Raw genomic sequence first — 144,179 nt, forward strand, 5'->3', positions numbered from 1 at the left:
CATTCTGTGTTCGTCTTGAGCTTGGATAGATTTGAAGCCTTTCATGTCTAAAACCGCATGATCAAGGGCAAAATCTTTTGCTAGCACTGGAATCTGGAGGGGGAAACAAGACACATGGCTTTATCACCGTGTGTTTTATTGCAAAGACCATGAAAAAGAATCTATATTGTCTTTTATTTAATTAAAGCACACTGCCCCCTTTTGAATTTCTTTTTAACAAAAAGTAAATCTTTCCTCGTTAAAGATACCTATAGCATGTATGTTCTCACCACAACACTAGCCTGAACTATACTTTAAACAGCTTACAAATGACAGACCCTGTATAAAATAATTTCATAGTCTCATCATTAATTCAACTGCAGAAATCTTGCCTGGGTAAGAAATGTGTCTGAATATCATCCTTCATGAAACATTATCTAATAATTATCTTGAATTTTCACTAGCAGGCAATGTATATAGGAATGGTAGTGCAGCACAATTGCATCTCTCCTTAGTTTCATCTAGTGATTCCCATTTTTGAAATTATTCACTGAAATTTGAAAATTATGACTGAAGAGAAGAGAATTATCTGTGTTATGAAACACATTTATTCCAGCTGATCATCTACTAACAATTGCATGTAGATTGGGCCTGATGTTCGCTTTATGGTGAGCATTTTTGAAGTTAAATTTGAACCTATAAATCACTGTGCCTATGTCTAATTCAGCTGAAACAAGAAAACTAAAAATGAAAGTGCAGAAAGAAAGATAAATGTAGTGAAGCGCTGTGGAGAGGGAAAAACAATATGGAAAGAACAAAAATGGCAATGAAGCAATGAGAGTACAAACTCCTTATTTACAAACTCGTTCATCATATTATACTATATTACATTATATTATATTATATTATATTATATTATATTATATTATATTATATTATATTATATTATATTACATTATATTATATTATATTATATTATATTATATTATATTATATTATATTATATTATATTATATTATATTATATTATATTATATTATATTATATTATATTATATTATATTATATTATATTATATTATATTATATTATATTATATTATATTATATTATATTATATACATTGTGGAAAGCAGCTTCTAAAGTCTGTATGTGACTAAGTGTCTACACATAGACATCTTAAAGAAATGAGGTTGTTCTATCTTAATGTGTACCAGTAAAAAAAATCTTTAGGTAAAAAGAAAACTAATCAAAACTAATTATAAATGGCAATATGAAATGTGGGTATGCAAAGAAAAAAATTGTGCACATGCAACTCAGACTTATATGAGAAGCAAAAAAATTGCAGCAACTTGATGTGACTTTGCGAATACAAAGCACTTTTCGGTAATTTCAGAAGATAAACTTTTGGCAATATTTTACTGTAGAGAAATTTTAGCAAGTGTAGCAAAGTTTAGTAATACTTAGTCCTGATTTTTCTGCTAGCATGTGTCAAACACTGAAGGAAATGTATGAAGAATTGCAAGGAGTATTTGATACATTGAAAATAATTTCTTAATTAAATTACTTGGAACCTAGCATTTGAGTTGTATCTTTTTCACACTACTTGCCAAGTGACCACAGTTACGTAGTTCTACTTGCAGCAAGTTAATTGTAGTATGACTGCTTGACAGAATTGCAAAAACATTACCTTCTGCAGGCAGAAACTTATTCATAAGAGTTTTAAACAGAAAAAGCTTTCATGTCCTTTAAGACTAATTCTGAATATGCAATATCACTCAGATTTTAAACAAGACAATTAATTTCAAAAGATAAGAATCTAAAATAATACATGTAAATGAATTGAAAAAGGCATTCAGAAAAATATTTCCTATGAATTATTCACTAAGAATAGGATACATAAAATTAGAAAGTTTGCAGGGTACTGTGTTTCAAGACAAGCCTACAGACACTGGCTGACAAACTGATTGTGTCAGCATCCACAAATACTGTAACTTTTCCTCTATCACACCCTTTGACTACGGATGTGCCTCCCTGAATTAGGCTTTGAATGAGACAGGGATTTTGTGCAATGTGCTTCATTAATTTGCTAAACTTCACAACAGCCATGAACTTCACAGAAGATTTTTTTTATAGTATAGCAAATCGAGGGACGTTCTCCTTCCACTCTACTTTGCTCTAGTGACACGTCACCTAGAGTATTGCATCCAGTTTTGGGCTCCCCAGTTCAGGAGAGACAGGGATCTACCTGAGAGAGTCCAATAGAGGGACTGGAGCACTGCCTTATAAGGAAAGGCTGAGAGCGCTGGGGCTTTTTAGTCTGGAGAAGAGAAAGCTAAAGGGGGATTTAACCAATGATTATAAATATCTGAGAGCTGGGCGTCAAGAGGGAGGGGACAATGATAAAATATGATAGGACAAGGGACAATGGATATAAATGGCAGCATGGGAAGTTCCACCTCAGCATGAGGGGGAACTTCTTTGCTGTGAGGGTCACAGAGGCTCCCCAGGGAGGTTGTGGAGTCTCCTCTGGGGACTATCAAGACTCATCTTGATGTTTTCCTGTGCAAGCTCCCACTACATTCTATGGTTCTGCTCTGGCAGGGGAGTTCAACTTGATGATCTCTGGAAGTCCCTTCCAAATCCTAACACTCTGTGGTTCTGTGATCTTGTGATAGCTATTTCATAGTTACGATTTGGTAATTTTTTCTTTTAACCTTGCTGTTTCAGGAAGATCTGTGTGTGGAGAGGGTGTCTACATTCCTTCATGGAGTTCTATTAATTTCAGTGAAGACTGAAGCAAGCTCATTGTCACCGTGTATCTGATTACAAGTGTATTGTAAATACAAATAATATTAAACCAGGATAATTTGTAGACTTGTGCTCTAGAACCTACTGATTGAAAGATTTCCTCTCTCTTTTCCTTCAGTCATAGGAACTGTAAAACTACCTCATATTTTGAGAAAGAATGCTTTTAAAAAACAAACAGGACTGTATTGCAACATTTTGGGTCTTGGAAAGAAATCAATGTTTGCATAGGCTAACAGTGGTATTTTAAGAGCTCTGGGGGTGGATTTGGTTGCACTTTTTACCTTTACTTTGACTCTTTTGAAATGGGTAATAAATCCTGATTTTTCAAATATAGGTCTGCACAGGTTAATTACTTCACTGGTTTTTATTACTTGGGGCTGTGCATTTGTAGTATATATATATATATATATATATAAAATAAGATATTTATATGAGAATAAATGTAATGTTACACAGAAAGGCTGTGATATTGCAAGACTTTGCCAAGCAGCTGATGGGAAATTCTTGCTCTTTGGGGGGATGTCTAAATGGAGACTAACCAGGAGGAACAGCATGGGTAAGTGTTGCTTGCTCTTTATCACTGAATGGAAGTAAGCCTTTAAATATTTGTATTGTTTAATTCTGTAAAGTGCTGGCTAGAAAAAGGACAGCATAGAGACTGGAAATGGTAATACTTGAGAAGCTGTGAACTTAGGTGCAACCCTCATCATAAGGCTAATAGGATGCTTCATAAATCCCACTTCCACTAAACTGGCAGATGTCCAGGAGTACTTTAACATGGGATGGGATTCAAGTCCATTCCTCTATTCATTCTTTCCATCCAGTTCTAAGAGGTGCATGGCTCTCTCTAGAACATTGTAAGGGTGAAGTGCAGATGAGTTTAAGACTGCTAATTTATAATGCTTGTTTTATTCCATTTCGAGTTAGTCATTGCCAGAAGATGAGAGAGAGTAGACTGCTGTGTTTATTACTGCTACTGTGTTTGTTATTGCCATACCTGGTTAAACGGGCCATGTTTCTTACTACACAGTTTGAGCATCTTTTCTTTCAGTCACTCTGCCAGGATCCTAGTGATGAACAATCTTTCAATGAAAGCTGTATCAGATCAAGACTGACACTTCTGTATTTTTGTCTTTGGAGTCTTGCCCTCATTTCTCACATTTGATACATATACATGATTTTTTGGCTCACTGCATCCATGCCCATCTGTTGCAGTGGCATCATGCCCAGCATTCACAAGTTGGTCAGCTTGTTCAGTATGGCATAATTGGTGATAATTCTAGGGGAACAATCTTCCAAATTCTGGAACTCCTCCCTCTGGAATAAAACCTAAAGTATCACTACTGCATGACTCATTGTAACTGGTTGCACCTGTCAGCTTTATTGGGCCACAGAACAACTAAAGACAGGAGAAAAGAAGAATACAGGCTTCTTGGACTCTGTGACAGGGAAAGAAAAGAGATCCTGTGAACCTCATAAAGGCTCTTATTTTCCTATAACAGGAGAATATCTGCAGACCTCATTTACAAACCACATACAGATGAACCTTAATTGTCAATTACAGCTCAGGAGGGTTTTTTATCTTAATTGTAAAAAATAATTTATTAAAAAAATAATTTTATCTAAATGAAACTGCCTCCTTGGAAACAATGTTTGTCACCCAAGAACAGGTTGAAAATTATGCAAGGCCAAACAGAAAGGGACCTGGGGGTGCTGATTGACAGCTGCCTAAACATGAGCCAGTAGTGTGCCCAGGTGGCCAAGAAGGCCACTGGCATCCTGGCTTGCATTAGGAATAGTGTGGCCAGCGGGAGCAGGGAAGTCATTGTGCCCTTGTACTCTACACTGGTTAGGCCACATCTTGAGTCCTGTGTCCAGTTCTGGGCCCCTCAGTTTAAGAAGGACATTCCACTCCCTCAGTGGAGTGGAGAAAGTGTTTAATTCTCAATGCCAAAATGCAGAAGGCTTCAGAAATTATGTCATGGAGACATCAAGAACACAGGTCAGAAATAAAGGAATAAAAGAATAAAAGTTTGTGTTTCAGTGAAAGTTACTGCAGACCAATATGTGCTCTCAGCTTTCCATCTTCAAATAGTTGTTACAAAGTTTTTTGCTTCAATGGTGTTTTGGTAAGACTGGAAAACATCATCAAATCATAGAATTATTAGGGTTGGAAGAGACCTCAAGGATCGTCTAGTTCCAACACCCTTGCCATGGGGAGGTACACCTCACGCTACATCAGCTTGCTCAGAGACACATCCAGCCTGCCCTTGAAAACCTCCAGGGATGGGCCTTCCACCATCTCCCTGGGCAACCTGTTCCAGTGTCTCACCACCCTCATGGGGAAGAACTTCTTCCTAACATCCAAGCTGAATCTACTCATTTCTAGTTTTGTTCCATTCTGGAAGGCCACAATAAGGTCTCCTTGAAGCCTTCTCTTCTCCAGACTGGATATCCTCAACTCCCTCAGCCTGTCCTCACAGGAGAGCTGCTCTAATCATTCTTATGGCCCTTCTCTGGGCATGTTCCAGCACATCCAGATCCTTCCTGTAATAGTGGCTCCAGAACTGGACGCAGTACTCCAGGTGGGGTCTCACCAGAGTGGAGCAGAGGGGCAGAATCACCTCCCTCGACCTGCTGGCTCTGCTTCTCTTGATGCAGCCCAGGATGTGATTTGCTTTCTGTGCTGCAAGTGCACACCGGTGGTTCATATTGAGCTTCTCATCCACCAGCACCTCCAAGTCCTTTTCTTCAGGGCTGTTCTCAAGCCAGTCACTACTAATATATGGGATAGACTATGACTGTGGAGACAGTTTTTTTTCCATAGGAGCAATCCTGAACTATTTCCAACCTCTAAATGATACCATTTTATTATACCACAATTCTAGGAACTTGTGACAGATAATGCTAAATCTTCTAGGAAAAATATCCAACTACAGGGAAATAATTGAAAATACTTATTGAATTCATTGTTAAGGATTAGCATTAGTTACCATCCTATCTATTATTTCAGGATATGAAAAATCATAGGCATTTTTGAGGTCTTTTGATGGAAGCTTAACAAGTTATATTGGGATTTTTGAAACTGCATTTACACCCAAATTATTTACTCTTCATTTGATTTTACTCCAAAATGTTGTTGTTATATTCAGCATTTTAAATGCAGACGTATAAATGAAAGTACCTGGAGGTCTATTGAGTGTTTTCTTACATTGCTGCATTGATGGTGGATCTCAGACCAGCCTTAAAAAGAGTTTGGTTTAGGAAGCTATTAAAAGATTTGCTTCCTTTTGATTTTTAATCTTGAAAGGATGAAATTTATCTGAAATTAAAATGATCACCTTCCTCTTTCTAGAATGCATTACATTTCTGCATCACCTTACAATGACAATGTATCTTATTTTTGTTCACTGCTCTTAAAATGTCAATTCATTTGGGCTGGTATAAGCCTTTATTATATTTCCCCCCTCATCTGTCCTTCAGTTAATAAAACCATAAGTGGTAATCCGCAGTGTTTGTGTCCCATTTCTGTGTACAATATGTGTGTAACTGTAGTGGTGCAGGCAATAGTCAATGGACATTAACTATGTTAAACAAGAAGCATTGTACCCTCAAGCATGAACCACAGATTCTCACAGAATTTCTCTAAATCCAATGCCGAGTAGATTTTTTTTCTTCCTGGCTATTTTGTTATCTCTGTTGTTAGACCCTTGGTTTTTTTGGCTGTTCTGAACAGATATTGTGATAGACACCATGGTAAACAGCTCTCTTATTGTATTTTGTACTAGGATATTGAACATTTTCCTGAGCAAAGTGCAATGTGATGCCAAGTATTTCCATCCCCTGCAGCTTCTTACAAAGAGAACCAGTCCACAGCTTGCTAATAGAGATGGAGGAGCTCTTCCTTGTAAGCTTTCAAAATAATCCATTTTAAAAGACTGTTTCAGCATAATAAATGCTTGGTGACTTGAAATCTCAGTGGGTTTTCAAGAAACAAATACTGTACTGTATATGCCGAATCTGTACAATTTGAGCTTTGCACTGGAAGTACTTTAGACGAGTCCTTGGACTGATAATAACAGTCTTTTCAGCTACAAAAGAACTAATTTATAGTTACAAATAAGAAACCAGAATATGCTGCCATTTAACATTGTTTTTTTTACACAGAGCATGCTTTCTACCTTTGTTAAAACTGAATATGTCAAACATATCTGTTCCATAGATACAGATGTACGATGTGCATAGGAGGAAAAAGAATCACGAATTAAAGAAACATTATGGTTTTTAATCAAGCTTATGCTGTTTAAGTATTCAAACTGTGGTTGAAGTTTAATAGCTCTGTGTGAGGCTCTGATTTTTTTTTTTTTTCACCACCCCCCCCCTCTCTTTGTTAGGTTAATTCAGCTTCAATAACAAGCCTTTTCTGTCCTGCTACCAAATACCTCCAAATGTACAGCAATGGAAACTCGCATTTCAAATTAAGGGAAACAGTGAACCAAAACAAGAACACAATAAAAGAAAGAGCAGGGTGATACATGTAAATGATGTACTCTCTGGGAACTAACAGCGGTAGCTTGCAGTGAAGGGATTTAGCTCTCTGTTAATTCAGCTGATAGGGAGACAGGCATATTTGGGAAGAGGCTTGGCCAGGTTCTTTAAGCTCACAAAAGCATTAGTGGTTACATCATTGGGGGGCTTGGGATTTTTAAAAAACTTGTTACTGTAGTTAGACTGGGAAAAAGAAAAACCTTTCTCCTTTATATGATGGAGGTACTCAATCTTCATGGAAATTAATCTTTTAATAACAATTATCTATCACTTGAAGTATTTGCATTTTAACAGAATAAAGAATGAAACGGGATTCATTTTTTTTTGGGGGGGGTGGTAATTCTTCTACCAGTGTGTTTTTTGTTTTTTTTTTTAAGAGTTCTTTTAGGAGTCCAGCAGAACAGATTTAGGGTACAAAGTCTGACCAGCAAGAATGCATTTGTTGGCTTGCTTACTGTATGCAAGTTTCTTCTGCATAGTAACTGCGTATGGTACCATACTGGAGAAGGATTAAGATGTTTTATATTCTGTGTGTGCATTGGAGAGGATGTGTTTTACCTAATCTTGTTTAGCCACCATGCAGACAGCTTTGAGGATTTTTTTTTTTTTTTTTTTTTTTTTTATCCTGGTATCCTTTAAAACCTGCAGATCTTTGGAAAGCGAAGGTATTTCCATTTCTTTCGTTTGCTTTTCAAAAGTGCAGAGCTCGGCCTTTATCTTGAGGAGCAAAGAGGAAAATACTAAGCGTGGGGCTTCTGCCTACAGGCTTGGTACTTACTTGTTAAATGTTTGGGGCAATTAAATGTATGTGAGAAAGACTGAACTGCTCTCAGAAATTTGTCATCATTTTCTTTTTTTGTAGTGAAGCAAAACACTAAGTTTTCCAGCTCTTCAGTGCTAATTGGATGAAATATAGGTCTACAGATCCAGTGTCCTTGAGAGCATAGCAGATGTTTATTGCTTTGTCTTCAAACGGCCATGTCTGGCTTCTTTTTCAAAGCGATGTCTTAATGTTGAAGGAGTGACTGATGCTTTTTTTTTTTTTTTTTTCTGCTGGGCACTCTGTGCGTGCAAAGGTAAAAAGAATGGGAAAGAAGGCAGCAAAATGATCACCTGAAATGATGGGATTACTTTTGAAAGCGTAAATCTGTTGCCAAAGTCTGAGATCTTTTAAAAATCTTCAAATACACCACAACTATTTGAGCAAAGGAAGAATTGCAAGCATGCCCAAAGGGTTTGCAGGGCTTGAGAGATATCAAGGTAGCAAGTTAAAGAACTTGAAAGCTTGGAAGGATGCTAGAGGGCTACAGATACAATATGATTATTAGAAAGCAGAAAGGTGGATAGCTTGTTTCTTGTCTCTGCAATGCTTCTGCTACCACAGTAGTATTTTTGTTCTCATACCAGATTCTCACATATTTAATTGTTCCTTGAAACCTGGTTCTGCACTTCTACTATCTTTATATCCCTCACTAGAGGTGCCAGCACTCTTTATCTGCAAGGTATGTGCTTATATGTGTGTGACTTTATACCTGTTCCTAACAAAAACAGTATTTTGAATCACAATATGGTAAGGCTGCAGGAAAGTGACCAGGGTTCTAGGTGAAACACTAGACTACTGACAGCCCCTGATCTGAGGTGATGCTAAGGGAAAGTTGCAGGAGAAACTAACGGACATGAGGAGTTAACAATGTAGATTACAGAATTAACTGGTAACAGGAGTTGCAGATGTCGGCATGTAATGGGTTACAGGAAGTTATGTGGGAAATGGCCAAAACCCACAGAAAACCAAACTGGAGAAGAGGGACTTCCAGGATAGTAGAAACTTCACCATGAGTATGATGCACTGGAACATGTTGCCCAGAGAGGTCGTGGGGGCATCAATACTGGAAGTGTTAAAAGTCAGGTTGGATGGGGCCTTGAGCAACCTTGCTTAGGAAGAGGTATCCCTGTCCATGGCAGGGATCTAGATGATGTTTAAGGTCCCTTCCAGCCCAAACCATTCTACGATTCTATGATATTGCAAGTCCCACAACCCATCAGTAGTACCACAGCAGGTCAAGATCACCTAGATAAGAGTATCATAAATCTGGGTATGGACTTCTGGATCAACAGAGAAGAAGTAGTTGGGATGGGTTGTTTGGAGACGACCGGGGCAGAGAAAGGTAGGTTGAGGGAAAGTAAAGAGGAAGATCAAGAAATAGGATAAAGGAGAACAAAATGCTGTATGTTTCATTGATTCCTATTCAAGATGGCTGATTGTTGAACTCTGGGGAATGTTTATACAACCAGCAATAATAAAATAACATCTATCCACAACTTGTTATCAAAAAGCCATTTGTGTTTTAGCAGAAACTTAAATTAAAACTGCAGAGGAGAAAGATCTCACTCCATGTATGCTGTCTAAAGTTTGTAACACCTCATGGTTTTTCTTTCTGTTTTATCAGATGAAGACTAGAAGCCCAGCTGTTACTTTAGTTTGAGCAAGGTTTATTTCATCTGAGCAAGAACAAATGAATCTGTTTAACTGCTAGTCAAGAAAGTTCCCTTGCTATATGGTTATTCACCTCTACCTTTTATCTAACTACTGAAAAATATAAACATTAGAAAATGATCAGTTCAAGAGCCAGAAGTCTATTTAACTGGGAACCAGTGAAATCCCTGATGAATTAAGGCTGGCATGGCAGCATGCAGTTACAGTAGAAAAGTTGCAAGAGGAGTTACTGCATGCTAGTAGAACTATGAAAAACCTATTTAAAGGAAGAATAACATGGGTGAATGCAGAAAGAAACACCCAAGGATCTGAAAAAGAGGATTACCAATGTACTAAGAGAAGAGAACATTATAAAAAAGAATAAGTTACAGCTGGAGATGATGCTCTAGATCACTAAACAGAATTTGGTTGCATGACGATTGGTCAAGTTCTAAATTCTCTCTCATAATGGGTTTAAGCTCTGTATCTATTTTTGTTGAGATACTGGAGAAACTTTTCAGTCTTGTGCTAATTCAGAGTAGTCAAACACTGAAACAGATTGACCAGAGATATTATGATGTATTTGTCCATTAAGACTCTAAAAACCCAAGAAGACAAGGTGCCCAGCAACCTGATGAAGATGCCTCTTAGTAGTGTAGTCCTGTTTTCTTTGACAACGTTAATCCTTCTGTTCCAGAATAAGACCATTTCAGATGAGTTGATGCTTTGTGGTTCCTTTGTTCAGATTATTCTGAAGTATGTACTTTCTTTTCTGAGGTATGTTAATAGAAAGAACATTTATCACTTGAATTTGTTTTGATACATTAACAAATTAAGCTCTTGTAGCATCCTGTCATACAACATGCACGCTACCTTCATTGTGCCTCTCTTCTTACTTTAATTCCTTGTTCTTATAAATGAATAACTCAAGATGAATTAATCCAAACATTCACAGATTACTTTACAATGCTATAAATTCTGTTTAATTGTTTTATTGAACTCTAACAAGAAATATTTTATGGCATATGTTTTGGGATTTTTAAAGGAAAAAGAGAAGAGAAGAGAAGAGAAGAGAAGAGAAGAGAAGAGAAGAGAAGAGAAGAGAAGAGAAGAGAAGAGAAGAGAAGAGAAGAGAAGAGAAGAGAAGAGAAGAGAAGAGAAGAGAGAAGAGAAGAGAAGAGAAGAGAAGAGAAGAGAAGAGAAGAGAAGAGAAGAGAAAAGAGAAGAGAAGAGAAGAGAAGAGAAGAGAAGAGAAGAGAAGAGAAGAGAAGAGAAGAGAAGAGAAGAGAAGAGAAGAGAAAGAGAAGAGAAGAGAAGAGAAGAGAAGAGAAGAGAAGAGAAGAGAAGAGAAGAGAAGAGAAGAGAAGAGAAGAGAAGAGAAGAGAAGAGAAGAGAAGAGAAGAGAAGAGAAGAGAAGAGAAGAGGAGAGAAGGGAAGGGAAGAGGAGAGAAGGGAAGGGAAGGAAGGAAGGGAAGGAAGGGAAGGGAAGGGAAGGGAAGGGAAGGGAAGGGAAGGGAAGGGAAGGGGAAGGGAAGGGAAGGGAAGGGAAGGGAAGGGAAGGGAAGGGAAGGGGAAGGGAAGGGAAGGAAGGGAAGGGAAGGGAAGGGAAGGGAAGGGAAGGGAAGTGGATGGGAAGGGAAGGGAAGGGAAGGCGAAAAGGAATATTCTCAGGGTATGAGAATATTTCAGGTGATGTTATGTGTAAAGTATTACACTCCAATAAATTTTGGGGAATATAACTGAGATAGCATGAGTGAAAAGTCTCTCTGGTAACTCAGCCTAAATATATAGCTCACTGCCTGTATCAACAGGAGCTTCTACAAACATCAGAGAAACAAGGGATGAGGATTCAAACAAATTATTACTATTGTATGATGTTGTGAACACACTCAGAAAGAATGTTACTGAAAGAGAGTAGAAGCACGAGAATTTGAATTCAAAAGGTGCAACAACAAAAGCTGGTGCAAAGAAACTTCTTGTATGTTGGCCTTCTGTGCTGCTGCTTAGCTACACTTTCTCCTTAATATTCAGAAATTGGCTGTGTGCAATTCCTTTGTCATCCAAAAAAAAGCCAAATGAGGTAGGACTTAATAACCATAAGAATGAATTAACATAAAAATTGTCATTGATTTGACCACTATTTCTGTAAACTCCCATATGCATTTAAACTGCTTATTTCTCCCCTTCCTAGTTTGCAGGATTTAACCTGAGAGAAAAGCAGTGAGTTGAAGTGTCCAGGAGTGAGAAATACAAAGTACAGGAGACAAGGATAAACACTGATTGAAAAACACTGGATTACATGCAGTATGCTGAGAAACCTCCTTTCAACATCTATATCTCAAATATGGAGCAGTCTTCAGGGATATCTACTCAAAGGTGAGGAGATTGAAGCTAAGCTTGCCTTGTGCAGAAATCAGCTTTCCTTTTCTTCTTATGTTGTCATATGATATTGATACCAAAAGGCTAAACTATTAAGGGAAAATGAAAGTAGACGGAATGTTGCCCTGCAGAGAGAAAGCAAATACAGAGTGTAGGTTTTATAAGGAAACTGGGGTCTGGGTGAGCAAGTGTACAACACAGGCTATGCCTTTCTCATTGTAACTTTTCATGAATTAATTGTTCAGGCATAGTGATACTTTGCCTCCATTGTAGCTTGTTACTGCAATGGAGGAATAAAGAATCTGTAAGCATAATGCCTGTCTTACTCAGACTGAAGGATGAGTGCAGATAAAGGGGATCTGTTGTAATTCCATGAAGATACACAATAATGAATGCACTTTTTCAGCACCTTAAGGTTCTGAATGTCTACAGGTCAGCTTGGGAGAACCAAAAATGTAATGTTAGAAGGAGCAATACTGTTAAATTCATATATATTGAAATGGAAATAATCTACCTGCTGTAAAAACTGTCCTTCCATGTGTTGGACAGGAAAAATAAGTTTAAAATAAAAATTAATGCCTAAGAACTGTGACATTTAGAGATTACTTAGAAGAGACTATTGAATGTAAGGAGCAAGAAATCAATCTACCTGATGAATGATGAAGAGACGAGGGAAAAAGAAGAATTTCTTTAGATCAAAGCTAATGGAGAATATTTTGGCTGCTCAAGAACAACTGAGTTGCATGATATATTCTGTCAGTGGTGGAAACAGATTTAGCTTGATAAGCTAAACACTTTGACCCTTCTGAAGTCACTGAGGATAACTATTCATTTAAATATACTGATATCTTTTCTCCTTAGTCACAAGTGTGTGGGGAACCAGGCTTTACAAAAGGAAATGGAAGACTGCACACATTTTTTGGACTAGTAGGTCTGTCTGTCATCCTTCAAGTGTTCATGCACCACTGCATGCACCACCCCATTCACCAGAGAAATATAATTATGGTGATGAAAATAACATGAGCATTTGTCTTGACAAGGACAAAACTGAAGAATATTGTTTTTGCTGTCCTGAAGTGCCATGTCTACTTGTTTTTTGAATACCTCCAGGGATGGCAATTCCACCACTCCTTAGGCATCTTATTTCAATGTCTGACCACTCTTTCAGTAAAGAGATTTTTCCTAATATCCAGTCTAAATCTCTCCTTTTGCAGCTCAAGGCCATTTGCCCTTGTCCTACAATCCCAGTTCCCTCAGCCACTCCTCATAAGATATGTTCTCCCCACCTCTTTTTGCCTTTCTCTTGATTCACACCAGAAACTCAATGTCTTTCTCATACTGCAGCTCCCCAAACTGAACAAAATACTCAATGTGGAGTCTCGTTTCCCTACTCCTGTTGGCAACACTATTTCTGATACAGGCCTGGATACTGTTGGCTTTCTTGGTTACCTGAACACACTGCTGGCTCATGTTAACCTGGCTGTCCATCTGCACCCCTAGATCCTTATCTGACAGGCAGCACTTCAGCCCCTCTTCCCCAGGCCTGTGATATTGCATGGAGTTGTGATCCAAGCAGAAGACTTGACACTTGGCCTTGTTGAGCATCATATAAGTGACCTTTGTTCCCCAATCCAGCCTGTCCCTCTGTAAAGTCTTCCTTCATCTGAGAAGATCATCACTCCCACTCACTTTAGTGTCATCTGCAAACTTACTGAGGGACAGGGTAGGATAGGATAGGATAGGATAGGATAGGATAGGATAGGATAGGATAGGATAGGATAGGATAGGATAGGATAGGATAGGGTAGGATAGGATAGGATAGGATAGGACATGACATTTTTGTTGGAAAGGATCTACTATGATCATTTTCTATTCCAATTGCCTAACCAATTCAGAGCTAGACAAAAGTTAAAGCATGTTGTTAAGGACATTGTCCACATGCCTTACAAACACTGTCATGTTTGGGGCACTTTTTCTAGTGTTTGACAAACTTCTCTGTGAAAAAATCCTTCCTAATGCCCAGTGTAAACTTTTCCACATATATCTTTGAACTATTTTTGATACACCCTACCACTGGATACAGTGAGTAATCAGTAGAATAGGTAGAATCTTACCTTTCAGAAAAAGAGGCTGAATGTAGATATATCACTTCGTTCTGCAGGCTACCTTTAATCCCAAAAGAATATCTTACAGAATTTAGAGCATATGGTGATATGCAGTAACAGTAATAGATCTTCCCCTCCCACACTGACTGTCATATTAGATTGAAATCCATCCAATATGAATCTAAAAGTTTCTACATTAGAGCTAGAATGTCTAGGGACGTAGATGGTCACTGGGTTGTGCTTGCCATAGATAACATTCCTTTTAGTTCACTCTGAAAACCAATGCTGATCTATATTTGGAGTAACTCAGTGGCAATGTTTTTGTTGTCCTAAATGAGTTCTTAAACTTGCTATGTTTGATTGTTATATTCTTTGATTTCTGAATAACAGGAAAATGTATTTCACAGTGGTACGTGGGCTGATGGAGCATCTCATTAGCATTTATTCAGGGTTATGAGCAGACAGTAGTTCCTTTAGCCTATTTCATTCAAAGGCCAAAAAGTCTGAGGTGAAAATACACAGTTAGTGTTTATATAAATAAACTAATTTCTGTAGCCTGAATTCTTTTTCCTTTCATTCCAAATAATTTTGAGTCAATCTTTAATTACATAGAATTACAAAGAATTACATAGAATAAACCAGGTTGGAAGAGACCTTCAAGATCATCGCGTCCAACCCATGAACTAATCCAACCCACCTAAACAACTAACCCACAGCACCAAGCACCCCATCAAGTCTCCTCCTGAAAACCTCCAATGACAGCGACTCCATCACCTCCCCAGGCAGCCCATTCCAATGGACAATCACTCTCTCTGTATAGAACTTCTTCCTAACATCCAACCTAAACCTCCCCTGGCACAGCCTGAGACTGTGTCCTCTTGTTGTGGTACTGGCTGCCTGGGAGAAGAGACCATCATCTGCCTGTCTACAACCTCCCTTCAGGTAGTTGTAGAGAGTAATAAGGTCACCCTTGATGCTTTATAATATTGAATGAAAGGTGCATACTAACATGGGTATTCACAAATTTTCTTATCCTGGATGGAACTTGCTGAAACTTTGCTTTACAACACCTCAAGGGTTCAGTTAAAATTCTCAAAACCTTAATTATTACAAAAGTATTAAAATCCTCACATGGTTACTTAGTTTTATTTTAGTGTTTCCTCAGGCAAAACTCACTAGCCTCCACACAGAAATCAAATCAATGGGAAAACTGCAATTAAGATATGCAGGACTATTTGGACTTAGTAGTCTTCAAAGGATGAATCTATGGCACCGTTGTGTTTTGCCATCTGAAGCGCTGTGTGATTTCAATCCACTATCAAACTGATATGATTGCATGTCAGCATGTTATGCCAGAGAATGAGTATGCCAGAGAGGGAGATATGATTATGCTGAAACATCTCTAGCTAAGTTTAGAAGCTTCTCAGTTGTCTGCAGCCCTTGCTGCTTCAGTAGACAAGGCTACTCCAGTGATATTTGATCTCTTGAAACAGGTAGTGGCAGCCTAGAATTTCTAAGAGTTTAACAAATTTGTCACTGGTGCAGTACTAGATGCATCAGCCTATATTTTTTTCTTATTTTCCTTTTTACTCTTTGAAGGGAAAGCTTTGTACTTTGAGCAGTAAGAAAGAAAAGACCAGGGATAAAGGATCAGCTAAGTCACGCTGGGTTCTACTGCTTCTCAAACCATTTCTAAAGTACCAGCAGACCAGTCTGTAGATCCCGTACACAAATACAGTCCTGTGTTATATGACAATATTTTTTTTATTTAATTATTTTTAATTTCTTTTCCCCATCCAGGCCAGAAAGGACCTCTGAGATCATCAAGTGCAGCTGTTTTGCCCACTCCACCAAGACTGTCACTACACCACGTCCCCAAGCATGAGACCTATATGGCTTGTAAACGTGTCCAGGGGTGGAGACCAACCACCTCCCTGAGCAGCCTGTTCCAGGGCCTGGCAACCCTTTCCATGAAAAAAAAAAATTCCTAATGTCCAATCTAAACCTCCTCTGGTGCAGCGTGAGGCCTTTCCCTCTCATTCTATCATTAGTTACTCGAGAGAATAGACCAGTGCCTACCTCTCTACAGAGGTCCATTCAGATAGTTATAGAAACCAATAAGGTCTTTGATTGTTACAAAAAGATGCAGACTACCTCTGATGATTTCAGCTTACAGTTGTTAAGGTTATTGCACATTTCACACAGCTTTTCACAAGACATCAAGCTTTAAGGGCTCAAACTGGAAACTACAAGCCAAGTCTGGACTTCTCATACAAGCAGAGGTTTTTCATGCTGGATTCTGTTTTCTTTTCTTGCCTTTTCTTGCCTTCCTCTTAAAAGGACCAAGAAGAAGTTTCTTGAACCATGTACATCACAGTGTTTTTGGTTTTTTACAACACAGAAAGAAAAATGAAGTAGTATAGCATCAGCAGTTTGGATTTGAAATTATTTAGTAAGATAATTTATCAGGTGACATGATTATAGTCTTTTTAAACAAACTAACATAGCATATTTAAAATATTTTGAATCCAGCCCTTGTTCTGACAAATAAAATTATAAGCATACAACAAATACAGATTTTAAAAATTTTCTAGATGAATCATATGTAAATAAAACTTCTACCTCATACAAATCTGCAGTAACTCCATTGACTGCTTTTACTTTTGAAGAAACACAGCATAGGGAGTGAATGTGCAGAGCCCATACTTATGTGTGCAACTCAGTTCTGCAACTGATGCATCTGTAAGACAGGATTCAGAGCTTAAAAGTTCCTCCTCTCCTTATGACCTAAATCATGCACGTGGACAAAGAAGGATGATATGATCGTGGTTTTTGTCAACTAGGCCACCTCTGTCTTTTGCTTCACTCACGTCTGGAAAGCTCAGCAAGTTCTTAAATTCCTTGTTTAATTGAGGGCTCTGTACCATATGCTCATGAGTCAGTTTCACTCAAAAAATGACCAATATTATCTAAATGATAAATGGCTTGAAAGCTCTCAAGGAAGATCATTTATCTTGTCAGTTGCTAAGAAAGGCCTTTTCAGATAGATACATTTCCAAGATAAACATCTGCCCTTTGAAACTTGTTCTGCCCATTTCTGTTAAGATTACTTTTTTGTTGTTGTTGCTATTGTTTACTCCACTGGGTTTCTTTGTTGGTTTTTCTTTTAAGTTTTACATCACTAGGTCAAAGATGAAGGTCTCTTAATGCAAAGACGGGACCAGAAATGTATTTTCTTCTGTACACAATGTAAGCACTTTAAAAGATTGTGTTTCCCGATTTGACTAAGAAGGGGACACATTTGTTTCATAGGGCTTGCAAGTGAAGATTCTGGGCAACCAAATTTAAAACCAAGCAATAAATCTTGCAAGAGAAAAACATAGAATTCTAAAAACTTTTTTTGCTGCCTTTAGGCAAATAATTAAAGGAGATTTCTGTGTAGATCATAATTTATACTCACAGTACGAAGTACAGCATTTTCTCTCCCTTCAGACACTATTTCTCTTCAGTTAAATAACTCTATTTGTATTTAATAAAATTTTCTTGTGTAAGAATGAGTTTGTGAAATATGCTGTAGTCAAAGACATATTTTAAATTTTTCTGAGATTTAGAAAAAGTTTTGGTTTTGGTTTTTTTTTTACTGTAATGATCTTTACCAGACGTTACACAGCCACCATAATAAACTAAAAGTATATAAACCTTCTGCCCCAGAGATAAACAACAGTGGGAATGAAAAGAATTAAATCAGCCTGGAATTTGACATAGATCAGAATTAACTTTTTAAAAACAAAACAAGTACAAATAAATATGAAACTCTTTTTTTCCCCCCTCTTCCTTTTCATATTAGCCAAATTGTGCTTCATAATAAACTTTGCTTATATAAAACACACTATGCAAATTCCCCTACTCCCTGAAACCACTTAAGAGAAACAGTGTCTTGTGGTTTTCTTCCCACAGAGCAATTACCAGGCTGTATGTCCTGTGACACTTGCCTTCCATTCTTTCTATCTTCTGTATGGTGTTGAATTCTCAAGCAGCCTGTTCTGACATAGACTTCTAAAGTATCATGTATGGCTACAACCTGCACTACAACAGAGGCTTTTGCCAAAAATGACAACCGAGGGAGAAGGGAAAGAAGCAAGTAATTAGGGGAAGCAATAGTTACTTCTTTCAGAGAACTGTAAGCCCTAATTCCTGGAAGTACCATAGTTTAATCACTTTCTTACTGAAAGATATCAAAAGACAATCCAGGCAATCTAAATTAAGCAGGAGCATCCACATGCTGTTCTTAAAAGAATACAGTTAGTGACCTAGGCCAGTTTGAATTAGGTGGCCAAAATGGAGGCAACATTTTCTAAAACCCTAGTAGTAAAGAAATAAAAAAAGTATAATCATGTAAATCTACTTCTGCGATGGTCATGCATGGTATTGCAAAGAAGTTGGACCTTTAGAAAATACAGTGCTTGAAAGTATCAATCTTTTTACTAAATTGTGTAGATGAAATAGCACATCACAAAAAAAAATAAAGCCTGTGGATTTGGTAAAAAAAAAATCTTTCTTTTCCCACATGATTTTTGCTGAAAATAATATGGAAATTAAATTACTTTCCTTTTAAAAATAACATTAGTAATTGCAAGTCAAATTTAGAATAATAGCCAGAAAATAATATCCTGAGAACTTAAAATCATTGTTCTGTCAAATACTGTTGCTCGGATGTGGTGATTTTGTTTCAGCAGTCACATAGCTCATTGGTTTTAACAAAATATACTAGTTACCCTCTGTAATATCAGTGCCTTTGAGTCTCCACTGCAGAAGATAGAGAAATGGTTCCCTATTATCTTTCAATACGCTCCTGACCAAACTGTCAAACTTGCAAACAGCACAGAACAACTTTTGGTGATGTTTATGCTGTTATTACCCTGTCTTCCCTCTCTAGATGAGCACTGAAGAAATGAATCCTTTGCTATTTTTTTTATTTTTTCTCTCCAAGAGGACAGCAGTCTCCTAAGCTACTATCATAGCTTCACTTTTCCTCATATATCACTATACATCTAATGCCAGTGCAGTTATCTCTAGACTTACCCTAAGCGCTTTTTTTACATGGAAAAGTTAGCATGTGGCACATCAGGACTGAAACCATAATTGAATCTATGCACTGTATGGAGTCTCAGTGTGGACTGTGTACAGCAAATAGTGGACTTTGAAATGCCAACTATTTTGTACACTATAAGCAGGTACCTTTCTTGACTACACATTAATTCCTAAAACAAACACTAGAAATGATTCATGTTGAGCAACTAAGCAAGGGATTGAACTTAATGTATCTATATCAGGGGAGCACCAGCTGAGCACTTCGAGTATAGTGTCACCAGAACAGATCTCAGAAAATAACTTAGGCCCCTCCATACATGGTAGCTCCATCCTGTAATGCAGGATGTAAGCCACCACCTTCAAATTAATTTGGCATACAGGATGATTTGAACCACAGTGGGAAATGCTTTGATTAGATGCGAAGACAATCATTCACACTTTCTAAAAACTCAGTCATTCTGATTTGCCTTGAGATAGGCAGTGTAAAATGAAGGCACCCAAGACTGCAGACTCTTTTTGAATGTAGGTCAAATTTCCATAGAAGCAATATTTTTACACTGTGCTGATTTTGTATCTCCTTATGTCCTGTGTATTGCCATTGTTTTTACAGGATTTTACTTCAGAACACCCACACTGATAGCAGTGATGAAACTCCTGAACAATCATGTGGATCACATCTGCAATAAAGAATATAAGTCTTGTTGCTGTGCTTAGACTTTATTGGAAAGGAAAGATAAGTAATGTTTTGAAATAGGCAATTAAAGCAAGACAAGTGTTTGCCAGTATGTCAGCGTTGAACACACAGCCATAGCAAAAGAGTTATGTAGAGCATTTCACAGCACCAGGTCACTTACACTTGGACAGATTCATGTTTTTTTCTCTAAACATTCTGATTCATTTTGATCTTTAATACACTGATCAGAATTACTTGAACTAATCTGCTTGATTGCTGCCGTAGCAGCTCTTTGCTTGATGTCTGCTTAGTTTCAGACTTTGTATTCAGCAGGCTCTCTTGTTGCCCTAGCAGTATGACTCACATACAGTACAAGGCAAATGCCAAGGTGCTGCCAGTCACAAGAAACTGATAGAAATGGAAGAGAAGTATTTGGTGGTTTCTTTTTCTGACCACAGGGTGTTGATGGAAAGAAACAAGGCAGGACAATCATGCTGCTTTCACATTTTGCTGAAGTGCCAGGAGGCGGCTCTTTCACAGTCACCACAATTGTTCCTGTTTAACATGGAAGCCTTAAGCCAGACATAATTAGACTTTTTCTTGACAAATCATTTGTGCAAAGTCTTGACAGGTTGAAAACTGAAACGCTTGTGCTGCATTCTTCAGAGTCTGAAACAGACAGGATTACAAAAAAATGAAAGCAAGTACTGTGAAAGCTATAACTTGCAGAAATATGTGTCTAGTGCGAGTACAAAGTCTGTGTCATGTTTGATCAAAACAATTAGACATAATATTGTCTCCTGCTTTGCTGGTGTTATACTACACTGTATTAGTAATATATAAGGGCTGTATATTGCTAGATAAAATCTGTGCCAAATTGTGAGAAGCAAATAAACACAATGAAACATATAATATGCACACCTCTGACGTTAGTGCAGAGCAAAGTCAGTGTGTAAGTGCTACGTTTTGAGCTCATCTAATGACTGATAGCTTCTTCTAACAAGATGAGCTATTGCAGAGGAAAAAGGATAAGTTACTTCTAAGTTTACACACTGTAACTACTGCTTGGTACTTCATATCTGACTGTTTTCAACTGGCATACTAAGACACAGGAAGACCATCACTGTTTTTGCAGCTGATGTATAGCAGTGCATGGTTATTTACAGTATCTCCATTTTGTTTCCCATAAATTACTATTTCATGTGGATATATTTTAAATTGTAAGTGCTAGGTCACCTTACTTAAGCTTCCCCCTGCCCCCCCATTTCTGTACTAGGAAAGGAAAGCTCCATAATTATAATAATATAAACAACCACAGAATCTTAGAATCGTTTAGGTTGGAAAACACTCTTCATGACTTGCTTCATCTAAGATATCAATATTCTTCTTATGAAAGCTACCATTATCAGTAGCAACTCTTGCTCAGCATTACAATGGTGAAATAGCACAGGTGTAGAGGTTTGAAATATTCACGAATTATTTCATTACTATATAATGAATACAAACCCTAAACAACATACTTTTCACTCTTGTTTGGCAAATGTCACGATTTCCATCAAAATGCAGCTAGGGTTTAACAGCAGATTTAATGTTATAAAGGAAGTCTTTATGAAACATTGTATAGGAAGATCATCCAGTACATTAGAGTGGAAATATTTGAACCAGTGATTTTCACAGTATCTCTAGTGAGACAGTACTACTGTTCATGCTGTCTAGAAGTTGCTGATGTTACTTCACAAAATGCAGTGATTTGTAATGAATCTGTTTGGTAACCTAGTGCTAAAGCATCATACAAGTTCGTTTCCACTAGCATTTTCCAAGACATTAACAACAACTCAGTATAATGTTAATGCTGGAAAAATACATTCCAGAGTCACAGGTGATCTGTGATTTCAGCTTCTCTGTGGATGAACAAAATTCTTTAGAGGCTGTCAAGTCTTAATGTCATGTTATACACAGTCAAACAATAAAAGAAGAGAGCAGCTCCTCTTGTAATAAAGTAAATCACCATCTGCAGCTTTCAAGTTGGGTTCAAAATTTGCAACTACACCATGATGTGGTTCTGTCACACCCATCATACGTATGTGCAAAAGCAAAACAACACTTGACAGTAAAGCTGGATACAAAACTCTTCAAATGTGAGTCACCTACGCTGTGCACAGTACATGAGCATTCAGAAGATCTCGACAGGAATATTCTTGCAGAGGTAAATGTGGCGTGTGGAAATTCACAAATTCCATAGATCTTCCATTTTCTTTACTTTTTTCCACCAATCCTATGATGAGAGGGAGCATCATAGGTTTCTTTTAATGGGTTTCCTCAACATACTGGTTCAGTAATCCTATTTTGCAATTACCTCAGGTGTATCTTATTTTACAATTACTTCAGGTATTGGTATAATTTCTTGTCCAATACTGAAAAGGGTGTAAGTTATCTATATCACTGTTCATGGCTCCCTTGTCATATTCTCTCAGTTCATTAAGTGTTCAAGCAACAGTGCTGAGCTGTGCCTGTGTACCTTTTATCTCACAGGACTTGACTTGCTCTTAAAAATCTGCACTTCTTAAAATTAAACTGATCTAATAGTCAGAAGATTATCTTTAGTAATAAAAATGTATATAGTAGCCTAAATAAAAATAATTTTGCCACATACCTTATTTTTTTTCCTCCTGCAGCTACACAAGTGTGAATTCTTGGTCATCATGAGTATGGGAAACTTACCACTTCATCTAATGTGCATAGTACCTCCTGAATTTTACTTTTCTCAGCTTGGAAACATATTCTTTTAACTGTGCTTTTACTGTAATCCAAAGCTGTTTAAAAGATCAAGATAATTTTGCTAAACATTTTAGATAATGTACTTTTGAGTCCTTGTGGTATCCCATTCAGGAGTACTTCTGTGTGTGGTAGAGAATGGATTAATAAAATGCAGCAAAAGGTAATAATCAGTGAATTATTTGTTAAATATTTACTTACAAACCACTTGTTAAAGAGTGTTAGAACAATATCTGCTTTATTGTTTTAAGCATTGCTTTTCACTTTGATTGCATGCAGTAACTTTTCAGCTTCACCTGAGGTCTTATTTTTGCATAATAAATCCCTCTCATGTTGTTACTCTGAGAACCACCTTCTTCAAGCTCAAGTACACTTCTGAAGTTCAGTCCCATAGAGTTTCACTTCCCATGCCTCTTTCTAATGTTTGTTAGCATGGCTGTTTTTAAACATATTGAATTATGGAAACAATGAAATCAAGGTCCTATAGGTGGCTCAGTCGCGTGTGTTCATGTGAAAGTTGCCAGCACACAGCCTGAGGGAAAGTAACCGTTCTGCCTTGAGATACCAATACACACTGTCAACATTTTCCTAGGAGAAAATATGTTTGTTTTAAGTGTGAAAATGGAAAAAATAATCATCATCATCATCATCATCATCATCATCTCTGAGAAGAGCATATGTGTGTGTACGCTCATACACCAAACTCCTGGTAATTCAATAGATCTCCATCTTTTGAGTCTGTGACAAATGTTCCTGCTTTAAAATAACTGAAATATTTTTGTGTCTGATGATTGACACTGTGGCTCAGAGTGTCTGACTGTGGGGGAATGGGTAATGGTTTTGGGAATGCTCCATGAAATGAAAGATAAGAGTGAAATTGAAATGTCATTGGCTGGGCTGCAATTCATAGTCAAATAGTGTCTGTATGGGAAGAGTCACTGGCAGTGACACCTCCTTTCTGAAGGACATTGAATAAATAGGCATAAATAGAATGAATTCTGCACTGAGACACAGATATCCTCTTGACAGTTGATAATCACGATTTTCTTACCAGTATAGCAAAAGATAAAATCACATTGCTTGGGTTTAGTACAAAAATCAATTAGAAAGTTGCAGTGGACTTGATTAATATTTTTGTTTGAGTGTGATCCAGGATTATAAATTAGAAAGGAGAAAACATTAAAATTATCCAAAACTTGTCTCTAAAAATAACCAAGCAAATACTCATCTGGCCACAGCCATTGGTGGATAAAATATGCTGTCATGTTCCGGTATGGTCCAATACCAACCATTGCCACTACACTCTGCCACAGAACAGTGCACCTGTATATACTTAACACTAGCACTCAAATCCATAGGCTACATCCCAAATCATGTGGTTTTCTGTCCTATGTTCTATGTGCTATGGAGCAACTCTGCCAGTAACTTACTGGCCCTGTGCAACAACAATACAGCAAGAGAGGGATGGTTTTCATTGTTTAGAAAGCTACCTGAAATCTCCTTTGTGTCTTTATCACGGCTCACTCTATGTAACCTGAACTTGTGTTAAAGCTTAGCTGACTCTCAGTGATACTCATTGATTGAATTATCTTTCATGTAAAACCGTATAGTAAATGTGAATGCAGAAGGCTGGAAACAGCAGGAGTGAAAAGAAGTAAAGGAAATTCTGTTGCTTGAAATACAACTCAGCAATGGGCACATGTAAGCCCAGTGTTGTATAAAGGCTCATCTAATTTTCCTCGTATGTAAGCTTAGGAAACAAAGACAAAAATAAGCAAGAAGTTGCCATTTACATACTACAGTCACCAATGGAAAGGCAAATTTCCAAGAGCAATGTGAGCACCTTATAAACACAAAATATCCTGAAATAGAGCACAAAAATAACAAATTGCGGTTGATTCTAATGGATTTAGGATTAGGCCCTAAAGAACTGACTGGAGTTGGATCATGAACTCCCATGTTTACCTGTGGGGAAAAATAACCCCAGCTTTGGCATTGCTGGGGTACATCATCCTGCATGCATGATAATTGCAGTGCTGGTACATATTGGGTAATGAGTAACACAAAGTATCCCCAGTGCATGAATGGCAAGATAGTATAATGCGTTACCCACGACTGAAGAGGACTTGTTGAGAGGTATGAGTGCATTTGTCTGCTATAAGCAGAATATTTAGTTTCCAATAAAACCATAGAAGATGACATCTCAAATCCAATTAACTGAAATTATTGAGTGAAAAATTTTACTTTGCACCATGCTGCTATTTTCTACTAGGGCCATGAGGATGATCAGAGGGCTGGAGCACTTCTCCTATGAAGACAGACAGGGGGAGTTGGGGCTATTCAGTCTGGACAAGACAAGGCTCCAAGGAGACCTAATTGTGGCCTTCCAGAGTCTGAAGGAGTCCTACAAGAAAGTTGGGGAGGGACTTTTTAGGGTGTTAGGTAATGATAGGACTAGGGGGAATGGAACAAAACTAGAAATGGGTAGATTCAGATTGGATGTTAGAATGAAGTTCTTCCCCATGAGGGTGGTGAGACACTGGAACAGGTTGCCCAGGGAGATGGTGGAAGGCCCATCCCTGGAGGTTTTCAAGGGCAGGCTGGATGTGTCTCTGAGCAAGCTGATGTAGTGTGAGGTGTCCCTGACAAGGGCAGGGGAGTTGGAACCAGATGATCCTTGAGGTCCCTTCCCACCCTAACAATTCTGTGATTCTATGATTCTACTAACTTGAGCGTCACTGGAGGAAATTAAATTTATTAAAAATTTTGTTCAAGTCAATAAAATTATAAATATGAATGTCCCAAGAAAGCTTACAGTCCATGAACAAAACAGGAAAATATGCCATTTTTGAGACTATAGATGAAAAAATCCAACCCCAAATCTGTAAATTATGTCTAGAAACCAAAAACTTTTCAGAGCTCTGGGACAGTGTAATGTGGCTAATATCACTCCACAGCCAACTACCCAGGTCACCACCCACCTATTTCAAACAGTCTGAGTGTAGAATACATTTGCTAATTCAATCTACAAGTTGCAACAGCAATGTGTGGGTGATGGAATGAAAAATTTACAGTATGATTTGCCACTGGTCTCCCTGCATCTACCATGCATTCAGTTACAACATCATAGAAAGCTATGAGAGTAGTCAAGAATGGTTTCCCCTTGGTAAATCCATGCTGACTACTCTGACTACTACTATTTGCGGATCTTCCTCATGCTGCCACCTTATCTGAGCTGGTTCTTTGCCAATTAATTTCTCCTCAAGTTTGACACCAAGTCAAACATCAGGAAAGCAAATCATACTGCTATATAAGTGACAGAAAATGGGACAGAGCAGTGTCTTCTGTGTATCTGGGATCCTGTAGCTCAGCTCTGTTCTCTGCAACATCTCATACATCTGACTACCAGGGAAACAAAATATGAAGCTTCCAAGGGATGCTAATGACAAACAACAATAATTCTCTCATGTATCCTGTAGAAAATTACTAGCCAAAGGTAGAATCATCTTCTCAATGTTAAGCCTGAAGACATGATTAACAGAATATTTTAGCTAAGTAAATAAATATTTGACTGGCTTAAAAAAAATAAGTATGCATAATCACAGAATCATAGAATCAACCAGGTTGGAAAAGACTTCAGAGATCATCAAGTCCAATCTATTACCTAATACCTAACACCTCATGACAATTAAACCATGGCTCCAAGTGCCACATCCAATTCTTTTTTGAACACCTCCAGGGACGGTGATTCCACCTTCTTCCTGGGCAGCCCATTCCAATGGAAAATTACTCTTTCTGTGAAGAACTTTCTCCTCACCTTGAGCCTAAACTTCCCCTGGTGCAGCTTGAGACTGTGTCCTCTTATTCTGTCACTCGTTTTCTGGGAGAAGAGACCAACCTGTCTATAGCCTCCTTTCATGTATTTGTGGAGTGCAATAAGGTCTCTCCTGAGCTGCCTCTTCTCCAGGCTAAACAGCCCCAGCTCCCTTAGCCTCTCCTCATAGGGTTTGTGCTCCAGACCTCTCCTCAGCCTTGTTGCCCTTCTCTGGTGTTGTTCAAGTATCTCAATGTCCTTGAACTGAGGGGCCCAGAACTGGACACAGTACTCATGGTGTGGCCTAACCAATACTGAGCACAGGGGCAGAATGACTTCCCTGCTCCTGCTGGCCACACTATTTCTGTTGCAGGCCATTATTCATCACCAGGAAAGTGAGCAAAAGTGAAATAAAAAAATGTCCAAAGCAATCTTAGACCAAAAATGCATTAAGAAGAAATTAGCATAACTATGCAAGATATAAAAATTTGGGTCTAGTTGAAATATGTTTAGTAAACGTGTTGTTATTTATTAGCAAGTTAGTGTTGATAACAGGTGACTGTGTGGGCATCTGTTATCTGATCAATAATGAAGCAGTAATCACTAATTCTCTCCTGAGTGTTTTACACTAGTATCTGTGAATATTCTTGCATAATCAGCATGATTAGCTGTTGATGAAAAGTTATACTTACACCATCTTTAACCTGGTGGCTTATACAACCTATATGCTGCCTCCTATAAACATTTCAACCTGAAACAATTTCAGGAAAAATATTATTCCCAGGGTAGTAGCTCAGTTTGCATTGCTTCTTCCAAACAGTTTTCTGAAAGGCCTCCCCTGAGCTTAAGGCAGTCTGCTTGCAACATTTCAATTGTTTTATTTCTTCTTTTCCTCTTCTTCCTTGTTGCTCTAAATGAAACTGTATTGGAAACTGCAGCATTTCATATTATAACAATGCCTGTCAGGAGTTCTTTAATGTGCATGATAAAATATAAGCTCTTTAATTAGCTTTTATTTTTTTTTTTTTTTGTAATAAACACTAGAAACTACTATAACATCTTAATCAGTAGAGTTTCAAAGTTATTTTTCTTTTTACTTGGTTCCACTGCTCTTTGTTTGCTATGCTCTATTACTCTGTTGAAAGCTATCATTTACAGTATCCCATTATTAATGAGCAGTGTGTTCGCCTTTGCTACTTTTAACTAAAACCAGATATTTTTATTAGAAGTCTCTTAACATTGTGTCTCGAGCACTTTGACAGAAAGCACTCTGAAGCACATCACTCATTCTGAGTTTTCTAGAAAGAAATGTACTAATCTACTTAAACCAACAGTGACAATTGGATATCACAAAATACCTTAGATAGTCTCAAAGCAAGCATTTACAAAAGGGCCTGCAAAGTGGGTTGCTGACTGCTGAACAGTATCAAACATGGGTGTCTTACATATGGTTTTACTAAACTAGTCTATTTTTGGTATGAATGAGTTTTGGAACACAATTGCATCAGTCTTCCATGCTAGATCCTGAAGCAAAGAATCACAGAAGTGTTTCAGTTGAAAAAATGATCTGTAAGATCATTGAGTTCAATCATCATCTAACTCTACAAAGTCTGGTGCTAAACCATGTCCCTCAGCACCACTATCTCTGCATCTTTTAAACTCCAATACAGTGCTAAATAAGTGGTTCTTAAGAAAGAAAAGTCAAAATATAAAGGAGTTTGGAAGAGATGACCTCCTAGTTGTCATTGGCTGGGATTTTGTAAGTTTTTAATAGCTTTCTGCTGTTTGCTGTCATTTTTTGTTTGCTTGCTTGCTTGTTTCTTGTGGTTTTGTTGGGTTTGTTTTTGTTTTTGTTTTTTTTTTTTTTTTTTCATTCCAGGCTTGAGTAGTAAGCAAAAGAAACAACCTGAGGCTCTTGCAAAGGCTGTGCTTCACATACAGTTAGGCTGTATCTAACAATCAGCTGTTTAGCTCCTGAGAGTTATAGCCTGCAGAAACCCAGAGTTGAGATTCTCCTCCAACAACCTCCTGGGCAGAAAGGAAGCTGCAGCTGTGACCCTGCTGTGCAGCTGCCTCAGAGACTGCTATGACAAGGCCTCCTCAGTCCTTTTCCTGTGCTGTTTGAATTCCTGTGGAGTAGAAGAAACTGAGATTGAGTAAAAACTTCTCTTTCCTGCCACAGCTTACTGAGAGAGGTCAAAAAGTCTGATTCCAAAGTAAAAATAATAAAAATTTAAAAACAATAAAATTATGTATTTTGGACTCTCCTCAGTTTTGACTGTGCTGCCCAAATCACCTGGGAAAAATTATGAGTTTTCTAGGTTTGGGGGATTTTGTTTTTAATTCAGGTTTGTTACTTTTGTTTTGTTCCTTTGTTTGGTTTTCAATTATCATGAGTTATATGGGTTATTTGATGCCTCCTGAGGATTCTGATTTGAAGAGCCCAGCTGAGATATGGTTTTCCATTATTCAGGCCTTCCATAACCAATAATTAAAGAATTACAGATGAGAAAGGATGTTCTGTAGTGCAATGTATGATAACTGAGGGGTTTGGAACACAAGCCCTATGAGGAGAGGCTGAGGGAGCGGGGGTTGCTTACCCTGGAGAAGAGGAGGCTCAGGGGAGACCTTATTGAACTCTACAACTACCTTAAGGGAGGGTGTAGACAGGCTAAGGTTGGTCTCTTCTCCCAGGCAACCAGCACTAAAACAAGAGGACACAGTCTCAGGCTGCACCAGCGGAGGTTTAGGCTGGATGTTAGGAAGAAGTTCTACGCAGAGAGAGTGATTGCCCATTGGAATGTGCTGCCCGGGGAGGTGGTGGAGTCACCATCATTGGAGGTGTTCAGGAGGAGACTTGATGGGGTGCTGGGTTGCTTGGTTTAGTTGATTAGGTGGGTTGGATTAGTTGACAGGTTGGATGCGATGATCTTGAAGGCCTCTTCCAACCTGGGCTATTCTATTCTATTCTATTCTATTCTATTCTATTCTATTCTATTCTATTCTATTCTATTCTATTCTATTCTATTCTACTGCAGTGAGGTTGGACTAGATGTGTTCAATTCTGGGCCCCTCACAATAAGAAGGGACAAAGAGAAGTGCATCGAGGACAATGAGGCTTGTGAAGGGCCTAGAGCACAACTCCTATGAGGAGCTGCTGATGGAACTGGGGTTGTTCAGTCTGGAGAAAAGGAGGCTGAGGAGAGACCTTAATGCTCTCTACAGCTACCTGAAAAGAAGTTGGAGTGAGGAGGGGGACAGATTCTTCTCCCTGGTGCAAGCAACAGGAATAAAGGAAATGGTTACAAGCTCCACCAGAGGAGGTTTAGGTTGGATATGAGGAAATATTTCTTCCCTGGGTTATCAAATATTGGAATGGTCCGCCCAGGGCAGTGGTGGAGTCACCATCCTGGGAGGTATTTAAATGGCTTGTGGACCTGGTGCTTAAAGACATGGTTTGGTGGTAATCTTGCAGAGCTGGGTCAGAGGCTGGACTAGCTGATCTCTTCCAAACAAAGATATTCTGTGATTCTGTGAATTCTAGAAGTCTCTTCCAACCCAGTGCATTCAATGATTCTATGATTGTAAGTTTATGTTTAACAGTGGGAAATTATCCTTATCAAGTTTATCACATGTAGATTAGAATACCTTTATGTCCTGCAGAGGTGGGCAAGATGAAATTTGGGAGATCATACGAAAGAAGTTCCCTAGACCTGCAGCAGTACCACTGTATCACTTAACCCTCTGAAATATTTCATATTTAACCTTTAGGAAGTGTACATTCTTTTTAATGATATTGTTTTATTCTTTATGTCTTGAATATTGCTATGATGCCAAAGGCGAATTTCTACTACTAAATATCAAAATGCCCTACTTGTTAAGCCTGAAGTATTTTCTAAGGGTTAACCAGTAACCAAATGTAATTGCATATGATATAAGTAATATCTTAGTATTATATGTGCCATTTCACCAAAGGATTATATTCTATTCTGTGGAACTATTTCAGTGCTGTTGCACAAAAGTTGATATAAGAACACAAAAAGTATTTTTCAGAATATTATGTCAAACACAGACACACAGAGTTACAGAAAATGTTGATGTTTACTTATAATCCTAGCCCTGCTATCTGTTCTGTGAGCATCTGCACTTTGGCCACAATAACCCCATGCAGAGCTACAGGCTGGAGTCAGAGTGGCTGGAGAGATGCCAAACAGAAAGATACCTGGGGGTGCTGATTGACTGTCAGCTGAACACAAGCCAGCAGTGTGCCCAGGTGGCCAAGAAGGCCAATGGCATGCTGGCCTGCATTAAGAATAGTGTGGCCAGCAGGAGCAGGGAAATCATCGTGCCCCTGTACTCAGCACTGGTTAGGCCACGCACTGAGTACTGTGCCCAGTTCTGGGCCCCTCAGTTTAAGAAGGACATTGAGACACTTGAAGGTGTCCAGAGAAGGGCTACGAGGCTGGGGAGAGGCCTCGAGCACAAGCCCTACAAGGAGAGGCTGAGGGAGCTGGGATTGTTTAGACTTGAGAAGAGGAGGCTCAGGGAAGACCTTATTGCTCTCTACAACTACCTGAAGGGTGGTTGTAGCCAGGAAGGGGTTGGTCTCTTCTCTCAAGCAACCAGCATCAGAACAAGAGGACACAGTCTCAAGCTGTGCCAGGGGAAGTTTAGGCTGGAGGTGAGTAGAAAGTTCTTCACTGAGAGAGTCATTAGTCATTGGAATGGGCTGCCCAGGGAGGTGGTGGAGTCACCATCCCTGGAGGTGTTCAAGAGGGGATTGGATGTGGCATTTGGTGCCATGGTTTAGTCATGAGGTCTGTGGTGCCAGGTTGGACTTGATGATCTTTGAGGTCTCTTCCAGCGTTGGTAATTCTGTGATTCTGTGATCATTACAGGGTTTTTAATTAGATGTCAACCTCACAATTCTTTGTTTTATTAAAAAAACCCAACAAAGTGAAACAGTCTTCCTAGTGGTCTGCCTTCTGCCAAATTCCCACTTTTCAAAGGGATATATTTACTGCAATATATACTGGACTAAAAAAAAGGTCATCAGAGTTTCTCTAGCACAGGCACGAGAACATATTTTTACCCTGTATTATTCACAAATTTGTTTTGGCTGAAACTGACCAAAATAATTCACTATGAAGCAAATATTTATGTGGATACTTTTGGTCTGAAAAGATGCAGCCAGCAAACTTTAAGACACCAAATACCTCAAAGGCTTTTCTCTCAGTCTGTATTATAATAAGTAGTGATGCCTTCTCCACCACATTAACTGGGACTTGACTGTCAGGAACAAATAACCAATTCAAATAGGGTTAATCTGTGAACACTGTCTCAAACCTTTAGACACTGTGGCTTAAGTCTCCAGCTATAATTCCAGAAAAGTTACTTCCATATTAGCTTTAGTAGCAGCTTGGGAAGACATACACTGCTCTATTCTTTCTTCTTTTGCTTTCTCTCCCAGAAGGAGTCCAGAGAACATTATGCTTGAGACCTTTGGAAAGGGACACTGGTACCCTGAGATAAAACTTCACATCTCTTATCATACTTACAACACAAACATCATAACCTTCCTTCCACTAGCCTAACTGCCCAAAGGTGATAGAGAGCCATTTTGCTTCAGTAAGGGTTAAACAATGCAAGACATTTTACTTGAATAACTGTTAAGGAAGCAGACTGTGGAGTTTTTAATATTAGTATTTCTTTTGTCCTTAATTCATAAATAATGATGATGTATATCTTCTAAATCTGAAGTTTAGATTAATAGCAACTGATTGGGAAACAGCTAGAGTCTGTGTTCATTGTATCCCAGTATGCTGTTCCTTGTAGCTTCAGGATGTACAGAACTATTTCAGGGAAGTGATCCTGAGTCAGCGAGAGTTTTGAGGTAGATACCAGTCCTACAATATAAACACAGAACACATCCAAATAAACCCTGCAGTTATAGTTTATTTTAGCTCAGACTAAAACAATGGACCTTTTTGAAGGGACAAGCAATGCCTGCTTTGTAAGACAATAAAAGTAAGAAAATAATAATAAAAAAAAGTCTCCCCTTGCTCACTGTATCCTTGCTTCTTTCCAGCCTTGCTCTGAATTCAACAGTACTCATGGGCTTCTTGAACCAAACTCAATGCAATCCTCTCCTAAAGACCAAAAAAGAAAGGATTCTATATGTTGTGTGTTTCTTTTTTTCCTGTCCATATTGTGACTCATTCTCAGAGAAAGGTGGTTCTTTAGGGATACTTAAGGACTGAGGTAAGGCAAACTGACACCAAACCAGCTAGACTGATTACAGATTTATTAATTATGCATCCATGCAGATCACTTTGATCATACAGTGGTTCTTAAAGAAGGTGAGGCAATTATTTAGCATGTGCTAGAGAGGGAAAAAAAAAAAAAAAGTAGAGAAGTGAGATAAGATCAGAGGTAAGAGGAGAAAAGTATCACCACTCTGAGTTCCAGCAGCATCCCGAATGGTCAATGTCTTGGTGGTGGGTGCACAGCAACAGTTTGTGGTGCTGCCTTTTGTCCCTGAATTCCCCTTTATTTCCTGCCTGGGAGTGATTGGTAGAGGTGGTCTCATAGAAGGGTGAATAATGTGATAGTGCAGGCACACTGGGATGCCATTTTAGCTGAGTCATAGCATTATGGTGGGCACAAAATGACAAGCACCCATGATATTCCTGGTGACTGTTGCTTCACCTTTATTTGCACAGGCTTGGTTGTGAAGGTGTCAGAAACTTGCTTGAGTTGGCACAGGTGTAGGCACCTGAGTGAAGTCTGAGCTGCAAAGTACTGTTCCAGGAGCAGATTGTCATGCCTGTTTCAATACAAAGAAAAGGGAACAGAGAAATAGTCTGAGAAAATCTCCTATGGCAGAAGAGAAGCAGCTTGTTTGAGACAAACATAACAACATGGTTTCCACAATCCCCTTATAACTATGTTCCTGATATACCCAGGAACCACTGTTCCTGCTGCAGGCTCTCTGCTTGGGTTTCTCACACTACCTGCCATACAGTCTTCATCAAAAGTTTGTCCCAGCTGTGAACATGCACTTGCTCTTGGGTAAGAAACAGAAGGCAGTCCCTTGGCCCAGAATATTCCCTCCAATCACAGAATCATAGAATTCTAGGGGTTAGAAGGGACCTTCAGTGATCATTGAGTCCAATTCCCCTGCCAAAGCAGGATTACCTAGGGCAGGACACACAGTAGCACATCCAGGTGGGCTTTGAAAGTTTCTAGAGAAGGAGAATTCACAACCTCTCTGGGCAGCCTTTTCCAGCTGTCTATCACCCTTACCATGAAGAAGTATCTCCTCATGTTGAAGTGGAACACCTTATGCTCTAGCTTGCAACCATTGTTCCTTGTCCTACCACTGGGCACCACTGAAGAGACCATCACCATCATCTTGACACCTACCATCATATATTTATAGACATTGATAAGATATTCTCTTCTTAGGACCAAACAGTTCCAGTTCTCTCAGTCTTTCTTCACATGAGAGATATTTGAATCCTGCAATCATCCTCGTAGGTCTCCATTGGACTTTCTCCAGCAGGTCCCTGTCTCTCTTGAACTGGGGAGCCCAAAACTAGACACAGTATTCCAGGTGTGGTCTCACAAGGGCAGAGCAGAGAAGGAGGAGAACCTCCTTAGACCTTCTGGACACACTCCTCTTAATGCACCCCAGGATACCATTGGCCTTCTTGGCCACAAGGGCACTTTGCATCTTATGGATAACTTACTGTCCAATAGGACTGCAAGGTCCTTCTCCATGGAGCTGCTTTCCAGCAGGAACACCCCTAATCTATAATGGTTCCAGATGCAGGACTCTTTGATTATCCTTATTGAACTTCATGAAGTTGGCATTCACCTAGCTCTCCAGCCTGTCTAGATCTTGTTGGATGATAGCACAGTCTTCCAATGTGTCATCCATCACCCCCTCCAATTTTGTATCATCAGTGAACAAATTGAAAGCACACTCAATCCCCTCATCCAGGACATTGATGAAGATACTGAACAAGACTGGACCCAGTACTGATAAATGGGGAGCACCACTGGCCACAAGCTTCCACATGCGCTGCTGATCACAATTCTCTGAACTCTTTCGTTGAGCTAGTTACCAATCTACCTCACAGTCCAATCATCTAACCCAGTTTGCCTCTGCTTCCAGCCATTGTGTATTTTAGAAAGCAATGCACAGTAAATCATGGGAAACCTGGCATATTACTGTGCCTATTTTTTGACTCTCCAAATTCCATGCAAAGGGTTCATCTTTATATTAATATCAGAGGTCTGCTCACTGAGGAGGGCAAACTGGCATTCCTCATAATGAAGTAATGAAAACCTAAAACTTTCTATTTTCTGTCATTAAGGGATACAAGATAAGGCAGGAGGAGGCCAAAACAAACACTTTGAAGGATGTATTATTTTAATAGTGAAGCTGTAGACAAAACTGAGTGCTGTTGTATCAGAGCTAGAGGGAGTTTCAGTGCTCACTGCCATTTCTGAGGTCTAAATTACTTCCCTACCAATGGTTATTTCTAAAGCAATGAGGTTGACACAGTATTTGGCATGATTTCTTAAAGAGCTTGATCAGTTAATGTGCTTGGGCTGCAATAATTGTAAATAGTAATGTGAACCTAGCTAAAAGAGAATGGCAAAGTACAGTTGTCATTTAAGAAGGTACATATTCTATGGAATACATTTCTGGAGGTGTATAAATGTGTGCAAACAGAGAGCATTTTACTTTTACTATTTAGAGTTAGATTTCACTATTTACTACTCTCAGCATTTGAAAAACAAAAGTCAGAGCTCTAGACTGCACCACAGGGCAAAAATCAGAAGACATTTCAGATACTTAAAATGATACATTATTTTCAAGTTGCCTAATGGAGACAAAATCTGAAACTATTGAATAAACATGGAAACATGGAGTTAAGGTTTAAAAAGCATCACATAAAATAATGTCAGGCAAGTCAAAATAATAGCACTGTCAGTATGCACCTGGGCAAAAAGGTAAAAGGGCGAGCCCTCATCCAAAGGGCATGGAACAGAAGAAATCTGAGAGCAAGGCTGAACACTATGTCAGTATTCATAGGTATAACAAGATCTAAGGCTGTCAGGCTGCTCACAGCCTAACGGATTGCAACATTCCCAGAGGAAAGGCAGGGAAAAGGCAGAAAACATATATTAGTTAGGCAGCCCAAGAGCAAAGTTATCATCATACATGGGCACTCCCTGATGTTTCTGGGAATGATGTGACCATTTTGATGGTGATGTAATCAGGCCATTAATAAATTCAACATTTCCTAATGCAAACGTATTAAAAATGCTTGTACTGCTAAGAATATTTGACCTGGCTTATGGAAGGGCGGGAAGAGTGTTTGACCCAGACTGCACACTTTAGACTACGTCAAGTTTAACCTTGCTTGGAGAATGGCTGTACCTTTTGTGTACTAATGAGAGTACAGTGGTCTATACTGCTGTAAAATGTTTGTGCATATGTGCATCCATATGCACAGATATCTGTTACACAAGAGCCTACATGCAGATGGAAAGCTATAATGCAGAGTAATGGTTGATTAATACGACATGTTACATTTAGATGACTTTTGAAAACCCAAACAAAACAGCCAAGTTATTGTATGGAAATGTCAGTGAGGTACTCTTCCTGTGTCTAGTTTGCTGCTATTGTTTTTCCATTATGGAATCCACTGTAAGCATACATGAAAACATAGAAAAAACTTCTTGTTACTCATATTATTTGAAAGCTGAAAATACTGATGCATAGAGCCAACACTTAGGGTCATATTTATAACTCTAATAGAGAAAAATGCCCGTCTTGTGATTGAACACATTTCTTAATTCATTGTCAGTCTGAACTCAACCAAACTTGTTGAAATAAACAAAATCTCACGATACATGTTCCCCACACATTTCTTCCTTTTTAACAAAAATAAAAAGAAAATTGGAACCTGATCAAGAAAAGTCATAATTAAAAAAAAAAAAAAAAAAGAAGAAAATCAAATAGTCATTTTTCTTGGAAAGAATGTCTCATTTTCTTCATTCCTTTTGGCAGTTCCCTAGGCTGCTGTAGATTGAAGAAAATAGGAATAAGCATCTTTTGACCACAAACAGATGTGCTTGATAAAGAAAATGTCAGCAAAAATACTAAAGCAATGTGTCACAGCAGCTTTCTGACAGATAGAGGGAAAAGGTAAAAAATGTTCTATCATGTCCGACAAGGTGTTCTTTTTGAGATTTAAAGATCACTGTGCAACTTTAAACATGTTTGTCACTTTGGCTCTGACTGGAGCTATCTGGAGCTTCACAAGAACTTTATCAGCTCAGCATAGGGGGGAAGAAAGAAGCCCATTCCCATTTATCTCAGCCAGGTTCCCTTCAAAGCCAACAAATAAATTACAGTGTACATTTGATACAAATTGATTTCTTAACTCAAATAACAATGTTGTCCTCCCAGTCAGGCCATGTGTCACTCATTCGTGAGCCTGAGTGAAAGGCTCAATCTGTCTGCGTGACAGAAATAGGCCTGACGCATCTCGCCGAGGAATGCTAATAACCCTGGCCTGGCCCAGGCCTTTGTGGGCAAGGCGTGATAAGGAAAATCAGCCCGTCCTGTCAAACGCCACGAAGGCATGATCGCTGTTTGTTCCAACAAGCTGCATGGGCCTTGGAGTCACCATCCCATTTCATGTAGTAAATGAGAGGAAAATAAGATCCGGCTACCACGGTTAAGATGCCGGTGACTGTGATGAAGCCAAAGTGAAAGGAAACCCCATTGAATATCTTGAACTGATCTTATCAGCTACTGGAGAAATGAGATATTGGCAGGGGCTGTTGAGTTTCTCACAGCTGAGCAGGTTAAAGCAGGTTAATAAGGTTGGGAGGCAGGCCACAGGCTAATTGGATTTGCCTTGGTTTGATAAACAGTGGCAGGCTTATTGCCAGAAAAACATACAGAATGTAGCTTTTCCCTTTGTTTCTCTTTAAGCTGTATGGGGGGGAGCGTGTGAGGGGGGGAAGTTAAACAAATAAAAGCTGACTTTTTTTTTTTTTTTTAAGCTAAAGATGTCTTCCTGAATTCCCAGATGAAGAGGGCAACAAAGTCAAACTGTGAAACAGTAGTTGTTGGGTGTTCTGATTTTAATCAAACACCATTTAACCTGCCTGACCTCGCAAAGTCAGCTCACATCAAAACAGCACAACTGTAAAGGCTAACTAGAAGCAGAAGGAAATAACAACCTATTGCAGCTCTCCAAAGGCTCAAAATATCCAAAACAAACCAATTTTGCAGCCTCCTCTTTGGGCAGATGCAGCCTGAGAAAAATGAGAGGCCCAAAGAGCTCCCATAGTAGGCACATGGGATGCCCATCAGGATGCCAGTACCCATTCAGTCCTCTTGATATATTTTATCCTGTGATCCTTCAGTTCTTGCTATTACCCTCATTGTTTTCATGCTATTATCTGGCAGGATATGGCCTACATTGGCAAGAAGCTGAGGTGCTTTTTGCTTTAAAGTTGAAAAACTCTCTCCTGAAGGGCAAGCAGAAGAACTGCAACCTTACCTATGTGTCACTGCACAGTTTTCTGTGAGTTTCTACCCATACTGTTGAGCAAAACCTGTAAGGCATGCCAAAATGCTGAGACTTTGCTGTGTTTGCAAATACAGCACTGAGAAAAATTTTGAGCCACTAAAATTGCTTCTGAATTACACCAATAAAGTCCTCTTAACATATTTTGCTTCATGGTATTTTGGTTTTCCCTAGTCTGCTGACTCTTCTAAATGTTGGGGCTTTACTTTCACTGTTAAGAACATTGGATAGCCATTGGAAAGGCTGGTGCAAGAAGAAATCACCAAACAGAAGTGGTTCTTACTCTTTGATGCAGATACAAATGCAGCACCACAGCAAGACAGTGGGGAAGTATCTCTACAGCAGTCTGTAGGTATGTTGCAAACAATTTCTAATCAATTAAATATATTTTTAATATAAAAGTGGGCACATGGTTGCATTCTTTTAGTATATACAATGTCCCATACTAAGGCATCAGAATATCAGAATCTTTTTGTGAACTTCTGTGATATGTGAAGGGAACTAATAATTAGTGGGAAAATATGTCATCCCAGTGGAAAGCTTCATGAAACAAGTTTGTTCACCATCATATTCATTGAGTCAGAAAATATGAGGATCTAGAAAAGAAACATATCCAAGCTTATTCAAAATATATATATATATTTCATTCAGAAGAGACTGGACTTGTTTGTAATTTTTTGAAATATTCTCTGAGAATATATTGTTTCTCACTTCAATAATGGTTCAGACTCTTGGTTAAAATATTACTTCAGCAAAGATTTTTCTATTCTCTTTTGCTCCATTCTGCAGAAAGATATAGTTGTATTATATATAGCTTTATTACATTAATTTCTATTTCATTACTTTAAAATATACTTCATATTTACATAGCAACTTTTGATAGTGTATTTCAGAATACTGTCAAAATGGATTATATTATATGTCTCACTTTTGAAGATGATGCATGAGGAAAGATTTCCTGGTCAACTCTTTCCTGATTAAAATGTTCAGGTTTTTGAAAGCACAGGAACATAACCAGCTTCAACAAAAAATCACTGTGCTGATAGCATAAAATCTTTGCAAGTTCAGAAGATTCTGTTTCTTGGGGCAGTTTCAATTCCTTCCCTTGAGTGGCTACTCCTCCTTACCCCTTGGGATTTCTTTATTCATTGGTCAAAACAGAATTGGAACATAATTTGTCTGTTTGTGCTGACCATTTGTTCAGAAACATGAATTAACTTTCCAGAAAACAATGACAATCCTTACCTGAGAAGCGGGATGTCACATAACATAAAGCCACCTCTACCATCTGCTAACGGAATACCAAACTGCTGCCTTACCGAAGATATATTTCCCTTTCATTCTCTGGTCCACAGAATATCTAATTATTTACAGGAAGTGGAGCAGTTTGAACAAAACAAAAAGTAGGGTTTTTTTCCCCAACAAAATGAAGCTAAAAACTGGTCTCCCACATGCTTACCACATGTCAGAACTGTTGGAGCAGCAGCTTCTCTAGAGCAGAGAAGGTCCAGGCAGTTCAGAACTTACCACGTCCTTTGGCTCTGGAAGAAAAAGTAAAGAGTGGGAGCGATTTGCCAGCAGGAGAGTTTCTCAGATCAAGATAATCAAAGAGATTTTTTTTTCCAGTTTTGAGTCTGGAAACATTTAAGAGATTTTTTTTTTTTTTTTTTCTTCATGGTGAACGAGAACAAAATCCGTAAATAGTACTGTAGCTGAAAAAAATGAAACTCCAGTCTCTATATCATGCGGGAAAGGACACTAATCAGGAAAAATAAAGAAAACAATTCAACTACACTTTGCTTAGATTAAGATTCAGGTTTGTTTTTAGGGGAAGAAAACTCTTCCTTCACTTTGAGTATGTTTCTGGACACCACCCTACAATACAAAATTGGCTTTGTACTCGCAATGACTTATGCATAATAGTTTCTTCCCTTCACATTTTGAGTGTTTTATTATTTTTGGATGCACATCAATACAGCATGTGGCACATACATAAGGCAGCCTGGAGTAAAAGAAGTACATTTTCTGCAGTACAAATACTGGCTAAAATTACTCTGAAAAAATTCCGTGTGTAAAATCAAAGTCCACTACTGGTGAAATTAATAAAACTTCCTCCTTTCAGTAATGGTAAGGTCAGTGTTCCAGCTTAAATTAATGTCTAAGTCAAAAATGCCTCACTCATCCTAAACTTGATGTAAGTTACATTGATGTAAGTTACATTTGGAATCATTAATTGGTGCAATTTCCTGACATCTCAAAATAGCAATAAACAGATGAATATGACATAATATCTTTCTAAAAATCATGAAAGACAGCAAATAAAATACATATGGACTACTGATATAAAAACTACATCAAACACAAGCATGTATTACATAGTAATGTAGCCAAGGAGGGATTTTATTAGTTTGCTATATTTCAGAAATTAAATAAAGGAATAATTTGCTGACTAGTGTTTTCTACTGGGATTTGAAATTTATGATAAAAGTTTATATTTTATTAAATTTTAAATTTTTTTTTATAGACAATAGATAAATCAAAACTAATAATAGCAACTCCAAAGACATTTCATAAAGACTAACACGTGCTTTTACCTTTAATCTCAGTGAGAAGCCCCTTGTCTTTAATGGAAGCATTCACAGTATATAAAAATGAGCAGATGATTTTATCTTTAAAAGATGAGGGCCTAAAGAAACACCTGGTAATTAGTACTGAGTGATACAACATGAATAGAGCTCATAATAAGGCACTGAGACTTTCTTGGAACATCATTGTATTACTATTTTTGGAAGGAAACAAATGCATTCAGAACTCAGAAAAAAGTAACTGCCTCAAAGCACAGGCAAGCTATTAATAATTAGCAGGTATTGTGGAACAGTCTGTCTCAGGAATGGTTTCCTCCCACATGTGGCAAAGTTTCTACTTAATTTACTAACTTTCCCATCTGGGAAACAAAGACACAGAGGTGCAGAGCAGAACCTGAACATGTTAATCTTAAAGAATATCTGTTACCAAATTTCTGTACAGGATTTCTTCCCAACTCTAACTTTTCTCAGTGCATAAAGCAGTCCAAACACTTGGTGGTACACTCACTGAAAGGACAGCATGCAGATTCATATGAAAAATAAGAAAGTAGATATGAATTTCAAAGCATCAAAAGGAGGAACAACCAATCTAACACTAGATTTTATAACAATACAACAATTAACAAAGGAAGTGAAAGCAACCAGCTTCCACCTGAAAAGCATAAGAAATTGAAATGGTGTTGTCAAATCCAGCAGTAGCTTTTCAGCTAATATTTATCAAGACTGAAAAAAAAAGCACTTTTAATATAATCTTCTAAGAATTTGCATATTGATCAGTGGTAAGATTTTAAAAGAAGAGTTCCTTAAGTTTCTGCTTTTCAGCTAATATTTATCAAGACTGAAAAAAAAAGCACTTTTAATATAATCTTCTAAGAATTTGCATATTGATCAGTGGTAAGATTTTAAAAGAAGAGTTCCTTAAGTTTCTTTATAGTTCAATTTAAAAAATTCAAATAATAAATTGAATGAGGACTTACCATCAAAAGAGATTCTTGCAAGGTATATAGATGTACTAGGAATAAATAGCAGGAGGAAATTAAGAAAATGATACATAATGTGATAATTAGCACAAAAATATTCTCATATATTAAGAGATATATACAAATACATTACAAATACAATTTTCTCCCCAAAATGGTTTTTCTTCTTCCCGTTTTTGCCACCAAAATGCATGTTGACAAATAGATCAGAGAGATCAGGAATAGAATAGAATAGAATAGAATAGAATAGAATAGAATAGAATAGAATAGACCAGACCAGACCAGACCAGACCAGACCAGACCAGACCAGGTTGGAAGAGACCTTCAAGATCATCGTGTCCAACTTATCATCCAACACCACCTAATCAACTAAACCCTGGCACCAAGCACCCTATCAAGTCTCCTCCTGAACACCTCCAGTGATGGTGACTCCATAGCCAGACCACTACACATAAATTAGCCATCATTTCAATGTTATTTTATCAGTATTCAGGTGAGATCTTATTACTATCTACAACTACCTGAAGGGAGGCTGTAGATGGATGGGGGTTGGTCTCTTCTCCCAGGCAACCAGTAGCAGAACAAGAGGACACAGTCTCAAGCTGTGCCAGGGGAAGTTTAGGCTTGAGGTGAGGAGAAGGTTCTTCCCAGAAAGAGTAACTGGCCATTGGAATGTGCTGCCCGGGGAGGTGGTGGAGTCACCAACCCTGGAGGTGCTCAAGAAAGGACGGGATGTGGTACTTGAAGCCATGGTTTAGTTGTCATGAGGTGTTAGGCATTAGGTAATAGGCTGGACTTGATGATCTCTGAAGTCCTTTGCAACCTGGCTGATTCTATGATTTTAAGATTCTACGACTGATTTTATGATTCTATGACTGATTCTATGATTGATTCTGTGATTCTATTCTAGAGGAAATTAGAACTATATTAATGAAGTTTTACTCTGCTTATTTAAATTATTTGCAATTTTGGACAAATAAAGGAAATTATATGATTCTGAGAACCTCAATTTTGCATTCCCAAGTTACAATACTGCAACTGCTTAACCTGAAGAACAACCATTGTTTGAAAATGTCATAAACATAACAAAAAAGGAACATACATTTAGACATTTTAGCTTTGAAATATGTGGTCTTCATATATTAGCATAAAGGTATTCATATTACCTTGAGTACTGTGTCCAGTTCTGGGCCCCTCAGTTTAAGAAGGACATTGAGACACTTGAACGTGTCCAGAGAAGGGCAACAAGACTGGGGAGAGGCCTTGAGCACAAGCCCTATGAGGAGAGGCTGAGGGAGCTGGGATTGTTTAGCCTGGAGAAGAGGAGGCTCAGGGGAGACCTCATTGCTCTCTACAACTACCTGAAGAGTAGTTGTAGCCAGGAAGGGGTTGGTCTCTTCTCCCAGGCAATCAGCACCAGAACAAGAGGACACAGTCTCAAGCTGCACCAGGGAAAGTTTAGGCTTGAGGTGAGGAGAAAGTTCTTTACCGAGAGAGTCATTCCTCATTGGAATGGGCTGCCCAGGGAGGTGGTGGAGTCACCATCCCTCGAGGTGTTCAAGAGGAGATTGGACGTGGCATTTGGTGTCATGGTCTAGTCATGGGTCTGTGGTGACAGGTTGGCCTCGATGATCCTCGAGGTTTCTTCCAACCTTGGCTATACTGTGATACTGTGATACTGTGATAATACATTACTATGCATCAATATAACTTCATGTGCTCACTCAATGTACATTCATTCCTTATTACATGACCACATCCCTTCATTGGCTTATACATATTGGCTTATATATATGGTGAACTAATATAAACAAAGTTTCTCCTTCTAAGCATTTACCAAGTGATAACCTCCCACTTACATCTGCTATTCCAATCTTAATTTCCATAAAGGCTATATCACATTTCAAAAGAACAATTGCAGAATTGGCGTGGATTCTCAGACCCCATTATCTACCCATGATGCATGACAGAATCTTTAGTTTAGGCTTCATTGGTCTGATTCAATAAAGTGAACACTAGAGGCTTGTGGATGATAGATACTGTCCTGGAACTCAGATGTCATTTCAATTTTGACTGAAATATATGTAGTTTGTGGCTCCATAATGGTAATAAATAAATAAATACCTGTCAAGTCTACATCTACATTCTATGCCTATCCCAGTCAATAGGGTGAATTAGTAGGGATGGATCTGTAAAATGCAATATCTGGTATGAAGAACCTGATGTCCAGACATTTTGTGGTACAGTTTTGTTTAAACTTTGATGTAAATTAGTCTGGGACAGTGAACGAATTAGGATTAAAGAGTATTGGTTGCATTTCCTGATGTGCCAGGAAACATCTTCCAGCTGTTCTCTGAAACACTCGTATTGTGAACCAGAGCTCAGTAAGGGGGGAAAATCAGGACACTAGCTTCACAAACTCCTTGTCACCCTGAAATAGAATGCTACTGCAGACAAACTATTTCCTTCTATACTATATTCAAATATTTTTTTTCTGTTGATGAAATTACCATATGTTATATCAGAATAATTTTCATCATCACAGCTTAACTTCTAGCATTGACTTCACTCACAAAAATCTTAACAAGCATCTTTGTGGCAAAACACTATTTCCCTTCTGTTCTGTGAACAGTCTGGGTTACCTGTTAGCCAGTTAATTACTCATTTTAGATTTATTTATCCATTTAATCATCTTAATTAATAACTTTCTATATAGCATTGTATCAGATCATCTCTATGATTCTTAATTAATAAATTGCTCTCCAGGAGAATATCTGGGCTTTACTTAGATGCTAGTTAGATGACAACCGACATACATTTCTAGTGTAAGAAGATGATTATTTCAACAGTAAAGAAAAATTAATCTGGAACAGTCTTCTTTCTCTTAATGCATATTTCTTTTTCTCCCATTTTTCATTTTCTTCCTTCAAAATATATTCTAATGTTTTCTACATTGTTTAGGTTAAGCTGATAGGCCAATTGAATTTACCTTTGATCTTGAAAATATATATATATGTATATATTTATTCACTATCCTACATTCATATGTTCCCACTTCCAAATTGGTATACTTAGGAGTCTGTTTGACCTCTTTTTTCATATGCAAGTTTTCTTGTTCTCCTTAGCTTTATTATGAAGCGTCTAAGAAACTTTATATCTTTTAAATATTCTTTTCAAGACTTTGGCCGCACCCAAAGAGTGGCTGTCAATGGCTCCATGTCCCAGTGGAGGCCAGTGACAAGCGGAGTCCCTCAGGGATCAGTCCTGGGACCTGTCTTATTCAACATCTTTGTGGGGGACATGGACAGTGGCACTGAGTGCACCCTCAGCAAGTTTGCTGATGACACCAAGCTGTGTGGTGCAGCAGACACGCTGGAGGGAAGGGAGGCCATCCAGAGGGACCTTGACAGGCTGGAGAGGTGGGCACAAGCCAACCTCATGAAGTTCAATAAGAGCAAGTGCAGGGTCCTGCATCTGGGTCGAGGCAATCCCAGGCACAAATCCAGGCTGGGCACTGACTGGCTGGAAAGTAGCCCTGAAGAGAGAGACTTGGGGGTGCTGGTGGACAAAAAGCTCAACATGAGCTCTCAGTGTGCACTTGCAGCCCACAAAGCCAATCAGATCCTGGGCTGCATCAGGAGAAGTGTGGCCAGCAGGTCAAGGGAGGTGATCCTCCCCCTCTACTCAGCCCTGGTGAGACCCCACCTGGAGTACTGTGTCCAGTTCTGGAGCCCCTATTACAAGAGGGATGTGGAGGTGCTGGAACGTGTCCAGAGAAGGGCCACAAGGATGATCAGAGGGCTGGAGCACCTCTCCTATGAGGGCAGACTGAAGGAGTTGGGGCTGTTCAGTCTGCAGAAGAGAAGGCTCCGAGGTGACCTAATTGTGGCCTTCCAGTATCTGAAAGGGGCCTACAGGAAGGCTGGGGAAGGACTTCTCAGGATCTCAGGTAGTGATAGGACTAGGGGGAATGGAATAAAGCTGGAGGTGGGGAGATTCAGGCTAGATGTGAGGAGGAGGTTCTTCACCATGAGAGTGGTGAAACCCTTGAATGTGTTGTCCAGGGAGGTGGTCGAGGCCCCGTCCCTGGGGGTGTTTAAGAGCAGGCTGGATGAGGCTCTGTCCAGCCTGATGTAGTGTGGGGTGTCCCTGCCATGGCAGGGGGGTTGGAACTAGATGATCCTTGTGGTCCCTTCCAACCCTGAATGAAACTATGAAACTATGAAACTATGAAATTCCCCCTCCCCTCCTCTCCTCTCCTCTCCTCTCCTCTCCTCTCCTCTCCTCTCCTCTCCTCTCCTCTCCTCTCCTCTCCTCTCCTCTCCTCTCCTCTCCTCTCCTCTCCTCTCCTCTCCTCTCCTCTCCTCTCCTCTCCTCTCCTCTCCTCTCCTCTCCTCTCCTCTCCTCTCCTCTCCTCTCCTCTCCTCTCCTCTCCTCTCCTCTCCTCTCCTCTCCTCTCCTCTCCTCTCCTCTCCTCTCCTCTCCTCTCCTCTCCTCTCCTCTCCTCTCCTCTCCTCTCCTCTCCTGACCTGTCCTCTCCTCTCCAAACCTCTCCTCTCCAAACCTCTCCTCTCCAAACCTCTCCTCTCCTCTCCAAACCTCTCCTCTCCTCTCCTCTCCAAACCTCTCCTCTCCAAACCTCTCCTCTCCAAACCTCTCCTCTCCTCTCCAAACCTCTCTGAACCTCTCCTCTCCAAACCTCTCCTCTCCAAACCTCTCCTCTCCTCTCCAAACCTCTCCTCTCCAAACCTCTCCTCTCCAAACCTCTCCTCTCCTCTCCAAACCTCTCTGAACCTCTCCTCTCCAAACCTCTCCTCTCCAAACCTCTCCTCTCCAAACCTCTCCTCTCCTCTCCAAACCTCTCTGAACCTCTTCTCTCCAAACCTCTCCTCTCCAAACCTCTCCTCTCCTCTCCAAACCTCTCCTCTCCAAACCTCTCCTCTCCTCTCCAAACCTCTCCTCTCCAAACTTCTCCTCTCCTCTCCTCTCCAAACCTCTCCTCTCCAAACCTCTCCTCTCCAAACCTCTCCTCTCCTCTCCAAACCTCTCCTCTCCAAACCTCTCCTCTCCTCTCCAAACCTCTCTGAACCTCTCCTCTCCAAACCTCTCCTCTCCAAACCTCTCCTCTCCTCTCCAAACCTCTCCTCTCCTCTCCAAACCTCTCCTCTCCAAACCTCTCCTCTCCAAACCTCTCCTCTCCTCTCCAAACCTCTCCTCTCCAAACTTCTCCTCTCCTCTCCTCTCCAAACCTCTCCTCTCCAAACTTCTCCTCTCCTCTCCTCTCCAAACCTCTCCTCTCCAAACCTCTCCTCTCCAAACCTCTCCTCTCCTCTCCAAACCTCTCCTCTCCAAACCTCTCCTCTCCTCTCCAAACCTCTCTGAACCTCTCCTCTCCAAACCTCTCCTCTCCAAACCTCTCCTCTCCTCTCCAAACCTCTCCTCTCCAAACCTCTCCTCTCCAAACCTCTCCTCTCCTCTCCAAACCTCTCCTCTCCAAACTTCTCCTCTCCTCTCCTCTCCAAACCTCTCCTCTCCAAACCTCTCCTCTCCAAACCTCTCCTCTCCTCTCCAAACCTCTCCTCTCCAAACCTCTCCTCTCCTCTCCAAACCTCTCCTCTCCAAACCTCTCCTCTCCTCTCCTCTCCTCTCCTCTCCAAACCTCTCCTCTCCAAACCTCTCCTCTCCTCTCCTCTCTAAACCTCTCCTCTCCTCTCCAAACCTCTCCAAACCTCTCCTCTCCTCTCCAAACCTCTCCTCTCCTCTCCTCTCCAAACCTCTCCTCTCCAAACCTCTCCAAACCTCTCCTCTCCAAACCTCTCCAAACCTCTCCTCTCCTAACCTCTCTGAACCTCTCCTCTCCTCTCTGAACCTCTCCTCTCCGAACCTCTCCTCTCCGAACCTCTCCTCTCCGAACCTCTCCAAACCACCCCGAACTGAACCTCTCCTCTCTGAACCTCTGAATTACAGTTTTTCTTTATTGAATAATGAAATTTTATGAAATTTCTAGTCTTACTGGATGACCCACATGTCCTTTCTAAGACGTGTCTATAGTTTGGAACCCATTTTACAAACAAATTTCTCTGTCTTGAACCTAAATTAAAGATACTTTTTGCACATTCACCTTCAAGTGCTAAATCTGTCCCTTACTCAATCCTTTAAATACTCATACAATTTGAGTCCATGTACTAGTTCCTTCATTTCTGACTTCACCCTTCTAAAATTGTAAACATTGATCACAAATATTTGTTTGCTTCTCCTTTCTTTGAATTGAGTTTAATAATATTGTAATAACATATTACCATGGGCAATTTGTACAGTTAAATGCGTGGTTACAGAGATACGAATGGTGAAGTCTTCTATGTAGAAATTTCACATTCAGAAGTGTCTCCACACTCTGTGCATTAATAACATTTATTTCACCTCTATTTATATGGATAGTGTAAGAATCCTGCATAAGTAAAACTACCCAGAAACAGTTTCTATTAATAATTCTGTCACTAATGGCATGACAGAGATTTCTATCAAAATCCAAATAAAATCCCAAGCTTCTACAGCAGTCCTTTCACAGTCCTCAGTAAAGTTTAGTTTTCCAGACTTCCTCAAAGCGAATTTCATTCAACCATAGAATCAAGAATCACTGAATAATTGAGACTAAAAAGGATCTCAGGAGGCCATCTATCTTCCTGCTTGAAGATGGGTCCCTCTTTGATTTGATGCAAACTTCCAACTTTGTCAGCAAGTATTCCATTACCTCCTCCAGCAAAAGTGCGCTAAACCCCCGTTGTAGTTTGGGCTGGGTGCTCTCTGCTACAGGGGTGTTTCCTGTGTCCAGAAGTCCAGCCCAGTGTGTGGACACAGGAAATTAGGTTATTTCCTACCATGATCCCTTGCACCACTAGAAGTTTCACGGCGGGGTCTGGCGCCTCCTCTTTCCTTCCTCTCCGCCACCCAGTAACTGGGGGAGAGATCGCCTGGCCATGGGCCTGGCTAGGCCCAAGGCCATGGGGGGATGGGCAGTCTCAGATCTGGCCAGCTAAGACTAGCCTAGCAGTAGGGGGGGGGGGGGGGGGAAGGAGGAGCCCTGGGGGTTTTGGGTGCACCCTCAGGTGGGGATGGGATCTCTTTGGGTGTGTTTTGGGGTTTCTTCTTGTCATTATGTTTCTCGTTCTCTGCACGCACTCACTGTTTTCTATTTAAACTTCTCATAATTTTTGCAATCCGTTTGTCTGAGTCGTCATTTCTGTGCGTGGTGGGGAGGGGTTCTGCCCCAACCCATTACAACCCCCCATGTCCTGCAGTAGACACTTGTACCCTATTTGAGACCACAATCCAGGTATAGTACAATGCACTAGACACTGCATTTTGAGCATTACTGTAGAATCATTATTTTACCTGAGGTAGCTGACTACCAACCCAGACCCTTAGGCCACAACTTGAGTATGAGAACATTGTGGAATACAGTATAAAAAAAATATCTCTCTAATTTTGACATGAATGGCATCCATTGCTCTTCCTGTCTGTGAACCAGACATTTTATCATAGAAGGCACACAAGATGATCAGACATAATTTATCCTAGTTAATTCAGTGATGACTTTCTCCTTTCTCTCCTTTGCATGCCCAGAATTGTGTTTCAAAAAAACTTGCTCTGTGATTTTCCAGCTTGCAGTTTGACCAATCTTCTCATTTTTAAAATGTATTTTCTTTATTTTCAGCTTGCTATGTTAAATTCTTTTGTTGATTACCAATGGACTTATCTTGAAATATGAGATATTACAGCTGGAAATAAGGAAAAACTTTTCTGTTGTAAGGATAGTCAAATGGGGGAACAGGGCGGAGGTACAATCTGCAGGCTTGGAGACACAGCTGGATGCAGTCCTGAACAAACTGATCTGATATCATTGCTGACACTTATGACACTCCTGCTGAGTAGGAGTTTGGACTAGATTACCTCTTGAGGTCCCTTCCAACTTGGATTATTTTGTGGTTCTGTGGTCATGACATTGCATATTTAAAGCATGTTCACAGGATCTAAGCCAAAGATACTAAGGAGCCGATACTCATTTCTTGAACTACAACAACAAAAAAATCCCACAAAACTAGAGATATTCTGTTATATAGTCAGATCCCATGTCCACTGTGGATAAAACTCAACACATTAAACATTTATTTCCATATACATTCACAGCGGCCGTTTGACCTCCTCCATCAATAGTTTCATTTTCCTGAGTAGTGCTCTCATTAGTAGTATTGTTATTTCTTTTTGATTGATATCCATTTCTTCTTGAGTGATATCTACCATTCAGTGGCTTGTAACAACAGTAGTATCCCAGATATTACATTTTTCTTTGTATCATCCAAATTCTTGCAGAGGAAATTAAATTGTTTTGCCTTGTACTTTGCCCCATGTCTTAATTGAGATAGATAATTGATAGGAGGATCAGTCTCAATATTCAGAAATTGTCATCCCAAGTAGGACAGTCTGCTTCAGCCAGATAAGCTATTTTTTTTTTCAGGAGTGTATGTCAGAGGATTCAAAAACATTCCATAAATCATTGTTTATGAAAAACAATTCTTTATTACGTCTTCAAAGACAGCATGATGTACCATTTGTTGAAGAATCTTCTCAAAGTTGGCACTGACATTCTTGACCTATGGTATCTGCAGTCCTGCTTGACCCAGCATTCAGAAAATGTTTACTTGCTTGCATCAGGGTTGTTCTTCACATACAGATGAAAAAAGGAGAAATTTCACATAACTGTTCAGGTACATATATTAGGAAAAAGACAGTTCTGGCATAATTGAGAAGCGTACTCAAATGAGGCATGCAATGAACATGCTAGAATAGGAAACTGCCTTTGCAAGTTACTGATTTTTTGTTAATTCATTGATGTCAGGTAAATATTTAGGTAATTACTTGGCTTCTCATTTATATTTTTAGCACTCTGATACAGTGCTAAGTAAGCTTCTTCACTCTTCATATAGTCTTATCCTATATAGCATTCTTAGTCTGGAAAGGCAAGATCATAGAACCATAGAATTGTCAAGGTTTGAAGGGACCTCAAGGATCATCTAGCTCCAACTGCCCTGCTGTGGGCAGGGACACCTCACACTAGATCAGGCTGCTCAGAGACACATCCAGACTGCCCTTAAAAACCTCCAGGGACAGGGCTCCTACCACCTCCCTGGGTAACCTGTTTCAGTGTCTCACCACCCTCATGGGGAAGAACCTCTTAACATCCAATCTGAATCTACCCATTTCTAGTTTTTGTTCCATTCCCCCTAGTGCTATCATTACCTGATCATATTGTGAAGTTATGATGTGTCATGCAACTAACTCAATCCCAAGCGGGTATGATGTCCCAAAACAGAATGGACAGTCTGCGATTTCTGCAACTTATAGAAAATCTTCTGCAGTTCAATTCATGGCAATTGTGGATATTCTTGTATAATAATAGTTTGATTTTCTAAAGTACTATGGTTCAAATGGAGTAACTGACCGTTTTCCCTCCAGTTGACTATCTGACCCTCTTTCTAAACAGTGAAGCTGTCATGGAAACTTGGAAAATAAGAACAGAATGTTCTACTTGCAGTGCTGAACTTTAAAAATCCAACAATGAGTTCCTCAATTGTGTAATTCCAACAATAAGTGATGTGATGCTCTCCTGAGTTTGTATGCAGCCTGAAATGATTGCTTGTGAAGAAGGTTAAACTTCTCTACTTGGGGCAGATTTGTATGCTAATTCCGATTAATCGTTTCTCAAAAAGTGTGCTGGTATTTCTTGTGAATCCATTTTACACTCATTCTAGTACCCTAGATATACTTCCACTACTAATTTAATTGTTAACCAAAAAATTGCCATGGATACTTGCTTTCAAACAGTATAATCTGTGAAATAAGAAACCTCATTTCTGCCATGGCGAAAACATTTAACCTGCTGTGGTGAGAAATTAAGTCATTAAACAACAGCAGGAGGAAAAAGGATTTTGCAGTTCCTGTATTCATTGTACAAAGACAACTAGACAAGGAAACTATCTGTAGGAATGTAGACTAACACTATTCCAGCCAGATTTGTAAATTTTCATAAATCAAATCCCACACATTTTAAGAAAGTGAAGAATTTTGGTATTGACTAGAGAAGGAAGGGGGGTGGTGGGAGAGGGAATAGAAAATTGAGCCTGCAATGCTAGTTTCTCAAGTATGAAATACATTTAGTATAGACACTCAACCATATTTTTGCCCTCGGAAGAAGAAAGCACAGGGATTATTGCAAATGAGGAGTAAAAAGTGTAAAATTTTGTTTCTTGGAGTGTGCAGGGATACCATGAATAGGCAAAACAATTATTTTTCTTATTTCTTTTTTCTTTCTTCATTGTCCTTTTGTTTGGGTTTTTTGCTTTGTTTTTTTCAGTCACCTGGTATTTGACATACCCTATTTTTTTTCATATACTAATGTCATCTTTATGGATTATCAGTTATCTAGTTCAGCTCCCTGTGACCCAAACTGGTAACCTATGGAAAACATTCACTAGCAGCTAACACATTCATTAGCTATTATCAATCAGTACAGTTTTACTTTTTAGCTGTAGTTATAAAAAATGCATGAAGGCAGAAATGAACTCTGGTTTGTGGCATTTGTTGTGAAGCCCAGAAGCAGCAGCAACCCGCAACCTATCATGCATAAAAGCAGAAATAACATTTATGAGCCCAGGCATGTAAAGCTTGAATAGTCAGATTCATGAAATTCACTGAGATTTGGATTAAATTTAAATCATTCTATACACCTCTACTTTAAATTAGAGCTCTGCCTGCAGTGAAAAAAACCCTCCCACTTGAATGGAACTTATATTTTTAAGAAGTCTGAATGTGCTAGAATTTAAACTGAGCTCCAAGTTTGCTCTTAAGATGTACAACGGGTCAATTCACACACAGTGTTAAAGGGGGAGGGGCAAAAAAGATAGTGCTACATCCTCTTGGAGTTCTAGCTATGGACCCAAGTTTATAAATATCAGAACATGCCTTATTTTAGAATAGAATAGAATAGAATAGAATAGAATAGAATAGAATAGAATAGAATAGAATAGAATAGAATAGAATAGAATAGAATAGAATAGAATTAATCAGGTTGGAAGAGACCTCTGAGATCATCGTGTCCAACCTATCATCCAACACTATCTAATCAACTAAACCATGGCACCAAGCAACCCATCAAGTCTCATCCTAAACACCTCCAGTGACTCCACCACCTCCCCGGGCAGCCCATTCCAATGGCCAATCACTCTTTCTATGAAGAAGTTCTTTCTAACATCTAGCCTAAACCTCCCCTGGCACAGCTTGAGACTGTGTCCTCTTGTTCTGGTGCTGGTTGCCTGGGAGAAGAGACCAGCCCCCACCTGTCTACAAGCTCCCTTCGGGTAGTGGTAGACAGCAATTAGGTGTCCCCTGAGCCTCCTCTTCTCTAGGCTATCTCCATTTATGAAATTATGAAGCTTCAAGTATCCAAATGAAGACTTTAAGCTAAAAAACAGAAACTCTGTGATGCTCAGTAAGCTTTCTTTTGAGAAAACAGCAACAACAAAATGCCTGTCCTTGTACCACTTCTCTTTGCTTTGCATTAGACTCAAATGGCACTGTAATTAAAAAAATATTCCAGACATTTACATCTTCACTTCTCATTTGTGCTTCATAAAATGTAGTATAGATATAGCAATGACATTTAAAAAAAAAAAAAAAAAAAGAAAGAAAATTAAAAAAAAAAAGGCATTTTGTAGATCAAATTTGCATTACAAACTAGTAGCATTTCATGCTTTGTATGTTTAAATTCTGTGTCTCAGCCACTGTGGCTTTCACATATTTTCAGTAGATGCGGAAAAAAAATCACTGAAGCTTAGAATTTATTTTAATATCTAAATAAATTCTCAGCCCATCATTCATATGACTTGTGGACTGCAAATAAAGTCATACAATGCATGAAGATGGAGAGATTATATCACACATCCAGAGTCCTGGAATCCATAAATATAAATGCTCACATACATACAGACGTACCCCCAGTACATATGGCAAACTTTCAGACCCAAATGCTTTGACCCAAGCCTATCCATCTGTTGTGGTTCAGACTTCAGATTGGTTTTTCTTCCTCAGACCTTCAAGCTTAAATTTCTGATTTCTAGGAATAAGAAAGCAGATGTTCTCATCAATCTATTTAATGAAGGGAGATATGGTAAGGTTCTGCAATTTTGAGCCAAAATCTTGCTGTGACAGACTGCAGCACTGTGGGCAAAATGGCTGGACTTGCTGATCTCAGAGGTCCTTTCTGGTCTGGATGATTATATGATACATGTCTAACTTTATTTCTAAAATCTTTTATTTCTTCCACAGAATTAATTTGTATATATAGTGTTTTCTAACTTATATGTTAAAAATGTTAAGAATATGTACACATTATTGACTGGCTTGAGAGCAGCCCTGAAGAAAAGGACTTGGAGGTGCTGGTGGATAAGAAGTTCAACATGAGCAACCAGTGCGCACTTGCAGCCCAGAAAGCCAATCACATGCTGGGCTGCATCAAGAGAAGCACAGCCAGCAGGTTGAGGCGGGTGATTCTCCTCCTCTACTCTGCTCTGGTGAGACCCCACCTGGAGCATTGTGTCCAGTTCTGGAGCCGCTATTAAAGGAAGAATCTGGAAGTGCTGGAACATTTCCAAAGAAGGGCCACAAGGGCTGAAGCACCTCTCTTAAGAGGACAGACTGAGGGAGTTGAGGCTATTCAGTCTGGAGAAGAGAAGGCTTCAAGGAGACCTTATTGTGGCCTTCCAGTATCTGAAGGGGCTACAAGCAAGCTTGGGGAGGGGCTTTTTAGGGTGTCAGGTAGTGATAGGACTAGGGGGAATGCAAAAAAACCCTAGAATTCAGATTGGATATTAGGAAGAAGTTCTTCCCCATGAGGGTAGTAAGACACTGGAATAGGTTGCCCAGGGTAGTGGTAGAAGCCTCATCCCCGGAGGATTTTAAGGGCAGGTTGGATGAGGTTCTGAGCATCCTGATGTAGAGCGAGGTGTCCATGCCCATAGCAGAGGGCTTGGAACTAGATGATCCTTGAGGTCCCTTCCAACTCTAACAATTCTATGATTCTATGATTAATATTAACACCAATTGTCTAAAAAGGTATTATGATCTACTTTTTAAAACAAAGTGTTTCAAAGTATATGCTTAGTCAGCCTGGAGAAGAGGAGACTCAGGGGTGACCTTGTCATTCTCTACTACTACCTGAAGGGAGGTTGTAGACAGGCAGATGATGGTCTCTTCTCCCAGGCAGCCAGTACCAGAACAAGAGGACACAGTCTCAGGCTGTGCCGGGGGAGGTTCAGGTTGGATATTAGGAAGAAGTTCTATACAGAAAGAGTGATTGCCCATTGGAATGGGCTGCCCAGGGAGGTGGTGGAGTCGCCGTCATTGGAGGTGTTCAGAAGGAGACTTGATGGGGTGCTTGGTGCCATCGGTTAGCTGTTTGGGTGGGTTGGATTGGTTGATGGGTTGGACACGATGATCTTGAAGGTCTCTTCCAACCTGGTTTGGTTTATTCTAAGTGTATTCTAAATATCTTTATGATTGCCCATTTGTTAGAATTAAGATCAATGGGAGACAGAGTTGGTTGCATGGTTTAGTTGATGGGGTGGTGTTGGATGATAGGTTGGACACGATGATCTTGAAGGTCTCTTAATCTCTTCCAACCTGGTCTATTCTATTCTATTCTATTCTATTCTATTCTATTCTATTCTATTCCAACCTGGTTTATTCTAAGACATTCTAAGAGTGACTTAGAGGAAATGCAGGTGTATAGCTTATGGAATTCTGCACAACACTGTGTGAAAAAAAAAAAAAAAACAGACAAAGTGCAACAAAGCTAAACACTTCAAAACCAAATTAGTTTAAAATAGAAGTATTTGTTGATATTTCTACTTTTCAGGAATATCAGGTTTTCCAAAATTCCAATATATTGATACTTTATATAAAAACTTATATACTGATCAAATTAAATCAGTAGAAGCTACAGAAGGAACTTTTAAAACATACTTTCTGTGATAATTTTGTAAATCTGAATCATTTTGCAACAGTTTGCAAATAAGGATGACTTTTTCCTTAATGAAATTTAGATGACCAGAGAGAAAACACATCCAAACCCTTCTGAATCTAATATTCAGTATTTTCTGCAGGGTAACCAAGAAGCAAAGTTGTCATGTTTGTCTTAGTTTTCAAATACACCTGAAAGAGTACTTGTCTTCAGGTACTAGGCTTTCCTGAATCCAGACAGGATACTTAGGACATTAATCGATGTGCTTTTTACACTGACCTTAGGCCTCTGCCACAGGATTCCCAATAAAATCTTTATCATACTACTTCATTTTAGACTTTAGAAGCACATGTGTGTCTCGGTCCAGAGAGGGAAAGAGACTCAGTTCTTTTGAATATTCCTGTTATGAAATTAGAGGCACAAACCAAGCCAAAATATCAACAGTGAGGCTATTTATTACACAAATAAAGTGGATGGATCAGAAGGGGAGAGAGAGAAAATAGAGAGGGAGGGAGAGAGAGAAGAGGGAGAGAGAAGAGGAAAGGAATTATATTACCACACCCCTCACCCCCCAAGACTGTTTGAGTCTGTGGAGGAAAGGTGATGTAGCTTTGGATATAGAGAAGATGTTGGGTCTGTAGAGGAGGGGTGCTGTAGCTTTGCCTGTAGAAGAGATGTTACCCTCTGGGCAGCCTCTTCAGCTCCATGAGTTGTAGCAGGCAGAACTTAGGACAGGGAGAGAGGGTTCCTCTTGGTCTGCTTCTTCCAGGCTACATGGTGATGTCTCTGTTATTTTTCTCTCCTGGTATTCTCTCAGTTTTTCTTCAGAGCAGCATTGCCGCAGGCTTTTCCTTCTCTAGTGTTTTCCTTCTCAGAGGCATTGTCCAGGTCTTTTCCTTCTGTGTTTTCCTTCTCCTGTGTTTTCTTTCTTCTGAGCCAGTAGTTGATCAGATCTTTTATACAGTTTTTATGTATGTATATTCCAGTATGGATAGCAGTGGCCTCTGCCCATTTCCAGGACAGCTGCAGCCTCATGAGCAATCCATTTCTATTCACCTTCCTGAGAGTTGTTCCAGTGGCTCTGCCCAATATACATCAGCTATTGTCTGCAGCAAAGCAGCAAAGGTGATTTTACCTTTGTTGAGTCACATTAGAAGAGACAAGATTTAGTCTCTCACAATGTGATAAACAGTTTAGCTAACAGTTGCATTATATACCTTTTCTGTAGGATGCTGTCTTCTCAAACAAATGCCTTGTGAAAATGAGACTGAGGGGATATACTAAATGGTAGCAAAGCTGCTACCTGTTGCTTGTAGACTTACATTTCTTATGAAAGAGCACAGTTTAATTTTAATTTACTTAGATCACACTACAATAATCATGAAGATTCTGGTAGAAGGTTGATTTAAAAGAATTTAAAGAGAGAAACGTTAAAAAAAAAAAAAACCCAACCAAAAAACCCAACAACAACAAAAAAATCCAACCCCAAACTTGTCAGATTAGTTCTACTGAGATTTAATGAATGGTATATTGAAATGACAAAGTCCAAACATCTTTCACTTTGGCACTGACATTAATTTTGAACAACGAAGACGTAGCTGCCCAATTCCCTCCTGTAGCTTCTCTTGACCTCCTCTGAAATTCCCACTATGCATCTATTTAAATATGTACATAAAAGAAATGTAAATGAAGTGTGGGACAGCATAAGGGTGGAGACCCACTGAAACACACTGCTTAGCTTTGTTTCCTTTTGTTGTTTTGTTTTGTTTGCTTTTAATAGCAAATAATAGCAATAACAAAATGCTAGTTTAATATCAAGTAATAACTGCAAAAACTGAAGCAATCTTCCAGTGTGATCTCAGCTGCCAGCTTTGGTATCAAGACAGGAAGAAGAATGCGAGACTATAATAAATGGCATGAATCAAAGTTTGATGGTTTTCAACATCTAATATTTCTGTGAAGAAATAGTTAGCCTATTCAAAACTAGTTCTTCATGGATTTATTGTATTATAACCATTCAAGAGAAAGCATTCCAGGGATGTAATTTGAAGGTAAGAAAATGTGTATCTTCTAAGCGTACCTTCAAGGGACAGAAAAGATTATGTCCAGGATATAAAGCAATAAATAAGTTTTCTAGAGAGCAAAGAACACAGAGGTGAGTGGGTGGAAACATTTGGAAGGAAATGAGTTCTGAATGTCATGGACAGGCCTGTGAGCCTAAAGCACAAGACATCAAAAATTCATAGAGTCCCATCACAAAGAATCCTCGTTTCCAAGTAAAATATACCTGTGCATTGAAGTCAACTAGATTCATTCTGTTTGGTAATCTTCTTGAAATGAATGAACATGATACAATCCCAAACATATTATCATTCTACCCTAAATTCCACAAAGTCAGACATGGACAAAACATGCTTGAGTCCAAGGCTTCAGAATTTAACCACATAGAAATATTTTCCACATTCGCCTGTCTCTTTCATCCCTTTGCTTGAGACTGCTAGCTTTGCATCAGCAAATCTCTGAATAACATTTGTCCTTTTCGAGTCCCTTTAGTTTTCTTTTTTTTTTCTTTGGTCAGTCTGTTAAGGTGAAAAAAATAAACCGAGAAGGAAACCAAAGTAACCTGGTTTTGGCAGTTCTAATATCCAAGCTTCAAACATCCATCTCAGAGTGCATACCTGATACCTCCTAGTACACAGAGACACTTATGCACAATGAAATGAAATTTACTAAGGTAACATTAAAGCCATGAAATATTTCCACATAAGTATGACTGCATCTCCTAATTTGATGGTTAAACTCTTTTGCAAATTATTCTGAGAACAGATTTGAGTAAGAAAAGAACTGAATATAATTACCTTAAAAATGTAGCTAACACATGCATCCTCAATTAGCCCACCTGCAATCATAAGTGGACACACACATATGTATGTGTACATATTTGTACACATGCATATGTTTTGCAAATGCATCTCTTATATTTGCTTTTAAGGGACTTGTGGTGGGTTGAAAATCCCACCCCAACATTAAATTTGCCAGAGCAGCCCAGGTGGAAGCAAATGAAAGCTTTATTTACAAGCACAACTACAATCTACAATGGAATGAATATGTACAAAATGAATATGTACAAAATATACAGTATTTACAATTAATAAACAGCACAAGAACCCCCTGGTCAAAAACCAGGAGAAGCTACTACTTTCTCCCTCTCTGGTCCCCCCTTACCCCTCTGTACAAAAGAGAGAAGAGACAGAATCAGAGAAGAGACTGAGGGAGCTGGAGTTGCTTAGCCTGGAGAAGAGGAGACTCAGGTGTGACCTTCTTGCTCTCTACAACTACCTTAAGGGAGGTTGTAGACAGGAAGAGGTTGGTCTCTTCTCCCAGGCAACCAGCACCAGAACAAGAGGACACAGTCTTAAGTTGTACCAGGGAAGTTTTAGGCTGGAGGTTAGGAGGAAGTTCTACACAGAGAGAGTGATTGCCCATTGGAATGGGCTGCCCGAGGAAGTGGTGGAGTCGCCATCATTGGAGGTGTTCAGGAGGAGACTTGATAGGGTGCTTCATTGCATGGTTTAGTTGATTAGGTGGCATTGGATGATAGGTTGGACATGATGATCTTGAAGGTTTCTTCCAACCTGGTCTATTCTATTCTATTCTATTCTATTCTATTCTATTCTATTCTATTCTATTCTATTCTATTCTATTCAAGTTAATACCAAAACAATGCAGCCAAGATCAAGCAGAAGCAATTTAGTATCTCTCCCAGAGTGTAGCAGAGAGAAAGAAGAGAGGTTGCTTTGGTACAACTAGTTTTAGTCCCTTATTTCTTCCAATGGGATTGCTTAGAATGATCTTTAGTTTCCTTTTTACACCCAATAGTGATTTATTTATATTTTATTACTTTTCTGCACGAGATCTGTGAAAAATTTTTAAGGGCACAGACTAAAACTACCAGAGGACTTTCTCTAACTGACTGGAATTTTATCAAATTGAACATTTTTGTAGATGAAGAAATCTGTTGTTAACTGAATCATAAATAATTTTAATGAAAAAAAAAAAAGACACAAAAATACATCAAAACTTGTTTAAATAGAAAACCACTGAGAAAAAGCTGTCTGACAAAAGAAAATGGCTCTTCACCTCCTTCACTCCCTTCCCGTATCTGAACAGATACATTTAAAATGCCTATCAAATGAAAAAGAATTGATGGGGAATCAATCCCCTCATGTTATATGGGGAAATAGAATTGTTTTAATCAATTCACTGCCTTAGATATTACTATCAGCAATTTAAAGGGAAAAAAAAAAATAATCATATGACTTATTGAGAGAACTGTAACCGTGATGTGCCTTCAGGCATTAATTTACTGGACAGAAGTAGTTATTTTACAAAGGTGACAATCTTAAATGAACTTTAAATATGAAGGGCTTTCTAAATGCAACTGCTGTTTTATATAGAGTTAATATTAGTATTCTAGTTAATTTCACCCAAAGGAGGATCACAGATCACATGAACATAGAACCAAACATTTAGAGCAAGCCTACCATCCTAAATATTAACAGGAAGACTTTCACTAAGTTATATATAACAAAAGGGTTTTGATTGAATAGATTAGAAGCAGTGCTGTAGGTCCTGATGACATTTGTGTCTCTGTATGTTGCCATCATAGTAGTTTGTAATATCATGAAATCTGTGGTGAAATAGGTAGGTTTTTCATTTTCCTGTTTCATACTAGGAAAAGTTAAAATAGCAGAAATAAGTAAAAATAACTGAAAAATCTGCAGAAGTCAATAGATTCCATCCAGGCTTTATTTATTTAGAGCATTTGGCCTACAAATCTGTATCTCTACCCTAGAGAGGAAGAACAACCACATGCCTTGGGCAAAGTCTCCTTCAGTGTGGTAATGATGTTTAGAGGATTTCTATATTAGTGTCCCTCCATGTATTTTTAGTGCATCACATACTTAGCAGAGAATCGTGGAGTATTAGGTTTGCTTCCAGATCAGAACAGAATTCATGCGGCAAAGAGTTCCTGATCCTTCCATTATTTTGTGTCCTTGCTTTAAAATCCACAACTATTTTTGAAAACCAGCTCACCAGATGTGCCATTCTAATGAGAAGCTGGAATACACATTCTTTATCATTCTTTTCACTTTTCTCCTCTTTACAAGCACCAAAAATTCATGTAAACAGCTGTTTCATTGTTGGAAAAGGACAATGAGGGAAGAAAATAGACTTAAAAAGGTTATTTTCCTGTAAGTCACTGTCCTCCTTGATTTTAAAAGGCAGAAAGGAGGCTGCTGCATTCTGTCCCAGCCTGAATTCATAAACCTAACTTGATCGTCTTCTGAAGAATTTATGAATCATGGTTAATAATCAGCTTTAGGCTCTTCTGAGGGAAGAATCACATTTTGAAGCTACAAAGGTCCACTAAATAGCCCACGGGAAATGACCCTGCATCCCATTAAATATAAAAACTCACTACTGTAGGACTCTATGTCAGAGGTAAAACATTTCAGTCTCTGCTCCCTTCAAGTGTCAGAGATCATGCTCTGCCTAAATGCTTTATTAAGATTGAAGATGCATACCAGATTTCTGCTTCTCAGGGAAAACCGTTTTCTTCTGCTTGAAAAAGTTTTTCCTTTTTACTTTGGGGGGAAAAAAAGACCCATAAGCCTTTCTTTTCTCCATTCCCATATATTCATTATTGTCCACTTTTTTCTTAAAGCTTTTATCTTTCTTTTATCTATTTCATATGCCTGTGGCAAACACCATAGTTGTCTTCTTTCTATTCCAGGAATCAGCTACAGTGTATGCTTTATCTTAGTTAGACCAGGTTGCTATTCCTATTTAAATGGAAGATATGGATTGAAAGTCAGATGTGAAGGTCATGGAAATAACTCTTAGTTTATTGTGACGTAGGTCTTTGTAAGACAATTTTTGGCTTGATGGAGAGCATAATCACAAGTTTATTATTGAGAAATGAAATGAAAGGCACATTGCCTTTAATAATATATTTCAGTTTCCCAGGTGTAAGTGGTTCCACAATTATGATTTTTTTTTGCTGTCTCTTCAACTGCAATGGTGGTATTTGCCACAGTTTGAAAAAGTCATTTGCAAGCAGTTCTTCATGTTAGTCCAATCATATTTTAGGGAACATACACACAATGTATGTGAAAGTGAAAAATAGACAAGTAGAACAGATAGCTGTTGACTTCCACTGTGTGATTTAAGCAATGGCAATAAGTTATGATAGTCTTAGTGATGCTGGGATTAATATCTTGTGTTTCTCTGCTTATAAAGGGGAATATATCAGCAAACTATTTTCTGATGCAACCATTCTGACTACAGTCAACTTCCCATATTCTACAAGACGTTTAGTAAAAATACTCTTGGCATACCTGATGGCTGTTCACAAAGTCCTTAGACTTGTACATTCAACACAATACAAACGGTACTCAGGAAGGAATAAAGAATAAAAGGACAGTAACAAAAGCAGTACAGAACCACAGAATCAACCAGGTTGGAAGAGACCTCCAAGATCATCAAGTCCAACCGATCACCCAACCCTAACTAATCAGCTAGACCACAGTGTTAGGATCTGCTTGGAGCAATTTTGTGGTTTTACTACTCTGCTCTACAGCTTGTTCTGTATTTGTTGTTCTGCAAGTCCAGGTTACATTCAAATTTCTTATATATACATATGTGTTTTACATGCATTGAATACTTGTCCTTTGTTAGTTATAGATAGACCAGGTTTTATTTAGCTCACAAGATGACATTCATGTAATGAGTAATAATTAGCTATAGATCAGTTTCTTATACTAATGGAGTCTCCAGTACCTCCCTGTAATTTCCATGTGTCTGTTACCATCCCATAACTTTAGTTCTCTGTGCTTTCACTGCACATGAACAATGATTATTATTGTATGTTAACTGCAAAATGTATAGAACCAAAGGAACTGTGGAAAGTTAAGTAAAAAGGTAAAACAAAGCAAGTAATTACCTGATCATTAAATAAGCTAAAATCATTGCAAGCTCTAACAAAATCTACAGGCAGGCTAAGACAAGTCCAGGCAAAGCCTGACAGGGCCCGAGGGCTAAAAGAAGCCTGTGGTTTCTTACAAGCAAAAGCAACTCCAAATTTACTCCAAATTTGCACTGAATAATAAAAGGCCACTGCTTATGGGCATTGAGCAGAATAGATATTGAGCAATACTGCAACCACTGCTTACATTTCCTGGAGCACTCAGTAAGTCACAGTTTAAAAAAGCCTAAAAAAGCCACCTGGGAGAAGGAGAATAAGCACCAGATGCACACTGGCCTCTCTCCAGCTTCTTCTGGAGTATGAGCCCTTGAAGACCATTCTGTTTGTTTTGACACATAAAGTGAGTAAATTTACAATTTTTAAACCATTACCCTGTCCATGAACTTGTCTCCACCAAAAGCTTTTATCATCTTCATCTTGCGTGCATGCATTTAGGTCACAAGCCTAGACTGTGCATTTATAAGGAAAAAAAACAATATGATTTGGACTGCCCAGAAATTACTCTGGAAAGATTTTGTTGTCTCATAACAAGGTTATTTTTGTTCTTAGCTTTCTGTCATGTACAAAGTATTTCAATCCTACCTCATTGTTCTTTATTCTCTTCCTGTACAGAGGACAACCTTCATAAATGTGTCATGTACTCTGTAGCATGGGACAGGAATGTCATCAAGACTTTATGGAATCAAACACTATGATTTCATGTGTAAAATTCTAAGTACTTTCCTGGCGCTGAATATATTTCATTATAAAACTATTAACAACATAGCTAATTATTGCACAACACATACTTAGTGCATAAAAGAACATAGCCTCAAAACAAAAACTGAAGTTAAACTCATTTTGTAACTAGTTTTTAGCTTATTTGGTTAAACCCAAAATTTTCTTCAATTTTTGTGTCCACAGAGTTCTTGGCCCAAGCAGGAATGCAAAAGTGTTCAGGACAGGCTTGCCAGGACTCTGGAAAAAAATATGTACTTGATTGTTCAAGCCTGACTGTTGATTTAATGTATTTGGAAACTCCTTCCAACAGCAAGTATCTTACTAAACATACTTAAATATATCTTGTGTGTACAGATGGGTCCAGTGTATCCCACAACAGATAAAAATAAAGCCATCTACTGAGAACTGGTCACATAACTTGAGTATGAATGCTTAGTTGTTATTCTGTGCTCTTTTTTGTTTGCAAAATATTATTCACATTTCTCACTGTGGAAATGGAATTACAAATTGATAAACAAGTTGTGCAGTGCCAACACACTTAGAGACGAAGCAATCTGATAGCCTTCTGTGATGATGTGACTAGCTGAGCAGCTGAGGAAAGAGCGGTAGATGTTGTGTACCTTGATTTTAACACTATATCCCATAGCATTCTCATAGGTAAGCTTAGTGTGGGGTAGATTAGTGGATGGTAATGTGGATTGAGAACTGCCTGAATGACAGAGCTCAGTGTTGTGAGCAGTGATGCAGAGTCCTATAGCTATCAGTAGTCTGCAGAGTTCAGTACTGGATCCAGTGTTGATCAACACCTTCATCAACGACCTGGATGAAGAGATGGAGTGTGCTCTTAGAAGATTTGTTGATGATAAAACATTGGGAGGAACAGCTGATACACTGGAAGTCTGTGCTGGCATTCAGAGAGACCTGGGCAGGCTGCAGAACTGGGTGAGGGGGAACATAATGAAGTTCCACAAAGGCAAATGTAGTCTTGTACCTGGAGAGTAACCATGAGACAGTAGTACAGCTTTGCAGAGAAGGACCTAGTTGTTCGGGTGGACAGTAAGTTAACCATGAGCCAGCAAGGTGCCCTTGTGTCCAAGAATGCTAAATGTATCCCGGGGTGCATTAAGAAGAGTGTGACCAGCAAATCAATGGAAGTTCTTCCTCTCTACTCTGCACTAGTGAGGCCACATCCAGAGTAATGGGTCCAGTCCTGGGCTGCCCAGGTCAAGAAAGACAGGGAACTACTGAAGAGGCTCCATCAAAGGGCTGCAAAGATGATAAGTGGACTGGAGAATTTTTCTTAAGAGGATGAAAGACCCATGACTCTTTAGCCTGGAGAAGAGAAGACTGAAAGGGGATCTTCTCAGTGCTTACAAATATCCAAAGGCTCAAGGTCATGGGGCTGGAGCTGGGCTCTTTTCAGTGGTGTCCAGTGACAGGACAAGGGGCAACAGGCACAAAGTAGAATTCTACCTAAAAGAGGGAAAAACTTCTTGACTTTGAGGGTGATGAAGCACTGAACCAGGTAGCCCACAGAAGCTCCACAGAGTCTTCTGTGGAGACTTTCAAAACCCACCTGGAGACATTCCTGTGCAACCTGGTCTAGGTATACCTGCTTTAGCAGGGTGATTGGACCAGCTGGTGTCCAGAGGTCCCTTCCAATATCTGTCATTCTGTAATTCTGTGATTTGGTGATGTTTTTTGAAGAAGCACTTGCTATGTCAAAACTGTCACAAAACATTCTGCCATTGTTTCTTTCCTACAGCTAACTGAAATAGCACTGTTTTCCTTTATCCAGGAAAATACCTTAACCCGTTGTCCATGCTGCTGTTGGTTGATTATACTCCTACAGATTTATTCTTTCCATCCTTTTAAGGACAATAAGCATAGAACCTTTTGGAAGAAAATGAGAAAACAAAAGTTATATCTAGAAAAAACATAAAGTGCCATTTTAATCATGTCCATAGTTACAACATTATTAAGAAAGACTCAGGAGTCCTTTTTTATGTCAGAAAAAGTTCTGCCAGCCCTTCTCTGTGTAAAATAATATTTTGTATGTACTCCCAAACACATTGAAGTGAATAGAAAGATCCTCCAGTTTCCTACGGGTGAAGAATAGGTGAAAGAATTTTCTTTGACCAATAAGAGCAGCTCCTTAGTAGACAAATAAGTTGCTTGCTTGGACAAAAAAGCTTGAACACAACCCTAAGAATAAAATAAGTGACTGACAAGAAAAAAATCTTTTCTTTTCTACATGAAACTTTATTTGTAGATCTCACCTGGGATTAACCAATAATTCTTTTCTCATGTGAATCAAATAGAAGAATAATGGGAAGTAATTAAAATATGATATATTGCACAGAAAGAAGTTTAGAAGCACATGTGCAGGCTACCTATTTGAAGACATGGAGAAAACTGACACAAAAATGCCTGTGAATGTGAATGCAGCAAGTAGCCACATGTTACTAGCACAAAAACATAATTTACTTTCAACATCTGGGGTTTGTGAACTGCCTTCAGAACAAAAAAGAATAAGAACACATAGTGGAGAACTGTATTGTGGAGCTGCAACCCTCTAACTTTTGCTTATCTTCTTTTAGGCATCCCAAAAGAATGCTCTGCACTGCAATTATGAGATTCAGTGCAATTTATTATGCAAATAAAACTCTTCCTACAGGATTGCATCCTGTTGAAAAATCAGCGTATTTGTAAGCATATATAGTTCTTCTATGCTGTGGTGGGTTGACATTTCTTCCCCTCTTCCCCCCAGCATTAACTTTGCCAGACCAACCCAGGTGGAAGTAAAATGAAAGCTGTATTTACAGGCAAAACTTCAAGCTACAATGGAATGCAATGAATGTGTACAAAATATACGGTATTTACAATATTTACAGGTATTTACAATTAATAAACAACACAAGAACCCCCCTGGTCAAAGACCAGGGGTAGCTACTAGTTTCTCCTTCCCTGCCTCCCCCTGACCCCCCTGTACAGAGCTAGGAGCAGAGAAAGTTAATACCAAAACAAGGCAGCCAAGGTCAAGCAGATGCAAGTTAGTATCTCTCCCCAATGAAGAAGCAAGAAGAGAAGGAATTGTTTGGGTACAACCAGTTTAAGTTCCTTATCTCTCCAATGGGATTGTTTAGAATTATCTTTATTTTCCTTTTTACACCCAGTAGTGATTTATCTACATTTTACTACTTTTCTGTTCAAGATCTGTGAAAGATTTTAAAGGCATAGCCTAAAACTGTCACACATACAAAGAATGAAAATTTCTGGACATAGAAAAAAAAATCTTTCTGGGAAAAGACTAAATTATAAAAACTGCTTATTTAGGACTCTTTACAGTGTACTGAAATCAGGATGTTAAAGGAAATGAGTATATGACAAACAATGATAATATGGTGTACAACTGATTTTCCCTGTGACACTTTTCGCATTTAAATACACGACTGCATAACATGGGACTGGGATGCTCTGGTGGAGAGCATTGGAATCATCTCTGTAAGTATAGGTTTCTTCCACTGCTAACAGAAGTTACACAGTGGGAAGAAATTCTGTTTGGTAAGTTTTGTAGGACCTGCAGCACAAGGTCAACATAGAGATATAAATGTTTTGGTGTTCTTTTTGGATCAAATTTCTATTCTGTGCTAAACCAGCCTAAAACTGGCATTTAGATGCTGACCAAGCAATAAGCCAATGCTAGAAGCCCATAAGTGAAAAGAGAATCATAGAATCATAGAATTGTTAGGGTTGGAAGGGACCTCAAGGATCATCTAGTTCCAAGCCCCCTGCTATGGGCAGGAAGACCTCAAACTAAATCAGGTCACTCAGAGCCACATCCAGCCTGGCCTTAAAAACCTCCAGGGATGAGGCTTCCACAACCTCCCTGGACAACCTGTTCCAGTGTCTTACCACCCTCATGGGGAAAAACTTCCTAACATCCAATCTGAATCTAGCCATTTTTAGTTTTGCTCCATTCCTCCTCGTCCTATCATTACCCAACACCCTAAAAAGTCCCTCACTAAAATCTATAAATACTGTATACGCAGGGTGTAGTTTGGTGCATTTCTTCATAAAACACACAAAATTAAGGAAACAGGGAAATTTTTTTATGCATAAGACACTAACCCATGATTTTCATACCCTATCTCTTAAGTTCAATTTTTTTTCATTTTTTATAGATATATTGTTTGATAGAGGAATGGAAAACTGAGCAAAACTGGTGTATTCTGCTATCTTCTGTTTCTCACACCAGTGAAACTGAATAATAATCTGCCCCTTTTGGCCACATGCCATCTAACTTTTGGCTGTTTAACAATGGCAAGATTTAAAGGATTTGGAAACCTTCTGTACAGTAGTTTAGAGATTCTCTTAATATGAAAAAGACAGAACTGTGTTTTGTGCCAAATATGCTATCTGCATTTGATATTTTTAGATTAATATTTACATAAAATATTTGTATGAGAATCTGGTTTAGTATAATGATTTTTTTTTTCTTTTGTTGGTTCCTGGACTTTACAGTGAAAAAACAAACCATATTTACTTTGTAAAGTTTTCTTCATCAAACTGTTTGCAGCTGTAATTACAATTTCTTTTTGCACTGTAAGTTAATGGTCAGACTCAGCCATCTTCTTTCATGAGTTATAAGATCCTGTTCTGTGGCTGACAGCACTAGCACCAGTGGTAAAGATATTAGACCACATTAAATCAGCACTGTACTGCTCAGAGACCTTTCCTGCTTTCTAGGACATTTCTGATGTCTAAACCAAAAGGCTAACTTTGTGGAGGTCTCTTGGCTCCAACAAAGCTCTCCAAAGTCTTATTAAGCCCTGTCACTATTGCAAATGCAGAAGGGGAAAACAAAGATTGTAAGGAGGACCCAGCCTGTCCACTCGTAGGCAGAGGTACCCAGGAAAACCTTTCTACCTAGAGCTGATAGCAGATGGTTTCCAGACAAACAGTAAAGAAAACAGAAGCATACTGTGGCCCTAGTACCAACTTCCAGACTGTGTAAAGAGAATAAATAAATAAATATCCATACAACAGAGCAAGAAAGAGAAAGATCTGAAGTGTATAAATATTCCTACATGACAGAATACCTGACCCTTCATCCTGCCAAAAATAATCACACAAAAATTATCTTTTTCATGAGAAAGTAGCTATGTCCTATGAGGAATGAAAGGTTGTATCATTCCAGAGGTCTATAAGTTTAATTTGCTATTTATGGAGCAAAGCTCCAGTCACAGAGGTTCAAAATATATTTTTAAGTCAGAGGGAGGTCACATCTGTTTTACTTGCTCTACTATTGACTGTTGTCATCTGCATGTAGAAATAGCAGTCCAATTATGACTGCACCAATTGTGAATCTGTGGTGGATTGACCCTGGCTGGATGCCAGGTGCCCACCAAAGCAACTCTATCCTCCCCTCCTCAATTACACAGTGGAGATAAAATTTAACAAAAGTCTGGTGGGTCAAGATATGGAAAGGGAGAGATCACTCAACAATTACATCACTGGCAAAACAGCCTGGAAAAGTCTGAGAGGGGATTTTATCTATTCTTATACATATGTAAAGGTCAAGTGTCAAGAGGATGGAGTTGTACCCTTTCCAGTGGTTTCTAGAGACAGGACAGAGGACAGTGGTCGCAAGCTAGAACACAGGAAGTTCTACCTAAACATTAGGAAAAGCTTCTTGACTTTGAGGGTGACAGCACTGCAACAGACTGCCCAAAAAGCTTGTGGAGTCTCCTCTGGAGACTTTCAAAACCTGCCTGGATGTATTGCTCTGCAACCACACCTAGGGGTACCTGCGTCAGCAGCAGTGCCAGGCTAGGTGATCTCCAGAAGTCACTTCCAATCCCTACCATTCTGTGATTCTGTGATCTGCTCTGCTGTTAATCTCCACGAGCTGCAAGGGTAAAGACTGTTTCACCATGGTGTTAACTATGGAATGCAAACTCTGCCCTGGAGCCTGGAACACCTCCTCCGATTCCTTTTCACTGACCTTGGTGTCTACAGAGTTGCTCCATTCACCTATTCCCCTGCTACAGATGTTGCTGTGCAGTCTTAACTAAGTTAACACAGAGGTGCTACCACTGCAACTGATGGGTTCTGCCTTAGCCAGTGGCAGGTCTGTCTGTTAAGTCAGCTGGGATCACCTCCTTCGGACATATGGGAAGCTTCTAGCAGCTTGTCTCATAAACCATCCCTGTTGCTCTCTTACTACCAAAACTGGTTAGGCCATACCTTGAGTCCTGTGTCCAGTTATGGGTCCTTCAGTTTAAGAAGGACATTGAGACACTTGAAAGTGTCCAGAGAAGGGCAACAAGGCTGGTGAGAGGCCTTGAGCACAAGCCCTATGAGGAGAGGCTGAGGGAGCTGGGAGCCTGGAGAAGATGAGGATCAGGGGAGACCTCATTGCTCTCAACAACTACCTGAAGGGGGGCTGTAGCCAGGAGGGAGTTGGTCTCTTCTCTCAAGCAACCAGCACCAGAACAAGGGGACACAGTCTCAAGCTGTGACAGGGGAAGTTTAGGCTCGAGGTGATGAGAAAGTTCTTCACAGAGGGAGTCGTTTGCCATTGGAATGGGCTGCCCACGGAGGTGGTGGAGTCGCTGTCTTTGGAGGGGTTCAAGAGGGGATTGGATGTGGCTCTTGGTGCCATGGTCTAGTCATGAGGTCTGTGGTGACAGGTTGGACTCGATGATCTTTGAGGTCTCTTCCAACCTTGGTGATACTGATACTGATACTGAAAACCTTGCATGCAAACCCAATACATGGTCACAGAATTTTTCTTTTTGTTTTGCTTGGGAACACTGGTAGTATTTATAAGTGATATAAAGATAGAATTATACAAGAAAATAGTTGATAAATAAATATAAACACTGATTTACATTTTTAACATTTTTTCCTATAGTATGAAAAGACACTTCATGTGAGGAGAGATATTGAAAAACTATGGAGATATTATAGGCAGACAGAAAAAGGCACCATTCAGTTTAGCAAAACCATGTCTCCATATACTTTAAAATGTAACTGCCACTGATATTATTTCAGGTAAAGTTACCAATTTTATTGTTATATTGTTTTTATAAAGAAAAGGAAGAAGAACATAAATAAAAGACTATCATTTACCACTATTAGCATACTATTACTAGGAACAACATGCATTAGGAATGAATATAGGCTTTTTATTAGCACACATTTCAGAGATATCCCAAATTATCTTTTAGTTGGTTTCCTTATTAATTCAGCTAGAGAAGACACATCATTACAAGATTAAAACAGTATTATTATTGCTGGGTGATATGAATCTTACTGGAAACAATAGTTGTTGTGACAACAATCACTGCAAAAGAAAATTAAATATGTCTAAAATACTGCTGATAAGGCTGTAGTCAGAGTTCTCTTTTTAATCTACATTATAACAACTAAGAATTCATTTTCTTTCATGTCTCTAAATCATATAAATATTAGACTAAATTGCACCCAAATTAGTACATTACTGTAGTGCTTCACTTATATGAAGGTAGGAAGTATTTTCTGATGTTCCGAAGATGATGTAGTAGATGACTTGGAAATACTTACCCCCATGATTCAGGTAAGAAAAACATGGACAAAGAAATATTTTGCAATGTAAATAAAAAAGAAGAAAAAACCCAATCACTTCCATCAAACTGACTGGAAAATCATAAGACTGCAGAGTGTGATATGCATTAAGGATAAATATATACAAATGCATACTTTGAAAATGAACATCAAAAGTGTGTTTATATTGCAGTGAAATTAAGCACATGTCCTAGTTAATATTAATAACTTCCTTGTTATACAAGTATGCTTTCATTTTTGGAGCATTTTACTGTGTTGTCTTTCTCACTGGGCTGGATTCTCTGTTACAGTTCTTACACCAAAACCACAGTAGATCACTGTAGGCGTATGTAGGCATAGAAGCCTATGTAGGCATAGAAGCCTATGTAGGCATAGAAGCCTTCCTGGCTTGTCTGCCACTGACCCTTCCAAATTGGGTATTACAGAATAGCACATACAGTCTTACACAGACAATATGTAACATGAAATGGATTAAAATAAATCAGTGGGATGATAAAATAGAAGTTGAAAATACTGAGGAAAATTATGGAGGATAGATGCTTTATGACATAGAAAGCTTGGAGTAAAGTGTTAACAGGCCATTCACAAAGTAATTTTGGGGGTTTGTTAATTGAAATGAGAGATTTAAATAGGAGATATCAACCTATAGGACTGAACAGCCTAAACATCCAGGCCAAAGTGACTGCCACCTGCTGTGGGGAGATCTGAAAAACAACAAATGCAAGGAACACAATAAGAACATGTAAAAAAATTACAGCTTATTAATACCTGATTGGCCTAAAAACATACAGGGATGCTATGGCTGTGTTTTTACCAGCCAATGATTTCTGGACAACTACTGATTTCTAGATCAAACCATACAAGAAATCAACAAGGAGAAACAGTTCTCTTGGTTGCAAGTCATTCCATAGGAAATTGTCACAACACTATTGTTCAAGAGCCATGCTGCCAGAGTGGATACAGCATACCTCCTTACAACAGTCTTGTGTGAATATGTAGCTAAAAAAGTAAAATCTTTACTGGAAGGTTTTTTGTTTGTTTGCTTGGGGTTTTTGTTGTTGTTGTTTGGTTTTTAATACCAGAACTGTTTTTTACAGAGAACACTAAAGTGAATAAAAATAGTGTATTTAAATGTCAGGACTACAGCTTATAGAACAACTTGACAAAATGACATATTTTGGATCTCTGAAGCTGAATGCATGATTACACAAGATCTTCTGAAATTACAGCAAGAAATGGCTGAACTACAGATGAAGATATGTAACTTCACTCTAAAAATTACCTTGCTAACAGAGAAACAGAAAGAGACTTCCTCTGGAGACTTGGGGTATCACAGATCAGTAAGATATATTCTCAATGAAATTGAGAGAAAATATCATAACGTTTGGAGCCTCTACAAAGACTCAAAAGGAAACTAAGAAGTCATGGCATAAGATCAAGAAATCCAGCCTGGATGAATAACTAGCTATAAACTAGGAAGCAGGGGAAAAATATGGTTATTTCTCACAGAGAAGAAAAGTAACTTCTGGAGTTCTGAATAAAGTCACGAAAAGGAGGTGAATAGCTGTGTGACAGAGTGTGCTGATCATACTGATTTATTTTGGCTGCAGAGACTTACAGAACTGGATGATAAACTGGAAGATGGAACTCAATACAAAGAAATGTGAGGAGATTCATACATGGAAAAAACAAATCAAACTTTGCCATGGGTTCTGTAAGGATGGGTTCTAAGATGGCTGCTACCACTCAGGAATGGGATCATGAAATCGTGAGGTCAGAGCAAGTAAAAGGAAAAAAAGTTCAATTTGGGAAAAGGGAAAAAAAGAAGAAAAGTTAGGAATTAATAGGTAAAGAAGGGAAAACAAGAGAGAAAATGTAATTAAGCTACTATATAAATCTCCAGTGCATCTGCGGAACATTATGTATGTCTAACCCTCTCATCCCAAAGGAGATATGACAGGAAGTAAGGAAAATGTACAAAGAATTCAGCAGCAAATGATGGTAGTGTAAAAATCTATTCAAAAGTGTGGAGCAGCTTCCAAGTGAGGAAACTGCTAAACAAACTGGAACAGTTCAAGCAAGACATCAAGGAGGAACATATGATGGCATCTCTAAGTTCAAAAGTAGTGCACTGTAGGAATCACTTCCCCTTCAGTCCTAGAACTATATTCAGTCAAACAAAACCAGCAGGATACAGGTTCAAGAGTACTGGGAAAAAGTGTCATTGACATCTGTATAGAATGGAGATACAACTCCTACCTCCAAAAGTTTCATAAGTGTGTAACTGTTGGGTGCAGAGCAAATGTTCAGGGGAATTTAACAATGTACTTGTCATCTTTCCCCAATTTTCCAAGCATCTGCTTTTGCCTACTGTCAGAGGCAGCATACAGGACCAATGGCATCCTGGTCTGCATCAAGAACAGTGTGGTCAGCAGGAGCAGGAAGGTCATTCTGCCCCTGTACACTGCACTGGTTAGGCCACACCTCGAGTACTGTGTCCAGTCTAGACCCCTCAGTTTAGGAAGGATGTTGACTTGCTGGAACGAGTCCAGAAGTTGGTGAGGGGTTTGGAACACAAGTCCTATGAGGAAAGACTGAGAGAGCTAGGATTGCTCAGCCTGGAGAAGAGGAGACTCAGGGGAGACCTTATTGCTCTCTACAACTACCTGAAGGGAGGTTGTAGACAGGCGGATGATGGTCTCTTCTCCCAGGCAGTCAGTACCAGAACAAGAGGACACAGTCTCAGGCTGCACCAGGGGTGGTTTAGGTTGGATGTTAGGAAGAAGTTCTATACAGAGAGAGTGATTGCCCATTGGAATGGGCTGCTGGGGAGGTGGTGGAATCACCATCATTGGAGGTTTTCAGGAGGAGACTTGATGGGGTGCTTGGTGCCATGGTTTAGTTGTTTAGGTGGGTTGGATTGGTTGATAGGTTGGACGCAATGATCTTGAAGGTCTCTTCCAACCTGGTTTATTCTGTGTAATTCTATGTAATTCTATGCAATCTAGACTCACCGTTCACATGTTCTTAGTGATGAAACTCACTGTTGTTCATTATGAAAAAATAAAAATCTTTGATTTATCTCTTTTTCCCCCCTTCTTCTTCTTTTATGTCAAACTTTCCAAATAATAGTCAAGCAGTGAATGCTAAACTCCATTTCAAAGTTGCTTAAATGCTCTTCTCCTGATCATAGAATCATAGAATTGTTAGGGTTGGAAGGGACCTCAAGGATCATCTAGTTCCAACTCCCCTGCCATGGGCAGGGACACCTCACACTGTGTCAGGTGCAGTGTGAAGATGAGACAACAATAAGGACAGAATCTGTGATAATGAAGGGGTTTAGTAAGATAGCTACTGACTGGAACACAGCTACGTAAAAATCCAAAGATAGTACAAAGTTAGACAGGAAGACTGGATGCTACTGAGCTAATTGAACTGTCTGTGAGGGAAGAAGCTGTTCTGTCAAAACTACAGGGAATGAAATGGCACAGAAAATTTTACATAAAATGTGTAAAATATGTAAAAGATTTTGTATAGCATAGCAAGTCTTGGCAGTTATTAAGGTTAGGTGGGAAATACTCTCCAGGAGAAGATCCTAGCTATCTGTCATAGGCTGATGTTTTCTTGTAAATGTCTTGATTTCTGGAGAACACATTTAATATCATTACCAAATATGACCAGTAAAGCTAATGGCTTTCAAGTAGTATGCTTGGGGTCACTTGCAGTCTGGACAACAATAAAGCTCAGAAATTTTGCTTTGCAACCTGATGACAAAATAACTCAGAAAACTGCCCTAGAAAGAAAGGATGTTAGCCTCTTGGTTGACCCATAGTCTCCATTCTATTCCAGATCTCTTTTCTCAGACATAAAATACATTACTGTCTAGAGAAAACAAAGTATTTTTGATATTATAAAGAAATGTCAAATAGGAATATGCAAAGGAAAAGTTAAGTATTTCCAGATGTTATCTGAAAATAAAGATGACATTAAATAGCAGATTAGCATGAATGGTTATTCAAGCCATTCTTACTACCAGTTTATGTCAATCTTTGTACTCCCAGTTTAAGTTTGAGGGCAGAAGGTACTTTTTATTCTGTCATCAGTAATGAGAGGACAAGAAAAATTTTTAAAGTTACTGAAGGGGTATAATCTCCAACAGAGAAGGGGAAAGAGAAACAACTTCAACTTGTAGGATAGGAATAATGTAATGGCTTTCTGGAGTGTTTTAGACCTGGCATGAATGCTGCCTCATTTTCCTATGTATTTTATACATAGACTGTACACACCCAATTGAGCTTGGAAAAGGCAATCATCTTACAATTGGGAATATATATCTCTAGGTTTGGTTTCTCATAACCCATAATGAAATAAACCCAGCATGTTTCAAATGTCTGGATTGTTTTTTTTTTTCTTTTTTTCCCCTTCTGTTAGTAAGTCCAACGTTGTGTAACACTTCCAGAGAGATTTTGTTGGTGTTCTCCAATGCACTACTGATGAACACTGGGAAGAACTGGGAAATAATTTCAGAAATGGCTGCAGAGCCTGAAACTTACATTCCTTTCAGATAAATCTAAACAGGGAGGAGGGTAAGAGAGGTCAAGTGTAGTTATGCAGTATATAAAGAGTAAAATGAACAAATAATAAATGAAAGGCTTTTGAAAAAAAATATAAACACTCTGGTAGAAAGACAGACTGAGGAGGGTTTATACAAATAAGCAGAAGAAAGTTAAAAGGATAATTAGAGGAGCAAAAAAATAATATTGAATGTCAAGTTGTATGGAATATTTCAATTAAGGGCTCTTAAACTATATCTGTGATAGAGACATAAGTTTAAAGGTTAAATTGACCCATTAAAAACAATGATGGGGGATTGAACACAGGGCACAAGGAAATGACAATTTGTTAAGTATTGTTTAGCTTCTGTTATTACAGCTGAAGAAGATGGAAAAGTGCTTGGGAGAACAATTGTATATCTTAAAAAGAAAGGTCAGATTCTAATAAGGTGCAGGTAAAATTGGAAATAAATAAGTTATTTGGCTGCAAATGTACATTTTGTTGGGGTCAGAAAGGGACATGTAGGAAATATAGGAGATATTTTAATTGGATACAAATTAGGGAGGCTCTAGACTATTATCAACACTTCTTTTGCATGTATGGCCCTGGGGTAGCACAAATACCTTTACAATAACTTTCCTCAGTGCAGCTCATTATGGGCTTTCTTAAAATGAAGTAATGGAAAGTGTCCATATTAGTGGCAGATTAATACACCAGGATATAGTACCAAAATCCAGGGTTGTATCATACAACAGAAGAACAGGACAAGACCAAACCTGTTCCATGATCTGTATGGAAATGAATGTTGGAAAAACCCAAGAAGATTCTTACAAAATATACAGAAATCTATTTCTTCAGATGAGATACCAGCACTGCAATGTACTGCCAAAGCTTTGAGCTGGGAGAGTACTGTAGCACATAAATAAATATACTAACCAATTCAGTTTACAAACTGTAAGTAAAATTCAAGTAGAGTGTCAAACTAATAAGAATCAGAAATGTTCATATTTCTGACAAGCATAAGTTTTAAAATAACACTAAAGAACAAATGCAACATACATAGGATAATAAGATGAATTAGAATGTTTTTTTCAGCAGAGATCAATAGGAGAAATATACAATGAACAGTGACTAAAAGGGTTTAAATATAAATTGGAGCTGCTGTGATTAAATGCTTCTTGAAAACAGAAGTTCAGCATTTTTATTTCCAAAATCCCCTGTTTACTATTTACTAAAGATGTGTGGACATTCAAAAGTATTAAAACAGTGGGGATTTAGAGTTTCTGAGAAATTTGTGTTCATCATCTTTCTTCATAGTATTTTCTTGTTGGTGGTGGGTTTTGTTTGTTTGTTTTTAGTAAAGTCAGACCTGTTCTGCCTTCCACAGTGATGGTTTCACATTTAATTGCTTACAGGCAAGGCTGGCTTGATCAATATTTGCTTTATGACAGCTACCAATTTTCTTTGGTTCCTCCTACTTCCACTTTATATCTTTGTATAATCAGAATCTATGAGCTATACCATAGGAGGGAGGAGCCTTTAGGATGCACAATGGAATGTGGATGGCTAGAAAGTAGTCATGAAACCAAGCTTCCCCCAGTTATAAGAGTCTAGCCAGCTAAAATGGTAAATATAGCTGTGAGCTCAAGAAATAGTAACCATCATTGTCATAAAGACTACGGAAAAAATTTCCATTTGCTAGTTTTGGGCATTTAGGATGCGTTCTGGAGGTCACTGAAAATAGGAAGCTTTTCATCATTGGATTTTTCTCTCTATAAAAGATCACAAATGAAGGGACAACCACATTAAGAATCTCAGTCCTCATTTTTTATTAAAACACTTCACATCTCAGATGCAATACCAATCAATTAATTTTCACTTCAGTCCTTACATTCCTTGACAGCCATGCAGCAAAATATACCTGCTTCATCATGGGACCAGATTACAGTAATTTCCTCTTTAAAAATCTCTCATCAGCACCTCTGAATACAATAACTCAGCTGCTCTGCTGTTCTGATGAACTGCAATTATATTATGCTATTCCTCTCTTTTGTACAGTAACTGCTTCTTCATCAGCTAATTTATTATAAAATGCTAGTATTTTAAAAAGCTTTTACTAATTTACTATAAAATGCTACTATTTTTAAGAGCTTTTACTAATGTAGGCCCTGGCTCGATTCTTGAATCTTTTTTTAACAGGTATATGTGTATTTCCTGTTACTTAAATATCATATTGTCATCTCTTTGGAAGATAAGTGTCTTTTGTATTGTTTGCTTTAAATTTAAGGTATTTCTGTATTATGTTCCAATGTAATTTTTTTATGCCTTTATGTTGCTTAAAATTATAAATGTCCCTATAAAATGCAAGACATCAATAAGTTGTGATTACCCTGGTAGCAATCATATTGGTTGTTTCATTTCTTTGGGTGCCAAGACAAAACATAATCACCTATTATATTTATTAGAGCAATGCAAAAAGTTTCAGTATTTCAATAAAGTTCTCAATAAGAACAATGTACACTAAAAGGTAAGACTTGAGGCTAATACCAGATTAAAGCACAAATCTACTTTCAGCCTAAAAGGAGAGGGGAAAAAAAAGGCCTTGAATTATTTTCCTTTTTCTTACTACGTATCTCACACCATTATTGCCAGCCCGTCAAATGAAAACTGCATCTTCTAGAAGCTAAAATTGTGAACACTACGAGTCATGTTGCAGTTGACATGAAAACAACCATTGCTGGCATATCTTGTATTTTTGCAGCTGACTGTTCTCCCCCTGACATTTTTAGTAAAGTTGAGCAATATCCAGATTCCAGCCTTGATACCAGTCGGCAGAGCAACATTCATCTTAAGATGACATCTGTTGAGAATTTTTCAATAACTTAATGGTTATAAAGCATGTGAGGAGGGGGATAATAGAGGGATTATGACATAAAAATGCTAAAGTCCTTGTGGGGGAACTGCTGCACATAAAGTTTTGATTTGGTAATTCAAACTAATGCAGTTTGTAGTCCTCTAGAGAGAGAGCAATAATGGTGCACAATATGCTCTTAAACACTGATGCATAACACATTGTGCTAGAGCCAAAAGGCACTGTACAATATCATTACGGTGCAGAGAGAAGTAGCAACTTTGGGAGTTGCTTTCATACAGATCTGAAATGCACAGATAATAAACAATGCTATTGCTCTCCTTTCTATGCTCCTTAATCTGTTAATTTGGGTATTTTAGGGAAATGTGGCATTTGTTGTTAATATGGTAAAATAATAAATTAAGAGTACAAAAATCAGTGTCACGCAGTATATATAGGATTTATTCCTTTTTTGGTTTTTTGGTAGTTATTATTTTTACAGAAGATGAACTGAGCAAGATCAAAATTTAGGATTGTTTGTCTTTGAAATGTAATTAAATAAGGAATGTAAGGGATTGGACAAAGTTTGAAAACACACAAAAAATTAAAGATCCCCCTACATATAATGGACTCAAATGTAGTATAATGGTAGTGGTGAGGATAAAAAATGTGTAAAGAGAAATTCTCAAAACAGAATAGAGAATTATTATATAATTTAGAAAAATTGTGTGCAATGTACAAAGGACACAATTTTTTCAGTCTTTTGTCTGTTTTGTTATTGTTGGAATTTGTTTATGTAATTTACATTGCACATGGTGCTGAATGTAATGTGGAGCATAACATATAAATGAGAACACAATTTTTGTTTTATTACTTCTCCAGGATTTCTGGCAGTGTGAATTTAAGATGACAAAGCTAATCTGTTTGAATGATGAATTGTCTGCACCAGGACAAAGCAAAATAAATACATAAATACTCTGCCATATTAACTGATTTTCAAGAAGATGCATGTAAAAATTAAGTTTCATTTCATAAGGATGCAATCAAGTTTGGATGACTCCATCATTCGCTACCTGTAAATACAGTGATAGCTTTTTTGGATTTTTCTAATCTCAGACAAAAGTTTAACAGACTTTTTCTCCTGAGGAATCCTTTAAGATTAATAAGAACTTTTGAGACTTTGCATAAATGATGATTCATCTCATTTTTCTTTTGTTCCTTGAAAATCAGTTTTCTAGTTCAAACTGGTCAATTTGTCTCACAGTATGACACCAACATATGTAAACATGACAGTCATAGAATTGTCAGGGTTGGAAGGGACCTCAAGGATCATTTAGGTCCAAGCCCCCTGCCATGGGCAGGGATACCTCACACTAGATCAGCTTGCTCAGAGCCACATCCAGCCTGGCCTTAAAAACCTGCAGGGATGAACCTCCCTGGGCAGCCTGTTCCAGTGTCTCACCACCCTCATGGGGAAGAAATTCTTCTTAACATTCAATCTGAATCTACCCATTTCTACTTTTGTTCCATTCCCCCTACTCCTATCATTACCTGACACCATAAAAAACAGTCCCTCCCCAGCTTTCTTGTAGGCCCCCTCCACATACTGGAAGGCAACAACAAAGTCTCCTTGGAACCTTCTGTTCTCCAGACTTAACACCCCAACTCTCTCAGGCTGTCCTCGTGGGAGAGGTGCTCCAGCCCTCTAATCATCCTCATGGCCCTTCTCTGGTCATGATCCAGCATGTCCAGATACTTTCTACAATAGGAGCTCCAATTGCATCCTAATGTGCTTATGCAAGTAGTTGAGACCAATCAGCTTCTCAGGGCCTACCTCCCTTGACTGTCTTCAAAGTAGCCCAGTGAACTAGCTTACCTAATTCTGACCAACAAAGACAGGTGGAAATTCTGTCTTAATGACCCGTTATGGAAGCCATGGGGAAAAAAGAGAAAGAGATTCACATTCCAATTTGCAGTTGTCTAGTTTCACTTTAGACAGCAAGGGTAAATTTATTAGGTTTTTGCTGCTGCTCTAGGGACTTCTAGGTCATAGCTGCCCTGCCTATGCTGACGTATCAGGCAACTGAGGAAGCGTAAAATAAGTTAAATGCTGCTGCTGCTCCCTCTTTCACTTATCAAGGACCTGTGGGGCTTCTACGGCAAGGTAAAACCAGTTTGCCTGTAGCAAGGGGTCAGGCTATAATGTTCTGCCTAATTTTGGGTGTAATGCCTATCACTATAGCATTAGAGAGAAGCCAGCTTCAGGTAAATCCTTGCATTCCAGTGTGATCCTCCTTATCTCTGCTGCATGAGAACTTGTTTCTTCTCCAGTGTGCTCCTGAGCCATAGAGGTTTGTGAAAAAGCACATCATGCTTCATTGTACTCAGGAGACTTGATCTTTGTATAGAGCACTTCTGTCAACAGAGCTTTGCAAAGGAGCTTAGATCCTCTGAGAGAGTTATTTATGTGCCATGTGACTGAAATTAATTTAAACTAATGCCTTTTTGGTATCCCAGAGCATACAGCAGTCAGCATCTTCTCTTTTGTCATTTGGCTGCCCTCTGCCATTTTTTTCTCACACAGAGTTGGTGACAGTAGCAGTTGTTAGCCTGCTTTCCTTTCCAGCTCCTCCCATATTTCTATTAAGGTCTAATCCAAAGGCTTGTTAAGCAATTAGAATATTTCCCATTTAAAGTCAAGGTCTCCAATCAGGTTGTTTGGTGAGAATTTTCTTTTTCAGAGGAGATGTTTTAAAACTTAATCATGCCTGTAGGAACAAGAAACTAAAAGACAGTAGATCCTCAGAAATGAATGTGTTGATTGCTGTGGTATTAAACATCAGTAAACCCAACAGGACTGTGAGGGTCCCAAAATCAGACAGATATGTAATGTGAATTGGGCTGATCTGGCACAAATTCAGTTCAGGATTGAATGTGTCCCATACAGCTTCTTTCTGGAAGGTTCTGTGCTGAATCACGTACAGCCCATTGTAAACAATGTGCATGCTTCTGTTCTAGAGCAGAAGCATAGTTTTTTGTGATTGTGAAGCTATGACACTAGTAATATTTTTCAGAGACACAATTCTCCCTCAGTATTTTCCTTAGTCATGCTTGTAGCATTTCCTTAGTCATGGCTGTAGTATTTTCTTACTCATGCCTGGTCAACAAGTAGCAAACGTAGGGTTTCATCCCCACTGTTCCCACTTATTCACAAGGACAGAATGCTATGTGGCAATGACCATAGCTGTTTACAGTGTGCATGCAAGTTGGTGGTGCACGCAAGCAGGTGGTGGATTAGGGAAAATATTCTACCCCAATCATTCAGCATGATTTAGCCCCAAAAGACATCTCTTTGATGTGAAATATGAGACACACATTATCTTTTAAAATAAAATGGTGAGATACTAATTAAGAATGCTTAATAAAACAATCTCTGACACCTCTACCAAATAAGAGATTCAAAAGCCTGCTTGAAGCTTAAAATATAATGAAGGAAATTACATGAAATATATGCAAATCTTTTTATATTTTCTTTATATATATTATTGTAATCCCTAGAATGAGAATCTGCTGCATTGTTCCAATGCCAAAGTGATGTCTACAAATGAGGGCTCTGGGAATTGCTGCAGGCTTTCTGATGAGCTGAGCCAACAAGCCACTGTGGACACAAGTCTGAGGTTTTGAATGAAGAAAAAGCAGGATTTGCACATGCAAAGGTATTTGTCTCTCTTCCCTTTCAGATTTGCAACAAACAACTTCTCCTTCATTTACTGTCAATAGTTTGAGATAAAATGAAAAACCTAAAAATACTTATATGCTCCAAGTCGTCTCCATCTTTTCCAACTACAAAATTTGCCCTAGTAAAAGATGCTATTCTTCTTTATGTCTATGACTGAATACTTAACTAATACAATAATGTGAACATTCACTGGTTTAACCGTCTTCTAAACACTTCTAAGAACACTTACATGCCATTTTGCAGACAAATTTATTGTAAAACTATCAGTGCAATTTTCAGTTAAAATTTTGTACAAACAAATATAGAATATATGTTATTCTTTTCAAAGCATGTTTGATCTAATAGCTTCTAAGGATGGAATCTTGTTTGATTTCCTCATTGTTTAATACCTAAAAGAACAGTCTAAAAAGAGGAAGGATATATTAGTTTGCGCAGCTACTTAGCATTAGAGGACTCAGTATTTTGTGAATTACAGAACAATATTTAGTCTACAGGGTGAAACCTTTTTTTTTCCACTGTTTGCCACCCTGCTTGAAAATACTAAGTGGCCTTAAAGTGTCAAGGACTTTTAAGAATGTTAAATTAATGTTAAATATTTGAAGCCTTTTTAATGGAAAAAAATAAAATCAGTATTTGCACACATTCAAAACCCAGCTACTTAATTATTTTTATAACAGATTTTGTACACATTGGGAGTATATGATGACTTGAATTACACAGGAGACCAACAAAAAAAGAAATGAGGCTGTCTTTCTCCCTAGACCAACTGTATTTGTGCACGAACACCCCATGTGCTAGAATTTGAAGTATGTAGCTCTATGATACTTTGCAACCCTTATCTGTCCTTGTGGATTTGGATAGTATATATTTAGATGCTTAGATATCTGTGCGAAGGAGAAAACTTTGCTGAATACATTTCTATAGATGTTTGTATCCATAAGGCCTTGGTATGTGCAGATTTCAGGGGAAAAAATATTAAATATTAAGGGCACAACAGATAGCAATGGCTAGAGAATTTTTAAGGTCATGCCTGATGAAATAATCTTTGTACATTATAAACAGCATTTTTAAATTGAGTGGTACATAAGCTCTAGACTCCTTCCAGTCAATCAGAATGCAGAATTCCTTTTCAGAAATGCTTATTTTATTCTTCAAGAAAGCCGTATTCCTTGAGAAATCATTTGTTGATCAGCAGTTGTGCTTTGCTAGTCCACTGTGCAAAGTGAAACCAAGATCAGTTATGGTTTGAACATAATCATGAAGCGAACAAATAGTTGGTTTTAAAGGTAATATTCTTGCTGTAGTTTATATTCAAAGATTTATAACTGAGGTGCTATATTAAAAAAGTTTTCAGTTAAAATCTGCAATGGAAAATATCCCCTGAGTCAGAGGGCAAGCCCCACTCTATCAAGTTTATAATTAAGCAATAATCCCAAGAAACGCAGTCATTACCAGCATTTAATGACTACTTTGTTGGTTAACAGCTCAACGTGAAGTTGAGGATTGTTAACACTCTATCAAACTTCTTGTTAAGTGTGCTAAGTTTTTATTTAAACACACTTGGATCGCAGCTGGAAAGCTGTGGGGGGAAATCAGGCATTCCCGAGTGGCTAATGACAAATTTTTTTTCGATCACTCAGAATACCTAGCACATTCCTTTATGTTTATATAATAGTTGTTAACCACAGATGGCTGGTGACACCCCATTTGATACTTTGTGTGACCTTAGCCGCCTACTGTATCTGTAGCCAGTTGATGTCCTTTTGCTGAGGAGCTTTTGTGGAATAACAGAATTTTATCTTGGAGTATCTTGGAGAATCCAGTGAAGAAGACACAGTAATAATTACCACAGAATTCAACAGTAAAAGAAAAAATATGTGTCTTTCCAAAAGCTATGACAATTTCTGCTGAAGTCGAAAGGAGCTGTAGCAACATCACTTTTGGAAACAATGGAAGTATCATGCAAGTTCCTTGAACTGTATGAATTGAGCAGCAATATTTTACCTGAAAATGTTTCACCTTGTCTTCCACTGGCAGTAATCAACAGGAAGTACAATCTTAATCAGAATCAGGTTTATCCTGGTGGGCCAGAAGGGAATTTATCTTACCATGTTGGGTAGGATGACTGGAAATGTATCTTACAAAGTCTACTCAGCTAGTTCAGCCTAGGAACGTTAGCTGAAGAGCAAAGCCATACCTCCAAACTGACTGTGATTTTTCTTCTGAACAGTCTGTGACAACAAGCCATTTTCCCTTGTTATACACAGTAGCAGAGGCGCTGCTACGCTTACAGTTCTCAATTACTTCCTGGACAGGTAGCAGTACTTTCAGTGCACCCGAAGAACCTTAAATCAGCAGGATCAGGCAAACTCAGTGAACAGTAACAAGGTGTGGGAGAGAGGGTAATAGCAACAATGTGTTGCATGGGTTTGTTGACTTTGTTGAAATACCCACAACAGTAGTGAAGTCAGACAAATTCCACCTAATCAACCCGATAACTTATTATCAAAAGGATCTATTTCTTTGTCGTGTCTGTCAGGGTAATCCGGAATTCATTATCATATTAATGTCCTGACTGGGCTCCTCTGGACCTCTGAGTTTTGTTTGTTGAAGAGCTTCCTGGGGCGTTTGGAGAAACAAAGCGCACTCTCTGGAACATGAGGCATTCAGAGCAGCGTACAGATGGGCCCAGGCTCTTTGTTCCTCTCTGCCTGGGAGGCTGTTATGGGAAGCAGCCAACCTGCAGTCTGTCACAGTGAACATTGTCAAGTCATTGTGTACTTTTAATTGTTACTATGTACATGGAATCTGAAAGGTCGCTCTGGATATATAGTACAAGTGCACAGAGCCCTTTGCCAGCCCAAACAGCTGTCCTGTGGTGTTCCCACATTCAGCTCCAGTCACCTTTCCCTCATTGAAGGATCCTTCTGACAGAGCAATTAAAACATAGGATTTATTTACTAAACAGTCAATAAGGAAATCTTAGAAGTACACTCTTTCACCATTTTACTGTTTCCCATGTGGTTGTCTTAACGGGTCCTTTTATATTTAAGCAATTATTTCTGCCCCAATGATATTACAGACCCGGCAAGATTAATTAAAGAGCTGAGAGCAAAGTAAAATAAAAACCTCAAAATACAATCAAAGAGGTCAAACTGTATACCAAATTCTGCTCTTAGACATTCCTAGATAAAATAATCTCCCTAAGTTGGTCTGGCCTGCAAGAGATGAACTACATTCTTTTCCTTATTAAAGCTATGTGAATATTTCTTTAGAAGACTTTGTGTAGCTTCTTATTTTTATCTGCAGTATAAAAGAATCAATCTTAAAGGAAAACTTAATTGTATATGGTGTGAGTAATCCTTGGCTGTAGAAGCACTACTCACCAGGGAGTCTACAAGCCATGTTCAGTCTAGATATGCTAATATTTGTTTTCCCATCATGCTCCTCAGCTTTTGTTTAGAAAAATATGAATGCCTGCTAACCACAGCTGAGCACTAATATGATGGTATTTCTAAATCTTTGCTAAGTAAATGTGGTTTGGTCATATTGTTATATAAGGAAATTCAATAATTAATAAATACTTTAAAATTGTTTGGTTAAAGACACGAAAGACGTTCCTAGTTCTGGCACACTCAACTTCTCCCTGATGTACAAAAGAAGAAAAAGTCATGCAAAATGTGTTGTGAATAATATGGTCACTGCCATATGTCTGTGCTGTATTAAAACTTGATAATGATAATTTGCATGCTGCATAGAGATAATAAGTAATACATATGTATATAAATTCCTATTATACATATGTGTATGTGGGAAACACCCCAGCGCCCCCCTCCCCCCCCCCCCCCCCCCAGTTAATGTCCTTAAAAATAGACTTTTTACATTAAAAATCAGAGATAATGAATATAGACAGACTTTAATCCAGCTTCTAAAGTATTATATAGGGAGCTCTTCAAGATTAGTGGCACTGTATGTAATTCTAAGTATTTACATTGCTAAATATGTATATCTGGTTGTGTAGTGGAACAGATATTCTTAAATTTGGAACTGACTTCCAACTCCTTTTGAGAGTAATGTCCTTTCCCTCTGTCCTTTCCTTGTTTAGAATAAATATAGAATAATAAACCAGGTTGGAAGAGGCCTTCAAGATCATTGCGTCCAACCCATCAACCAATCCAACCCACCTAAACAACTAAACCATGGCACCAAGCACCCCACCAAGTCTCCTCCTGAACACCTCCAATGATGGTGACTCCACCACCTCCCTGGACAGCCCATTCCAATGGGCGATCACTCTCTCTGTATATAACTTCTTCCTAACATCCAACCTAAACCTCCCCTGGTACAGCCTGAGACTGCGTCTTCTTGTTCTGGTACTGGCTGCCTGGGAGAAGAGACCAACATCCGCCTGTCTACAACTTCCCTTCAGGTAGTTACAGTATCACAGTATAACTAAGGTTGGAAGAGACCTCGAGGATCATCGTGTCTAATCTATCACCACAGACCTCATGACTAGACCATGGCACCAAGTGCAGAGTAGAGGAGGGAAGCGAACCTCTCTTGACCTACTGGTCACACCCCTTCTAATCCACCTGAGATTTCTGTTTGCACAATGGCTCTTTGGGAACTTGCAGCATCATTTTCATAGAATCAACAAGGTTGGAAAAGACCTCAAAGATCATCAAGTCCAACCTGTCACCCAACACCTCATGACTAAACCATGGCTTCAAGTGCCACCTCCAATCCCCTCTTGAACACCTCCAGGGACAGTGACTTCACCGCCTCCCTGGGCAGCCCATTCCAATGACGAACAATTCTCTCGGTGAAGAACTTTCTCCTCACCTTTTTTTCCTGCCTTGAATATGAATCACCAGAAAATCTGTTTTCATATTTTAGCATCATATGATAACATAATAACATTTGGGATTTTCAAGTACTAATTTCAGAAATCCATTTATGACAATTTTATATATATATATTATTGTTGTTCATTTTGTTATGGGTATAATTGTCATTCTCCACTGCTTCTTAATGACTTTGGTTATAGAAGTGAAAAGAGTGAGACTTATGCAATTAAACTGTGAAATTTATTATGGTGAAAGCCAAACATCCATTTAGTTAACTGTTTCTCAGTCACCCTTTTTTTACATAGTTATATATATTCCATATTTGGATTGGTATTACTAACAACAACTGCATCTGTTGGATGAAGACCACTTCAGTTTGCAAATCTTTTTGTCTCCCTGAAAAATTCTGCAAACAATTGCATTTCTGACCCAAGATTTAAACTACTTGGTCTGTGACTCAGATCATTGAGGCTAACTTACTGGTATCAGCTAAACTGAGAAAGTGCAGTCTGAATGATCAAATAGTGAGGTAGATTGTGAACTGATTGAAAGAAAGAAGTCAGAGAGTTGTGGTCAAAGGTCCAGAGTTGAGCTGGAGGCCTGCACCCAGTGGTTTCCCTCATGGATTGGTACTGGTACCAGGGTTATTTGATATATTCATGAACAACCTGGACAATGGAACAGAGAGCACTGTCAGCAAGTTTGCTAATGACACAAAACTGGGACGAGTGGCTGTCAAACCTGAAGGCTGTGCTGCCATTCAGAAAGACCTAGACAGTTTGGAGAGTTGGATGGGGAGAAATTAAATGAAATTCAGTGATGGCAAGCATAGAGTCTTGCACCTGGGAGAGAATAACCACATGTACCAGTATAGGTTGGAGACTGAAATGTTGGAGAGCAGTGCAGGAGAAAAGGGACCTGGGAGCCCTGGTGGACAGAAGGATCACCATGAGCCAGCAATGTAGTCAAGGAAGGCCAATGGCATCCTGGGATGTATTAGAAAGGGTGTGGTTAGTAGGTCAAGAGAGGTTCTCCTTCCTCTGTACTCTGCCCTGGTGAGGCTGTATCTGGAATTGTGTCCAGTTCTGGGTCCCTCAGTTCAAGGTCAGAGAACTGCTTCAAAAAGTCCAGCACAGAGCCACAAAGATGATTAAGGGAGGCGCATCTCTAGCTTGGAGAATAAGAGACTGAGGGGTGACCTCATTAATGTTTATAAATGTGTGAAGGGCAAGACCCAGGCTCTTGTCAGTGATGTCCAATGATAGGACAATGGGCAGTGGGTACAAGCTGGAGCATAGGAAGGTTCATGTGAATAAGAGGAAAAACTTTTTCACTGTGATGGTGACAGGACACTGGAACAGGCTTCCCAGAGAGGTTTGTGGAGTCTCCTTCTCTGGAATCTCCTTCTCTGTAAACATTCAAAACCAGCCTGGACATGTTCCTGTGTGACCTACTCTAGGTGATCCTGATCTGGCAGGGCTGTTGGACTAGATGATCTTTCGAGGTATCTTCTAACCCCAAACATCCTGTGATTCTCCATGATTCTGTGATCTCAGAGAAAGAATGGGAAAAACCTATAGACTCTCCAACACTAATTATTATAATAATAATAATCTCCCATATTGGGACTTAGACCTTAATTCATAGTAATTTTTACTTCTGCTATTTCTGAATAAAAAGAGCGTACTCCTCAAACTGGTATTTTGTCTGAATACTCCAAAGATATTTTCAGGTGGTCACAAATAAACCTATAGTTAGAAGTTCTGTGTTGATTGAGAAACCTCTACCAGGGACAGAAGTTTGGTAAGTACAAGTCAAAGCAGAACAAAGCAGAATTCCATATAATGGTTGAAAAAGTGCTGTTTAGTGATGCTTTTATACACAATACATTTTTTACAGCCTTTCACTTGGAACTATTTGATTAGTGTTTTGCTTTTTTACAAAGAGAAGTTTGGCCAGGAGTGATTTACTCACATTATGAGAAAAAACTCCTTGGTGTGGGCTGAGAGAGTTGGGGTTGTTCAGTCTGGAGAGGAGAGGATGATTCATTTTTTGGCACATGGGGACAGGCTGCTCCTGTGCATTTAAGACTTACTTCTTAAAGCATGTTCAACTCTCCTGGACCACTATACTCTTCAGTATTGCCTCCCAAAAGGCTTTGTCAATCAGTCTCCTGAATAGGCCAAAGTCTGATTTCCAGAAGTTAATGTGGCAGTTTTACTAACCCCCTTCCTTATTCCTCCAAGGATTGAAAACTCAGTCATTTCATGATCCCTGTGCCCTAGGTGGCGTTCAGCCATTACTTCCCCCCAACATTCTTCTTCAGGAAGGCACCTTCACTGGTTGCTTCCCTCACCAGTTGTGTCGGAAAGTTCTCTCTCACACACTCCAGGACCCTCCAGTGTTGTTCTGTCTCTACTGTATTGTATTTCCAACAGACATCTGGGAAGTTGAAATCTCCCATAAGAACAAAGGGTAATGATTGTGAAACCTCTCTCAACTGCTTACAAGAAATTTCACCCATCTTTTCATCCCAGTTGGGTGGTCTATTACAGGTTCCCAGCACAATATCAGCCTTGCTTGCTTTTCTTCCAATTCTTACCTATAGTGACTCAACCCTAGTAATTTGTACACATTCATACATCTCCCTAATAGAGAGGGCCACTCCAACACCTCTTCTTCCTTGCCTATCCCTCCTGAAAAGTTGGTAGTTGTTGATTGCAGCACTCCAGTTGTGGGAGTAATCTGCTGTGTGCATTGATATAGATGCCGTTCAGCTGGCCTAATGATCCTGCCACCATTTTTCTGGGGAGAAGCCTTAATTTCTACCTGACCATTTTCAGCCACTTCCACAATTTCTAGCCTCTCAACAAGCCTACTGTATTTGCTGCTGCATGGGTCACCATCTCCCACCCCCACTGAGACAGCAGACTGAAAGACTATACCAGTACCTTGCCCCATGAACACTGGCATGCTTTGCCCAGGCTTCTCTCTAGCAAGCCTGGTGTCATCCCTATCCCCCTTCAAATCTAGTTTAAAGCTCTGTCAATAAGCTCTGTGAATACTTGTCCCAGGATCCTTTTACCCTTTTAGACAAGTTAACCCCACCTGTTGCTATCATGCCTGGTGTCTTATAGACCAGGCTGTGGTCAAAGAACCCAAAGTCCTGCTGGTGACACCAGGCTTAAAGCCAGGAATTCTTGTGATGGCTCTTCCTGTCTAAACCTTCATCACTCCCTGCAGCAGGTGGGATAGAAGAGAAGAGTGCTCCCAGTCTCTCAACCAGCTGTCCCAGGGCACTGAAGTCTCTCTTTGTTGCCTGTGTACTTCTTGATTTGAATTATCACTGCCTACTTGAAAGATTAATAATGGATAATAGCCCAATGACTTAACTACACTAGGAAATTTTCTTTTCACATCTTTGACTATGGCCTCAGTGAGGCAGTAGACTTCTCTAAGGAGTGGGCCCAGTCTGCAAATAGGACTTTCCACTCCCTTCAAAAGTGAGTCTTTGCCATAGGTGACAAGAATGTGCCTTTTTCTCTTTACTGGGGTTATTTTAACACAAGGCATAAACTGACTTAGCCTCAGTGCCGCCTCCAGCCTAGGTGGACCTTCTTGCTATCTGATTCTCTCTGCAGAGTAGCATATCTGTTTTACAAGGACACCTGTGGAGATGCAGCAGCTGCTGAGGTGACATGTCAACTGTGTCTGGCAGGAATCTGCTGCCACTGTTGCCTATCCTCTAAGTCATCATGTTCAGCAAGATGAAGAGAGGATATGGAGTATTCTGTGTCCTGAAATCTGTGAGACTGCTGGAACTGTTTCATGGAAGGCCTAGTTTGACTTCACCATTTTATCTTCCTCACTTTCTCTTATACTCCTCAGCCTCTCAGCTTGTTTCAGCTCAGCCACTGGGATGGACAGATGATCTACCTGGTCACTTTGAACACAGAAGTTGCCCCTGCCATCCTCCATTACAAATGCCTGGCTCTTGCACTCCATGAAGTCAGAGTCCTGTACACCCACTTGTTTTCATGGGACCTTTGTCTGGGTTGCCACGTCTCTTTTAACAGTTTTTTGCCTGGGTAGCAACTATGTCTGGTCCTGCATATGTCACCTGCACAAACTGCCACAGCACACCCAGATGTGTCACTGTGCCCCGCATCTCCACCTTGCTTGGTGCACAGAGATGGTTTAAATAGCCTCCACCCATGCTTTGCCCACCTATCTCTCTGAGATCTGCGGCTCAGTGAGATTGGTTGCTTTGGCTTCTGGAAAAACACCCCATCCACTGATCTCTGATGCTCTGACAAACTGCCATGGGGAAAGTTTAGCTCTGGAGGGTGATCTCTGTGATTTGATACCACATCATATTCAGTGGAAATAAGACATTTGTGTTCTGTGAAAAGTTTCTACTAGGCCTAAATATTTTGGTTTTTTTTTCTTTTTTTAATTAAAAAAAAAAAAAAAACAAACACAAAAAAAGCCAAACGCCAAAACCAAAATGAAAAGAAAAAAAAAAACCAACCCAACAACAAAAAAAAACCCAAAACATTTTGTGGCAGTCTAGAACCACTTAAAATTACTTATTTTCTTTGGGAGGCCTGATAAATGCCACTAATAAATGTTTGTGTTTATAATATCTAAGATATTAGGTATAGTAAGCTGCTTATACCTTACCATAGCCTAAAATCCATGTTGGGAGTATTCTGCTGATGACAGCCCATAACTCATGTTTCAGCATGGTTGTTTTTTGTTTTGTTGTTCTTTAATAACTGTAAATATAGTGAACACTATAAAATGCTTATCTGGAGGTCAGCAGCTGTATGTCTGATTTGCTGTACTGCTTCATGGAAGGGTGCAAGTACAGAGTGGGGATACTGCAGTGCATTGCTGACCATGGGCTGCCCCCTGCATCCCTTGATTGCCTTTGCCATTCCCTGGTGCCAGGCACTGCTGCTCACCTGAGCCTCCATTGAGGCAATCTGAGGGGCAGACAGAATGACAAAGGAAAAAGAACATGGAGTTTTCTGATAATTCACTCCACTGAGCGATCCCTCCAGGGAGCTGGATGAGCACCACTGCTGTGGCAGAAGAGGAGGCAGCCATACATAGCCAGGGCCAGGAGGAAAGGCAGGGAAGAGGGAAGATCTGTCTGGTGACGGTTAGCTGTCAGATCAGATTAACTGTATCACAAAACAGCGTGTTAAGGCACGGCTCCAACAGAAACCCAAGGCCACAGCCCTTGGATGAGGATGCTTATTTGTATGCTTCCACATTCAGAATGTGATTCCATGGTACAGCAGATTAGTGAGCTGAGCTATGTAAAAAGCAACAGAACAGAAATAAAAACAGAAGGTACAAAAAGGGTTGTTATTTTCAAACACCTTGGTTATCCCACCCATTTTGCATTTTTACCTGCAGTATCAGCATGCTTCAGGAGCAGAGAAGATGGGGATAGCGATGCCTTCAATCAGGGCTGCTACCCGAAATGCATTATTGCAAAACTAAATTCCAGTTCCATCTGCCCTTGTAACTAGACAACAGTTTGGTTCCCTGATTAGGAATGTCAGTCAAGCAACTTAGTGTATTTCTCTGGTGACTATTTTATCAAGGAACAGTTAACTTGATCTAATGTGATTTTGTGCTTGAAAAACAATGAGATGTGTTGAATTTCTTAAAGTGAAATTAACTTTAAAAATTATTTCCATTGAGAACAAATAATTTATATGAACACTGGTGGACACTGACTGAATTTTCTTCACTGACAAAACGATAGTCACTTGTATAGACATACTGTAACTCAATAGCAGAAACATCATTCTATAATGTGTATTAATTTGTATTATGTGAAAATCAATATTATGAGTTAACAAATCATGCAGGATATTTCAATCAAATCCTAAGGTGTACCATTGCAAGAGTCTGCATAAAACTGATTTTTTTTGCTTTCTAATTCTTACTCTATTTTTAATAAATAAGGTCCTGAATGAATCTGAAAAAAAAAACCTCAAACCATTTCCCAAGTGCATGAGAGGGTCAAAAACATTGAATTTGTCCCAAAAAAAGGAGGAGTTATATTAAAAAAACCCATAAAGAATAAGCAGAGAACATGCTAGAATATGATTGTAATGCAGATGCACACAAGGAATAACAAAGCATTTAAAAGATAATTTAGTAATATGGCTTTCAAGACCAAAAAAACTCCAAAACAAAACACCTTCACCAGCAAATAGCCCTTCCTCAATCATTATTCATCTTCTTGGAACAGTGTCTAGAAGTTATGAGGCTGGTATTTCTCAGGCTTAAAAGATATATCGGTATTTTATTTCTCAGTTCATGGTTAAGCATTCCTCTTTGGAAGAGTACCCAGACTGTCTTGCTAGCAGTGCTATCACTTTGGTTGCATTGGTTTTCTCTCTTGTACCACTAATCTTCCTTTTCTCTTGTTTATTATCCCCATAAAACAGTTTGATCTTTTTCCCCCTCTTTGCAAATAACATATGGCTAAAGTGGTCATCCTTCTGTTTTAGATTTTCAGCTAACCACCTTCCTCCCTACAGGCAGAGCTGTACAGGCAGAGCTGTACATCCTTCCATGCATGCATCTTCTTAGCATGGAATTGATGTTCTTCATACAGCAATTCCAGGTAACGTCAGTGGTGCTCCTATATGAAACCAATAAAGGAAAGACAGTCACAAAATGGGATGAACAAGAACTTCTGGGGCAAATTTGCTTTTCAACAAGGTGTAAGAGGAAAAGGGACTCTGTATTTTACTGTGCAAAAGAAAGCCAAAGATCCCAGTTCTGACAAGCCACAAGCGAATGGCAAAGTTATATTTTTCCCATTAAATATTTGCCATGTAGTTACTGAGAACAGAGGGAAAATCTCTGATTCAAGAACAGCACAAAAAAGGTTCTAAAACTATGTTCCTGATTTTCCAAACCATTTTGTCAAATTAGCCTTTCAGACTTTTTTAGAGTTTGGAATACAGCACATTAAAATCTAGGAGGGAGGTCACTATGTAATCAGCATACAGCTGGCTGTATTTTTATTCTGGACTATGTTTTATATTCACTGAGGTAAAATAATAATACATAGATGTATAATTTTTCTTTCACATACTTAATCAGTGCATAAAATCTAACACAAATACATGCTATAGAAATAGATTGAGCAAATGTTCATCAATTAAATTATGTTCATCAATTACAGCAAGTCACATTGGAGTGTTCTAAGCAAGAGTGAAAGGTTCTGATATTCAAAACAGTTTGTGTTGAGTATCATTGAGTCACATTACTTAACAAATATTCCTTGCTAGGATTGCAGAGCTAAACTGCAGCATTGTAGCCTCTTTCCAGAAGGCATTCTAAGCTATTGTATAATATAAAATATTGTACCATGCTGAAAGCATAAATAAAAAAAAATTGTTATGCCAGTCACAGTGCTAATGCATAATGGTCCCCACTTTTCAATTTACTGATTATTACTTTTCCAATTTATCTAATCTTCAAAATCAAAGGTGAATTCTTTGCTGAGCATCCACCCTCTCATATTTTATTTAACTTCACCCTTGTTTCTGCTTTCTGTCCGCCAGCTACTGTAGCTTCAATTCACTCCAATCCATTTGATGCCTAAAAGACAAAAAAAAAGAAAGAAAACAAGAAGAGAAAGTATATAGATATAAAGACAGAGAAAGAGAGAGAGAGAGAGAGGGAAGAGAGAGAAAACTTGCAGTGGGCAAAATATATCAATTAAAAATTAGGGTAAAAATAGTCTTTCATGTGCAGTGCATGTCCCTGAGCTAGATTAACATTGCTGTGAGCATGTTGCACTAGTCAGTTCATTGCCTGAGGAAAGTTTGCGGGCAAAATTCATCTGCACAGCTAGCACACTTGAAAGACTCAGGCACAAGGCTGTGTTCATGGCCTGGCAATAACAAAACACCTGCTTGAAGTTGAGACAGAATAGCAAGCTGGATGGAGTTCAAAAGAATCAAATGGTAATCACACCCTGATTAACAAAAAAGTGAATTACTGTAGACCTTTGTCAATAGCTGGCTTATTTGCATACTATCTTGCAATGCCCAACAGGTTAGAACTTTTTAGTTCCACATGGTGAAACAGTAAAAAATTGAAGGAAAAAGCTTTACGCCTGTGCAACTCAGACACATTGCATGCATATTGTGTCTTACATCTTCTTAATGCTGTCTAGTCTGATATTGGCAAGTGCAGGGGGAACTCTACCCACTGTCTTTCCTCATTCTCCCATTCCCCCCCTTCCAAAAATATACTAGGCGAACAACAAGCACAGCCCCTGTAGTTTTGTTTGGCACAAGTGTTTTTAATGCATTTGACAACAAACAGCTGTATATTAAACCAATTTGTTTCAGCAGATGAAAGTGAGTAATTTCAGATTCACTCCATTAGAGCTGCTCTTGGCTATGTGAGCTTTTGAGGTTTATCAGCAAAAAATCCCCTGTAACAATCTACAATGCCAGAACATAAAACATGGAATGTACTACCCTAATTTCATACTGGATGCCTTTTGTTTTGTAATTGAGTTTTCTGTGCCTACTGTGGGTTTTATTTAAGATTAGTTTCAAAACTCAATGTTGTCATGATAAAATGAGCACTTCTGTATTCATATCTTTACATTGCTAATAAGGTAGTGAGGCATGGCAAATTGGAAATAGAAAACATAATGAAGCCAAATTAATGCTGCTGCTTGTTGCTTTCCTTGATATTATAAATGTAACATTACTCCATAGATATGTATTTAAGCAAACTTCTTTTGCTGTAGTGTAAGCAAAGTGCTGCTGGACCGTGTATTTCATTTATTCAAATAGACAATATGCAGTTTAACAGTGGTGTATATTACACCTTCATTTTCCCTGACAGCACCTCTGCTTTGTAGAAAAGAGTATGATAGTAAATGACCTCATGGCATCATTTTCCTATAGTATATAGAAATCAAATATGTCATTGCAAACATGGCATTTGTGTAGCTTGCTCTTAAAAATGTTTACAGCTGAAAACTATAGCCACAGAAGATAGTTAAGAAACCCCACACCCAAACTTTCATTATTCCAATTTAAATGCAGTTATAATTTCCTTTGTACCTGTTAGTTTTTATTCTCACCCTCTTGGATGGGGAAAATAGAGTATTCTTTTTCTCACTGCATTGACCTTCTGCTTGTTAGAAGATTAGTGATATGTCTCATCTTTCTTCCCAGCCTGATGAAGACTTGTAATTTCAGTCTTTCCCCATAGATAATGTTTTTTAAACATCTAAATTCCATGTTTTACTCCTGCATATGATCTCAATCTCATCCTCCAAAGGCTTAGAAATAGTAGAACAGAAGGACGATTTCATGTGTCTCATGGGTTGTACTCATGTTCCCTTGATGATAGCAATGATGTAACAATGCAGTTCTGAACACAGATTCATGCTTGTCTTGATATTTACTGTGACACCGAATTTCTTCCTGCAGAATCTCTATGCAACCAGTTTTCTCCCCATGTTGGTTTTGCAATGGATAACTACCTCCCTTGTATAAATATGAGTCTATTATTACTTTTGCAGACAATTTTTCTATTGTTGCAAGACCATTTTACATTGTCTTCCTGTTCTCTGAAGGTTTGTGGTTGTGTTGCTTCCCACTCACTTAATAAGCATTTCATGATCTATGTCATAAGAGGAAATTCTGAAGATGACATCAGATGAACTGTTTATCAGTGAATCATAATCTGATACACTACTTTACTGACACTGTAGCATTTTTTTCTAAAAACTGTCATTCTAACTGGCTTAGGAAAATTCTATGTGCACAATGTTAAGATATTTCTAATGTCAAAAATACATCTATTGCTTTTTTGATTTTGTTTTTTTTTTTTTGTCCACAAGGCCTACTACTTTATAATAGGAGGAAATTACTTGCTCTTGTCAAATTCATGTCAGTTGCTACTCACTTTTTTATTACATTCCAGGTTACAACTAGTTTGTTGGGTCATTTGATTCAGTAGATTTTTTTGACCACTGAAACTAAAAATCAAGAACTATTCATAGTGCATGGCTATCCAATGTACCTATTATACAGAATCACAGAATGAAGCAGGTTGGAAAAGACCTTCGAGACCATCAAGTCCAACCTATCATCCAACACCATCTAATCAACTAAACCATGGCACTAAGTATCCCATCCAGTCTTATTTTAAACACTTCCAGGGATGATGACTCCACCACCTCCCTGGGCAGCCCATTCCAATGGCCAATCTCTCTTTCTGTGAAGAATTTCTTCCTAACATCCACCCTAAACCTCCCTTGGCACAGCTTGAGACTGTGTCCACTTGTTCTGTCACTGCATACTTCAATCTGACTGCTAAATGTATCAGGTTTTTCATCTGCAGTAGCTAAAAATGAAAAAATTCCAACTGAAACACTCCAAAAATATTTATATAAAATTCAGAAAATAGGAGGTCCAATTGCTCTGAGGCATGGCAAGAAACACTTGTTTACAATTTTTCAAATGTCTGAGATTTTCTCCTTATTTTTGCAGCTATACTATTGTTATAGGTTAATAGCATACTGATACAGGAAGATAGAAATTAAGTATTTTTCATTTTTGTTTTGGCAGTATTTTTTTTAATTATTATAAGCAAATTTCACTTTAGAAAACAATCTCATTAGAGAATATCAAAGGCTGGGGTGGTTTTTTTTTGTTTGTTTTGTTTTATTTTTTTCTTTTAATATATGGCTCCACAATACCACTTCTAATGCTCTAAATGTCTTAACGCTCAAATGTTCCTTGAGTACATGGACAAGTGAATACTGTCCCAGGAGAGGAAAGCAAAGATAAATATCACACTTGCATAACTATCTAAATGCAGAGAGTACTCAAGCTTCATAATTTGGGGAAATGAGTTGCTAAGGAAAACTTGTGAGGAAGAAATATCATTAAAGTGCTATTGTCTCCTTCTCCATAGCCACTGACACAGCACTGACAGTACAGATTTTAGTAATGGGCTGGAAGAGAATAAATATGTAGCTACATATTTGTGTCGCTTCAGTGAAATGCTGATCACAGCAAAAAGTGCTTGGAGATATCTGTTCTATGTCACATCAGCTCTCAAACATGCATCAAGCTCACCAAACTTCCATCTGTTCTCTTGGTTGGATTTCTAAGAGAGTATATCCTAATAATTCGTATTTTGAGATGAATAAATGAAAAACATTTTAAAGAAGGAGAAGGAGGAAGAAGTGATGTAACGTTTACAATTTGGCAGATTTTGTGTAATTCCTCCTAGGTCAATACCTAGGTCTTGACTGCCATTTCATTATTAGGAACTCAAATGACAGTTTTCATCATCTGCCAGTGTGGTTTTCCACAAGCTTTCTGAAGTTGTTTAAACAAAATAAAACAAAACAAAATGGGCTTTGCGGGCATGGCCTGAAGGCTTGTTCCTGGTAAACACTGTGGTAACACTTTTCTCCTCACTGTTCAGTTTAGCCTATTAATGCCACTTTTCTCAACCTTATTTTGGAGTTTGTGGAGCAGCTGTATTGGTGGCAGTCAAATATGTCTGAACTTGGTCACATCTACTAATGGTAATCCTTTTTATGAAATGTAGTACCTGCAAGTCTATGTGCAAAGATATGCCTCAGTTTAAGAGGCACTCCTCTTTCTTCAGGAATTATTTCAAGAGCTAAACCACTTCCGCAGCAATACACCTCTGTTCTCCAAATGCTTTTTATTTTTCATAACTACTGGTATCTGTAGAAAGCCATAAAAGCAGAACATTCTGGAGCAAGCATAACTACTCTGGGGTTACTAAGTGATAGAACTCTTAGTTTCAAAACACATAGTATTACTGAACCTGGCAAGACCTAGAGAAAAAGATACCTGTACACATTGGTATAGTGACTTTCTTGAAAAGTCATGTCCCAAAAGTGCTTCTAGTTTGTTTTCCTGGCCTAATTTATTTCCAGTAAAAATTAAAGACTCAAATATTCATGTAAGATGACTTCCTCAGCAGCACCTATTGCTGGATTTTATTCGGAGCAGTGGCTAGGTTTATGCAAATAGGTTGAAATTACCCTAATGGGTGTGACCCCTACTACAGGTATCAGATTCCTGTGTACACTGTTTTTTCGTCACTGGAAGCAAGTCATCCTTGGTTCCACTGTCTTGGCTTAGATTTACAAGAAGGCAGGTTTTTTTTCCATACAAGATGGGTTTGCAATACAGTATCTGTATAATGTCAGTTTCTATTAAATGACTTGGCAGAGAGCTTGGTAAAATGAATCAAATCCTGGAGGCTGAAGCTGAAGCTTTCCATTGATCAGCTTTTCCTTAGTTTCACCAGAGTCTGTCAAAACATCTACATTTCCCATATGTAGATATTTGGGTCATACTACACATTAAAACTGTTGCTGCTCATTCCAGACTTCACTTGCATGGTGCAGTTTAACTTTCAAGCTTTAAATATTTTGGCTTGAGGGCAATGTGATTGTCTAATCAGGAAAACTCAGACACTCAAGGCTCTGGTCGTGGGGATTGTTCAGGCTGCACAGCTCCTATAATCCCTTCTGCATCTTAATAGTAACTATTACTAGGTTCTTGTCTTTAAGACACCCTAATCCTCTTGATCTTCCTTATGAATGGTATCTTGTATAACAACATCACATTATGAAGGTGATAGCCTTGCTTAAGACCTTGGTTCAGCCTGAATCTGTAGGCACCTCTGTACTTCCTTGTAGTCATGTTGAAGTTAGAGATCAATTTAATAGATTTCAGAGTAAGTTTTGCCCACACTGGTGAAGATCCATTCCTATTTTGTGCCTGGATCCTTGCCCAGAGACCTTTGTAAAAAGGCATGTGAGAATAGTAGAATATCAAGGAAATGGGAATTTAGAGGAGGCTGTATTGGAATGCAAGGTCTGACTGGGAAATTAAATTCTGTTTTCTTCTTCACCAGACCAGAGGTTGCAATGCAAACCTCCTGCTCCCACACCAAATATTCTGCCACATCAACTACATGTCCTACATGGGAAGTCCCAATTACTGTAGCCACATATATAGAGAGAATGAATTTTCTTGAATAATGTGGATACTTACCTCATCCAAGTCCAGCCAGAGAGCTCATTTATTTGGTGTCCCAGCTGTGTTCCCTAATATAGAAATATTTGAAATTCTCTTACCCACTCTTTTGGAGTAACACTAGGTTAGTTTCATAAAATCTGTGAAACTATCTTCCTCCTCAACAGATATTCAATGTAACCAACATTCAAAAGGATATGGCAGATGCCTGTCAGTTTATTATAAATGGATTTTATTGATATCTTAAGTGCATAATAGATCAGAATTATGCTTGCCACATCTGTGAAAATGCAGGTGTTTAGGGCAGCCTGTAGTACTTTGTATATTAATGTAGTATAAGTGCATATTAATTCAGTAGTATGCCCCAGCTCTAACATGGACACAAATCTAGTTGCATATCAATTGCTTCATTGCCTCTCTGAGTCCAAAAGCTTACTTGTTTTTCTCTTCTACATCTACTTGACAATCCCTAATCATATTTCTGTCATTCAGAAAGGTATCTGGAAAATCCAAGGTGAGTTTTGAGGATATCTATTTGTTCCACTGTCAATATTTTCAAACCTCTTAGAGAAGTATTTTGATTAATTTCTTTATTAAAATTGTGAGACATTTCCAACTATTTCAGAGCTACTTCTGATCAAAATACCCTACTCTGAAACAGAGAAATGCATGACAAATATATGTATTCAGTGTAAACCACTGTGTGAGAATTATTCACCTGACTGGAGAAAATACACTATGTTTCTTTATTCAGTTATATTCAGACTAAATTTACATTTATGTTATGACCTTTGCATGTGAAAACATCTCAGCAGTAACAATAGGAATTTCCTGTCATCAGATACCAATAAAGTATGAACAGTGCCACTTCTGTGAAAACTTCTTCTTCCTTAACATGATCATATTTACACAAATGCATCAGTTCAAAATCTGTCACTACACTCCCTAACTAATTTTTTTAGTTATGTCTTGGCACCTGAACCAAGATTAAAGTGTTTTAAGTAATCAACAAAAAAAATCTTTCCTTTTTTTCTTTTTTTTGAGAGTACATGTTAGCTTTGCATATTTTTTCTCAGATCCAGAAGACTGCAAAGTGATTTCATTCTTGAAAGCTGTTATCCTAGATGTGCAAAAGCTCTTAAGTTAACAACCATAATGAATCAAGCTAGGACAATTGTACTGTCCCACAGATGTAATACTTCATAAGAAAGTTAATTATTTTTCGTTATAATTTCTGCAGAAAAAAAAAAAAAAGAAAAATGGGGACAAAAATAATAAATATAGGTAAGAGAAACAGACAATCACAGAAAAAAATGTCAAGTGAAACACAATAATTTTATTCAGTTCAATTCTAATAGCCCATCCATGTGATAAACAAAATAAGCTGTAAAGAAGGAGTTGCTCCTGACAATAAAAGCAGTGCTCGCACACAATTTCCTTGTTGTTAGTCCTGAAGCAGAGGGAATTTTATATTAACTTGTATCACACATAATATTTAGAAAATTTTAAAAGATGCCACTTGACCACCACTACAGACAGAATCACAGAATTATTGAGGCTGGAATAGGCTTCTGAAATCATCAAGTCCAGCCTATGGCCTAACACCACCACTTTAACTAGACCATATCATTAAGTGTCACATACAGTCTTTCCTTAAACACCTCCAGAGGTGGCAACTCCACCACCTTCCTGGGCGGTTCATTCCACTGACTGATTACGCTTTCCATGAGGAAGTGCTTCCTAATATCCAAATCCCCTGGCACAGCTTCAGGTTATGCACTCTCATCACAAATTGCCTGGGAGGAGAGCCTGATCCCCATCTTAATGCAACATCCCTTCAGGTAGTTGTAGACTGTGATGAGGTCTCCCTGAGTCACCTCTTCTTCAGGCCAAACAACCCCAGCTCCCTCAGCCTCTCCTCATCAGACTTTCCCTCCAGTCCCTTCACCAGTCTCATCAGACTCCTCTGGACCCACTCGAGCACCTCAGTATCTTTCTTGAAGTGCGTGGCCCAGAACTGTACACAGTACAGCTGATATGGGGAAGGCTGTGGATGTAGCCTATCTGGACTTCAGCAATGTCTTTGACACTGTCCCCAACAGCAAACTCCTGGCCAAGCTCTCAGATCGTGGCTTGGACAGCAGCACTCTGCGCTGGGTTAGGAACTGGCTGGAGAGCCAAGCCCAGAGAGTGGTGGTGAATGGTGCCACATCCAGCTGGCAGCCAGGCACTAGTGGTGTGCCCCAGGGATCAGTGCTGGGCCCCATCGTGTTCAATATCTTTATCGATGATCTGGATGAGTGCATTGAGTCCATCATCAGTAAATTTGCAGATGACAACAACCTGGGGGTGGGTGTTGATCTGTTATAGGGTAGGAGAGCTCTGCAGAGGGACATTGACAGGCTGGACAGATGGGTAGAGTCCAAGGTCATGAGATTTAACACATCCAAGTGCCGGGTTCTACATGTTGGCCACAACAACCCCATGCAGTGCTGCAGGCTGGGGTCAGAGTGGCTGGAGAGCGGCCAGGCAGAAAGGGACCTGGGGGTACTGATTGACAGTAGGCTGAACATGAGCCAGCAGTGTGCCCAGGTGGCCAAGAAGGCCAATGACATCCTGGCCTGCATCAGGAATAGCGTGGCCAGCAGGGGCAAGGAGGTCATTCTGCCCCTGTACACTGCACTGGTTAGGCCACACCTTGAGTCCTGTGTCCAGTTCTGGGCCCCTCAGTTTAGGAAGGATGTTGAGTTGCTGGAATGTGTCCAGAGAAGGGCAACAAAGCTGGGGAGGGATTTGGAGCACAAGCCCTATGCGGAGAGGCTGAGGGAGCTGGGGTTGCTTAGCCTGGAGAAGAGGAGGCTCAGGGGTGACCTTATTGCTCTCTACAACTCCCTGAAGGGAAGTTGTAGCCAGGTGGGGGTCGGTCTCTTCTCCCAGGCAACCAGCACCAGAACAAGAAGACACAATCTCAAAGAAGACTCGATCTCAAAGGTCTTTTCCAACCTGCTTAATTCTGTATACTGTATGTAGTATTTACTCAAGGTGAGGCCTCACCAGTGTGGTATACAGAGTCAGAATTCCTTAGTCCTGCTGGCCACACTATTCCTGATACAAGCCGAGACACCATTGGCCTTCTGTGCCACGTGGGCACACTCCTGGCTCATGTTCAGTCTACTGTAAACCAACACTCCCTAGTTCCTCCCTGCCGGCTTGCTCTCCAGCTCAGAGTTATTGTGGACAAAGGTAGGACCCTGCACTTGGCCTTGTTTACCTCATCCTGTTGGCCTCAGCCCATCAACCCAGTCTGTCCAGGTCTCTCTGCAGTGTCTCCCCCAATTTGGTGTCATCTACAAATTTACTAATGGTAGAATTGATCCCCTCATTCAGGCCATCAATAAAGATGTTGAATAGAATTTGGCCCAGTACTGATCCCTGGTCAGTGGACAAGAACTGGATGACAAACCATTCACAACCACCCTCTGTGCCTGGTCACCAAGACAGTTTTTAACCTAGCAAAGGGGGTACCTGTCCAAGCCATGGGCTACCAGCTTTTCAAGGAGGATGTTGTGTCAAAAGCTTTGCTGAAATCTAGGTAGAGCACAAGCAGAGCCCTCCCCTCATCTATCAGGAGGGTCATCCAGTCATAGAATGAGATCAAGTTGGTTAGGCAGGACCTTCTTTTCCTAAACTTATATTGGCTGTGCCTAATCCTCTGGTTGTCTTGTGCATGCTACTTGATGGCACTCAGGATTTTCTGCTCCATAATCATGCCAGGCACCAAGGTCAGGCTGACAGGCCTATAGTTCCCTGGATGCTCTTTTCAGCCCTTCTTGTGGATGAGGACCACATTGGCCAACCTCCAGTCATCTGGTATCTCCCCAGTTAGCCAGGACCAGTGACAAATGATGGAGAGTGGCTTAGCAAGCTCTTGTGCCATCTCTCTAAGCACCCTAGGATTAATCCCATCTAGACCTGTTGTTAGGATCTAAATGGTACAGGAGGTCACTAACTACTTCCTCCTGGATTACAGGAGGGATATTCTGCTCCCTGTCCCCATCTGCCAACTCAGGAGACCAGTTGTCCTGGTGCTATCCAATCTTCATATTAAAGACTGAGGCAAAGAAGCTAAGTACCTCAGCCTTTTCCTATCTTCCATTACTATGTTCCCCCCTTCATCCAATATGGAATGGAGATTTCCCCTGGCCCTCCTTTTGTTATTAATGTATTTGTAAAAACACTTTTTATTATCCTTAATAGAATTGGCCAGACTAAGTTCTAACTGAGCTTTTGCTTCTCTAATTCTCTTTCTACGTGACCTTGCAATATCCTTAAACACTTCCTGGTTCACCTGTCCCTTTTTCCAAAGTTCATACATTTTACTTAAAAGGGAAGCATTCAAAAGGAAAATGAATTGGTCACCACTTTTCCTAAAGGAACTATATTAAACAAAACCAAAACCTGATCTTGGTCTTTTTTTATAGAAATAAATAACAAAACTTTCTTTTTTCTTTTTTTCTTTTCAACTGCCATCTAGCCATTTCCTTAAGAGATTTGCACATCTAGTATTCTATTTTCAGTTTCATTTTATTTGATTTTAGGATGCACTAACCAATCTAGGAAGAAAACCTTTGAAAAGTTATTTATACTCAAACTTCAGAGGATAAAGACAATGGAAAGTGCAAAAATCAACTCAAATATCTTCAGAAATAATTTAACTCTCATGTCACTGCTGACTGACAGCTCTAATACATTCCTACATTTTAAGCAGACTTACATTTCACATGCATTTGCTCTCCACTACTGAGCTGAGTGGAACATCTATTGTCAAATGCATAAAATAACATTAGAAATGCAAACTTAATGTAGCCAATGGTAATGTGTTATTTAAAACTTATGAGCCTGAATAAGGGCTTATTTTCTCCAAATTGAAATTTATAGTTTCATTTTAAAGTGCTAACTTGAATATTGATGGGCTTTAGGCATGCTGTTATAAAATGAGAATGAAAAACAAAGCAAGTAACTATGAGGCATAAAGCTGCTATTATGGTAATATATGGAAACTTAAATAAAAAGTGGATTCTAGTTACCTGTACTAGTAGCAAAAAACATACAGTAGAATTTGTGCAACTGGTACAGGGAAGTCATATTTTCCTGCAATATATGTCAGATCATTATATATTCTAGGTTTGGAATCACAGGTTTTAAACATCGATGGCTGAAGAGAACTTTGAAAATGCAGTTGTACCAGAAAGAAGGTGATAGCTTCATCTCTCCTTCTGAAGCTCTTTTTTCCTGATATTTTCTCTCCAGTTCCACTCTGATCAGTGAAAATAAAGAACAGAGACAGTGTTTCTCTGTTGCTTTCTGGCACTAGATATTCTTGACACTGGATAGTTACGCCATACACGGCTACAGGAAAGCTAATTAAATTTGCATCAAACACACATCTACTTCAATTTCATAATAAAAAACACCTCTCTGCTATAACCTGATTTTACAGATAGTTTAAAGCACTGAAATTTGGTTCCACTTCATCTATTTAAACATACTTTTGAGCCATATTGTTGTAGGTTAAGGGGAAGAGGGAGTTAATGGTATAACCATAAATAAAATTCCTCCAGAGGCTACAGAGTCCCAGGGGGATGGGCAGTTCATCCCAGGGTATTGTAATCTCTTATTCTATTCCATTTTCCGGTATTTCTCTATTTAAGGGAGCATCAACCAGCACACCCAGATCCTTACCTACCAGGCAGCTTTCCAGCCACTCTTCCTCATACTGGTAGAATTTCATGGGGATGTTCTGTTATCACATTTGCTAGCTTTCAGCCAAATGGGACCTCCCTGGTTATACAGAACTGCTGACAAATGATGGAAAGTGGCGTAGAAAGCTCTTCCACCAACTCCCTCAGTACCCTCAGGCAGATCCCATTTGGCATCTAGGTGGAATAGCTGGTCACTAATCCTCTCCTGGATATAGTTTCATAGTTTCATAGTTTCATTCAGGGTTGGAAGGGACCACACGGATCATCTAGTTCCAACCCCCCTGCCATGGGCAGGGACACCCCACACTACATCAGGCTGGACAGAGCCTCATCCAGCCTGCTCTTAAACACCTCCAGGGACAGGGCCTCGACCACCTCCCTGGACAACACATTCCAGGGTTTCACCATTCTCATGGTGAAGAACCTCCTCCTCACATCCAGCCTGAATCTCCCCACCTCCAGCTTCATTCCATTCCCCCTAGTCCTATCACTACCTGACATCCTGAGAAGTCCCTCCACAGCCTTCCTGTAGGCCCCCTTCAGATACTGGAAGGCCACAATGAGGTCACCTCAGAGCCTTCTCTTCTGCAGACTGAACAGCCCCAACTCCTTCAGTCTGTCCTCATAGGAGAGGTGCTGCAGCCCTCTGATCATCCTTGTGGCCCTTCTCTGGACACGTTCCAGCACCTCCACATCCCTCTTGTAATAGGGGCTCCAGAAGTGGACACAGTACTCCAGGTGGGGTCTCACCAGGGCTGAGTAGAGGGGGAGGATCACCTCCCTTGACCTGCTGGCCACACTTCTCCTGATGCAGCCCAGGATCTGATTGGCTTTGCGGGCTGCAAGTGCACATTGAGAGCTCATGTTGAGCTTCTTGTCCACCAGCACCCCCAAGTCTCTCTCCTCAGGGCTACTTTCCAGCCAGTCACTGCCCAGCCTGGATTTGTGCCTGGGATTGCCTCGACCCAGATGCAGGACCCTGCACTTGCTCTTATTGAACTTCATGAGGTTGGCTTGTGCCCACCTCTCCAGCCTGTCAAGGTCCCTCTGGATGGCCTCCCTTCCCTCCAGCGTGTCTGCTGCACCACACAGCTTGGTGTCATCAGCAAACTTGCTGAGGGTGCACTCAATGCCCCTGTCCATGTCACCCACAAAGATGTTGAACAAGACAGGTCCCAGGACTGATCCCTGAGGGACTCCGCTTGTCACTGGCCTCCACTGGGACATGGAGCCATTGACAACCACTCTTTGGGTGCGGCCATCAAGCCAGTTCCTTATCCATCTAGTGGTCCACCCATCAAACCCATGTGTCACCAGTTTGGAGACCAGGATGTGGTGCAGGACAGTGTCGAAGGCTTTGCTCAGGTCCAGGTAAATGACATCAGTTTCTCGCCCCTCATCTATTAATTTTGTCACCTGCTCATAGAAGGCCACCAGGTTGGTCAGGCAGGATTTGCCCTTGGCAAAGCTATGCTGACTGTTCCAAATCACCTCTTCACTATTCTTTTGAGCGAGTAGTGACTCCAGGAGGATCTGCTCCATGATCTTTCCAGGCAGAGGTGAGACTGACTGGCCTGTAGTTCCCTGGCTCCTCCTTCTTACCCTTTTTGAAGATGGGGGCAATGTTTCCCCTTTTCCAGTCTGTGGGGACTTCCCCAGACTGCCATGACTTTTGAAATATAATAGAGAGGGGTTTAGCAACCTCATCTGCCAGTTCTCTCAGTACCCGTGGGTGTATCCCGTCGGGTCCCAAGGACTTGAACACTTTCAGGTTCTTCAGGTGATCACGAACCTGATTTGCACTTACAATGGGCAGTTCTTCTTTAATCTGCTCCTCATCTGTGTCTTCCAGCTTGGTTGGGGGGCTGAAAGTGGAAAAGAATTCTCCTTGTCCCTCCTTCTTACTTCTCCAAAGGCTGAAACTACCATTTAATGATCACTATGACCAAAGCAGCCTATGGTTATCACATCACACACCAGTCCGCCTCTTTTCATAAACAGCAGATCCAGCAGGGCATCCTGCCTGGCTGGCTCACTTACTATCTGTGTCAGGAACTTGTCTTCCACACACTTAAAAAACCTGTTAGACTGTTTTTTCTCTCTGTTGTATTTTCAGCAGACATCTAGTAAATTGAAGTCCCCCATGAGAACAAGGGTTAGTGATTATGATACTTCTGCCAGCTGCTTGTAGGATGCTTCATCTGTCTCTTTATCCTGGTTAGGTGGTTTATAGCATATCCCCAACAGGATATTTACCTTGGCCTTCCCTCAATCTTTACCCGTAAGCATCATTGCCATCATGGAGCTCTATGTAGTCAAAATACTGCCTAACATACAGAGCCACCCCACTGCTCCTCCTTCTGAAGAGTTTATAGTCTTCTGTTGTAGCACTCCCATCACAAGAGTCATCCCATTATGTTTCCCTGAGGGCAAATATGTCACAATTTTCCTGCCTCGCTTCTGGCTCCTCCTATTTGTTGCCTGTACTGTGTGCATGGGTATAGAGGCAATTCATTTGGGCTGTTGATCTTACCTGCAACACTGATATGCCATCTCTCAACTCATTTCTTTCCCCTTCAAATCTAGTTTGGGCCCCTCTCAATAATCCCTGCTAAGTCCTGTGCTAGGATCCTCTCCCCAGGTTGAAACAGGTGAACTCCATCTGTTTCCAGCAGTCCTGGTGCTATGTAAACCACTCCATGATCAAAAAATTCAAAATTACACTGCAGACACCAGCCTCTGAGACACTTACTGATAAGGTGAGTCTTCCTGTTCCCTTTCATGTTTTCCCTTGCTGCTTGAAGAAAACACTACCTGTTCCAACTCTAACCAGTCATTACAGTGATCTTCTGATTGTCTTTGGGCTTTTCTTAGTTACCTCATCACTGCCAGCATGAACAGCCAAGAGCAGGTAATAATCGGAACATTGTATCAAATGGTGCAGTATAGCTCAGAGCATACAACATTTGATGTTCTGTAGTACTTGTCATCTCTTGATGCCAATGCTTTTTAAGACATTAAACAGTTTATGAACTATCCCTGGTGGAAGTATTCATAACAAAAAATTCTTACTCTGCCTAAGAAAATTTTGCTCAGGATTTACCTTTAAAAAAAAAAACCAAAAAAACAAACCACAAGTTTTGGTCAGATAGAATAGAATAGAATAGAATAGAATAGAATAGAATAGAATAGAATAGAATAGAACAGATCAGGTTGGAAGAGACCTTCAAGATCATCGCGTTCAACCCATCAACCAATCCAACCCACCTAAACAACTAAACCATGGCACCAAGCACCCCATCAAGTCTCCTCCTGAACACCTCCAATGATGGTGACTCCGCCACCTCCCCAGGCAGCCCATTCCAATGGGCAATCACCCTCTCTGTATAGAACTTCTTCCTAACATCTAGCCTAAATGTCCCCTGGTGCAGCCTGAGACTGTGTCCTCTTGTTCTGCTACTGGCTACCTGGGAGAACAGACCAACCTCTGCCTGTCTACAACAACTGCCTGTCTTCAGGTAGCTGTAGACAGCAATAAGGTCTTCCCTGAGTCTCCTCTTCTCCAGGCTAAGCAACCCCAGCTCCCTCAGCCTCTCCTCATAGGGCTTGTGTTCCAAACCTCTCACCAACTTTGTTGGCCTTCTCTGGACTCGTTCCAGCAAGTCAACATCCTTCCTAAACTGAGGGGCCCAGAACTGGACACAGTACTTGAGGTGTGGCCTAACCAGTGCAGTGTACAGGGGCAGAATGACCTCCCTGCTCCTGCTGGCCACACAGTTCTTGATGCAGCCCAGGATGCCATTTGTCCTGTTGAATGAAGAACAAAATACAGTCTCCCAAATCCAATATATGCATTTTGGTCCTGCAGGTCTGATTCTTCACATTAAAAATGTAAAACTCATGTCAATTGAAAACTCAGATTCAATTCTGCATAATTTAGGCATTAAAAGATGTTGTAGGAGGGTTAATCAGAGTGTGCTAAACACTTTTCTCTCACAATCAAAAGTGTTGCTGGAAATACAGTAAAATTGCCCCAATGCTTTAGAAACAGCAGAAACATCTCAACCATGTTTTGTTTTTTCCAAATGGACCACAATCATATCTTCTATGGAATGACAAGGATCACTAGCTCAAAGACTTTACTTTCTATATCTTCTCTTTTGATCTTGGTACAAGAAAGAGCTTGTGACAGACATTTCCCCTTTTGTTTATGGGTCTTCTTAACACTTTTCTGAATTGCTAAAGTAGGCCAGTTTTCAGCTTTCCAGGTTGTTCCTCTGTGCTTTCTGAAGTGTGCCTCAACTCCAGTTGTTACTTGTGCTCCTTACTAGGACTATGCTGATACTTTTTGCAGATGCTACCTGTGTCAAACTATTTCCATACTGTTTTGAGAAATAGCTTTTTTGCCCTTTTCTGGACACTCTCCAGTAACTCAATGTCTTGAAGTGAGACCCAAAACTGAGCACAGTATTTGAGGTGTGGCCGCACCAGGGCCAAGTACAGGGGTGTGGTGGGTTAATGCCCATCCTGAAAAAAAAACCACAAACAGGGTGGAGGTCTTGCGGGTGCTTTGTCCTCCTTGCAGGGTGTTTTTCCCCTGGGAAACTGAGTCTGTTCCACTCCCCGCTCCCTGCCCAGCTAGGGTATAAAAGGGAAGGCACTGGAGTCATTAGGTCTCCTTTTGGCTCCTGCCTCTCCTGGATGAGAGCTACTGTGGCTGCCTTCCTGATCCTCTGCCATGTGGTCCTGCCTGATCCTTCTCCCTGCTGCCTCCATGCCTCTTCAGAGAGAGACTGGTTTTGTATTCTTCTTCTTTGTCCCCCTCCCATCCATCCTTGTTCCTTGCCCTTGTGAACCTTACCTGTTATTGTTTTTTATGTGTATATATATATATACATATTTGTTTGTTCGTTTGCTTGTTTGTTTTTTGTTTAAAGAAAACTCTTTACCTCTCTAATTCCAAGCTGACTCTAAATTATTGCTTAGTGGATTTGCTCCTTTCCTGTTTTTTTTTCCTTCTCTGTTGGGAGGGAGGAGGGCGGGAGCGGGGGAGAGATTCCCAGCCTTGCCCCCATCTGAGCTCTTAACTCCCAGTTGAGGCTTAAACCACCACAAGGGGCACAATCACTTCCCTGGTCCTGCTGACCACACTGTTCCTGCCATGATACATGCCAGGGTGCTGCTGGGCATAACTGGCAGACTGGGTACACTGCTGACTCATGTTCAGTCAGCTGTCAGACAGCACCGTCGGGCCCTTTTCCAGGCAGCTTTCCAGCCACTCTTCCCCATGCCTTTAGCATTGCATGGGGCTGTTGTGACCCAAGTGCAGGAGCCAGCACTTGGCCTTTTAGAATCTTGGCATTGCCCTTGGATCATTGATACAGACTGTCCCAATCCCTATGCAAAGCTTTCCTGCTCTCCAGCAGATCAACTCTCCCACCCAGTGTGGTGTCACCTGCAAACTTACTGAGAGTGCACTCAATTCCCTCATTCAGGTCATTGATAAAAATATTTAACAAGACAGGCCCCAAAACTGAGCCATGTGAAACAGCACTAGTGGCCTGCCACCAGCTGCAATTAACTCTTTTCACCACCATTCTTTGATCTTGGACATTCTGTCAGCTTGTAACCCAGGGAAGTGTCCACCCATCCAAGCTATGTGCAGCCAGTTTATCCACAAGGATGTAATGGGAGACAGTGTGATATTGAGAGTGGTGAGATGCTGGAACAGGTTCCCTGGGGAAGTTGTGGATGCATAATCATTGGAAGTGTTCAAAGTCAGACTGGATGGGGCTTTGAGCAATCCAGTGGAGTGCCCCTGCCTATGGCTGAGGATTCGGACTAGGCGACTTTTAAAGGTCACTTCCAACCAAAATCATTCTAGGATTCTATGACATTTCTGTATTATTTCAAAACTCAAAAAATCGCATGAGAGGTCCAGTGCACAAAGCATATGAACCTAAGTAGTCTATTTCTCTCTTGTTATTTCACAGAGCATTCATGGATTTTGGAGGCTCCAGAAAACTGAAAGGACATTCTAGAAGCATGGAAAACACTGATTGTAATAGATGTCTTGAAAGAGTTTGGCATTTCATAAGGATTAGTCAGAGTGAGATAGAAAATAGCAGTAAACTGTTGAAAGCGTCTAAGAGTTTGATGAATTGATTAGAGTTTATTGTTATTTTCCAGTAGAAGAATATTATGTGTACTTTTTTGTCTGATGAAACTTAAATTAGATGCCAACTACAATGTTGCCATGTAGTTTAGGAAAGCACTGATCTGACTGCTGTTGTTAGGAAAGCTTCATCACTCAGGCTGTATCTGACAGAACACAGTGGAGAAGACTTCTCTAGAGTTTATTTTCAGATGAGAGGTCTAACATGTCTATTTCTTGATTGTTATCTTTTATTAGTACTGCATGCACACTGGACATTCTGACAAACTGACCTCAGTACCAGGCAAGATTATGGAACAGGTCATCTTGAGTGCAATCACACAGCACTTACAGGATGGCCGAGGGGATCAGGCCCAGCCAGCATGGATTTAGGGAGGGCAGGTCCTGCCTGACCAATCTAATCTCCTTCTATGATCAGGTGACCCACCTGGTGCATGTGGAGAAGGCTGTGAATGTAGTCTACGTGGACTTCAGCAAGGCCTTTGATACTGTCCCCAACAGCAAACCCTTAGCCAAGCTGTCAGGCCGTGGCTTGGACGGCAGCACTCCGTGCTGGGTTAGGAACTGGCTGGAGGGTTGAGCCCAGACAGTGGTGGTGAATGGTGCCACATCCAGCTGGCAGCCAGGCACTAGTGGTGTGCCCCAGGGATCAGTGCTGGGCCCCATCCTGTTCAATATCTTTATCGATGATCTGGATGAGGGCATTGAGTCCATCATCAGTAAGTTTGCAGATGACACCAAGTGGGGGCAGGTGTTGGACAGTTATAGGGTAGGAGAGCTCTGCAGAGGGACATTGACAGGATGGACAGACAGGCAGAGTCCAAGGGCATGAGATTTCACAAATCTAAGTGCTGGGTTCTACATACTGGCCACAACAACCCCATGCAGTGCTACAGGCTGGGGTCAGAGTGGCTGGAGAGCGGCCAGGCAGAAAGGGACCTGGGGGTACTGATTGACAGTAGGCTGAACTTGAGCCAGCAGTGTGCCCAGGTGGCCAAGAAGGCCAATGGCATCCTGTCCTCTATCAGGAACAGTGTGGCCAGCAGGAGCAGGGAGGTCATTCTGCCCCTGTACACTGCACTGGTTAGGCCACTCCTTGAATCCTGTGTCCAGTTCTGGGCCCCTCAGATTAGGAAAGATGCTGACATGCTGCAACGTGTCCAAAGGAGGGCAACAAAGCTGGGGAGGGGTTTGGAGCACATGTCCTATGAGGAGAGACTGAGGGAGCTGGGGTTGCTTAGCCTGGAGAAAAGGAGTCTCAAGAGAGACCTTCTTGCTCTCTACAACTACCTGAAGGGATGTTGTAGCAAAGTGGGGGTTGGCCTCTTCTCCCAGGCAACCAGCACCAGAACAAGAGGACACAGTCTCAGGCTGTGTCAGGGGAGGTTTAGGCTGGATGTTAGGAAGAAGTTCTTAGAAAGAGTGAATGGCCAGTGGAATGGGCTGCCCAGGGAGGTGGTGGAGTCACCATCACTGGAAGTGTTTAGGAAGAGAGTGGATGGGGTGCTTGGTGCCATGGTTTCATTGATAAGGTCGTGTTGGGTGGTAGGTTTGGACTCAATGAGCTCAAAAATATCTTCCAACCTGGTCTGGTCTATTCTATTCTATTCTATTCTATTCTATTCTATTCTATTCTATTCTATTCTAAACTATTTGAGGGATCAGGGAAATGTCTGCTATCACCTTGGCTTGGTCTCTGCTTGACATACTTCCAAAAAAAAGAAGAAAAATTCAGTCTTGTGTCAAAACCATTACTTTTGGAGTTTTTTTAGAACATTGCTTAAACTACCTCCAAGATAGCAGTCTGGAATTTATATCCTGAAGAGCATAGCTCACTTGCACTGCAATATTTAAGAAATGTTTGGTTTTAACAATGATAGAGACAGATGTTATAAATAAGAACAGGTTCTAAATGGAATTCTGAATCTCACTGGAGATTACTGTAATTTCAGTTTCTAATTCTACTTAATTTATGACACACACAAAATAAAAACCTTTGATAAAGCCTTGAAAAATTAACTCTTTAAATTACTATAATGCATGTAATGCATACTTCATAACAATTAATTTAAAAAAATATTGGCTGCATTCTAAGCCAATGAAAAGCAAGCTAGCTTCGATGCATTATAATTGTGATTTATGTAGCTGGCTTCTTTCAGAACCTACTGAAATATTTATAGTGGACAGAGAAAAGAAGCAGTCACAACTGCAAATTCCTGCAGCTGGGGACTTCTCTGTCACTGTGGGCTTCACTGAGACAGCTCTGCCCTAATTTCATCTGACTTTGAATATGTGCAAATCACAAGGAAATGTAAACTGACTACAGAGTGAGAAAATCAGCAAAGACAGAAAATCATTTTGGATCATAACGTCATCAATATTTTACTTAACCAGGATTAGTAACACAAATTTGTAACCCTAGTTTCAAGAAATTTATGCAATATCCTTAAAATAGTGATGAATAAAAACCCCCCATCTGTGTAGACTTGAAGAATGCTCTTTGTTTATGCCTATTCACATGATATGAAAGAAACAATTGTCTAAATTTAACATGGGTGGACAACAATAAGCTTTATCATGAGTTGTTATAAATAATGTCTAAAAACATTCATGAAATGCTCTGCTTTCTATCTGCTGTATACTAATATTTTGTGAATCATACTTGAAATTCATTAAAAGACAAGGCTGTGACCTTGAATTCAATGATCAATGCCATGATACCATTAAAAGTCCTTCCTGATACCCAGAAGCAAAAGGGTATGCTTTGTTCCAGCCTCAATCATCTTCTGAAATCCCCATGGTCATGGCTCAAAAGTTTAGGATCTTTTTTTTATGTTTCTTTTAGTTTTAAAGGAAACAGGAAGTTGCCTACAACCTTGAACTTTGACAGCATAAGTTCCCAATTTGACTAACTCAAGGCTGAATAAGGCCTATTCATAATAAAGTCTTTTCTGGATTAATTGTTCTGTAATAAATGTTCACTTAACTAGAGGAAAGCAAAATACCAAAAGCAAGCAAATGAAAAAAAAAAAAAGTTATCATTCTTCTTAACAGGGCAGGTTAACTGTAGATCACTCTGTGAATATCACAAATATCTGAGATGGATTACCAATATCTCAAATGACAGGGGTGTGTGGAAGATAACTTCCTAACACAGCTGGTGAATGAGCCAGTGAGGGATGGCTCTCTAGTAGACTTACTGTTTATAAACAAGGAAGGACTAGTAGGAGATGTAAAGGTTGGTGGCCATCTTGGACTTGGTGGCCATCTTGGGCAAAGTGGCCATGAGATGGTGGAGTTATCAGTTCTTAGTGAAGTTAGTGGGGGAAGTCAATAGAACTACATCCTTGGACTTCCAGAGGGCAGACTTTGACTTACTTAGGAGATTGGTTGATGGCATCCCTTGGGAGGTAGTTGTGAAGGGCGAAGGATTCCAGGAAAGCTGGACATTCCTCCAAAGGGAAATCTTCAAAGCACAGGAACAAGTTGTCCCTGTGCATTATAAAATTAACTATGTAGGCAGAAGACTATCTTGTCTAAGTAGAGAGCTTTGGGTAGAATTCATGAAGCAAAGGAAAGTCTACTGGCTTTGGAAGAAGGGGCAGGCAACTCAGGAAGAGTACAGGGGTCTTTCAAGGGTATGTAGGGAGAAAATTAGAAAGGCCAGAGTTCAACTAGAATTCAGTCTGGCCGGTGTCATTAAAGATAATAAAAAGTGCTATTATAAATATGTTAACAGTAAAAGAAGACCCAGACAGAATGCCCACCCATTAAAGGATGTAGGAGGCAACCTGGTTACCAAAGACAAGGAAAAGGCTGAGCTGCTGAACAGCTTCTTTGCTTCAGTCTTTGTCAGCAATGCCAGTTGCTCCTTTAGGGTTCAGCCTGTGGAACTGGAAGACAGAGACAGGGAGCAGAAAGCAGCACCCACAGTCCAGGAGGAAGTAATCAAAAATCTGTTGTGCCTCATAGATGTACAGGAGTCTATGGGATTGAATGACATCCACACAAGGGTACTTAAGGAGCTGGCAGATGTGATCACCAAGACACTCACCATTATTTTTCAACAGTTCTGACTGAAGGGGGAGGTCCCAATTGGCTGGAAACCAGATAATACGATGCCCATCTAGAAGAAGGGCCAAAAGGATGATCCATGGAACTACAGGCCTGTCAGTCTAACCTTGCTGCCAGGCAAGGTTATGGAGCAGGTCATTCTGAGTGCTATCATGTGGAACATACAAGACAGCCAGGTGACCAGGACCAGTCGCCATGGGTTTATGAAAGGCAGGTCCTTGTCTGACTAATCTGATTTCCTTCTACAATAAGGTGACCTGCCTAGTGGATGAGGGAAAGGCAGGGGACATTGTCTACCTGGGATTTAGTAAAGCCTTTGACACTGTGTCCCACCGCATTCTCCATCAGAAACTCATGGCACAAGACTTGGATAAGTGTGCTCTGCACTGGATAAAAAAACTGGCCCTAAGTATGGTGGTGAATGGAATTAAAACTGGCTGGCAGCTAGTCACTAGTGGTGTCCCCCTGGGTTCAGTACTGGGGCCTGTCCTCCTTAATATCTTTATTAATTATCTGGATGAGGTGATGGAGTGCCTCCTCAGTAAGTCTGCAGATGACACCAAGCTGGGTGGCTTCGTTGATCTGCTAGTGCGTAGGGAAGATTTACAGCAGGATCTGAACAGGTTAGACCAATAGGCCAAGGCTAATTGTGTGAAGTTCAACAAAGCCAAGAGTCAGACCTGCACTTGGGTCACAACAACCCCATGGTAAGCTACAGACCTGGGGATGTGTGGTTGGAAAGCTGCAACATACAGAGGGACCTGCAGGTATTGTTTAATAGTCTACTGAATATGAGTCAGCAGTGTGCCCAGGTGGCCAAGAAAGCCAATGGCATCCTGGTTTTAGAAACACTGTGGCCAGCAGGGACAGGAAGGTGATCAGCCTCACCCTGTACGCAGCACTGGTGAGGCTGCACTTTGAGTATGTGTTCAGTTCTGGGCTACTTACTATAGGAAGAACATTGAGGTGCTGGTACATGTCCAGAGAAGGGCAATGAGGCTTGTGAAGGGCATGGAGTACATGACCTATGAGTAGCATCTGAAGGAGATGGGTTTTTTTAGTCTAGAAAAGAGAAGACTGAGGGGAGAACTTATCAATTTCTTCTACTACCTGAAGGGGGGTTGGAGTAAGGAGGGGGCCTCAGGACTAGGCAAAATGGTAGCAAGGTTTTGATCAAATTAAAATGTCTAAGGCACACTCAAGGCAACCAACTTAACAGAGAAGTTCAAAATGCAGAAGAGGAACATACTAAAGCATGGATTTTCTTGTTGTGTGGCTTTTGGGTTTGGTTTTGCTTTTTCAAAGAACGATTTCACACCTACTTAGCAAAAACTGTCATTGTTTATCTCGTCATCTCTACACACATGGTGTGTTCAATTTCCCAACTCAAAATATCATAAATTAATAGGGAATTTTGCCATCAGTATTAGCTATCTGTTAGTTTTAGCTTATTTTTTTTTCAGAAGAGGTTGCTATCTTTTCTCTCACAGCTTATTTTTTACCAGGGAATATTTATTCTGTGGTAATATTTACTCTTTGCAATATCCTCTATAAAAAGGCCAAAGAAATCCATCTGTGTTTGTTAAGGGGTGAGTACTAAGGCAATGCTATGTATGCCTCTGTGTTGCCTTTGTTCTGTCTCAGAAAAAACAAAACAAAACAAAACAAAGCAAAGCAAAGCTAAACAAAACCAAAGCCCAACCCTGTGAAAGGATATATCGAAATTTTGGTTAAAGAAAAGATTAGCTGTCTCCAGAAAACACTACTGGGTTAGAACTTCCATTAAGTGTATGCAAAATTTTGATAAGTCAGAATTAATAGTTTTCAGTCAACTTTCAAAGAGATACTACCACATAAGTCCTCCAATTAAAAAGAAAATTAATGCAGACAGAAACCATTATAAATAGCATCAAATAAAGCAAACCATATTTGGAATACTTTGATTAAATTTTAAATAAAACCTGTTGGCAGGAATTACTGATGATAATATGTTCCTCAAAGTTCTTCCCTTCATCATGATTGCATATATTTGAATGTGAGGTATTAACATAATATTTACATTGACATATATTAAGTACATTATGCTTCAACATATTCTTCTCTGATCTTGTTTAGAACCTGAAGTCAGGCTCTGTATGTAGGAGATCACGATTGCTTTAGAAAATGAGGCAAAATCTCATCTGAAAAACAAACACCTGAAAAACCTCTCACCAAACAACAGGCCAGCAGTTGCCACTCCTATCAAAGCTCTCAAGTTTGCCTAGCTGGCCTTCACTGGCAGACCAAAACCAAACATCACCTTAACTGTGTGGTACATAATGGTGGTCCAAGGCTCACAACAGGCACCTCTTTTGGTCTACAGATTTGCCTTTCATGGCTGTAATTAAAACCTTTGCTCCTTGCTCAGAATGTGATGTTGAGTAGGCATGTCCTGTCAGATGGCTCATCTGCAAGGAAATCTTACACAGTCTCAGAAGCAGCTACAGAGCCAGCTCAGTCAATACAGCTATTTCTGGATCTGAGTCCTCCTAGCAGAGCACAGCAAAGCAGAGCTGAACAGCGCTGCACACCACATGTGCACAGAGATGCAATACATCCCAGCTGAATGCCATGCCACTGCCCATTGCTTCATGTACTCCCCTTCTTTGGGCTCAGGCATATGACTTCCATTTCCACACACAGCACCTTTTACTTATAATAATGCTGCAGATTAAATGCCAGTGACAGGGATTCAGTTTGAAATGCAAGAAGCAATCTTTAAGCAACAGCTTAAGACAATTTGAAAAAACCCTCTCTCACTTCTTGCTTTTAAAGCAAACAAAACCCAGAACAGACTATTTTATTAATTTTATGACAGCAGAAAATCCAACTTCTGTTATCACTCTTTTTGTTTTTTTTAAATTAATTTTTGACTTTGCTATTTTAAGAGACTCTGCTTTATTTCAGGAAGGCCCTTGTTTATTGGAATAGATGATCTTCAGAGGTGCCTTCCAACTCCTATTGTTCTGTGATAGTAAGAGTCATGGAGGGCATAAAAAGACTTGATTCTGGAATACCAATTAACGTAAGTATAATTTACTGGTGACAGCACTGTATGCTACCTGATGCCCAGAAAGAAGAGGCACCCCAAGTAATAGATTTGTCACAAATATGAACATGGGCAGAACAGAGAAAAGGCAGCTTTGTATATGACTTGCCTCTGCAGTAAACTTTATTTTTCCCCAAATCAGTGTTCCCCGTGTCATCCTCTCTGTATTCTATTCTGAGTTTTTCCAGCTGACTCTGTTTGAACTTCTTAATAATGACTGAATATCAGATGAGTGTTTTCAATAACTTGCTTGAGAGTTATCTTAGCCATGTTGGTTAGAAGTATAACAACATTCTGAGCTGCACAACTTTTGAGTTCTACGCAACAAGATTGAAGATAATGACTGAGATGGTGACTATTTTTCAGATAATCTTTTAAAGCTTTCTCTGAAAAAAAAAATGTAAAAAAATTTTTAAATAAGTAATTAATTAAATTAAAGAATATCAGGAGAAAGGTAGGAAAAATAACAGCAGTGTTCAGGCCTGTAATCACAGCAGTGGCTGCCCCTGTCCGTGTCTAATGTAAGGGTTATAGAATATCATAATCCCTTCTCTGAGCTCCTTTACAGCAGCAATGATGACTAAATTTCTTGTGTCTTATCACACTGTCACAGACTGGAACTAGGAGAAGGAACTCTGAAGAAAACACAGGATGAAAACTAGAGAGCAGATGATCAGATTAGCTGCTATTGGATTTGTTAGCAGGGCCACAATCTGACTGAAACAGGCTCAATTCTGAGGCCCACAGAGATTTAAACCATCACCCTTCCCCCCCTTGTCCCTATCACACAATTATTTATTTTTTAAATGTATATCCCCCCTTCTCCACATAACATACACCCTTTTACTCTTTTTAAGTCATCTTCCAAAAGGATGAGGTTAAGAGTTAACACTTCACAGGTTCCAGTGGTATCAGATGAATTGATGGATTTTGAGTAAGAGGATCTATCAAAAATACACACAGAAAAAAAATCCCCAAATAAGATTGAGAAGCAACATTCCTTTACTATTTAGTAAGATTTTCTCCATTTCATAAGGCTTCTGCAATGGTTCTTTAAAGAGATCTGTTATAACGTGTTCATTTGTGCTGCCTACACAATCCTTAATATAGATCACATACTAACCACAGTTGTATACCAGGACAATCAGTGTGTGTAGACCAGTCCAGGTGATAGTGGGTACAAAGCCCACAGCATTAGTTGAAAATTTAGTATGATGACACATGTCAGTTACTGGCTTATAAAAACAAATTGAATGTTATGTTGCTTAAAATAGCAGCTCTTATGTTCATAATGAACTGTGAACACAGTACACATTCATCTTTTGATATCTAGTCAAGTTGCATAGGAAACCAACCAAAATATAATAGAGCATTAGCTAAAACTTAGGAAATATGACATACAAAGAAGAGTTTAGAGAAATCTACCAGAGGATGTACTTTCATTAAAAGTATGAAAACTTGTACATATGAAGATCAGGTGTACAATCAGAATTAAAAGTTTTGTGTATAACAACCAAAGTAAGTGGAATATTCAGGATTTTAATTCTGCAAGGAGTTATTCGTAATGCACAAAAGTGAACACCTGCCTAAGTGCTTGCATGGTTGGGGTTTTAGTTTTCAGTTTAAGATGCAGAGCATATTTCTATTCATACTATTGCCAAAACCAATATTTTCCAAATAAATCATCACAAAGAAACAAAGACATATTGAAGTCCATTCAGTGCAGTGGTAGATACATAAAAGCACTGCGGGGCTAGGATAATATTATAGTTGGGCGATAAATCCACTGTACTTTAAATCAAGAATATTTGAGTGCCCATAAGTCTCTCCTTTCAAAATCACTATATTTACTCAGTTGATTGCTTAGCCTGGAGAAGAGGAGGCTCAGGGGAAACCTTATTGCTGTCTACATCTACACCTACCTGAAGGGAAGTTGTAGCCAGGTGGGGGTTGGTCTCTTCTCCTGAGTGGCCAGCACCAGAACAAGAGGACACAGTCTCAAGCTGTGCCAGGGGATGTTTAGGCTGGATGTTAGGAAGAAGTTCTTCATAGAAAGAGTGATTTGCCATTGGAATGGGCTGCCCAGGGAAGGGGTGGAGTCACCATCGCTGGAGGTGTTTAGGAAGAGAGTGGATGGGGTGCTTGGTGCCTTGGTTTAGTTGATTAGATGGTGTTGGGTGATAGGTTGGACTCGATGATCTTAAAGGGCTTTTCCAACCTGATGTAATCTTTTAAAAAGCAGTTACAAGAAATACCCATAGCTATTTTTTCCTTACAGTGAAATCAGTCCCACATAAAGCCATTGTAAACGTATGAAAAGATTTCTGTAAACAAAAATGCAGAATGTATAAAGTGTTTTCACCACTCCAAGAATGAACAGTGGTATTATTCTATCATGCTCATCTTCTCTCTCATTAGGGAGCAGGTTAATACTAGTTACAGGTCATGGACCTATTTGGACTTGTTGTACCATCTCCCACACATGAAAAACAAGAATACCCTGACCACACAGCTACTGAGTCAACCTCTCTAAGGTTCACTTTATCTTAAATAAATAAATAAAGCTTAATTACTTATAGAGAGTGGAAATTCAATTATTTATAGATTTAATTTCTCTAGCAATATAAGTGAAAAACATCTCACGTGTCTTTCAGTCTAATGGAATATCTATGGTGACCAGAGCAGGCACTGCTTGCAGCATATCACAGTAATTCACAGTCACTAGGCTAATTTCACTTTTTGCTTTGTGGACCTCCCTGAGTTCTTGGACCAAGTTTTAGCTGCTTCCTCTTTCTCAGGCTAGGAATATATAATTTCTCCCTTTCCAGGCTGCATCATAGATCAGTCAGAGTTTACTTCAGGAGGTTCAGCTGCAATTTTTTGGGAGTAACACCAGAAAGCAGGTGACATTGTAATACTGCATTTTTATTAGATGAAGAGGAAAAACCTTTTAGAGGAAATCACCCTTTAACCAAAGAATGAAACAACATTCTTCTGGGGGATTTAAAGCACCCTGACATCTGTTTGAAAAGTAGCACAGCTAGCTTCAGGCAATCCAGGAGGCTCCCAGAATGCCTAGATGACAACTTAAGACAAGAAATTTACAGCCCTACATGAGGGGATGTGTTATGGTATCTCTTGGTCACAAATGCAAGTGAAGTCATCAGGGATGTTAAAGTCAAAGGCATCCTGGCCTGTAACAATCATGTGCTAGTGCAGTTCACTGTCCTAATGGGTATGAAGCCAGTGAGAAGCACAGTTAGGACTCTAAATTTTAGTAAAGCAAACTTCAGCTCTTCAAAGAGTTAGTAAATAGGACCCTGAGCGAAATGGCCCTCAGAGACAAGGGAGTGGAACAGAGATGGCAGATCTTAAAGGATGCTTTGCATCGAGCGCAAGAGATCTCAATCCCCGCATGTAAGAAATTGGGCAAAGAGGGCAAGAGACCACCACGGCTGAGTCCAAACCTGCTGGTCAAACTAAAGGGCAAGTTGTGACTACACAGGAAATAGAAGAAGGGACAGGCACCCTGGGAAGAGTGTAGGGACATTGCCTGGTGTGCATGCAGGAGATCAGGAAGTCCAAGGTGCAGCTGGAACTGAACTTGCCAAGGAATGTAAAGAGAAACATGAAAAGCTTCTACAGGTATGTAAACCAGAAAAGGAAAGTTAAAGAAAATGTACCTCCCTGATGAGCAACAGTGGGTAACTAGTAACAATGGATGAGAAGGCAGAAATTCTCAACAACTTTTTCTGCCTCAGTCTTCGCTGACAGCCTTTCTCCTCAGTGCTCTCATGCTGGTGTCCCACAAGATGGAGACCAGGGAGACAAAGTCCCTCCCGCTGTAAGCAAAGACAAGGTACATGACCATCTGAGGAACCTGAAGATATACAAGTCCATGGAACCTGATGAAATGAATCCCAGAATCCTGAGTGAATTAGCTGACGTAGTTGCCAAGCCACTCTCCATGAAAAGTTCTGGCAGTCAGGTGAAGTCCCTTGTGACTGGAAGAAAGGAAACAACACACACATTTTTTAAATGGGTAGAAAGGAGGACCCTGGGAACTACCAACCTGTCAGCCTCACTTCTGTGCCTGGGAATATCCTGAAACAGATGCTCCTAGACGCTATGCTGAGGCACATGGAGGACAGGGAGGACAGCCAGCCTGCATTTTAGACTTTTTCTGAATCAAGGGTGCTGCCCATGTATTTAATAATCCTCAAAGTATTTATATTTTATGATTTTTTCCAGTGATCCCTTGCATTTCACTAAACTTCCAGTACCCAGAACATTGAATTTATTCTCAGAGACCATTACATTTAGACTCCTGTAGATACCTATATTGAAAGTAGCTGTTTAAATTCTCTTTATGGTTTATAAAGGACAACTCTAAAGAAATAACTTAAAAGAAGACTAGACAACTCAGAGTCTAGGTCTATGCAGTGAACATCTTAATGTCAACCTTTCTGCCAGTTACAGTTCTTCTGGGACAGTGTCAGACACAGCAAAATTAATCTTCACAGCTGCTCCCACTTCACAATAAAATCCAGTCTAAACTTCTAGAAAAGTCAATATGGAATTTCAAAGAGAATCATATCTTTATAAATTCAATTGATTCCAAAACATAAAAGTCTCCCTTCTCTGAAATTATTGTCACTACATTAAAAAGATCGTATCAATATTCACCAAATAAAGTCTTCTTCCTATAAGAAAACCCCAGGTGAATGGTCAATCATTTCCTCAATGTTCAATCATTTCCTCACATGAAAACAGTGGCCCATTTTACTGTGTATTCAGTTCAAATGATCACAAGAGTGCTATACATAATATCAGTTATAGAACAGGAGATCTAATGACGTGTTCCTAACATATGACTACTTTTACAAAACTAACAGGGTTGATAACATAGCCTGGACATCCCCTAAGTTTTTCTTTGTAGGTGTATCTCTTCTAAGAATAAGAAAAAATCCTTTTTTTTTTTTTCTTCTGTAATCTTTATCTATGTTAAAGTGGTTTACTTTCAAATTCAGTGCCTGACAACCAGTATGAAACACATTCCCTACTTCAGCAACAAAGATACAGTTTCTTAATATTACAGAGTAATTCTACTTTTTAATTACTAGACAAAGATTCAGTGGTGTCTGAAAAGGAAATTAGTTTCTAAGTGGTGAACAGAATTTATTTTTTCCTAGTTTTCAGTTGTAACTCAAGAACATTTTTACTTAAATATCTTTCATTGGAAAATGCTCACACAAATAAAAAAATTATTCTAATACTATTGTCCTAATTTATCAGAAAAAAAAATCATGGGATGGACTTCTGCTTAGTGAGAGTTCTACATCCTTGTGTTCTTATCAGAGCTGTGGGGACACCGTCAGCCCTGGCTGTCCCTACCCAGTCCTCTGGGACTTTCCTTACTCTGTCCGCAGCCCAGCACCTCATGTCAGCCTCTTGAGGCCATTGGCCCCCGCTCCAGAGACACCACAGCAGAACAAGTCTCCAGCTCCCCACAGCTCTGCCCTGCCTAGCCATGGGTCCTGCTGAGTTGAGCCCACCTGCTGGCTCAAGTTCCAGCCTGGCTTCAGACAGTCCCAAGGAGGTGTCCAGTACCCAGGACTGGGGATGAACCTTGGCTATGAGGACCTGCCCTAACAGACCCCATGGACAGCATCTAGCCTCTATGGGGCCCTGACAATTATGTTTAAGATTCTTCCCCAGTCAAATCCCCTAGTTCCTTTGATATATTTTTACGGGGAATGGGACAACCATTATAAGTAAAATTTTTAATCTTACTCCATGTTTTCCTTTTAATATACCCAGAAGGGATGTTTAATTAATTGGATACGGAGCTACTGTCTCAAGGAGATGATAATTCAGGAATGCAAAGCAAGTGCTATGCCTAAAAGATCTATAAAAAATAATCAATATACTTTTATGTCTGCAATTTATAACATTCCCACTGTTGAGTTGGTTCAGCTACTGAAATCTCTTTTTATGAGACCTGCAAAACTGTACATACCCAACAGAAACTGTCAACAGAGCTTCACAAAAGCCACATGCCCTTTTCCAGGTTGTTTAAACTGTATGGCCCCTCACTGCCTTGGAACACAGCAAATCCACTTACAGGTTTTTATTTCCTCCCCTTTTTTTTTTACATCAACCAGCAAAATCAGGTTCATGCAACTACAGGTTGAACCAGATAAAATAATCTAAAGGAAATGTTGTGGTGGGATAGAAAAAGCAAGAGAGAAAGTGGGAAAGAGAAAAAGCGAGATCAAAGCTGAAAGACATACAGAGAGAGTAAGAGAGAGAACAGGAGACTATAGACAAAAGGAAAAAGAAGCAAACAAGATACAAAGATGAAAAAGAAAAAGAGTGGAGAGGGAAATAAAACAGTGATACACAGAAAGAAAGAGAATGTAAAAAGGGTAAAAGGAGAAAGGGTCAAAGTGAGGAAATAGAGTCAAAAAAAAGGGGTAAATATACAATAAAGAGCCTACAGAATTAGTGTTGAAATTCGGGAAAGGATACTGAAGAAAAACAAACAAACAAACAAACAAAAGACACCATCTAGAAATCATAATAAAGACAATGTTAGTGGAAAAAATTAGAAAAAATATTTAGGCCACCTCTTAAATTTATTTCTCCATGTTCATCAGCCCACCCATCTGCTTTATGGGCTTCAGAGAGGTTTTCCTGAAAAGAAATCCTGTCTAACCCTTTGAGCATAGCATTTCTTATTGTTCCCTGCTCAGTCCTAAACCAGGTAGCTCAGGTTCTCTTGAACACCATCAAGTAAAGAGGTTTAGGGTTAGTTTCCATATTTTACCTCTAAACCTGCTGACTGCAATGAGAGTTTTGTACATTTTCAGCAAAGGTGTTTCTGAGAAGCTTGCTAATATGATTCGCTTTATGTGTTTTACAATTACCATGGACATCTGACAATTTTATGGGCTGACTTTTCAGGGGTTTTTTGCTTTTAACACATTATAATAAGCACCTTAACAAGAAAAACAGTAATAAGTAACAATAAAAGTTAGAGCTGTTCAATCTACTGGTAGTTGTCTTGAGAGACTGCAGAAAAAATAATAATTGCAAGAACATAATAACTGAAATACCCTATTCAACTCACAGACAAGAAATAGTCTTTTATGGGTATGAGCAACAGTACAAAGAATTATCCATTATTTATCTATTATAAATAGAAATCCTTGGAATGAATGCTCACTTTTCGGCTGAAATCTCATCACATCACTTTTGGAGTAAGTACTCTCACTTCAGAATAAGTTTGCTCTCTTTTTTTTTTTCCCCTCATAAAACCTTATTTCTGCAAAAATTTTAGCACACAAGAGTGCAAGCCCCACAGTATTCTCTTAACAGGGTGTTCTCTTGTCCACCAGAATCAGTACATCTCCCACTGAAAGGACTAGCCTGCAAAGCCTGCAAATCAGACTATCCAGCAACCAGCATAGAATTTCTCTCTATGCCCAAAATACAAAAATCAGACAACCAGAGAAAACTTTAACTTTTAAAAAATCATGCTCAATTTGTGTTGGTTGTCTTTCTAGAATGGAATGGAATGGAATGGAATGGAATGGAATGGAATGGAATGGAATAGAATAGAATAGAATAGAATAGAATAGAATAGAATAGAATAGAATAGAATAGAATACTGGGTTGGAAGAGACCTCAAAGATCATTGTGCCCAACCCATCATCCAACACCACCTAATCAACTAAACCATGTGCCCAAGCACCCTATCAAGTCTCCTCCTAAACACCGCCAACGATGGTGACTCTACCTCCTCGGGCAGCACATTCCAATGGGGAATCACTCTCTCTGTGCAGAATTTCTTCCTAACATTCAGTCTGAACCTCCCCTGCTGCAGCTTGAGACTGTGTCCTCTGGTTCTGGTGCTGGTTGCCTGGAAGAAGAGACCAGCCCCTACCTGTCTACAACATCCCTTCAGATAGTTGTAGAGAGCAATAAGGTCTCCCCTGAGCTTACTCTTCTCCAGCAGAACATAAGATTTTTGTCTACATGCAGTTCAAAAACCAAATTAACTAAATGGATTAGAAAGCAGCCTAATGAAACCCATGATCCATATTCACTCTTATTTCAGGTCGCAGAGAAGAATCCACCAATTAGCTAAATTAATTTCAATGGATTCTCTACCAGGATTTCTACCATTCTGAAAGCAACCTTACAAAATGTGAATTAGCACAATTTGATTGAATCTTGTTTTAAGCTGTTTGCAGACTAACTGAAGTAACAGGCAAATGCTGTGTCTATTGAAACCTACAGTAATCTCCCGAAATGTCACATGAAAACACTGTCAGGGGCATTTCAATGCCTCATTCACCAATCCTAGAATATACTTTAAAGCTTTAACTCCAGTATGAGAAATGGATGAGTTAAAGTCGGAGTTAGTTTTCATCCTAGCCAAGGAAAAAGCAGATTGTTTCACTTCTGATTTTAGCCACAACAGTCATCTGATTTTCTTATTCCACAATCCTAAGCTGCTTATTTGCATTCATTTTTATCTTTTTGACAAACTATCTGAATCCCAATGGAATTTTTGGTGAAATTCACTGCACAGAACACATTTGGTGCATTATATCTCTGGCCACTTAGTATTTATTACTGAATTAGTGTTCTAAGAATACAGGAGGTTACCTTTTTTTTTGTGGTGCAGAAAAATAAATTACCAGAAATCCTGTATGTCTGTCCCGCATCAGGTATACCAGGTGCCACAGATTTCATGGGCCACTCATGTTTTTGAAAGTGACTTTTAGCTATGTTGTCATCCACTCTTCCATCAGGTGGACAAAAAGCAGACAGCTGCCAACTTTTATGTGCTGTGTGGCTTCTCCAACTCACTTTCTATTGCATTATGTGCTAGCTCCCAGTCATGAAGGTGCAGCTGGTAGAAACGGGATTAGAAAGGTAGTGAGAGATGGCATAGCATCCCATCCCCATGGAAGCTGCACAAGACACAATCAACACACTCCCCAGATACCTTATCACTTCTAGGCCTCAGAGACTCAGACACTCAAATCTTGTTTTGGGTATTGCTGCTTCTGGACGTAGATGGTTGTAGATACCAATCTATCATGCCCAAGACAGGGATCTCCAGGCAAATATATATTTAAATGGGAAATTACAATTCTGAGAAATATATTTTCCCCCATTTTTCTCACATAGCTACATGAATATTAATGTGGTTAGACATGGCTGCTGTGGAAGCTCTCAAGGGAGAACACATTATTTGTGAAAGCTATATCCTGTACAAAGCATTGTCTTTTTCAAAACCACACAAGGTCACTTTTACCTTATATGCCTGGTGTTTTTATTTGTTTGTTTTTCACTTAGTCAAACATTTCCTTATATCTAGTTAAGCCACCTCACCCTCTTGCTACATGGCTTCTATCCCTTCAGAAGGATGCATAGCACTGTGCATAAGCTCCCTGAGATGAATGCCATTTCTAGGAAGGTTATAATTTTATTTTCTGAAAAATACATGGTTCAGCTGATTAATTGGTCTGAGTCATGCAAAATAGAAACAATTTTGAGTTCGATGCTAAATAAATCAATTAATCAATCAATCAATAAATAAATAAATAAAATAATAGAGATCTTAATGCAAAGCTGCAACATTCCCTTATTGTATTTCCAGCAAAAGATGAACACTGGAACTGCTAAACTGTGTCTTACAATTTGTCTTGCTGAAGAAGATTTGAAACAGAGTGTCCAAGCTACAAGGATCTGTCAGCAATGAATTGTGCCTTGTGATTTTTGACTATATGTTTCACCTCTCACCTTGAGAAGGTGCTATACCTTTTTAAAGGAGCATCTGGAGTATCAGGTCACATTCTATCATAGAGTCACCTAAGATATGTAAATAATTCTTGTATTTATTGTATTAATATTAATACATTTGTCTGTGAGGTGAATCATCAGCTACTGAACCTTGTCTTTGATAATGCTTCCTGTCAATAAACTCTTCAGCTATTGCTACTGTCATTATATCTCCCAAACTCACATATGTCTGTCCCAGTAGTCCAGTCATGACTGCTATTTTGAGTTTCTTTAAACCTATAAATTTGTCAGTTCACCATTTTTCTTCTTTAGTCACTCTGGATATGATTTAAAAGTATTTTGGAGAGGTTAAAACATTTCCCAAAGGTTAAATATTGGACACAGCTAATGGGTGCCATGTGCATCTTATCTATCTCTGGGCTGTTCCATAAGGTAATTAAGATTAGAAGTACCAGATCTCTGCTCCTTCCTACTTGTCTTGAGCTGTTGAACCTCCCAAGACAATATTTATAACAGTTATTGCACTTCCCTGTAGTTCTAGCAAGACATTATTAAGTCCATGTGAGACAGAGAAGAACCTTAGATCTAAATAATTTCACTAAATATATCTTCATCTGTGAATTTCACACAAGCTATCCATAACTACTTGAAATTTGTTGCATGAAGTATGTAAGAAGACAGATATAATATTATTTGATCTTCTTTCCTCATGAATAAAATTGGTACTACAAATGTTCGGTTTTACACACTGGGCATTCATGTTAAATTCTACACCTATGAACATACTGACCAGTAAACTTGTTTGCTACGATATTTGTGGCTAACATCAAAGGACCTTGTGAGTAGATTAAATATGCAGAATCACAATTAAATACTTGTGCATCTTTCCTTTCTCACCTTTTACCTAGCCTTAACCTCACTCTGCCTTGATCATCACATTTTTAGCAATCATTTGATTAAATGAGTCATCAGTTACTCTTAGTTAATTCCTAAATATATCTCACATTTCAGCTCAAATTCTGTCATTTAGTCCCTGGTTATTAGAAATTAATGTGTAGAGATTGGATATGGCATAGGGTCATGGCTATAATATTTTCTGCATGTTGTCTTTAGACTAGTTAGTTTTTCAGCAAGGTTTTAAACCATATTAAATAAGCTTTTCTTTTTTTGCTGTTTTGTTTGGGGTTTTGTATTGGCAGGTTTTCAACATTCTAAAATGGCAAATGACTATGTTTTTGGATTGCTTTTTTTTCCATACCCTAGGAAAGCCTGTGTGTACTGTTAAAGCAGTACCTAATCCAAGTGAGCTCCAGATTTCCTATTAGTTGCCAAGAACTTGTTTGTAGTACACCAGCACTGTGAACTGAGAAAGATACTTTCTCTAAACAAAAACTACCATCTCAGCATAACCAATCTGATCAATAAGTTAATGGCATGAATCAATGAGAAAGATTTGGGAGAGATCTTAATTAAAGAAACAACTGCTGATACAAATTATGTTTCCAATGTATTGACATAACAGAGGGCATGAGGTTGAACGGAGATGAGTGGTGATCAATGCCTTTAACATTTGCATTCCTTTTCATCAGAAAGCAGCTCTCTTCATCCATACACACAGGCATACGCACACACAGAGACACACATCACTACCACCAGCACCTCAAAAGGGCTTTGGTTTCTTCATCTTCATCGATTCCTATAGTACTCCTCTGGAGGCTTTTATGGTCGCCTCACTTTGCAAGGTGAAATGAAGGTCTGCACAGATCCACAACAGGCAAGATGTTGCTCATTCCTTTAGATCTTCCTGGATGCTATCTCAACACCTTAAACCAGTAAGAACTTTTGCTTCACTGTGATCCTGTATGTTGTAAGGTACAGATATACAAAAGAGAAGCACAAGCATAACTTTGGCAACTTAGAGTTGCACAAAGAGCAAAGGAAGCACTCTCTAACACAAAAGGACAAGCATGTGTGATTGTGCATGTGTGGGTGTGCGTGTATTCAAGAGAGACACAAACAGACAGAGTGAGAGAGGGAAACAGAAAAAGAGCATTCTCCAGTAACTGAACAGCACAAACATCCAGAGTCAATAGCTAGTTTTCCCAAGTGACCCAATCTGTTTAAAGAGCCATCAATCTGTGATGTCAGCAATGCTCAGCATATACCTAATGGAGACGCAAAAGATCAATATTCGAACCTGCCTTTTTTTCATGCTGGGAACTCACACCATTGTGACATCTCCTTCTAGATGCAAAGTACATTTTATTTTAACTACTTTTATCACCACTATTCACATTTTTGTTAGATCAGATGTTGGTTTTGCCCTTTTTTTACCTCCCCCCCCCACCCCTCCTCCTCCCCCCCCCCCCCCAAATTTAGGAGAGGAGTAAGCTTTATTCCCTAGGATGCAGAAAAGTAATTTAAACTTTAGCTCAGCTGGTAGTCATGCAATCCATCTTATTTTCCTGTCAGGTTTTATAATGAAGTCAAAAGCAATCCCAAACTGGTGACATAATAACCTAATGCTGTGTAGTAATGATTATGCTGGATCCAAAAATTTGTTTTTACTACATATATAAATTGAAGAAATAGAGCAATTTCAATTATCATCATGCACAGCAGTAATATACATACATTAATATAATATACATACAATAATAAAAATATCTGATAGGAGAAGAAAGAACTACATTTTAAACTACTTAAACTATAACCAAGACTCAGTGAAAAGACTGAAAAAAATTAAAAGACTGAAAAATGTCTTTCAATAAAATACCAATTTCCTGCAGTAAAATTGTTGGGTGTTTCGTTAGTCACTTTTAAGAGGCCATAAGAAAAGCAAGGGAGTCTAAAAGATTGAAGTAATTAGCAATATTAATATAAACACTGTTCTAAAGTAACACCCTACCTAGAGCTAAACTGTAGCATACATCACATTATTAGAGAATGGTTCTATTGACGCGTTGCAGTAAATGTAAACTTGCTGAATACATAGTAAATTTATTTAAATATTAAGTGAACCAATGTTTCCAAATGTTAGTTCAAAGACTGATAGAATTGGACCCCCACTCTAATCAGGCTTTCCCATTTCCCTTCTCTCCCAAGAAATAAAAGAAAAACAAAACCAAGTCAAATTAAGTTGTTAAATGGTTTAAGCATTTGATATCTTTTGCTGTTAATTTAAAGGACTGAGCTGCAGCTCATTTCTTTTCATCTTTATAGCAAAGCACAGGGTGACCCCAAGGGTCACTGAGGATTATCCCTATGTCTTTCCATTCCATCTTACGTTATTAGTTTACACTGCAAATGAGAAACCGATGTCAGAAATATGCCAAACATTATTTATAAATATAGAAGAAGCCAGGATGAAGTCTGAGAGGTCTGTGGCTTCGCATGTAAAAGTCTCCACAACAATTACTAATTGAGATGCATCCACTATGAGGTGGAAATGGTCATCTGCATAGCAGAAATATAGATTTATTAGTATGTTGGTAGTTTATATGAAATATAATTCTGAAATATCAAACACTAAATTAAGAAACAGATTGATGACAATATGTGTTGAAAAATCAAATTACTGGAGCAAAGTCTTAAGTTAAAAAGAAGTACTGAAGTAATTACTATTCTTAGGTTAACTCAAGTTTAATATGAAGTTTTACATTTTCCGATACGCTTTTATTTGGTTTACCACAATACAGCTTCTCAGCAGCTTTCATAATTAAGAGTTTTACTTGTGATGAAGTATTGCAAATGATGTATACAAAATTATGTGAACCTGCTCTATTAATGAAAAGCCATACTGGTCATACAAGTACGTTTAGTTAATTAGCATACAGGAAGAAGACCATAATATACAAGGTTGTATCTCTGCATTATCACAGAGGAGGATAAACTGCTCATTATATTCATCATTGGTAGAACAGCCCCAAAACAGCTAAGGCAGAATTTAACTTTCAAAACTCTTTCAATAGAAATTAGCTGTTAACAAAATGAGAGAGCAAAATAATTAGCAAGTAATGATATTGAGGGAGAAGAAATTGCTGTGGCATAACAAAATCCACTGTACCTTTATCAGTGTTATTTAAAAACTAACTCCTTATTATCAGAGGCTTTGTATGAAAGATGTGCATTCCATTTTATTTTTTTTTTATGCTCATCACAAGTTACTGGAAAGATGTATTTGATAAGTATGATTATGTGATATTGCATTATACTATATTACACTAATAAATCACAAAAGATGAAGGTCAGGCATTTGAATAAAGATGCTGCTTTTGTAGCACATCTTTCTTTTTAACCTAGTCTGTAATGAAGTTAGAAGTTAATGAAGTGCTGTGACATAGAGAGGACACATTCACACATGCACACACTCACACAGGAGGTGATCATTAGTGCAAATGCAGTGAGAGATGTGATATACCCTGCTTTTTTTTAATGCAAAGAAATGTGATGTTTTGGCCATTACCACTAAAAAAAAATTTAAAATGAAAAAAAAAATTGTTTATACAAAAATAAAAAGGAAGACAACATCTTTGGCCAATCAGGTGATTAGTTCTTTTGTTCCAATTTCATTCCAGTGTGTTCCTCTCATCATTCTCATCTCCAGCCTAGATAATTTGCACGCTGAGAGTGTAATAGGGCCCTCTAGGATAACTGTCAAGGACTTTCTAAGGAATCATTATGCTTTTATGCCATCTTGTAGCACAGTTAGCGCATCATGAGTACAGACACATAGTGTGGCCAGTACAGACACATAGTGTGGCCAGCAGGTGCAGAAAAGTGTGTCCCTGTACTCACAGGGTCACAGGATGTTAGGGGTTGGAAGGGACTTCCAGAGATCTTTGAGTCCAACCCCCCTGCCAGAGCAGGACCATAGAATCCAGCACAGGTCACACAGGAACACATCCAGACAGGTCTTGAAAGTCTCTAGAGAAGGAGACTCCACAACCTCTCTGGGGAGCCTGTTCCTATGCTCTGTGACTGTGCCTGTGTGCCTTCACCACAGTGACCCTCAGAGTGAAGAAGTTCCTCCTCATATTGAGGTGGAACCTCTTGTGCTGTAGTTTATATCCCTTTCCCCTTCTCCTATCACAGGGTACAACTGAGCAGAGCCTGTCCCCTCCCTCTTGACACCTACCCCTCAGGTATTTATAAACATTTATTACATCCCCTCTCAGTCTTCTCCAGACTAAACAGCCCCAGAGCTCCCAGCCTTTCCTCATAAGGCAGTACTCCAGTCCCTTCATCATCCTTGTAGCCCTCCACTGCACTCTCAAGTAGATCCCTGTCCCTCTTGTACTGGGGAGCCCATGTGAGGCCACATGTCAAATACTGTGTTCAGTTTTGGGTCACTTACTACAGGAAGGACATTGAGGCTCTGGAACGTGTCTAGAGAGGGGCAACACAGCTGGTGAGGAGTCCGGAGAACAGACATAACAAGGAGCAACTAAGGGAACTGGGGTTGTCTTCTGGAGAAGAGGAGGCTGAGGGGAGACCTCATTTCTCTCTACAACTACCTGAAAGAAGGTTGTCATGAGATGGGTGTTGGTCTCCTCCTAAGTAGCTGGCAATAGGATGAGACAAAATGGCCTCAAGCTGCACCCCAATGGCTATTCTGGGAAAAAAAGTACTACATAGGTGTTCTCTCATTGGAGCAGGCTGCTCAGGGAAGCAGTTGTGTCACCACCCCTACAAGTGTTCAAAAAACTTGTAGGCATAGCACTTTGGGACATGGTTTAGTATTGGGTTGACAGTTGGACTCAAGATCCTAGAGTTCTCTTCCAACCTTAATGATTCTACATTGTCCAAGTTTGTACATTTTTAAGTTCCATTCACTATTCATTTGTTTCAGTGATTTATTCTCTCCATTTCTCCAAATGTTGTCTCTATATTCCCACTTTGTAAACTAAGGAAGATGTGACCATTTGAGGCGGTGCCTTTAACAAAGGGACACCATGGCCGAATGTTTATAAATAAGACAGGTCTAAACTAATTTCATTGGTGGAGAAGCAGAAGCACTGCCTTCAGTTTTGATTCCCAGTGAGACTTGTCTCACTCAGTTTCAGTCTTGCATTTTCTCCCCTTCCTTGCTCAGCTTGCAGCTTCTGGGCTTTCGGCCAGACTGACCTTGGATTAAATATTCCTTACTCAGAATATGCTCCAGGGGTGAAAATGAGCAATTTGAAATGAGGACAGAGGGAGCAAGAACTTCTTCACTTGGTTATGCTCCCAAAGCCAATGGCCCATGGCACTGCTTCACTGCAAGTGTTCCTCAGTGCTTAACTGCATGTTACTTCCTTCATCAGGGTCACAACCATTCCCTTGGACTGATCATTTTATTAAATAGGATAGGATAGGATAGCATAGGATAGGATAGCATAGGATAGGATAGGATAGGATAGGATAGGATAGGATAGGATAGGATAGGATAGGACAGGACAGAATAGAATAGAATAGAATAGAATAGAATAGAATAGAATAGAATAGAATAGAATAGAATAGAATAGAATAGAATAGAATAGAATAGAATAGAATTAACCAGGTTGGAAAAGACCTTTGAGATCATTGCGTCCAACCTATCATCCAACACTATCTAATCAACTAAACCATGGCACCAAGTGCCCCATCCAGTCTCTTCCTAAACACCAGGAGGAGATCTAAACAACAGGAGGAGACTCGATGGGGTGCTTGGTGCCATGGGTTAGTTGTTTAGGTGGGTTGAATTGGTTAATGGGTTGGATGCGATGATCTTGAAGGTCTCTTCCAACCTGGTTTATTCTATGTAATTCTATGTAAAGCACCTCCTGTGATGGTGACTCCACCGCCTCCCTGGGCAGCCCATTCCAATGGCCAATCTCTCTTTCTGTGAAGTACTTCCTAACATCCAGCCTTAACCTCCCCTGGCACAGCTTGAGACTGTATTGCCCTGTTTTATTTGACAACATTACTAAAGAGAAGACAAGGAAGATAGAAGGCAATGAAATAAAAAAAAAAAAAAATTGGTTTGGTTTTTTTAATGAAAATATCAGGGAATAGGTAAAAAGAGAAGAAAGAAAAAAAGATGAAAGTGTGTCTGAGATTATAAGATTTTGTGAAATCTACTAGAAACTTCAAATGTTAATTTCATTTAGGGGAGACTGACAATGAGAGAAGCTAAATTGTATTCAAGTCCTAAGATTTTAGCCTGAGATACTACAGACTTCATTGACAGAAAGGCAAAAGTGGTGGTGGGCAGAAGGACAGTGTGCTGCCAGTATTGCATAGAATGGCTTGAGTTGGAAGGGCCCTTAAAGATCATCTGGTTCCAATCCCCATTGTTATGGTCTGGGACATCTCCCACTGGATCAGGTTGCTCTAAACCTCTTCCAGCCTGGTCTTAAACACTTCCAAAGATAAGTCATCCACAACTTTGCTGGGCAACCCATTCCAGTGTCTCACCACCCTCAGTTGCTGTACGTAGAGTTCAGCATATGAATTTAAGGTGTCTCTTCCTGAAGGTCCTAGCGTGTGTATTAAACACAAAGGTCTAGTATCTTGTGCAAGGAAAAATGTGATTAAGACATCTAGTATGCAGTCTACATGCAGACAAAAGCCTATTCTAGGGACAGCAGAATTTTACTCAGTCTGCATGTTATTTCCAAGATAATTCTTGAGAGGAAAGTAGAATTATGATGAAAACAGCAGCAATACTATCAGATTAAAAACAAACAAACAAACAAACAAAGACCAACCAACCAAACCAAACCAACAAAAAACCCCAAAGCGCTAACAAAATCCAAACAAACGACAGCAACAAAAAAAAAAGAGTGCTGCTATAGAACATTGTTGCATAGATTAGATATTGCTCCCAGGAATGCTGAAGATCAGAAGTGTCTTCAACACACATTCAAATGTCTCCCAGGGACACTTTTCAATTTACACACTTTTTCAGCTTTTGCCACAGAAAATATACTTGGCCCACAGTGAGATGAAATCCCATTTATTTCAATAGAGGTTATACAAGACAATTATAAATTATGCTTTTAAGATTCTAAGAGATTGTAATTGCCTTATATGATCAAAAGAGTAAACATCAAAATAAAAGACCAAGAGCCAGGGTAACATAAAATTTCATTTCTCCTGCTTATGTCTTTTTAGACATTACAGTCAGCCTTCACTCAAAGAGCTGAAATGGAGGAGGCTTTTCCATAACCGTCATGACCTAAGTCACCTCATGAGGAGCAGGCATTAGCAACAGACAGGACCACACTTGTAACAGCAAAGAAAAAGATGAGCAGCTAATCAGTGGTACATAGTATTGTACACATTGCCATCCTACAAGTGAGGCTGAGGACAGCTCCCAGGCTAGGTGATTTTTCACGTAACATCCTATTACTTGCTACTTGTATTGGCTTATGTGGCATGTTTATTTCTACTCACTGGGTGAAGAGATCGCTCTTTACTCTGGCAAACTGCACTAAAAGTCCATCAAAGCTCTGATGGGTTCACTGAGAGTAAGTTAGAGATGATGTTTCTAAAGGACCTAGCCTTTGTAGCTGTAATACATGCTGCTAAATCTCTGGAGCTCAGATTTCTTTGCAAAGCAGACTATAAATCTTTCTCAGAGACAGAGAAAGAACTATTTGAAAAGCAAGTAGAATATCTGAGTCTTGGTGTTTGGATGGTGTCCTAGCCAATACAACCCCAACAAATGTGAAAGAGTCATTATTAGTGAATGAATTTACTCTCTTTGTGAACACCATCTTCCTTGGCTCTTAATAAGAATATGCTTAATAGGAATAGACAAATGAAATGTCTACAAATAGATAGTAAAACAAGCAGCCTGCTATGGTAGGAAGTATGTTTCATTCATCTTTTCATAGTATAAAGATGCATGGAATTAAAGCAGCTAATTTAAGGTCACATTCAAAATTAATGGTATTACAGCATGTCTATGATAACAAGGAAAATAATGAGAGGTCTCATGCTAAGCTTACAGGAGGTACTTGCTTTTTTCCTCATATATTATGTTACACAGAGTACTGTAACTATCTGTGTCACCTGTATCTCCTCAGTGTGTCACAGGCTTTTTAAATGGCAGGAATATTTATAGGAAAGCTTTTTAAAAGCCCCCAAATTAAATTGCTACCTTTTCTGTCTACTAATGTTTTAAATAAAATATAGTTACTTAAAATTAAAACATCACAAGATGACATTTCTAAATTATCAAGATGCCCTCTAATCTATCTAATGGATTTTTGAAATATTTTAATCAGTTTAATTCTTGGAATCTATCCTAAGTCTGCAATTATTCATTGGAGACAATAAAGCAGTTAGCTACCCATTTACTAGGTAGCCTAAAAGTGAAAAAAGGGAAAGACTGAAAACAGCAAGTTTGAACCCCTGTATCATGACTTCTCAACACACAGAAATTTCAGTGTGTGCCTGTTGCCTAATCAATACACAGAAAAGAGAGACATACAGATTGTTGTTCACACCAGCATTCACTTCCCCTGTACATAATATATACAGTGCAGTCCTCAACGTTTCTGAACTTAGTTAAAATATTAAAAAATAAGTTTTCCTGTCTGAGTCTCTCTTCAAGATGTGAGCTGTGTGCATTGATGGATGCAGTAAATTCAGATTAGCTACCACTATGCTATTAAACTAAACAGAGTGAAAGCACAGGTGCAGACATTCCTCAGATTCATTTTGCCTTGGTCAGACTTGGATCCTGTCCAGGCAGTGCTCAGATTATTCTTCACAGGACTGAATAATTCTGAAAATTTTACCAAGAGGCAGTATGGATGATGCTACTTCACTTATTGACAATGTGAGATTTCAAGTGTGCAGACTGTTCTGTGCTGCATGCCCTTGAGGATCAGAGTGCAGACACCCAATCATTTTATTTACAAACAGAGACACAGCCCCTTGGGATAGAGCTAGATACAGAAATCAAAACAAAATATCATCCACTTCTGAGATGGGTAGTCTGTCTCTTTCTTTGGCACATTGGCAAGGCACTTTTCCAGAATTCCTTTGCTGTGAGCAAGGAAGTGGCTGCTTAAAATGCTGCCTAGTAGTAGTTAGTAAGTAGGCTTTGTGTGCTTGCCTATTTGTTTCTGCAATAGTCATTCTGTAGAAATACTCCTCTTCTTGTCTAACACAGACTGAAGGAAAGGACAATTCTTGCATTTATTTTTAATGAGAAGGCTCTGAGGAGACCTTATTGTGGCCTTCCAGTATCTGAAGGGGGCTTTCAACAAAGCTGGGGAGGAACTTTTTAGGAAGTCGGGTAGTGATAGGACTAGGGGGCATGGAACAAAAATAGAAATGGGTAGATTCAGACTGGAGGTTAGGAAGAAGTTCTTCCCCATGAGGGTGGTGAGACATTGGAACAGGTTGTCCAGGGAGGTGGTGGAAGCCTCATCCCTGGAGGTTTTTAAGGCCAGGCTGGATGTGTCTCTGAGCAACCTGATGTAGTGTGAGGTGTCCCTGCCCATGGCAGGGCATTTGGAACTAGATGATCCTTGAGGTTCCTTCAAACCTGTCTTATTCAACATCTTTGTGGGGGACATGGACAGTGGCATTGAGTGCACCCTCAGCAAGTTTGCTGATGACACCAAGCTGTGTGGTGCAGCAGACACGCTGGAGGGAAGGGAGGCCATCCAGAGGGACCTTGACAGGCTGGAGAGGTGGGCACAGGCGAACCTCATGAAGTTCAATAAGAGCAAGTGCAGGGTCCTGCATCTGGGTCGAGGCAATCCCAGGCACAAATACAGGCTGGGCAGTGACTGGCTGGAGGGTAGCCCTGAGGAGAGAGACTTGGGGGTGCTGGTGGACAAAAAGCTCAACATGAGCTCTCAATGTGCACTTGCAGCCTGCAAAGCCAATCAGATCCTGGGCTGCATCAGGAGAAGTGTGGCTAGCAGGTCGAGGGAGGTGATCCTCCCCCTCTACTCAACCCTGGTGAGACCCCACCTGGAGTACTGTGTCCAGTTCTGGAGCCCCTATTACAAGAGGGATGTGGAGGTGCTGGAACGTGTCCAGAGAAGGGCCACGAGGATGATCAGAGGGCTGGAGCACCTCTCCTATGAGGACAGACTGAAGGAGTTGGGGCTGTACAGTCTGCAGAAGAGAAGGCTCCGAGGAGACCTAATTGTCGCCTTCCAGTATCTGAAGGGGGCCCACAGGAAGGCTGGGGAAGGACTTCTCAGGATCTCAGGTAGTGATAGGACTAGGGGGAATGGAATGAAGCTGGAGGTGGGGAGATTCAGGCTGGATGTGAGGAGGAGGTTCTTCACCATGAGAGTGGTGAAACCCTGGAATGGGTTGTCCAGGGAGGTGGTCGAGGCCCCGTCCCTGGGGGTGTTTAAGAGCAGGCTGGATGAGGCTCTGTCCAGCCTGATCTAGTGTGGGGTGTCCCTGCCCATGGCAGGGGCGTTGGAACTAGATGATCCTTGTGGTCCCTTCCAACCCTGAATGGAACTATGAAACTATGAAACTATGAAACCCTAACAATTCTATGAATCCATAAGAAATGGTTTTTTTTTTCTAGGTCTTGATGTACTCATCAGAGTATGCCCTATTTTTATTTTGGTTTTGCTCCAGAAAATGATCCACGTGACATAACCCTATTTGTCAGTAAAATGCAGTAGATAAAACTGTCTCTGCCTATTGCTTGTTTAGTTGTTTAAGATACAGAATTATCTGTTCACTGGAAGAGTGAATTAAGACCACATTCTATCATCTAAATGCTCTAATATAATAGAGTAGAAACAAAAGATTTAAAGACATCTTCTGCCTAAAACCCCCCCAAAAAAGGCATACAAAGCAGTAATAAAAGAATGCAGATACTAGAGCAGTAAGTAACTGGTTTTAAATTTTGAACCAGAGAAGTTTCAAATTAATTAATTTTTTTTTTCCCTCTGGAACTCTTTTAAATATTTTAATGTCTTAAACATAACATAAATGTACACTTGTGCAATTAACTGTATATATGCACATATCTGTGTGTACACATTGTTCTCAGACAGCAGTTGAAGCGTTTTAGAGATATCATAGCATATCACATTGCCAGAAGTCTACCTGTATTTTATAACACACATCTTTGGAGCATGACTTAAATCTTTTATTTACAGAAATTTTTTCTATGTATACATTAAAAAAAAAAAAAAAGTCATGAACATTATTGAAACTGTCATCTCAGGGTCATTGGATTTTGCTTGGTTTTTTGAAATAGGTAAAATAAAATAGTTCTACTGAAAGAAGAAATAATCAGCTACAGATAGCCTATCAGCACATCAGCCTGTAAGGGCACACAAAATGCAGGTCATTCTGAAACTACTCAAACTACACAGCTTTCTGATTGTCTCAAATGTGACAAAGGTGCATAAAAGGACTTTAAGCTACTGTGCTTCAAATAATAATTCTTGAGTAACATGCCACACTCTAAAACTGTAACAAGCATTTAACTAAGACAGATGTGAGTTCCTCCCTCCTATTTACTGGGCAATAACATGGATAACAGTCTGGCCATGCAGCAAGTATGTCTGGAGACTGTAAAAGTAACTTTAGAACATTGTTATTTCTCACTCCTCATTTCATGTTTTTTTTCCCCCACACTGTAAAGGAAAAAAATCCAAACATACATGATCCATGAAATACTGTTTTACAGAGTAAACACGTTGATCTAAGTAGAAAGGTTGCTCTTAAACAACTTATATTTAGCCATTATGTTATGTACAAGTTACATTTAGCCATTACCTATTCCTTAGGTCTTCTTTTTCCAAAAAATGAGCATCTTTAGGGTCTGATTTAACTTGGAACAGTCTGGGGATACTTTGTATGACAAAGTTTATTAAACTCAATGCTCTAGAATATTAGAATTCTTTGAAATTCAGGAACAAATATTGTGCCTCCCCTATTTCTGTATAGAAAATTATCCATAATGGTGATCTGAATGATGAAACAAAGCATGTGCAATGAATATGTTCTTTGAATGATTATTCCCTATTAAATCAAAGGTATTCTGTGTAATATTACTTATTCAGACTATTTTCATGTAATGGAAATTACATTTCCATGTAATATTACTTATTCAGAGTATTATATAAAACAATTACAATGTAGTCTATATTTAATCTGTTTGTCATTTAAAGTGTATCCAGTATCAGAAAAAGTACAGCTGGTTTTATGATTTATCAGCCACAGTGTTTCAGTCATTTGCCTATGAGATGATGGCATGACTTCAGATTTGCGCAAACTGTCTATAATGTTATGATGCTGTGAATAGATTTATATTTTGGGAAAGGATAGCACAGGATCACAGGATGTTAGGGGTTGGAAGGGACCTCTGGAGATCATTGACTCCAACCCCATATATTCCTCTTTTCATCTGAAAGAGAGACAAAGCTCATACTTATTTCTACTAGACACAAATTTAAATCATTGACCAACATTTTCAAATGGATAAACTCAAATTTAAACTCCTAAACCGAAATATTTAGTCATATATACAAATGACTGGCTTTTCAGAACTACTATTTATGCTGTAGTGATTTGGCCTTGGCTGGGGGCCAGATGCCCAGCAAAGCCACTCTATCACTCCCCTTCTTAGATGGGCAGGGAAGAGGGAAAATATAACTGTAAGCACACGAGTTAAGAATGAAACAATTTAATAGGATGCAAAGCAAAAGCACAGGCTGTACATGGAAGCAAGAGTAAACAAAGATGTTATTCCCCACCTCCCATTAGCAGAGGATGGTTGGTCACTTCCCAGAAAGCAGGGCTTCAATACATGTAGTGGTTGCTCAGGAGGACAGACTCCAGCAGCTAATGTCCCCACGCTACCTCCTTTCACTTAGCTTTTATAGCTGAGCTGACATCATCTGGCATGGAATACCCCTTTGGTAGACTGAGATTGGATGTTAGGAAGAAGTTCTTCACCGCAAGGGTGGTGAGACACTGGAACAGATTGCCCAGGCAGGTGGTGGAATCTTCCTCCCTGGAGGTTTTTAAGGATGTGGCTGTGGGCAACCTGATGTAGTGTGAGGTGTCCCTGCCCACAGCAGGGCAGTTGGAACTAGATGATCCTTGAGGTCCCTTCAAATCTTAATAGTTCTATGATTCTTGATCTTGAATATCTCCCAAGAAGGGGCCTCAACCTGTTTCACTGTTTTGCCACTCTCATTGTAAAGAACTTCCTCCTTATGTCTAACCTAAACCATTCCTGGTCCAGTTTAAAACCACTGACCCTCTTCCTGTCACTACAAGCACTTCTAAACAGTCCTTCCTCTTCTGTAGGTCCCTGTCAGATATTGAAATGTAGCTGTAAGATCTCCCTGGAGCATTTTCTTCTCAAGGCTTAAAAGCCCCAATTCTTTCAGCCTATCTTTGTAGGAGAGGTGCTCTGGCCCTCTGCTCCCCTTTGTGGCCCTCTTCTGGACTTGCTCCAGCATTTCTATGTCTCTCTTGTGCTTGGGACCTGATAGCTGGACACAGTACTTCAAGTATACCAACTTCTATCCCTGTGTGCACTCTGAAATCATTTGTTCTTCTAGTATGTCACTGCTCACAGATTGCTCCCTTCACACATACACAATTCTATTTAAATCGATGTTAAGATTGAAACCTATATTGCTATCACTACATACAAACACAAATAAGCATGTTATGCAAAATGTGAATTATCAGTAAATAACATTATATTCTGTAAAAGGTACTCTTTTCTGTCTTTCAACTGGAAAATCTTAAGGTATCAAGAATGAATAAAATGGTATAAAAACTATAGCCCAGAAATTACTTGCATAATAAAGATAAAGATCCCAAAGAGATGCTCTAGTGAAAGTGTGTGCAGTTCTGGGAAAAATATGCACTTGTATGTACACAGATGAATGTGTTCCAG

This window comes from Melanerpes formicivorus, unplaced genomic scaffold (assembly GCF_026170545.1).
Source record: "Melanerpes formicivorus ecotype bairdi unplaced genomic scaffold, bMelFor1.0.p_v2 SCAF_15, whole genome shotgun sequence".
Classification (NCBI taxonomy): Eukaryota; Metazoa; Chordata; class Aves; order Piciformes; family Picidae; genus Melanerpes; species Melanerpes formicivorus.